Source organism: Aythya marila (assembly GCF_965140915.1).
Source record: "Aythya marila genome assembly, chromosome: Z".
NCBI classification, from domain to species: Eukaryota; Metazoa; Chordata; class Aves; order Anseriformes; family Anatidae; genus Aythya; species Aythya marila.
Genome location: NC_139080.1, coordinates 55078045 through 55199581, shown reverse-complemented (window position 1 = coordinate 55199581; position 121537 = coordinate 55078045). Strand labels below are relative to the sequence as shown.

At 42.3% G+C, this 121537-nt stretch overlaps 1 protein-coding gene across 1 annotated transcript; it reads left to right on the top strand.

Annotated features, from left to right (window-relative positions):
- Window positions 1-20722: 20722 nt before the first annotated feature.
- Window positions 20723-78890, top strand: LOC309890509 (neuronal acetylcholine receptor subunit alpha-7-like; the record flags this gene model as incomplete). Its single annotated transcript, XM_082784410.1, has 10 exons — window positions 20723-20801; window positions 37376-37515; window positions 50528-50572; window positions 51728-51837; window positions 54730-54809; window positions 57000-57167; window positions 58164-58358; window positions 59666-59752; window positions 73234-73343; window positions 78369-78890. 10 exons carry the CDS (start codon window positions 20723-20725, stop codon window positions 78888-78890), a joined length of 1536 nt encoding a protein of 511 aa, XP_082640536.1.
- Window positions 78891-121537: the final 42647 nt, after the last annotated feature.

The window sequence follows — 121537 nt, the reverse complement described above, 5'->3', positions numbered from 1 at the left end:
CGTGGGTGTCTGGTTCACCATGCGTGTGAAGCTTTCTAGGGCATTTTTAGGTGGTTGGGGTCTGAGCCCTAAGGAGTGTCAGGAACAGAGAAGGCTTCCTCTCCCTGTCTGGGGACAGAGGCAATGGCATAAAAACGTCAGGCACGAGTGAAGAAATTTTGAAGAGAAAAAACAAGCCCATTAAAGTCCTGACCTCTCTTCTCAAAGAGCTTGAGTCTCATCAACCTCCTCTCTGTGACTAGGAGCCACCCAGGACCATAGCCAGCCATGCTGAAAAGATGGTATCGGCTATGTCATACTCATAAATCATCGAGCACAGTGTCAACAGGATGGGAAATGAAGAAAGAATAAAGAATATTGCATAGAAATTAATCACTAACAAGAAATGTGTTGTTAAGGAAAAGATACTCAGTTCCCCAGCTGACGGATGAATATGCATGTACTCAGGAGTAACGTTTGGTTTGGGTTCATTGACTGGCTCCTTCTTTCACAGATCTCCGTGCCTCTTCTGTTTGGAGGTGGCTGCACAACATGTGCTCCACAGAGAATGGGAAATCAGATGGCCTCTGCAGGAGAGCAGGAAACCCAGGCTGGACAGGGTTTGGACAGGATGAGAGAAAGGTGTTGGAGGATCTTGAGGTAGTTAAGGAACCAGTGAGAGTTTTGAAGAGATTTTATTGTTCTTTAGGGATGCTGAGATAGAACTGGGAGGTGTTTGGAAGTCCTGAAGCAAGTTTGGAGCTGTTTGAGCTTGAGTTTCAGGAGTGTTTTGGGGCCCTGGGGGTGGGCAGATGTCACTCAGCAGACAAGGGCAGGTTTGGGCATCTCTGAAGGTACCTGTGCATGGTCTGGGACCTTTGCAGACCCTGGGTGATGGTTTTGGCAGGTCTGGGGAAGTTTTATGGGGCTGGGAGGATTTGCTTATGTGGGGCTTTAGCACAGGTGTGGGGTGTTTGGTGTCTCTCATTTTGCCAATGTTTGGGGACCCAGGGGCAGCGTTTGGCAGTAGGGGCCCCTTGGGACAGATCACTGGGTGTTTGGGGACCTGTGGGGCAGGGTTTGGAGCTCTTTGGTGGCAGCTGAACAAGGTATAAGGGCTGATGACTTTGAGGTCTTTGAGGGCTGAAGCAGGTTATAAGGGTGCCTCAGGATCCTAGCAATTTTCTGACAGGTTTTAATGAAGCATTTTGGCATGATTTGGGAGTTTGGGGGGGGTACCAGAATATGATTACGGGCTGGGAAACGTCCTTCAGAGACCTTTTGATCAGGATTTGTGGTCCTTAGCTGGCTATGGACATCCGCTTGGAGGGGTTGGTTGAAACTATTGGGTTCCCAGGGCACACTTTGGGTGTTTTGGGCAAAAAGCAGGTTTGGGGGCTTCAGGAGCACTTGGACAGGGTGTGTGGCTTTCCGTGTTTCTGGGAGCTTTTGTGGCAGGGTTCAGGGCCATGTGGTAGGATTTTGGGGAGGTCTCTAGGAATCCTGAAGTAAGTTGTGTGTGTGGGGAAGGGGAAAGGGGGGGGGCGGAGGCTGGAATGGATTTGGGGCTCTTTGAGGAAAACTGCTCAGGATACAGAGTCTCTCTGAGCCAGTAAGTATGGCACAGAGTTTGAGGATATTTAAAGTTTGTTGAAAGATTTGGGGAAGTGTATTTAGCCCCCATGGCATGGTCTGGGAGGTGTATGGGCCCCTGGGCAGGACTGGGGAACGCTAGAGATACTTCTGCTCTGTGTGTGGGGTAAATGGGGCCTTGCGGCAAGTTTTAGGGTTTTTTTGGCCCCTGGCATAGAGACTGAGGTGTTTGGGGGCATTTATGCAGGGTATGGCTCAGTGTGCGGAAGCCACGGAGTGTCAGAGAACATTTCAGGTGCTCTGAAGTGAGGTTTGGGAGCGTTGAGGCCCACAAAGCAAGGGGGCACTGACAGCGGCACGGGGCCTGCGCTGCGGCCTGCGCCTGGTGCTGCGGGGTGAGGGGCACTGCGCATGCGCCTGGCGCTGCTTGGGGTGAGCGCTGAGGGCAGGGTGCATGCGCTTGCACTTGACATGAGTTAGCCTGAGGGCACGGAGCCAGTACACGTGAGTCTGGCTGAGCCCACAGGATGCGCAGAGAGGCCCATGCTGCTGCTCTTGCACAGAGCCAAGCCTTGCTGCGTCTCCTCTCTCATCTCCAGACCCCGTGGCGTAGCAGCATCCTCGTCAGGTCCTCCCCTGCATCCCGACCCCTAGCCCTCTAGCCCAGGGGTATCACACCGCCAGGCTCGTAGCGGAGAACAGCTTTGTACTGCCTCAGCTTTTTCTTGGCCTGCCTGGAGCTGCACTTTCACTTTTCTTGGTGCTTTTGCTGCAGATCAGGTGGCTGTGGCTCTTCTGTTTTGCTTATCCTGGTAGGGTACAGCCATAGCAGACAGCACAGAGGTGCATACAGATGGCTGTAAGCACTCATTATTCTGTATGGAGAAGATATTTAGGATGCTACCACAAAGCTGGTACAAAGAGCAAAGGGCAAGGCAGACCCTTTGAAGGGATCCAGCCCTTTCTCCTTGCTAAGATGTTAAGTGTGACTGTGGCCGAGAGTCCCGTGTGACACCCAGCCTCAGGTGCTGAGCTTCAGGGCATTGTGTGTGCTTCTCACAGGACCTCAGCCTGAAGAGTTTGGCTTTATTGTCTCTCAGACGTTTACAGTGGCAGCCCAGGAGAGAGTAGAAGCAATGAAAGGGAGGAGTAGCAGTGCAGGACAAGCTCCCTCCCTTTATTTCCTTCCTTGTTAGCAGCTTGTGAGCAGGGAACCCCTTATCCAGGCCCTGCTCTGATGACCAAGCCCCATGTGAGGAAGGAAGAGGAACCAGACTCTGTCTAAGAGGTGGAAGAAGACACCTGCACCTTGTAGCACCAGTGCCCTGCCTGGGTTTTGAAAGAGAAAGCAGGGTTGTGCTTTATCCTTAGTCCCTCGTGGCCTGGCCTGCCAGGATCCCTGTGCTGAAGCTGGTCATCACTGCCCACAGCTTGACTTGGTGGCATCAGGCCTGCTCACCAGATTGCCTCTCCCCACACACATGATACAAAAATCCCTCATACATACCTGTCCACCATTGCCTCCCAGGACCACGATCCGAAACTGGGGTTTTCAGGATGGCTTCTAGCTCCAGGCTGTGTATGTGGTAACAAGACAATACTCACTTCTGCCACCTGATATTCACAGAATCATAGGACCATATAGCTGCTTTGGGTTGGAGGGGATCTTAAAGATCCCCTGGTTCCAACCCCCTGCCATGGGCAGGGACACCTCCCACCAGACCAGGTTGCCCAAAGCCCCATCCAGCCTGGCCTTGAACACCTCCAGGGATGGGGCATCCACAGCTTCTCTGGGCAGCCTGTGCCAGGGCCTCACCACCCTCTGAATAAAGACTTTCTAACATCTAATCCAAATCTCCCTTCTTTTAGTTTAAAACCATTCCCCCTTAGAGTCATAGAAGGAACCCACCAGGATCATCAAGTCCATCTGCCTTTGTCCAGGCACTGCCTGCCTGAGCATAAAGTTGCTCTCAATCTTTTTTAAAAGCCCCCTTTAAGAACTGAAAAGCTGCAATAAAGTCACCCCTGAGCATTCTCTTCTCCAGGTTCAACATCCCCCGCTCCCTCAGCCTTTCTTTACAATAGAGGTGCTCCAGCTCTTTGATCATCCTCATGGCTCTTCTTTGGAGATGCTCTAACAGACCTGTGTCCTTCTTGTGCTGTGGGCTCCAGACCTGGATGCAGCACTCCCAGTGAGGCCTCACAAAGGCAGAGCAGAGGGGGGCAATCCCCTCCCTCCCCTGCTGGCCACGCTGCTTTTGATGTAGCCCAGGAGGCAGCTGGTCTTCTGGGCTGCAAGCATGCACTGCTGGCTCAGGTCGAGCTGCTCATCCAACAGAACCCCCAAATCCCTCTCCACAGGAGAGGAGTCTGTCAAGGAGTTCCTCTCGTGCCTGGTATTGCTCCGACACAGGTGCAGCACCTGGTGCTTGGACTTGTTGAACCCAGGCACCCCCTGGCACCAAACCTCCCGCTGGGAGCAGCTGCAGAGCTGCAGGCCTGCGGCTGGGCAGCACGCGCTGTCAGGGGGAGCACAGCAGTGGGGCCGGGCACCTGGGGAGGGGAGGGGAGGGGAGCGCCGAGACGAACACCCCAGCCCTCCTGGCCAAGGGCAGCATCGCCGTGCCCCAACCCCACCAGACCTCACAGCGGGAACGCAAGGAGGCGGTGGGCACAGCAGCAGGAAGAGGCCAAAATGGCAGGAGGGCTGGGGATGGCGACACCAAATAAATTGTTAGCTACACTGAGACTTGATATATATATGATTTATTTTCTACATTGTATAGTTTTATGTCCTGAGGGCCTTCCATGTGCCCCATCCGCTGGCCCGGCCCTGTTGTGGCCAGCTCCTGGGGCGCTGCCCTAGTGTTGCCGGCGGGGTGGCCTCTTCTTGGCTGCTGGAGAAGAGGCCTGGGACGTGGGGGCCCTCCTCTTCGGGGCTCGCCGGGGCCCCCTTTCGGGATGGTCCCTGCCCTGGTCTGCTGTGGAGGCTCCAGGCACAGCCTCCGGTGTCTCCTCCTGGGGCGCTTCTTGCGCCAGGCTGGAGGGGGGGAGGCCGGGACCCCCTTGAAGGGCAGCACTGGAGCTGCCCGCAAGTTCCTCTGCACTGGCTCCAGCAGCGTTGTTGGAGGGCTCTGCACCAGGACCAGGAGGCCCCTCTCGGGAGGCAGAAGGCCTGGGGGCAGCTGCGGGGCTGCCTGCCTGTCCCATGGCAGCACGGGAGCCCTCCAGGCCCAGCAGGCGGTGGGCCACCCAGCTGCACCGCTGCACGGTGATGCTGATGAGCCGGTGCACAAAGGTGGCTGCGTGCTCCGGCATGGAAAGCTGCAGCAGCTGCACCAGGCGATCTTCATCCAGCCCCAGGAGGCCCATGGCGGAGGTGAGGAGCTCTTCCACCATTTGCGCCTCCGCGTGGTCAGCCCCATGGATGCGCCTCAGCTCCTGGCGAAGCCAGGGCAGCACGGGACGGATGAGAGTTGGGTGGTCTCGCAAAAGGGAGGCCCAAACTTCAGGCTGGAGGCCTCCCACAAGAGCCGGCCCTGCAGCTGATGGTGGAGATGCTGCAGGGTGGTGACGGGGGTCGGTGGTGGCTGCGCGGCCACGAGCTCTCCCAGCCGGCTGGGTGATGAGAGACGCTTCTGCCGGCGCTGGGATGATGAGCTCCTTAAATTTGTTGTCTGCTCGCACCGAGTGCACGATGGAGCTGACCCTCCTCTTGCAGAGGGGGCACTCGGGCTTGCTCTCCACCCACTGCTGGATGCATCGGAAGCAAAACTGGTGGAGACATGGCATCACGTAGCCCGCGTTGTCCCAGGTGTCAAGGCAAATGGGGCAGCGGCTCTCCAGCGCCGTGGCCATGCTCTCCAGCTGCTGCAGTGGGCTGCGTGGAGCAGGCGATGAGGGGCTGCTCCTCCTCACTGCTGCTGCACCAGCAGCTGTCACGCTGCAAAAGGCAGAGAAGAGGCCACGGTTATCGGCTGGTGTGGGGGCAGCCGGAAGAGCTGTGCAGGTCCCCAGAGGAGGAAACCCTTCCAGCTGCCCAGGGCCCAGGGGGAGGTGTCCCCACCGCGCTCACCTCTGCTGCTGCGAGCGCTCGTCCTGGGTCTCCCGACGGCCCGAACGAGGCAGGGCCGTGGAAGAAGCTCTGATGGCTCTGGGAAGGGCACTGAGAGCTGCTGCAGCAACTCCCAGGGCACGACACCAGCACCGAGGCCAACCTCGCTCCTCACTCCAGACCTCACGTAAACGCTCAGCCGGAGTGCGGGCACTAGCCGGCGCGGTGGGACTCTGCGCCCGCATATGAGCAGCAAGGGCCACGCAGTCACAATGCATTGCTCACAGACGTCACAGTCCATCGCTTGGAGACGCCACCAGCCACCCGTAGGAGATATGCCAAGGGCCCATCCTCACCTCGGCAGCTCTCTGGCCCCAGATTCTGAGGCCTCCCGCAGTGCTCGTGTCCACTCCATGCCCCCCAACTTTTGTCTTGTCCGTGGCACTGGTGTTTCCCAGCAGTGCGGGGTCCCTGGCTGTGCCTTCCCAGGGCTCCATCCAGGTCACCTAGGCTACGTCATGTGTCTTCAAGCACATACAGCGGGAGGGTCCATTCGATCACAGCTCAGGCCTGCCTCTGAGGCTGCACCACACAGTCCCTCCAGTCCTGCCCATCTCCAGCACTGCTGGCCTGCCCTCTGGGCTCCTGTGCTTCCTCCCATGCTGGGTGGAAGTCAGCCCTCTGCTTGCTCCCAGGGACTTTCTCCCATCTGTCTTTACTCGCTGGGGAGAGCAGGGCTGATGGTGCCCTCTGCTCAGCACCCATCAGGCCTCACCCAGGCACTGCGTCCTTTGTAGGGTGCTGGGCAGGAGACACACGGGGAAGCTGCAGGGGCCCTGCCAGGAAGGTCTGTGCAACCAGGTCTGGGTCAGCATGGCTCCGAAGAGGTTTAGGGGCACCTAACAGCACGCTCTGGTGCCTTTGGGGAAGGCATCAAGGAAAGGGGGCCTGGCTCCCCACAGCAGTGCCTGGTGAGAGAGGGAGGAGCAGTGGCATCAGATGGAACTGGTCAGGTTCAGGCTGGATACAAGGGAAACAAAAGCACAATCATTAATCATAAAAAAAGCACAAGGATCATTAATCATAGAATCATAGAATGGCTTGGGTTGGGAGGGACCTTAATGTTCATCTAGTTCCAACCCCCCTGACACAGGCAGGGATGCCACCCAGTAGATCCCATTTGCCAGAGCCCCATCCAGCCTGGTCTTGAACAGCTCCAGGGATGGGGCATCCACAGCTTCTCTGGGCAGCCTGTTCCAGTGCCTCACCACCTTCGGAGTGAAGAATTTCCTCCTAACATCTAATCTAAATCTCCCCTCGTTCAGTTTAAAACCAATACCCCTTGTCCTATCATTATCTACACGAGTAAAGAGTCCCTCTCCATTCTTTTTAATAAGAAAATTATAATTTATATTGTCCTTTGTGAAGCTGTGCTGGCTGTCTCGGATCACCTCCATGTCCTGCATGTGTCTTAACATTGCTTCCAGGAGGATCTGTTCCATGATCTTACCAGGCACAGAGCTGAGGCTCACCGGTTTGTAGTTCCCCTGGTGCTCCTTTCTACCCTTGTTAACAATGGGAGTGGTGTTTCGCTTTTTTCGTTCACTTCCAGGGACTTCACCTGACTGCCAGGACTTCCCAAATACAATGGAGAGAGGCTTGGCAGCTCCATCTGCCTGTTCCCTCAGGCCCCTGGGGTGCATGGCACCAGGCCCCACAGACCCTGTACCTGTCCAGTTTCATCAGGAGGTCTCCAACCTGCTCTTTGCTTACAGCGGGAGGGAATTTGCTCCCCCAGCCCTTGCCTAGAGGGCACTGGAGAGATGTGGGAACTGCCTGGCAGTGAAGGCTGAGGCAGAGAAGCTGCTGAGTACCTCAGCCTTCTCCATGTCTGTCATTACCAGTCCTCCCTCATCATCCGTCAGAGGGGGTACGCACTCTTTGTCCTTTCTTTTCTGGCCCATGTACCCATAAAATCCCTCCTTCTTGTTCTTGCCAGGCGCAGCTCCATCTGTGCCTTGGCTTTCCTGATCCCATCCCTGCACATCCAAGCAGCATCCCTGTCCTCTTCAGCCAGCCTGGTTCCCTGCCCTCCCTGCTTGCTTTCTTACGCAGGGGGAGGGAGAGCTCTAGTGCTCTAAGAAAAGCATCCTTAAGAGTTGCCATCCCTGTTCAGCTCCTTTGTCCCTAAGGACAGTGTTCCAGGGGATCTCATCCACTAAGTCTTTAAATAGTTCCAATTTTGAGTATTGTTAAATGGCAGACCAGAAAAGCAATGTGAGTTGAGCACTGTTGCCCTGAGAGGAATCAGAATTAGGGACCAGCCCTGGGGAGGGGTGACAGCTTAGTTAGCATCTTCCCGTGGAGCAGCATGAGAGACTACAGTTACCCCAGGGAGCATATGTGCCTGTAACCATGATTCTGTGAATTTTGGCTTGGTTTAGGTAGCACTTTACCCTGTCACTGCTACACAGACAGCCCTGGTAAAGGAGGGGCTTTGAAGGGTTGTGTTTGTGACCAGGCATGTGCCAGTTTACAACATCTCCAAGTGGTCAACACTCAAGGACCAGGCTGGTATCTTTATGCACAAGGAAGACCTCTCATTTCACAGTGGTTGTCCCCAGAATGTGTATTGTCTAAGGCTGCTTGATAAATGCATGGTTTTCTGTCCTGGAATATAGAGTCACTGGAAAAAAGAATAGATGAGGAAACCCAGGATGAAAATGGGTGAAATCAATCATCTAAGAGTAGCTCATAGCACAGCTTTTTGCCAATGTATTGCTTGGCTTCAAGTGCTAAAATAAGCCACATATTCATGTCACCATCAGGAAACACCTCCCAGCCTCCTTGGGAGGCGATGTGCTGCACATTTGCACCATTCACCCCATTTAGTAATGCAAAGATCAGTTACAACCTTGTGAGGAAGGAAATTTGTCTTTTTCCAAAGTAATAGTTAGAAGCCAAATACTCTTCTGGAGTCCCAGCTAGATCAATAGTGCCAGTTGTCTCTATTTGAGTAGCAAAAATCCTTTTCTTCCACCTGCATGAGCAGAATTGGGATTGCTCAGTGTGTTGCATTGCAAAGGAATGCCTTCGCTCCAGTTGCTGATGCAGGGAAAAAATGTACTGTGATCTGTTCAGCATTCAGTCATTGGGCTATATATATATATATATATATATATATATATATATATATATCCCAATATATATATATATATAATGTCATGGTTCAAAAAACTGTCTTGTTACTCAGCAGTCTGATGGAAGTGGACTTGGTTTTCATCTCTCTCTGGATCTGACTCCTAGACATGCTGTTTTGTTCCCCTTTTGGGGGGTTGCTGTAAACAACCAGGCAAGAGCATTGTCCAGAGTGCATGGTTACTCCTGCTGTGGCACTATTGTGTAACTGGAGAGTCCGTGACATGCTGAAACTTGGTTTTAAATAGTCTTATGAAAAATCAAGGCTGCCCATCTGGTACATTTGCCTGCAGGCAGAGCGAATGTCCTCCTCTGTCATGACTCTTGCAGTTTATAGGCATTTTGAGTTCAGCTGGTGCTGGATGTACGTAGAAGTAGTGACTTAAACTGAACAGGGTCTGTCAAAGCAAGTGATTATTCTTCAAAGGAGGCAAGTAAACCACAGGCATCAGTCAAATTACAATCTTCTAATTAAGACTTTTGAGAATGTTTGTATGGAAAACTGCCTTTCAGTGGCTCCATCAGCCCTCCGTTTTTATTTGTCTTCCACCTTGCAGTTCACAGATGATCCAGGTTGGTACAGGTTCTTAGAACCAAGAAGTGGGACACTCTAAAATGTCTTGTAAAGGAAAAGGGGAAATGGCAGGATATCTCTGAACCAAATTCAGTGGAGGAGGAGGAAGTTTCTGAAGTTTCTGATCATAAGGTGTTTTACAACAAACAATATCCTCCCCGTGTTTGTATGAAAAATCTCCAGAGGAAGTAGAACCTGAATCTACAATGAGTAAAATACCTGAGGCTGAGCTAACAGGAGGCAATTCGTGACCCCCAGCTTTACTGATGTGGCTTCTTGGGTTTGCTTTACAATGGAATGTGAGAGGATCAGCAGTGACTTTAGTGTCAATGGGTATTGCCTTCACCTTTTATTTATTTTATTTTATTTTATTTTATTTTATTTTATTTTATTTTATTTTATTTTATTTTATTTTATTTTATTTTATTTTATTTTATTTTATTTTATTTTATTTTATTTTATTTTATTTTATATTTTATTTTATTTTATTTTATTTTATTTTATTTTATTTTATTTTATTATTTTATTTATGACAATATTCTGTATGCATAGCACCAAACTGCTAATATTGCAGTTGGCCTACTGGATAAAACTAGATAAAGCTGCTTATTAACACATTGCATTTAGTTTCAAAGTAGGCATTATGAATATCCTTGTGGCAAGGTCTTCCTGTTCTAGTGGAGTTTACTAGTCAGTTTGGATGTGATTTGGATGCGAGCAGCACTCACGGCCTGCTCGCTGCTGGTGTGGCTGGCCCCGCTGTGGGAGCAGCACCCATGGGTGCGCAGCTGCCAGTGCACCACAGAAGTCACGGCTCTGAGCAGCAGCGGGTGGTGAAACACCGTGGTTTCTTCTTTCTCTGGGACTGTATTGCTACACAGTCACATTTAAAGCACCTCATACATGTACGTGGGGAAAGAGGTGGTGATTTGCTTAGGCTGAAGACACACATACAGGCCTGGGGTCTCACATGGAGCAGTAGCAGCGCACCGTGTGCTCAGTTCAGCCCTGTGGCTGCTCCCGTGTGGGTCCTTTCCATGGAGAGCAGTCCTTCAGGAACGGACTGCTCCAGTGTGGGACCCCACGGGACACCGTTCCTGCCACGAGCCTGCTCCAGGGAGGGCTCTCTGTGGGCTGCAGCTTCCTTCAGGCCACATCCACCTGCCCCAGTGAGGGGTTCTTCGTGGTCTGCAGCGTGGAAATCTGCTCAAAGAGTGTCCTCCGCGGCCCACAAGGGGGAGATCTGCTCAAAGACAGTCCTCCATTGCCCACAAGGGGATAACCTGCTCAGCCATGGCCTTCTCCACAGGCTACAGGGGAATCTTTGCTGTGATGCCTGGAGCGCTTCCTGCCCTCCTTCTTCTCTGACCTTGGTGTCTGCAAAGTTGTTTCTCTCACATTTTTCTCAGTCCTCTGCCACAGAAGCTGTACAGTGTTCTTTTCCCTCTCTTAACTGTTATCACATAGTTAATAATGTGATTAACTATGATATTAACTTATATTAACTATGTTATCACATATGCTATCACATAGTTAATATAAGGGACACGATTTAGTGGGTGATGGTGGTGGTAGGGCGATGGTTGGACCAGATGATCTTGGAGCTCTTTTCAAAGAAGAATGATTCTGTGAATCTGTGGTCACAGAGGTGCCAGCAGTGTCGCTGATGCACTTGACTTTGGCCAGTGGCAGGTCCATTTTGGAGCTGGGTGGAACCGGCTCTTGTCCAACACAGGGGCAGACACATGTCTCTTGTCACAGAGGCCACCTCTTTAGCTCCCCATGCTATCAAAATTTTGCCACATAAACTCAGTACAGCATGCTGGCTTTGCTGCTCATGAAGAACCACTTGTGCCAACTCCAAATCTCATACCTCTAATGTAGCATCTTGTTAGCAGTCCTGATTCATCAGAGTCTCCTCCAGTCACTCGTAGTTGTCTGAAACAGGGACAATGACACTTTCAAATGTAAGAATATCCACTGCTGGGACCCTGGTGTCTCTGGGCTAAGAGGGACTAACATGTATGTGGATTAAGAAAACACAGGACCTTTGAGGAAATCTTACATGTCTTCAGGTAGGGCAGAAGTTTGTGTCAGAACAGAGATGGGGATGAGAGCAGTGGAGTGATGTGATGAACTGGAACGGCTAGAACTGAAGTGTCTACCCAGCTATTCTGGTTACTAATATATATATTTTAGATTTATGTTTCTAATATACATATAAGAAACCAGAATAGCTGGCTATATATATATTTATATATTTTCCCCTGCACAGTAGGAATCTCAAGTAATTTTGAAGTGCATAACTAAGTGCAGCCAGAGAAGAAACAGCAATGAGGTGTGTACCCCGATGGACATCCTGAGAAAGGATCAAGATCTTCCCTGACTGTGCACCCTTGAGGTTAAAAAGGAACAGAGCACATCTACATCTGCCCTTGTCTTGCTGACAGGGCCTGCCTGTAAGTTTTCCTCTCTTTTCCAAAGACACTTGCCCTCAGGCAAGCATTCAAAGATGCTTTCATTATTACCTGAAAGACTGCAGGGTGTACTTTGCCAAACCTGTGTCTCAGCAGCACTGCCAATGTAAGCAGCCCTTTGCCTTCATCCTACAACTACTCTGTCTTCCTCCGCAGAAACTTTCTGCTGCTAATCAATTTGAATAAATAAATAAATAAATACAAAGCAACTATGTGTGTTTCAGCCAGTCTCCCCACAAGGTGCAATGCCAGAGGTTCCACTTCTGGCACTGCCAAATGACATGACTGCTTCTCTCTTTACTGCTTTCCTCCTCCGCCATCACAAAGGTTCAGGCTTCTTTCCTACTTGTTTTCAATCCGACTCCTTGTTTGTGTCAAAAGTGTTTTTGTGAATCCTATCTTGCTGTTTAATCCAGCTAGTGGTCATCTGCCTCTTTATCACTGTCACTCTGGGGCCTCTCAGCACCTGGGGCTTCTCAGCACAGCTTTGCATGTCCCATTCACACACACATTATTCAAATTACAACCCTTTCTAATCAGGTTGGTTCCACACCATTTTGCAAAAAGATATGCGTATGCATCCTCACAGCTCTCTGTTCCTCTTGCAGAGCATCTAATCCTTAATGGCACCTTCTTCAGTACTGACATATGTTTCCTCCCCACACACTCCTCAAAGTGCATGCCATCAGCTTCCCCACTTGTAGCACTGAAAGTCTACAAGATCACACTTCATGCTGTTTCGTTACCAGCTGTAATCTGTTAGACTTTTTTGATTTGAAGTTTATCTCCTAACAGCAACAGCAACTTTTTTTTGCAGACTGCATTGCATTACTTGACATAATGCATTTGAAGACTCCTTGTCCATACCATTACAAAATTGTATTTACCTTTTCTTTACCCTATTTTAGTTCCCTCACTGGATTGCCTGTTTAATCCCTTCCTTAGAACAAAATGTGCTCTATCATTCCCCCTTTTTATTTTTTATTTTTAAATTATTATTATTTTATTATTATTATTTTTATTTATCATTTTAGTACAGTTTTGAGTCTGTAAAAAATGTCTGAGTTTCATCTTCTCTCTCTGGGAAAAGTGTACTCTGTTCTGGGAAAGCATGCTTTGATTCATTTCAGAAGAATTTCTCAGCAATTTTTGTGGGTTATTATTAGGAACATATCAGATTATTTTGTTTAATCTATTTTGTCTCTTTTTCAGAGCACAGTTCATTATTTTTGAACTATCAACTGTTTGTCCCCTCAATTTTCTGTCCATATTAAAATGTGAAGGTTGCAATTTTTGTACTTCTCTGCATCAAATTTCCTCCTGCAAAACTTCCTTCGTACAACACCAGTCAGCATTATGGCATTACCAGCTCAACCATCCCCACATATGACCTTTAGGTTCAGCCTTATCTATGGCATTACAAAAGGGACTGGAATGACCAAAAAGCAGCTGTTTTGATTCCTGAGGCCTGACAGGAGCTTTCCTATCCCCTGCAAAATTCTGCCTTTAGTCTGGGTCTAGCCAGGTCACACATGGTGCCAGTTGCATTAGGATTCACCAGTGGGGACATCTCAGAGGCTCAGATTTTAAGTACAGTTCACATGATGAACTCAAATCAAGTTAAAGCCAATATACTTTGGATTCTCTAAAATGTGGTGGAGGCAACAGCCTGTCTTCCTTATCTGTGAAGCTGTTCAGAAGAAAAGGATCTCAGAACCAATTGTGCTGAGAAAGAAGAACATTTCATCTTCAGAATTTCCTCCCCTTTAGTTGAACAACAGCTTTGGTTCTTGTTCCACAAGACTGTTTACAATGCCACTTCCAAAAATGCAACCTCTTTCATACTGATCCAGCATTAATGTTGGGCTCTTAGACAAGCACTGCCAAGGATGAGACATCCTTCCCAGGGCTTTCTACAGATGCTCAACAACTTTTTCTAGATGTAGGAGACAATCCCACGTGTTAGCTTTATCTATGCATGCAAATGGCCTGGATTTACAGGCTGAGATCTTTTGCTGATTGCAAACTCCATCGAAGTAAGAGTGTATGACTGCACATTAAACCATCTGACATTGGTCCATTTTTCCTCTTGGGAAACACAAAGACAACTGTCCACGGAGAGAAGGCACCCTTTCAAGCACAAGGAAGCTGTTTACATCCTCGGGCTTTTCACTGCCCTTTCTCTTCCTCTTCATTTCTCATCCCTGGCTACATGAGAGCTTTTTCCAGGGAGGACGCAGTCATACCTTTCCATTGACATTGTAGTATCAAAAGTTGCTGCCAGAAACATCACTGTGAGGCCTGAATATGTTTTGAACACAATCTTTAGTCCCACCCTCAGGAGACCTCTTGCCTGGGAGTGTTGTTCTCAGGATATTTTCCTGCTACAGATGTCTGTTTGCACACTTACTTGCAGGCTCAGGAAAGGCTGGTCTGGCTAGCTTTGGGCCTCACTAGTGGACAGGCGTGATCAGACAGCCTGTTCTTCACTCTGACATTTGTCAAGCCCCAGAGCATTAGACAATAACAGCGAGAGGAATTTTTGTAAATAAAGAGCTAAAGTCTGACTTTAAGGAGAAATTGCATGACCTGGAGAGCAGTCTGGTGACAGCCAATGAGATACCTCTGTGGTTGGTGCAGGCCGCACACAGACGTACAGGCACTGACAGAATGAGAGCAGGATGCAGACATCGCCCTGGCCATACAGTCACAGCATCCTGCTGGCTGGTAGGGACCTCTGAAGGTCAACAAACCCAATGCTTTGCTCAGAGTGCCCACAGAACTGTTGAGCTGTGGAGAATGACCTCTTTTCAAAACTATTTCTCAGAGCAGTACAAAGTCCTACATCAGGGGGGGAAAAAACACATGAACTAGTATTTGCCAGGGCCACCCAGCTAAAAGATGTCTTTGCAGAAAAGGAGGCAGGTATCCTGCTGGATAAGAAGTTGTACATGATCCAGCAATGCGACCTTGCTCTAATGAAGTCTGGTGGTATTCTGGGCTGCACTAGTAAGCATGTTGCCAGCAGGTTGAAGGAGGTGATGCTTCCCCTCTCCTCAGCACTGCCGAAGCCATACCTGGAGTACTGTGTCCAGTTCTGGGGTGCCCAGTACAAGAGAGACCTACACATCCTGGAGAGAGTCCAATGTGGAGCCATTAAGATGGTCAAGGGACTGGGGCACCTCTTCTGCGAAGAGAGGCTGAGAGGTGGGACTGTTCAGCCCGGAGGAGGCTCAAGGGGCATCATATCAATGGCAATAAACGCCACGGAAGGTGAGGAGGTGAAACTGGTGCTGCTGTCCAGGGAACCTGAAGCATGGGCACTGCTCAGCCTGGGGTCTGTATTTCTGTGGGCTGACACTGTTGGAGGAATTGGGCAATAGGGTGCATCCTCTTTCCTGTCCCAAAAAGGCACTGCCTTGGTCTCCCAAATCAAACAGGCTGGACAGGGAAAAGGCTGCACTTTCTTCCCAAGTGCTGCTCTGATTGCTGAGGGCAGGCAGAGACCCCGGGGCTGAGCAGAACTGTGTGACCCCATCACCCTGCAGACATCGACCAGGGGGTGCTGAGCCCCGCTCAGCCCCACAGCTGAGCTGGGACCCAAGCACTACATCCATCCCAGTCCAAGGGGCCACAGGAACTGAACACAAAAAGTTCCTAGGAAAAGTGACTGTGTCCTGTGGTGTCTCCATGGTGGCATCTGGGTGCAACCCCTTTCACCAAATGGAGACCCAAAACTTGGGGCTGCCCCCAACTCCCTCAGCCTGTCTTTGCAGAAAAGGTACTCCGGATCCTTCATCATCTCTGTGGCCTCCTCTGGACTCATTTGAATGCGTCCATGTCCTTCTTTTCCTGGGGGGCCCCAGAGCTGAACGCAGTGCTCCAGGTGGGGTCTCAGGAGAGCAGAGCAGAGGGGGACAATCACCTCCCCAGCCCTGCTGGCCACGCTGCTTTTGGTGCAGCCAGGATACGGTTGGCTTTCTGGGCTGCAAGCACACAGTGCTGCCTCATGGTGAGCTTCTCGTCAACCACCACCCCCAGGTCCTTCTCCTCTGGGCTGCTCCCAATCCATTCTCTGCCCAAGCTCTCTTTATCCTTGGCATTGCCCCAGCTCGGATGCAGGACCTCGCACTTAGCCTTGTGGAACCCCATGATGTTCACACAGGCCCACCCCTCCTGCCTGTCCAGCTCCCTCTGGATGGCATGCCTTCCCTACAGCGTGTCATCCCTTCCCACACAGCTCGGTGGCATTGGCAAACTAGCCGAGGGTGCACTCGATCCCACTGTCCGTGTCACCAACACAGATGTTAAACAGCGCCGGTGCCATATTTGCAAGCAGCACAAAGTGTATTTCCTCCTGGTCTGGATGGTATCACACAGGAGGCCTAAGCTTTGGAGGTCACTTCAGATCTCCTGGATTGGCCTTAGGTGGAAGACTCTGAGCTGGTTGACAGATGTGCCTTTTCTACACTTGGCAACCTGCCTGTGCTTGTGGTCATCAGACAATATTTCTGCTTCACTGGCAGTTTTTCCATCTCCTTGGCTGGGTCACCGGTTGCTCCAGCATGTGGCTTCTAGTCAGCAACAGGCCTCAGTTTTCCTTTTTTTGTTGTCTTTTAGACTTTTTGTTGATCCTTGTGCTTTTGTTTCCCTTGTATCCAGCCTGAACCTGACCAGTTCCATCTGATGCCACTGCTCCTCCCTCTCTCACCAGGCACTGCTGTGGGGAGCCAGGCCCCCTTTCCTTGATGCCTTCCCCAAAGGCACCAGAGCGTGCTGTTAGGTGCCCCTAAACCTCTTCGGAGCCATGCTGACCCAGCCCTGGTTGCACAGACCTTCCTGGCAGGGCCCCTGCAGCTTCCCCGTGTGTCTCCTGCCCAGCACCCTACAAAGGATGCAGTGCCTGGGTGAGGCCTGATGGGTGCTGAGCAGAGGGCACCATCAGCCCTGCTCTCCCCAGCGAGTAAAGACAGATGGGAGAAAGTCCCTGGGAGCAAGCAGAGGGCTGACTTCCACCCAGCGTGAGAGGAAGCACGGGAGCCCAGAGAGCAAGCCAGCAGTGCTGGAGATGGGCAGGACTGGAGGGACTGTGTGGTGCAGCCTCAGAGGCAGGCCCGAGCTGTGATCGAACGGACCCTCCCGCTGTATGTGCTTGAAGACACATGACGTAGCCAAGGTGACCTGGATGGAGCCCTGGGAAGGCACAGCCAGGGACCCCTCAATGCTGGGAAACACCAGTGCCAAGGACAAGACAAAAGTTGGGGGGCATGGAGTGGACACGAGCACTGCGGGAGGCCTCAGAATCTGGGGCCAGAGAGCTGCCGAGGTGAGGATGGGCCCTTGGCATATCTCCTACGGGTGGCTGGTGGCGTCTCCAAGCGATGGACTGTGACGTCTGTGGGCAATGCATTGTGACTGCGTGGCCCTCGCTGCTCATATGCGGGCGCAGAGTCCCACCGCGCCGGCTAGTGCCCGCACTCTGGCTGAGCGTTTACGTGAGGTCTGGAGTGAGGAGCGAGGTTGGCCTTGGTGCTGGTGTCGTGCCCTGGGAGTTGCTGCAGCAGCTCTCAGTGCCCTTCCCAGAGCCATCAGAGCTTCTTCCACGGCCCTGCCTCGTTCGGGCCATCGGGAGACCCAGGAGGAGCGCTCGCAGCAGCAGAGGTGAGCGCGGTGGGGACACCTCCCCCTGGGCCCTGGGCAGCTGGAAGGGTTTCCTCCTCTGGGGACCTGCACAGCTCTTCCGGCTGCCCCCACACCAGCCGATAACCGTGGCCTCTTCTCTGCCTTTTGCAGCGTGACAGCTGCTGGTGCAGCAGCAGTGAGGAGGAGCAGCCCCTCATCGCCTGCTCCACGCAGCCCACTGCAGCAGCTGGAGAGCATGGCCACGGCGCTGGAGAGCCGCTGCCCCATTTGCCTTGACACCTGGGACAACGCGGGCTACGTGATGCCATGTCTCCACCAGTTTTGCTTCCGATGCATCCAGCAGTGGGTGGAGAGCAAGCCCGAGTGCCCCCTCTGCAAGAGGAGGGTCAGCTCCATCGTGCACTCGGTGCGAGCAGACAACAAATTTAAGGAGCTCATCATCCCAGCGCCGGCAGAAGCGTCTCTCATCACCCAGCCGGCTGGGAGAGCTCGTGGCCGCGCAGCCACCACCGACCCCCGTCACCACCCTGCAGCATCTCCGCCATCAGCTGCAGGGCCGGCTCTTGTGGGAGGCCTCCAGCCTGAAGTTTGGGCCTCCCTTTTGCGAGACCACCCAACTCTCATCCGTCCTGTGCTGCCCTGGCTTCGCCAGGAGCTGAGGCGCATCCATGGGGCTGACCACGCGGAGGCGCAAATGGTGGAAGAGCTCCTCACCTCCGCCATGGGCCTCCTGGGGCTGGATGAAGATCGCCTGGTGCAGCTGCTGCAGCTTTCCATGCCGGAGCACGCAGCCACCTTTGTGCACCGGCTCATCAGCATCACCGTGCAGCGGTGCAGCTGGGTGGCCCACCGCCTGCTGGGCCTGGAGGGCTCCCGTGCTGCCATGGGACAGGCAGGCAGCCCCGCAGCTGCCCCCAGGCCTTCTGCCTCCCGAGAGGGGCCTCCTGGTCCTGGTGCAGAGCCCTCCAACAACGCTGCTGGAGCCAGCGCAGAGGAACTTGCGGGCAGCTCCAGTGCTGCCCTTCAAGGGGGTCCCGGCCTCCCCCCCTCCAGCCTGGCGCAAGAAGCGCCCCAGGAGGAGACACCGGAGGCTGTGCCTGGAGCCTCCACAGCAGACCAGGGCAGGGACCATCCCGAAAGGGGGCCCCGGCGAGCCCCGAAGAGGAGGGCCCCCACGTCCCAGGCCTCTTCTCCAGCAGCCAAGAAGAGGCCACCCCGCCGGCAACACTAGGGCAGCGCCCCAGGAGCTGGCCACAACAGGGCCGGGCCAGCGGATGGGGCACATGGAAGGCCCTCAGGACATAAAACTATACAATGTAGAAAATAAATCATATATATATAAAGTCTCAGTGTAGCTAACAATTTATTTGGTGTCGCCATCCCCAGCCCTCCTGCCATTTCGGCCTCTTCCTGCTGCTGTGCCCACCGCCTCCTCGCATGCCCGCTGTGAGGTCTGCTGGGGTTGGGGCACGGCGATGCTGCCCTTGGCCAGGAGGGCTGGGGTGTTCGTCTCGGCGCTCCCCTCCCCTCCCCTCCCCAGGTGCTCGGCCCCACTGCTGTGCTCCCCCTGACAGTGCGTGCTGCCCAGCCGCAGGCCTGCAGCTCTGCAGCTGCTCCCAGCGGGAGGTTTGGTGCCAGGGGATGCCTGGGGCCAGCCTGTGCCCATCCCCATCGCCCCAGGCCTCCCTCCTGCTCACTGCAACTTTGGTACTCAGCGACACGGTCTAGGTGGCCCTGATTGGGCAGGGAGCTTTTACCTGATGACCTCCAGAGATCCCTTCCAACCTCAATCATTCTTTGATCCTTTGATTCTCTGACAAATCCCATCTTAGCTACAGGTGCAGCACTAAGGGGTAGCCTGTGTTTTGTATAAGTCATTCAGTACCAGCATAGAGCTTAGTGAGTAGGTGAGGCATGCCCTGGAGGCTCCTGTTATCTGTCTTTATGGGTGAGTAGTCCAAATCTGCCCAATGGAAATCTCTACATCTGCATGTCCCTGCCATGTCTTTCTCTAGGATACGAGAGAACTGTATTGCTTTGAGGTGTCAGTGTGGGGTTTTCTTAGGAGGTTTGCTTGACAGAATAAAAGGGGATGGAGTGCTAACAGACAGCTACATGCATGGAAGATGTAACCCTCTTCCTTTCCATCTGCATCCCAAACCTAACACAATTCAGGTGTGGGCAGAGACAAGCAGGGTCTGGGTGTGCATTCAGGAGAGACTCGTCATCCCAGTTCAGAACTGAGGACAGGGGGAGGGTGCACAAATTTCAATCCCAGCCACAATGTCCAGCTGGTACTGGTTAAAATGGACAGAAAAGTGCAAGACATCCTTCCTACCCCCAAGCAAGCCAGGATGAAGACAGTGACTGTTGAAATTCAGCACAGACCACAGGCTGGCAAAATTGCCCAAGAACTACAAGATTTTTCTGCGTCTTGACCAAGTGAATTGGAGAAGCAGAGGAACTGTCCTGGGGGAGCCACGGTGTGTGTAAAACTCCTCAGCGCAGAGCCAGGAGCAGTGGGCAGCTCGGGAAGGGGCACAGAGAGCAGCTGCCTGCCTTCAATGGATGTGAAGATAGGAAAGGGGAAAATTGAAGAGGGCGTGAGACTGTCCAGGGTCACTATCCCCACCTTGTGCACCTGGACCATTTCTCCCCTGAGAAAGGGCAGGTGGATCGCAGGGAGACCATGCCACAGGTGCATGCTGCAAGTCACACTGGCAGCTGAGAGAGAGCAGAGAGGGACACAAACTCATTTTTCTGGGAAGCAGCTCTAGAGGCACTCGAGTGCAAGCACTGGAAGCGCTGCAGACGTGCTGTCTCGAGTAAGGTACAATCTGGGGATGTGGAAAGCATCTCCCAGGCAGCACAGCTCCCCCTCCTTGCAACACACACACAGCTGTGTGCGGGGATTGCTGGCATTTGCTTCTGACCAAGGAAAGGCTCAGAGTGCCTGGGATTGTGAGTCCCAAGCAAAGTAGCCAGCTCCTTTGTTTTTGGATTGACTGACCCAGCACTGAGCTGATTTGGCTCCTGGGGACTGGAGAAGCACACAGGCAGGTGCTCTTCTCTCTCCTGGTAGGAAGCTTTTTGTTTGGTGCCTTTTTACTGTAATTGCCAAATCCATCAGTCGTTGCAGGCTCTCTCCAAGACTTGATCCTATTTCACCTTCTGCTCAGGAGGGATAGCCAGCCAGTTTCGACAATGCTCACAGAAAAGTGCTTGGGATTTTTTTATTCTGGACTATGTCTCTGGGCATCCTTGTTCCTGTCTTTCTTTAAAGGTAAGTTCATCTGTGGTTGTCTGTTTTTTGTTTTTTTGTTTTTTAATAATTTCTTTCATAAACACCAGTCACACTCACCCCAGCTCTTTTTCAGGACTTTTTTCTGCATGTAGTTTAAACTTCATCAGGGTGCAGTACTGAAGTTAGGAAAAGTTTTGTAATAAGTTTGATTAAGTCTGTATATCTTACACTACTGTGCACCTTTTCTTAAGAAAGGAAAAGGTGTGCTTTTTAAATGAAACCTGAGCCATTTTCACTTTCAGAAATTAAATGATTGCATTTGGAGTGGAAAATGTTCTTGCTCTCCTTTATAATTTTATTCTATCAGTGTTTATTTTGGGAATGAGAAGTTATAACTCCAGACTGGACAGGATGGCTGTGAGAACCCTGTAGGTGTGATGCTGAAATTATGTTGTTCTACAAAGAAAATATAACCAGAAGAAAATTAGTAACTGTTTACTTTCTGTGCATTATTTGGTAAGATACGCAGCTGCATAAACGTATGACTTCGCTATTTGTGGTTTAACGTTTTTCTCTTCTACCTTTGAGTTCGTTTAAAAAGAGTCCTTTCAGGCAGTGACGGGTGTAAGTTGGAAATACCTAATAAAAATAATAATGGGTTGCTGTAGTCTAAGCTGTCTAACCTGTGATCAGGCTATCATCTGAAGTTTTGTCATGTTACAAACAAAAGTAGTATCTGTGTGACTCTTTCTAAGCATAGAGGAATGCAACGCTAATGACAAAGATTTTTTAAATGGGAAGGGAGATTGAAATAGCCATAGTCCTGAAAGATGTTCTGGGTTTTACACAAAACACACTTTTATTGCTCTCTGACAGCTTTTTTGGTGAAACATTCCTGCCTGCAGCAAATACAAATTTTAAAATTGAGCATTGCAGGTGTGCTGGACCGTGTTTTGTTACCCATGGTTTCTACATAGAGAAAGGAGGATTGCCTTTTAAAACAGGGAAGGTAGTCCACATACTTCAGACAGGCAGGTGCACTGGAAAGTTACATATTCGTGTTGTTGCACTGGACTATACAAGTCACCCTAATTCCTCATTAGTTTATCTGAACCCTCAGAACAACTATGCATGTCATTATTATAGCTCCACATTTCAGTTGCCTGATGTAGCAGTGGTATTGCAGAAAATGTTGCCCCCCCCCTTGCTTGATTAAGAACCTTGTTATCTTTGTTGGTAAGACATTTCCGTGCTACTTCAGAGCTGAACTAACATCGAAGTGATGGCTGCTGGTTATTGATATAACTCAGCTTACGTGCAGTCCTATTTCAAACACTTAAAATATGGCCTTTTGAATACTGAGTAATCACTAATTCACCAAGGAGGATGTTCAGTTTCTCTGAGCAGCACATGAAGACTCAAACAGCTTTTATAAATAATTCAGGGGATTTTTTGTTAGGTGCTTTTACCAGAAGTTTACAAGTATATGCTTTTACAGACAACTGCTAATACAGAATAAAATGAACCTGTAATGAAGGTGCTCCCTATTTACCCTCTGCTCTATGGGTATTTATATATTTTATTTCTAGAAAAGAGAAAATCCACAGAAATTGGACAGTTGGGGCAGAACAGAAGAAAAATCAAGATGCTATTAACATGTTGTCAATAGTGGAGCCTTCTTAGTAGTAAGCTTCAAATGAACTCCCACAAGACTACTCGTGGAATTCACAGCAAGCCTGTCATAACTAACATCACTCGCAGGTAGTGCTGGGTTGTTTCAACAGAATTCGTAGCAGTTCCTCAACTACTGAAAATTCCTGCAGGGCTGATTGACAGGGAAGTGGTTAAAAGGACTAGGAAAACAAAAAACGAACAAACAAACAAACAAAAAACACAAGATTTATTTTATTTTATTTTATTTTCCCCATGAATTTTCATTTCAGCAACCTCATCCCAGCTCTGCTTGTGCTACTGCTGGGAGCTGTGCCCTTCTTCTTAGGTCACTGCATCTGTCCTTCCCAAAGCACCTGGAGCTAGTAATGCTTTCTTGGGATATATGCCTTAGTGAAATTAGGCAAACTCGTCATCAGCTTCCTGAAGGAGCATCCAGAGGATGGAAGTCCCCTGTGAGTCCATCAGATTCATAGTAACCTCAAGCAGAGGCATGGCACAGCTGCAAATGACTTTGTAAGGGAGTTCTCCTCCCAAGAAATATACCTCACTGACCATACAGGCACCTAGCCTCCCCAAGGAGCATTACCTTTAGCCCAGTGCTTGGGCACCTGCTGGGTTTGAACAACCCAGGAGTTAGACACTCTGCTAAATATTGAGCTGAACAGCTAACCGATGTATTTTAATTACTGTACTTTTATGTCCTTTTTTTTTTTTTTTTTTTTTCTTTTTTTTTAAGTGAAGTCATAAAAGTGCCATACACACCACACAGAGCAGAGTCAGACCTCTTAGTTTCTTTGCTCCTTGTAGGCTGACATCAGGGCCCTACTCCGGCTGTGTGTTTTGAAAAGCTCAGCCAAGGCAAAGGCAAAGTAAGGATCGAGCTCATACCCTGCAATCCTGTGGGAATGGAGGGCTAAGCTGGGTTGGACAAAACCCATGGCAGAGGATGCTGCAAACAAGACTACCACCTAGAAGATGTAAATGATGAAGTAATTTAACCTGACTTGGCTTACTGAGCTGGTGCAAAAAAAAAAAAAAAAAAAAAAAAAGATCTTTTCTTTGTCTCACAGTACAGAGTTGAATTCTTGTGCTGTACCCCTCTTTTGGTTTCTCATGGCTCTGCTGGTTTAGATGAGCTCTGGTGATCACATCAGAAAACAGCTGGTGATCTCTAGGAGCAAATCCTCACTAGGATACTGGCTTTGGTTCACTTCCATGTAAGCAGGTGCTCTTTCTGCAGCAGCAAAATCATTGGCAAGACAGTCTCAAAAGGCCAGATTCTGCTGCCAAGCTACAATTTTGTTAATGTGAACTAGTTAAAATGGAAGTGAAGGGAGTTTAGAGATCTCTGTAGTAGGAGGAATGAAGGATGGTATTTAAATGTCTATATCTGAAGTCTAAACTTTGGGCCTCAGTTGCATAGGACTGACAGAACCACAGTGAGCTGTGAATATCAGACTGGTTTAGTCCAAGGAGACATTGCTGAATAGATGCTAGAATTCCTGTGCCTTAACAGAATATAGTGTGTTTTCATGGTAGCTTGGGTGGTCAATGGAAGAGCTTCAACTTTAGATCTCATAATTTCCCTGACTAGAACCAGATATGAAAGTCATATTATTTAGAGCTTTTCATGCTCTTAATTTGAAGTCTGAAGGTCACATTCAGCCCAGTTCCCCACATCTTCTGAGCTGATCCTCTCTTGGTTGCATCATTCCAGCAGCTGGTACAGTGCACAGGAAGGTATCTTCCAAGTCGTCTTTGGGAGAATGGCCGATGGTGCCTCAGGAGCATTCAGCCTTGCTCCAGCACAGGAGGCCATCTGACAACCTCAGAGCAGAAATTCCCATTTCAGGCACAAGATTCAGGTTCTAAAGAGAGCTCCAGACCTTTTTGCTCCCTCTGGTTTGTTCTCCAAAGAGAGGTGGAGGAGAGGATGAGTTAGTGATGGCAGTAACCTATTGGATGTTGTAGGTGGTAATTAAGCAGGGAGAAAGAAAGTTTCTCCAGCTCTAAGAAGTGATTAAAGTAGATCAAAACCTTTGCATCACTCCTGGCATGGTTGTTCAAGGATACCTACTGCCTGCATAATCTAATAAAAGAAGAGAGCAGAGCCACCCTAGACAGGTAGAGCTAGCAGTGGCAATCAGCAGCACCCAAGGGAGTGAGCCAGGTAGGCAGGAGTTTATTGCTGAGCAAATATAGCTTGAAGAAAATGTGTTGCTTATCAAGTACTTTCTGTGTTGAGCAAAGCAGCTGGTAACAAGGCAGAGACCCGAACCAGATGATGTAAGTGGAAATAACAGTCTTTCTGCCTACGGCTCACAATTAAGTCAGTGAATTGCAATAGAAAAATAAGATAATGAGCATGAGTACTTATGCTCATCAAACACAAGATGCAGGTGACCCTGCCCTGCCCTGCTATCTACTGGCCTTTCCCAGCTAAGAGAAACTGTGGTTACCAGAGAACTAAAATGGATGTCTGCAGTACTTACTGACTTCCAGAATTAGATGTCTACAGGCCTTGTTGTCTTCCAGGATGTTGCATGAGGACAGATCAGTTAACAGAAAGCCAAAGTCCCTATTTATCTCTTTGATGTGGCATAGATTTGGACAAAGGACTTAGGGGAAAGGTACAGGCTTGAGATCTCATTTCACATTGAGGATAGGGAGGAGTTCATCCTTCCTCCTTCCTTCTTTGAGACACATTAAGCCTTCTGTCTTATGCCACCACTTAGGACAAGAGGGACTGTGTTCCCCTCCCTTTGACCAAAGACAGGGCACCATGATATTCTTATTAGCAGGTGATTTGAAGACCACATAATAGTAGGTGGGAAGTCTGTTGCTGCTTAAACAACCTAAAGCCATAATTTGCAGGTTGGTTTGACAAAACCACGTCCTGTGTTCCCTTAACTTCAACTGTGATTATGTAAAAAAGAGTGTCTAGGGCACTTTGATCTCCACAATGGCAAGGGAAAAAATATAAGATAATGTAGACTTGTAGATTATAGACTTATAGAATAATTCAGCTGAAATGGACCTCCAAATGTTGCCCAGTCCAATACCCTTTCTCAGAGGAGCTCGATTAAGTTGACCCTAGTGCAGTCAGTCTGGGAAGATCCTCAGGAGTGGTGGTCTCCTTTATGCTGAACATCCTTCAGAGAAAGTAGGTTGCACTGATCTCCTGGAAAAGCCCCAAGATGTGACTTTTGTCTAATTGGTGCTGTGCCTGAGCACCTCTCAGGACTGTCTGACTTCATCACCATCAGCCCTCCCTTGCGAGAGATGAGGCAGCCAGAAGAGCTCCCCTTTGATTTCTCATCACCAAGCCAATTTCACTCCACCTCTCACTAGATGTGCTGTGCTCCAGCAGCCCTTCCTCTCAGGGACACCCACTGGACTCACTCCATAGGGTCAGTGTCCTCAGTTGCTCTAGGGAGGCCTCGTTAGGCACAAAGCTAATTGTGTGTCATGCAGTGGGCCTTGCTGATGCTGAATATATGCTGGCTGTGGAGTAGGATGCTACTTATTGTTTTAATCTCTGAGTCAGTAGGTTTAGGGGGAAAAAAAGCAAATTGTTGTTGTTTTTATATAATGATGTGGAAAATACATTTAACATTTCTTACCCATCCTTCTCTCTTTTTGAAGAACTTTTTTTGCCCTGAGCCTTCAGAGTGGCAGAGCAGGTCAAGACAAATGAAGTATATGCCCTGAATATTGTTCCACTTTAGAAAAGACATCAGCACACTAGCTTGAGAAGGAGCAGCTGTAAGAACAGGAATAGAGAAAAAATAATAATAATAAAAAATGTTTGTTATATGGTTTTCTGTTGTCAGTGCTTCAGCTGTCACCCAGGCAGTGACTTTGAATTGTATCCATTCTTGTTTAGGCTTTATCCTCAAGTTATAGAGGAGACCAAGAATTTAGGAGGTCAGAGACTTCACAGGCAACCCTCCATGCTGGAGAGGAAGGATCCCCTCACACATGCATTGCTAAGACAGACATGAATGATATGGGGCAAATTACTGGATGTCTGTTTTTGTAATAATTGTAATGATAATTTGTTACAATGGCTTATTTCCACAGCTGTCAGCTAGAAAGCTAATTAAAAAACACTCTCCAAAGTCAACCTACTTATGGATTCCCAACAAAACAAACGCCTGGTTTGCTCACGGATTCCAGTAAACAGGGATAGTCAAACCACAGAGCTAAAATAATCTCTCAGAGCTACAGATTCACTCCACCTCAGCAGGCACTGGGTTGAAGGAACAGTACATTGAGGTTACCAAGGCTTTAAAATCGGCAGATAAAAACATGTCAAAATCAGGCTCCCATGCCATCGTTGCCTGGGAGTACCTCATTTTCACTGCAGTTCATTTCTCTTAGTCAGGGTTAGTCAGCTGATACAGTTTTGGTTGGCAGAAGGCAGCAATGAAAACAACATATTTCATCTCCCTGTTGATCCCCTAAAAAACAGGACAGGAGAGAAAGACAAAAGCATTTACCATCCCAGAAATGGAGACAGAACAAAGCTAATAAACACACGTGTGCCACTGAGACCTTGTGACATTCAGTGTGTGGAAGAAAACAGCTGTATCCTTCATGATACAGCCTGAGTTCAGCCACTTGATATAAGCAAAGGCAAATCTGTGCTGAAATGAGCCAAATCAAAGCACATCTTACATTTCAAGTGTCCTGGGTCAGATCTCCACAGACCCTTGTTTGATTGGTCACAAGTCTAATTTGCTAAGAATCAGCCATTTCCCTCATCATCTTGAGACGCTCCTAGAAGCAGCTTTTGTCTTCAGTGCAAAATAGATTCAGACTCCCTGCTAGGAATATTCATGCCTGTATTTACAGTTCCCTTTGCCTTTGAAGACCTGGACCACCAAAGACTAAGACTTCTTTCCCTCAGCAAAGCTGCTTGATAGCAGCCTCTTTGGCTGCCAAAACTTCCGAACTATCACCAGCTATCTATCAATGCAGCATCTTTCACATAGATGGGCTGCAAGTTTAGCCTGGCCTAGTGAAACCTGAGCACTGCAGCTTCAAACAGGGGTGATTCTCGTCCACAGATGTTTTATGTAAGTTTTGGTTCCCTCGCAGTAACGTATTTCGGATCTTGAGAAGATGTATATTCATATTTCCCAGTTCAGGTGTGCAGCACAGAAAAGGATGAGAAATGAGCAGCTGTTCAAGGTGCTGTCAAAATTCCCAGCAGGGAAGCTCACACCCCCTTCATGGGGCCCTGACACCCACCATTTCTTGCCATCCACCATTTGAGTTTCTAACACAGAATCCTTGCAACTTTCTCTACATTCCCAGGTCCATGTTGACTGCCCTTGCCCATGCCTTGCAGGCAGTGCAGCCCTCCCACTTTGCTCCAAGGCCACAGCAGAGTCTTGAACAATGCAGGACTAAGGCAGAAGAAGCCATCACTGAATTTGGCTTTTGAATCCTCAGTGCCTTTGCTGGTTATAATTGCTGTGCAAGTACGGTTTACAGGCTGGAAGGGCAAAAGTTCATCATTTGTTGCTCAGATCTGGGAAAACCTAGGTGGACAGGCAGGTGTAATATGATTTCAGAAAAGGAAACAAATAGGTAAATCTGCTGGGGGCTGAGGAGATGATAGGAAGAGATTTTTTTATCTCTATATATATAAACCCATTGTAGATAATAATAGTGCTGGCGGCCGGAATGACATATACAGTTTATTGTGCAAACCAGTTGTTCAGTCTCCACTTTCTACCCTGAAAATATCACAATATAAATAGAAAAAAAAATAGAAATAAAAATAAAAATAAAAAAATCCAGGATCAGCAGGACCCTGGAAGAAGAAGAGAAAAATAGTTGATCTCCCAGGATGATAAAAAGTTCCCAAGATGTGAAGAAAGCACAGATGAAAATCAGACATCGCTCTCCCAGGTGCTCTTGCTTAGTCACAAACTTGCCTCTGCTAGGCAGAGAAAGCTGTTCTTTTTTTCACAGCTCAGGGGTGATGGAGGGACCTTGCCTCAAAACAACTGCCTTGATGTGATGTTGCTGAAGCTACACTGGCAGTCGAACTGCTCTGGATGATGCAGAGGACGGGTCAGAGTGAAAATGTTGCACACAACCATCTTGTTGTGGAAATGAAGCACGATGCAGTGTGACCAAACATGTCGCAGAGGTTATGGTCAGTAGCAATGGTATTTCGTGGGCTTGAGTGGGCTCCTTTTTAGAGACATCTGTGAATGTGGTGCAGATCACCATGGCTGCCTAATTAGCAGCACTCGATTAGTGAGGTTCATAGTGCTCTTTTGATGAGGGCTTTCCCTTCATTTACTGGCTTGGGTACTGAACTGTGTAGAGGTGAAAGGATGTGGAAGGATGCTGCTCTGCGAGCCGGTGTGAGTGGGGAATTCAGCAGCCTGCTCCAGCATGCTGATGGCCATGTCACCAGTGCCTCACTTTTACCGTGTGGTTTTATTTGTTTCCACTGGTGTCCATCACTGCTCGTCCCCAGTGATCTCTGGAAGGCCAGCAGGAGTCACCTCTGCACAACCACAGCTCCCTGTAATATGTCTTGGCAAGGAGAGTCCCAGTCTTCACCCCTGCTCCGACTCCCTCCTCCTGCGCTCCTCCACCTCTATGATTGCATTAACTACACTTATGTTGCATGGAGATGATGTAAACTAGCATAATACAAAAAAAAATACAGCTTTTTTCCCCCCCCCCTTTTTTTTTTTTTTTTCTCCTAACTGCCATGAATTTGAGAGGTATCCCACTGTTAATATCCTAATACATGTCTCTTCACCTTACACACATATCTCAGCCTTTAAAACATCTGCACCAAGCCATCAGGACCACTGAAAAAAAAAAATAATCCCGTCCTTTCATTATATAATGGCCTATATACTCTTTTTAGCATGTTGTCATGTGCCTAAAGTCTTTGAGTTGAAACCTTTCCTCACATACCCTTTAATACCCATCTCTGCTGGGAGCTCTTTATCTGGTATAAAAGAGCAGAGATGACCAATATCAGGAAGATTAGGTCCTTTTTTTTTTTTTTTTTTTTTTTTTTTGAGTAGGAAAAGCAGGCATTTCTCACATTCCTCTGGGTAACTAATGAGTTTTGAGTGTAAGATGCAAAAACAATCTGCGTAGTGAGAGCTGAAGATAAGAGTCAAATATTACCCAGAAGGAAAGCAGATTAAAAAGAGATTTTAAATGACAGACGTATTCAAATACACAGTACTCACACACACACAAATACACAGGCTTGAGGCAGCTGATATGATTCCATTGTCTTGTATGTGAGTACTCTTCCCCGAAGGTGCGATGGTGTGCATTTTAAACCAAAGGGCAAAGAAAGAAATAATGCCTTTGCAGACACAGACAAAAGTGAAAATGCTGCACATAAGAACAAAAGCGGATGGGACACATCTGTGTCTCTGGGGATTAAGTGACATATGGCAGTGGCATGCTTTACATTCTCAGAAATCTGCAAAATATACAAAATTAGGCAGATGCTTTTTTATAGCTACCAAAGCAGTAGAACATACCACATTTTAGCAAGTGCTGTTGTCATTACAATTATTTATTTCAGTTACGTTGCATGTGAAACAACTTGTTTTTTCTCTGATATTACTTCTGTTACTTCTCCCACAATTCATAATCGTGTACGGTATGCATCTGCCTGTGATCATTATATTTGTGTTCACTCAGAGATAGCTAAAACCCCTGTAACCCTGCAATGATAAACTAAAGAGAAAATAACTAGTAGAATATAAGGTACTCCAGAACAGTTTGCAGGTTGTTAGGAAAGTACGTGAAAGTTCTGGGAGTTAGGTTTGCTGCACAAATGTTTTCCTAATGTCTTTTGCTGTGTAAATGTTTCAGTCACACCGAGATTGTAGGCAATTGTGATATAATGAAATGTAAGAATACCTGACACTGATTTTCAAAAAAGACCAGAACTCCACGCAATTTCTTTTGCAAAATAGTACAAACCAAACCAAACAAACATAAACACCCAAAAAAGAAACAAGGAATGTGGGGAAAAAAAAAACAACAAACAAACAAACAAAAACAAAAAAAAAACCAAAAACAAACAAACAAACAAACAAAAAACAAACAAACAAAAAAAACCACCACAGTATACAAAGAAACAAAGAGGAAAAAAAAGGCAAAAATTCGGGTTAAATACCTGCAGAAAGTGCAAGGAGATTGAATAAACACCACAACCACAATATTGTTGCAGTTTTGGACACTTTCTGAAAGTAGCAGGGAACAAAACACGTGAAAGAAATAAAGTGATGAATGAGAAATATGCTGTTGACAATACGCTGTTGACTTTAACCTACTGTGCTGTTTGTATGCAAATAGTTCTATGAACTGTTTTTGAAGAAGGAAGAAAAAAAGGCATGTTTTAATTCAGAGGCATATTAGCATGCGTATGTGTCAAGAAAAGTGATGGAAAAATATTTCCGTATAGGAAAAATATGACATTTGAACTGAAATTATTTAGGTACAAATAACTACTATAAACTTCTATGAATAAAGTAATAGCTTGTGTGTAAGACTCATGCCTGTGCCAAAAGAAATTAGCAACAACTAGAAAGCATTCAGCTAGAAGCTGGCACAATATAGACAAAAAAAGTCAAGAGATTATCAAAATAAATCCAGGGAACAACATTAAAAATAGGAAGAGTGATCACTAAACACGAAAAATATGTCTCAGACCAGCTTTGAAATCTCCGTTAGTCCACTTACTCTCTTGTTTATATTTACGATTTAATATTTATTCTTTACTGTACATAGCAAGCCAACCTATCACCCACACTGGGGTTGCTTGGTCAAGAAGCTGGCCGCTTTTGGAGCAAACCTGGGAAGCTGGCAAGGCTGGGCTCTTGCCTTGGAGCTCAGGGAGCTCTGCATGCAAAGCAGAGCAGTGGGATCTATCAGCCAAGATATGACAGCACTACTCTTAGGAAAGGAAGGAGCATCTGGCCTTCCTGGGGATAGCATATGGACAGTCTGGCCAGAGATAGCTGCAATTTTGACAGCCATACTTACCAGACAACACTGAACAGCCTCCAGACCCAATAAACTCTTAACCAGATCTGAACCCAAACCCACAGAAGGTGCAAGGAGAATTACGGTGACACGCTGGGGGACTTCAGGCTGCCACTCAAGCACAGAAGAGGCAAGTCAAGCCCAGAGGAACCCAGACAGACAGAAAGTAGAAGAGGTCTGTGGTCAGCCCACAGCCACATGTCAGGACACACATCTCTGTTTCTTCAGCAGGCCAAGCAAAACATGAAAGGAGGAAACCAGTGCAATGCCACAAACCACATGCAGCACACAGGTCAGGGGAAATGGCTTCACTAGTTTTAGTCAGGTTTATGTCTTTTTCTTTCTTTATTTATTTTTAAATATATTTTTCCTCTCTTTGCAGTGGTTTGGGGTTGTTTAAACATTTATCATTAGTTTTGCAGCATGCACAGATATCTGAGTCGCAGTAAGATCAGCACGTCTGAAGTCACCATCACACACGCATGCCTACTGAGGCAGCTCTCTTTGCCATCATTGGCAAGACACGAGGAGTTCATTCTGAGCTTGAGCTTAAGCATGCAGAGTTGCTGGCTTGGAGCTGACATCATCCAGCACCAGCTTGATCTAATTTAATTGCAACGTCTCAGAGAATTCAAAACCCTTTATATATGATACCTTACAGTCAGTATGAGACACCATCTGTGCTAGCCCCATCAAACGTGCCTCTCCCCCTGTAGCTGTTAAGCCACGTGTTATCCAAATACCTGGATGTTCTTGCTTCTAGATTTGCCCTGAAGAGATCTCTGCTGTTTAGCTACTAAAGCTCTGCAGATGTTTATTTGATATCCAATTATCCCACGTTTCACCCTTAGTGTCTCTGCCTAGCCTATCTGGGGCATTACAACATGTCTGCACTTAACAATGATGAAATCTTACACACAGACTCTGTGTGTGCAAAGAAAGACAGAGCCCAGACTGTGAAATAACACCAAGGCGTCTTGCTTTATCTCCAGCAGAAATAATTCAAGGCGAGCATGTTGTAAGGGAATGAAGGAGGAGAATGGCAGCTGTTCAGAGGCATTTCAGAAATGAGCCCATAGGGAGGCTTCCATCTTCTGTTTCCTTGGTACAGGCTCTTCCTTCACATCACAGGACCCACTGATCCAGCAGAGAGGACACCATACCTCCACGGGGGCTTTACCCGATCTCTTGGTAATGCATTACAAGAGACCTATATATTCTCACACCTCCTGCTGGAGGAGATGGTAGCATACTGTAATAGAGAAATAGTTCCTGGGCAAGTTACCTTGCAGTGCAGTTCTCAGCAACTCCGTCCTAGAAAGAAAGATGCAGTCCCATTATAACATGTATTCCCAAGAGGTTTGGTTGCAGTTTATAGATCATGTTGATCAATCAGTGGGTATCACAATAAGGGCTTTTTGCAGACTTCTTTCCACATGCAGCTGTATAGGAGGAGATTCAGAGAGGTACTGAAGAGATGAATATAGTCCATGAATACCCCTGCTATCCATAAAGCTTTTCAGAAAACCATAAAGGGACTCTATCTCTTCCATGGGTTAATTGTCTTCTGCTTTTCCAGATGCAAACAAACAAACAAACAAACAAAAACAAACAAACAAACAAACAAAAAAACCACAACAGTTTAGAGAACCAATTTAGGTTACTCAGAGAGTAAAACTTAGGCAATAACAACCTCCAAAACTCTGCCTACCTCAAACATTGCATTTCACTTCACAACCCCAAACCCATGCTTTTTGGTTTAAGCATATTTTGAAGAGAGACATCCAGCATATTTTGAAGACAGATATTCAGCAGTCCTGATTAGGATACTGAGGCGTAGTAGCTTTTGTTCTAGAGGCTTACTACATTCCATACTGAAAATCATGTTCCCTTACCCTTGCCCTAAGCCTTCCTCTTCCCTTTCCCTGATTCCCTTTTCTTTACTTCTGCCCATCAGGTAGCCACTGGTAAGACCCCACCTCAATCTTCTTTTCTCTGGGCTGAACAGAAGAATACTCTCTCAGCTTTTCCTCATTGGAGAGGCGTTCCAGTCTTTTCATCACCTTTATGGCCTGTTGGTGGACTTGTTCTAGTAAGCCCATGTCTCCTTTGTCCTGGGGAGGCCAGAACCAGAACCACCACTCCAGGTTTGTCTCACCGGTGCTGAATAGAGAGTAAGAATAACCTCCTCTGACCTGCTGGTGAGGCTTTGCTTGATGCAGCTCAGGGTGCTGGTGGCCTTCTTCACTGCAAGGGTGGATTTCTGGCTCATCTGGGTCACTTGGTGTCCACAAAGCCCCCCAAGGCTTTTCTGCCAACCTGCTCTCCAGCCAGTGGGCTTCCAGCCTGAGGTTGTTCATCTGCAGATGCAGAACTTTGCATCTCCTTTAACTGAACTTCATGAAGTCTCTGAAGTTTCTGTCAGCCAATTCTCCAATCTGTCCCTGTGAAAGGCAGCACAAATATGTGGTGCATCAGCTATTCTGTTTTGTGTCACCTGGAAACTTGCTGAGTGTGCAGACATTAACATAAACAATGTTAATTAGCTAGTATCCCTAGCATCCACCCCTGGGGTACTCCGATGCTGACTGGCCTTCAGCTGGACCTCATGTTGCTGATTACAGCCCTCTGAACCTGACAGTCCACCTCACCGTTCACTTATCTAGCATCTGATTGTCTCTGAGGATGTTGTGAGAAATAGTGCCAGAAGCCTTGCTGAACTCAAGATAAACATCATCCACTGGGCATGCTTCCCTCAAATTTTAGTGAAGACAGTGTGTTTTGCTACTACTTCAGAGATAATTGAGCAGCACAGGGGACACTGGCTGAGGCAGTGTGACACACGAATCTCTCTTTTATTTAAAGATGCTGCATCTAGCAAGCATCTTCCTTAATGACCATTGCTTGTACTTTCCCTGTAACATATGTGTATGGCATTGCTTTTGGGAGACTGACCTGGTAAGCTGAAGTTTTGACGCTCAGCTTCCAGCCTAGTTTAAAAGATGAAACTTTGTATTAGGGACCAGTGAGCTCACAGTGACACTGCTTTTGGTGAGATTTCTGCAGCTGAGGGGTAGGCAATGGTAAAGCTTATTCTACCATTATTCCTGAGAGATGCAGATTTCCCCATCTCCAGCAAACACTCCATTTAGCGCTCAGAGTTGTAGTGTCACAATGCATTAGCACAAGCATCAGAGGGGAAAAAAGCAGCAATCTCTCTGGAGTAGGAAACATTAAGTATTTGAAAATTACAATTTAAAGAAAAAGCCTATGAAAACACAACCCTGACTTCTCAGCCTACTCAGTTTCTTCTCCAAAATACAGCAGAGAGACAGTGGTTTGATTAGATGTACCAGCTCTTTGTGATACCGATAGCCGCCAAGGCTACATGCCAGGAGAACCCAGAAGCTCTGCTGCTTCTGAATCTGTGTAATTTTGTAAACACAACCAGGCAGCACACAAACGTGGCTACTCTTGTTGACTCAGCAGGCTAAGTATAGATCAGCGAAGGTTATGTTAACAACTTTGGATACAAGAGGTTGCAAAGCAATAGGACCCCACTGCAGAGGGGAGAATTGAAGACAGGGTGGAAAACCAGGTACAAAAAGTGCACTGGTGGGTTAATTGAGCTGATGGTGCAAAGACATTTTCATGGAGCGCACTGCAAAGGGTTGTGCTGAGATTTCTCCAATCCAGGCCTCCCTCAGTGAGCTGTTTTAATGCACCATGACAGTGACGGTACCGGGGCACTCCTGCAGCCCAGCCAACTTCCCAAGCCTGGTGAAGGGCACTTCTCTGCTGCAAAAAGCTGAGGTAGACAGTTTAAAAGGGATGTTAAAGGCAAAAATTACATAATGCCTCTCAGAATGAGGGCAATAGTGCTGGCAGTCATTCCTTCCCTAAAGCACAGGGACAGGAGAGGGGAGCAGGGGGAGTGTGTTAGGTGAGTCAAAGGACAGCAGATTTGCTCAAAACACAGAGCCTCTTTGCATAGGATGATGTCTTGTGGTTTTCACTGGTTTCCTTCCCATGGAAGAATCTTAAAAGGTAATTGGAGCCTGCTGAGGCACTGGAAATTAATATATTAGGAGGACCTTAATCACTGCCTTGCAAGGAAGCTTGCTTAAGCTGCTGAAGTGAGAAACTGGCCAGAGCTTGTCAATGCAGATGGTAATGCACAGTGTCCAGTGTGTCAGCAAGGGCTACTGGAGCAGCCCTACAGCATCTGCTTCCCTGGGCCCCCATGAACATGCTATGTATTATTCAAGAGAAGAGAGGGTCCACGAAGATGATGCATCAGTGTAACTCACCAAAATAAACAAAAACACTCTTTCTCCTTGTTCACGAGACACTGCCATACTGGTAAGCCACAAAACTCCCCTCAGTATCAGGAAAATGGGAACAAATCTGAATTAAACATATTTTTTAACTGAGCAACATCATCAGCTTTAAAAGGCATGGCTGCTGTGTTGGAGATACCTGTTCCAGGCTTGCAGGGCTTGCTGAGCACAGCAAAATGTTGGGGAAAGAAGAATTAGTTGTTAGAGTTTGCCTGGACTGTCAAAAAGGTGTTCATCACAGCCACTGTGAGAGAATTCCTGGTCTCAGTGTGAAGACCTCTGCTCAAGAGTTAAAAAGAGTCACAGTGTATTAAAAATGCCTCAGCCCCAAGTGTGTAGATTCACTGCCAGAGGTTGCATTTCTACAGTGTAAGGGATGTACAGTCGAGCAGACAGGACAGGTTTGGCCTGAGAGAACCTGCAGCCCATGGCCCACACTCTGTTTGATGATCTCTGAGTTGAGCTCAGGCTGCCACCAGGCAGAGCACCAAAACCTGCATGGTCCTATGGGACCCAAGCTCCTGGAAAGCAAACCCCAGTGAGCTGCTGGTGTTCCCACAGGAAGAAACTGGAGCAATCACTGCTACATGGCCTCATCCATGCTTGCTATGGCCTGAAAACACTGCAACACCAGGTACATGACCATGCTCCATGCCCATCACAAAAGCAGGGTGACAGGACACAGAAGAATGGTGCAATTTAAGCACAGACTGAAATCCCACTAGTCTCTCACAGGCTTTTTTTGTCTGCATGACAGCGGCTGTGTTGAGACCATTCCCACAGGAAACCCAGTTAAGCATCTAACAGCATGAGCTCAATACCACTGTTACACATACCTGCCGCACATGCTGGCCTCCAAACCACTGCCTCATTTGGTGCCAGCAAAGTGTGCTGCCATCTGAAGGAAAAATGTCAACCCAAAGCCTGTAGAGGCTTCCACACAAAACCAAAGAGGGTATTTAGAAGGCTTTTTCCTGCTTCCTGAGCACACTCAGAGAAGGGCTGATACATCAGCCCTGAGTTACAAGCATACCTGTTATACATGCTGAGTAAACATGCTGTTTGTCCAGGTAATACCAGCACTGGCACACAGCAGCCCATCTCTATAAAATAAGCACAAGCAAATGAAAGTGCTCTCACTGCCTTCCAGCAAGCTGTCAGGCAGTTCTGGAGTCCTGATCATCATCAGGAGGGGACCGAGCAGTGGGGGACTTTTACTCTGAGTCCAAAAGGATGTTTGGTAGTTTTTGAGTGTTAGTAACCAGTTAAAGTGTTAATAGTTTTTGTTGTTGTTGTTGTTGTAGTTGTTGTTGTTTGTTTGTTTTCTGTTTTCTTTTTATTTTCTTTTTATTTAGGAGCTCACCAGTCACCTATGTAGAAAAACCGTGTCTGTCACACCTACGCACAGAGTTTGGGGGAAGTTAGTTTTTGGAAAACAGCTTTCAAATTACCAACATATTAAGAGGGATTTTTCAGCTAAATAGCCAAGCGATGGGGACAATGGGACCAGCCTCAGTGACAGCTGCCTTCTTTCTTTTCCCCTAGTCTCTCTGCAGGGTGAAAGCCAGAGGCGCTTGTACAGAGAGCTGCTGAGAAACTACAATCGTCTTGAGCGACCGGTCATGAACGACTCCCAGCCCCTTGTAGTCGAGCTTCAGCTTTCTTTGCTGCAGATAATTGACGTGGTAAGTCACTGGCTGCTCCGTTCTCCATGGCACCCGTCCAGCATAACTAATCTTATCTCTCATGTAGGTACTACACATTTCCTCTTAATCAGGCTATCAGAGATGAAAGCGTACTGTCTTTGGCTCAGCACCCTCAAAAAATTGTTGGAGTACATGCTTTTACACTTTAAAAGAGTGAATATCATCCTAGAATCACAGTCATCTCTGATACAACATGAGCTGCAAGACTATGCAGTTTTTCCATTTGTTTTAGACAGAGAAAATAATTCTGTTTTAAACAGAAAAAATAATTAAATAGTTCAGAAGCCATGTGTCACTACAAATTATTAATGACATCTTCTTCTCAGCACCATGCAGGATGCAATAACTGAAGACAATGTGAAGCATTAGGAGCTAGAATCACTGCATTTACACTTTTTCTTTAGACATTATAATGGTGTCGACCTCTTCTCCAACCACATCTTTAGCAGACAGTTGAAAGAGCCTGTCTTGCGACTAGGTTAGGAATACATAAAAATAATAAAATACATAAAAACTTGGAGGCATAGCCCTCTAATTGTCTTTACCAATCTCTCTGAAACATACTTTTCCAGAACTGGAGATTTGAGCCATGGAAAAATTTTAATATAATAATCTAAACCCGAATCTCTTTTTCACCCCAACGATGATTCTCTACAGTAAGCCATGCTGTATGGGGAGAATTTCCTTCATGTGCATGGAAAAACAAAACAAAACAAAACAAAAAACAGACAACAAAGAATTTTTGACCACCATCACTTAGGCCAGTGCAACAAACAGCTGAATACATCAGTGCTTCTCCCTTCATCCTGCCATTTCCATAAGCAGTAGTATGGGCTGGTTTCCCACATGCGGTCATTGTTGTGGAGAGAATGAGGAGGAGAGGGAGAAACTTGCAAATATTGGTGCAATTGCAGAGCAATTTGACAGAGGTCTCAAATATTTAAAATTCTTACAGTACCCATAATTTTTATGGAAATGCATGGTGCACCACGTGCCCCTTCTGAAGGGACAAGCGAGCCCCTGGAGGCCTAGCCCCCCAGCACAGTGCAGCACCAGCGGCAGGACCAGCCAGTTGTGGTTCCCCCGGGGCAGGCAGCAGCCACTCAGGCAGGATAAGCAGCTTTCTCCTTTGACACATTAGTGACTGCACTGAGCTGGAAGAGAGAGGAGATCAGTACCCTTAGCTGAAGTCACTCGTTCACAGCAGGGGCTCACAGTCCTCTTCATGAACGAAAGAGCAGAGAAATCCTCCAGCTACTTTCAAGTAAATTTCAGCGAGCAATTCCAGGTTTAGCAGAGGAATCTTAGCTCCAAAGATCTTGCTTCAAACCTTCCTTTTCCGCTGGTATTTCATGCAGTAATTTGAAGGTTGAGGGTAGAAGAGAGGACTTTTTAGCCTTCCGGCTGTGACTGTACATTTTCAAAGTCACTCAGTCAGGAGGAGGGAAGAGTTACATAAAACCTTTTTTCAGCTGGGTTTCACATTTGCATGTGAAATATATCCTTTCAGCAGACCTTTCTTTAAGTGCTCTGTCTACCTTATGTGTATGTCCATTGCAACACATTTAATTCCTCTTTCTTTTGGGTTTTCAGCAATAAGAAAGAGGTCATTTAAATGGTCATGCCTACATAGAATCACAGCTTTGCTTCCCTCTGCCTCAGCACACACTGCAGATGCTAGAAGCTAAGCTCAGAGCATTATTGACTTATCCCGGGCTCATGGTATTGCAACCTTTGATTATGGTGTTTTTAAAAAAATATCTGTACTAACCTGAAATGTATATCTTACACAATGTAAAATAGGTGCCTGTCTCCTCCAGGGAAGAACAGAAAATCAAGTCTAAACTCAAAAAAAAAAAAAAAAAAAAAAAAAAAAAAAAGCAAAGACAAAGAAAGACAGCTCTGAGATCCCTATAGTTTGCCAAATAATAATGACTTAAAGTATCACCTCCTCTTCTCTCATCCATTCAAAGAAAACTTTATAGCATGACTTCCATAGACTGTATTTTCTGTAGCCACCAACTTTTGTTTGCCTTTATTTTGTTTATTTATTTTTTTTTTAGCACTCAAAGCCCAAAGCCAGCTGCCATACTCAAAGCCTTGAAGAACATGTTCTTTGTTTTTCACAGTTGTACAAATAGACAACAAATAGACCAGTAGACAAATGCATGATGTGAAGAACAGCTTATCATTAGCATTAGGATTTTTCCAAAATGGTCTTAATTCACATCTACAGCCGAGCCAGACCTCTCACACCCAGGAAACAAAGGAGTAGGAAGGGGACCTGTTTAGCATCAGGACTTAGTTTAGATTGCCATGTCCTAAACATGTGAGGACAACATCTTGGGGTCACTTTTTTCCTGGGGCCTGTCCCCCACCCTTCCCTGGAGGAAGTGGGCACTTCCCTGGCACAGCCAGTGGGGATTTGGGTGCTGAACTTCCCCAGGAGCACAGGGAGCACTGACACACCCTGACAGCTCAACAAGCATACAGCATAGCCAAGAGTACCTGTAGTGAGATTCCTCTTTTTAATTTGCCTGAAAGCCCAGCTTGTTAGTCAGGCTAGACAAATTAAAAAATAAGGCATTTTTCACAGCAAGGAAGTGCAGGCATTTTCCCTTTGGCTCACTGTGATGGTAGCCTGCTAAGTAGAAAATATTTGTCATCATGAATGGTGATTTTGATTGCTCCTGCTGGCATCTGCAGGAGACCTTATCTGAGGGGGTCTACATCCTTTATGATGAAGAAATGGTGAGACATTTTTAAAAAATACAGTATTTTTTTAAGCTTTCCTTCTGTTAGTGATGCTATTTATCGTTATCTTTGGGTCAGTGCATCAATGCCACTGCAACAATAGACACTGCTTTTGGTGCAAGAAAAGCTTGTTTGATTAGCTTTCTAGGCCACGTTTCTCCAAACTGCAAGTTTAGATGTATAAAGAGAAAAAGAAACCAGCCAGACAAATAATAGAAGTGTATCATGACTAAAACTGCAGCAATTCTCACAGATTTAATAAAAAAAAATATTTAAAGAGCCACATTCTACGAAGAGTGCTGCAAGGTGGCACAAAGCTGCAGAGGTAATAAATGACTCAAAAGTCCTTTCTAAAAGCAAACACAGCTCTGAGGTTTCCAGTAAGTGCATTGTTTCCTTTCAGAGGCTACACAATGCCAAGCACACTCATTAGCCTCATGCAAGAAAGGGGGAGGGCCTGTCCATCACTCTGACATTGTCGTCTTCTGCAGAGCCACCCTGAAGGTCTGGTTGTTGATCCAGAAAACCATGCCAGGAGTAGCAAGGTTGCCCAAGTTTGTAGCACCACACTCTTGTTAGTGCTTCAGTGGCAACAGCCCCCCTGTTTCAGAGGAAATGCAATAAGAAAAATTATAAGAAAAAGGGATGGCAAACCCCCAATAGGAAGGCATAAAAATATTAAAACAAAACCAATCTTGCCACCCAAGAGCAACTTGGCACTTCTGGAAGTGAAAAAATCCATCATTTTGCTGTAGCTATAAACCCCAAACAAATATTATATATGGAAAATTTACTGTACGCTGTTTTGATTTGATTGAACAGCGTGTAGAGTGATTGTCCATTCCACAGATTGCAGGATCATCCCAAACCGGATCATACGCTTGCAAACAGTCCCACTTAAACCGCAGATTTAGGTGCTTCTCGAAGCTCTGGATTGGTGTGCAAAGTAGCAAGACAAGGTCACAGACAAGTTTAATGGAGCAATAAAGAGCCAATATGCAGTTTGTCTCTTGAAAACTGGAACTGTGCATATTGTGCTTTTCCGGGCAGGGAAATTATGGTGAAAATATGCGCATGCTTTCCCTGAGTACTCAGATGCAGTTATTACTGCTATAAGCAGTGTGCTAGCTTGGCAACACAGAAGTTTTAACTTTATCTACCAGAAACTCATCAGAATTCCAGATTCAAGCTTTAGTTCATGTCATTTTTCCTCTAAATCGGATTGCAGCCCCGAAAAGTGTTTTTTTTGTTTGTTTGTTTGTTTGTTTTTTTTTTAAGGAAGTGTTTGGTGAGATAACAATTTTTCCTTGCAGGCAGCTTTTATAGTAGGGATATCCTCATCTGCCAGCTCAGTTCCTGGGTGATCTGCTCCTCAGTTAGCAGGGCCCTTGAATTCAGCCAACAAGAGCTGGTATAGAAAAAGCATTTTGCTGGCTCTTACTCCATTTGCCTAAAAATTGCCGAAGCACAAGGTTGCCTGTAAGTAGACTGTGCCACAAGGTGAAGGTAAAGGGCAGGAGGAAGGTGATGTAGGCCAGCTGTGTGGCACCTGCCATCTGATGCAGACTTCCTAGTGTCAGTGTACTTGCAAAATCTCTGTCAGATCTGAACATCTTTAGCAGTCATCCCCTTGTTTTCAAGTGCTTCATAAGCTGTAAACTCAGATGATTTATGAAACAAGCTCTGCTTTCTAATCTGAAAATGTGTTTATTCCTTCCAGAAAATATTAACATGGTGAAGGTACTACTTTCCCCTTTTGCAAAGCTGGCTAAGGACAAGAGGTGCTGGTGGTGGTGCTGGTGGTGGTGCTGGTCCTGCCAGAGGTGCTGAGGAGGGTGGCAGCCAGGCACACTGGTTTTGCAAGTGAACCAAACAATCAGAAAATTCAAATATTGTCTTTCTAGCTCTAATTCTCCTCTCCATTCCTAAATTGACTTTACAGTGGCTAAGTCGTCCCCTCCCACCCTACATCCTGACACTGCCACGTGTCCAAATATCTGCACAGCAAACCTGGGTCAATTCACAAATGATTCAAGGAAATAAATATAAATACGTCAAACACATAAGCACCCATTCACATATTATTCCCAATATAGCATCAGTATTCACTGATTAAACTATTCATAGATTAAACCGTAATCCTGATAGTACATCCTGTACAAATCTTTTCAGAGTAGATAACTTAAAAAGTGTAAGCTTGACCACTCAAGACTGAAACACAGAGCATATAAAAGAAAGAGATACCATAAGGAAATATTTATTAAGCAGACATTCTGTATTTTATTTATTCACAAAACATTGACAAAAGGTAGGAAGAAAAACTCTTTCAGCCCTTCAGTTCTTCTGCATTTATATATCCTTTTTTGTTTTTGTTACTGTTCCCTATTCAAGCCTTTGCATTTATAGATGTAGAGCTTAGGGATATGGTTTAGTGGGGACTGTTAGTGTTAGGTCAGAGGTTGGACTCGATGATCTTGAGGTCTCTTCCAACCTAGCAATTCTGTGATTCTGTGATTATTTATCAGCAGGCTTCCAACATAGTCGTTGTGAGCTACATCTGCTCTGTTTCTCCTTCTACAGCCCTACTTTCCAAAACCCCATCTCCTTCCTGAAAGGTTTTTCTCCACCAGAAACTGTATTCTCATCTTGCAACAGCAAATTCATGGAGACCAGTGCAGTGAGACTGATTCAGAACTGTGTAACTGAGAAGCAAATCAGACTGGACATCATTATAAAAGCTGAAAATCAGTAATTAGTGATCATGAAAAGTATTCATTAAAATTCCAAGCAGAAAATTATGGAACGGTTGATAGACCAATAGATTCATTAAAGTTAAATCCCAACAACTCTCTCCTGGTCATAAAGCTCACTTACTGTGACCAATTTTGAACTCTGGGAAGAAAAATTAAATAAATTGGCCTCTTCATTAGTGTGGTTGAAGCTTCAACAGTGGGAATGCCAGGGCTAATTGAGTCATGAATTAGTAGTTTGGCTTCCTCTTAAGTGTCAGGCATTATCAAAATGTCAGTCTTACTAAGCCAATTAAACATGCAACACTTGAGTTTGCTAGCACAATGAAGTTGGGCATCATGGGAATTATGGCTTCCTGGCTGATACATCTTTGCCCACACACTTACATTAACCATTGTCATGAAGTCTTAATTACCCGCCTCTTAACCTAAAACCTAAAGCTTTTCTTCACTGGCTTCTGCCTGGCTCAGGGTAAGGAGTGGATGGGGTTCACCTAGTAAGCACCAATCCAACAGCTTGTTTGCTCTGTTATTTGGCATGGGTCTCCAAGCTGTGCTTGGTGGCTGTGGTTCTAACAAGAAATACACTGATTTTCCTTTTTTTTTTAGTTCACAATAACTACCCAGTCTTCTGTCTATGTGGCAAAAAGGCCTGTACTATCCCATTTGAAGAAGGGGAATTTAGATTCTGAACCCATGGATAGTCCCTAATCTTGTGTAACTAATTTGAGGCACCTAGGATTTTTAAGAGTCCCTAGCACTTGTTACTTCAGCTAGACAAGGTACAAAGGAGCAAAAATTATTTAAGGTGAGATCTGCCCGATTATCACTCAAGAGCCTGGTACCAGTGACAGGGAAAGAAACTTGTCCTTTGGAGAAGCACTCACCTGCTTGAAATGCATGACACTTTCCACATCCCCCTCCAGTAAAGGCAGTAGAGTCCCCACAAACCAGACTTCTGGCCATTGCCCAGGGGAAAATGTGGAAAATGGCACGAGACAGGAGTACTGCAAATGGTCATGTTTCTAAATCCACAAGCTGCAATAAAGCATTTAAACCAAAGCTGTCAGTGTGTCCTTGTCCATTTCTTAGTTTGTCAGTGTTTAGAAGATTTATATCTTAGTGCTGCTGTATTCTCTGAGTGTACCTCCTGAGAGTCACTTCAGTTCTTAAGTAAAATCCTCTTCCCCCATTTCCCATCCCTCACAAAAGACTCTAAGTGCTTGCTTGTGTTTCAGAACAGACTCATGTCCTGTCATGGTAGCATGTAGATACAGGAGGAAATGCAGAGGCACCCTTGCAGGTGTCCTGGGAGTGAGACTTTGGTGAGTGCTTGGGGTTGGCCTGTTTGTGACCTTTCTCTGCCCCTCTCCCACTGCTTTTCCTGTGATTTCAAATGCTGAAAAAGGCAATGAATAATGAATGCGCTGGAATAACATTATTTTTTGTCGAGTCCTGTTTATCAGAACACCTGCCAACTGTGCACAAAACACACAGAGGGCTATTTCGGGATGAGGAGCCCACCCTGGAGAATACACAAACCACCTACATGCTCCATGTGGATGGCTTGGTATTTCAGCGGAGGGCTGGCTGATTTTAGGCTGTGACATAACATCCTTTCCCTCAGGAACTGGGCAGGCATGTCAGTTCATCCAAGCAGTCATCAGAGAGCAGCCCTGTGCTGGAAAGCCATGTGAGGCCTGTTGTCCCAGCTCCTGGGGCTGCCCAGGGAAATGTATGTGAAGTGGCAGGACAAAGCAGGCACCCTCACTCCTCCCAGCACCCTGCCACAGTGTGGGGATGGGGTCCCTTGAATGTGCAGGTCTCTGCTGAAGGGATTGAGTCTAAATAGCCATCAAACCAGCTCTAGAGTCTCTAATGTGGCACTCTTTCCAGCAGTCCAAGTCTTCAGGCTCTGGTGAGTGGCTGCATTTTAGCAAAAATTTGAAGAGTTTCAGCAGTAATGCACCTACAGCCACAGTCTGTAGTTGAATGCCATGCACTATGAAAGGTGTGAGACTAAGTCTGCATCCCATGGATGTTAAAGAAAACACCTTTAACATAGGAGTAAAGGCCTGAGGTGGTAAAATGAGACAAGCAAGAGGGAGAGGATATTCATCTATGAGCTCTTAACTATATCTTGGCTTGACAAACTTTACCATGTCTCCATCCTGATGTGCACAGAAATGCTTAGCAGACATCAGTAGATGTTTGGTCCTCTTTGTTGTTCCAGTGTATATTGGTGTCCCTCGTCATCCCTTCCTCTTGACCCCAGGCCATCTCCCCAGTTCCCATTTCCTCCTGAAAGTGCCTTCTTGAAAGTACGGAGATGAAGTACTTAAACATCAGTTATCTTCTCAATTTTGACGTTTCTATGGCAACGTTCATTCCAACATTTTAAACGCTCTTTCAGAAGGCAAATTGTAGATGTACAAGTACTTATGGTTAACAAACACTGGAAAAAAGTATAAAGGCTGTCCAGCTATGCTTAATGACTGTTGCCAGGGCAACCCAGGCTTTCCCCAAGCCGTCTGGTTTTGTGGGGCTTCATTCATACAGTGCATTAAAGCTGTTTTACTTAATCATTGCAAGGTAGTGGGTAGAAGGGTGTTTCAGCAGTGGAAAGGACTGCCTGCTGCAGACATAGACGGAGCCTAAGAGCATTTGAAAGCCTTTCCATTTCCTTTTGATTCTCTTGAAAAATCCAGTGTGGAGAATGATGCCTCCGCTAACAAAGCTGAGTCTCAAGGTCAATGGTGTTCTTTCTTGGCCATACCCCTCCTACACATTCAGGCATGAAAGCAGCATAAAAAAAAAAAGAAAAGAAATCAACCAAAGTAGCCCCATATGGCCTTTAGTCACTGCTGAGAGTTACCTGTGCAATTTAGGACTTTTTAGCTTTGTATCTTGTGATAAATCAATGGCAGAATTAACTCCCTCTGCAAAAGTACAAAGATTAATGAGGTCAGTCAGTCACCAGGTAGCAAATGCCTTGTTAGAGAGATGACACATCACCATAGGATGTGGCTACTAAACAGGAAGACCTTTGCATTTGTTCTTCCATGACCCAGATAATTGCGTGGCATAGTTTGCCTGGCAAGGGAGAGTCTACTGATAGGCATTGGTGCAAAAGAAAGGCATATTGTGAGCTTTGAGTTGGCAGTGGGGAAAAATAAATAAATAAAAATAAAACTCACATATGTCCTAGCACATGCACTGGAGGAAACATCCATGGGTCAAAGGCTAAAGGAATAATCAGATGTCCAAGAGAGAGGATTAACTGGGGTGAGTCTGAAGATAGAAAGGGGAGAATGTGACCCAGATAAAGAAAGAAAGGATTTAGAGGGCAACTGTTGCACTGGCTACTGACCACAGAAATAGCTTTCCCAGCATTTTTAAATAACCAGAAGCAAACCGATTTGTTTGAGCTGAACATTTTCAGCCCAGGGGAACAGCCTGAGGAATGTTGAAAAAGCATCTCTGGGTGCTTGTCTTCTCCATTCTCACCTGGGATTTTGGCTAGGCTGCTTTGGTTGCTTTGCTGTAGGGAGAGCTGAGAGAGTGAAAAGCAGAGGGAAGGTCATCCCCAGGGCTGACAGTGCTAAGTGAGGAATAGACCTTGCAAATTGACCAAAAAAAAATAGAAGTGCTGGGTTATTCAAGTTTTCTCCTATCTTTCCAGAGCTCTGGAAAGGCCAGAAAACCAGTCCACTCCAAAGGCTATTTAGTCCACTATTTCCTTACAGGTTACAAAGCTACACAGCCCAGTAAAACAACAAACTTTCAAAGATGGAAAGCTCCATAAACATCTCAGGCCTTAAAAGCCCCTTGCACAAACATGGTATGATAGACTCAGACTTCCAGACTTCTACCACCCTCACCTCCTGGGCAGCCTCAGGATGCACTCTTGGAAGGCCTGGCTCCTCAGGGTCCTTCTGAGGAGGGGCCTTCTGAGGGATGCCATCCAAAGGGACCTGAGGCTGGAGAAGTGGGCCCATGTGAACCTAATGAGGTTCAACAAGTCCAAGTGCAAGGTGCTGCACCCAGGTCAGGGCAATCCCAGACATGAGGACAGACTGGGAGAAGAATTCATTGAGAGCAGCCCTGCCGAGAAGGATTTGGGGGTGCTGGTGGATGAGAAGCTCAACCTGAGCCAGCAGTGTGTGTTTCCAGCCCAGAAGGTCAACTGAGGCCTGGGCTGCATCAACAGAGGGGTGGCCAGCAGGGGAGGAAGGGGATTGTGCCCCTCTGCTTCCCCAGAACAGCCTTTTATTTTTTCTTCCCAAACTCAGATCCTTGTTTAGGAAACTTTCTGTTCCATCCTGTGATAAGAAGGACCCGTCAGGTTGCATCTTTTGATCAGTGCTGAATACGGAAATAGCATTTGCTGTCTATAAAGCCTTTGAAAGCTCGGCAGCCTGGAGGCGAGGATGAGAATAGACAGACTCTGAATGGCCATGAAAAGAGCCTGAAGTGACATTTTTTCCCCCAAGGCTAAAAGAGTCATAAGCAGCCCAAAGCTCTGGTTAGACTTTGTGCTCTTTCTGACTGTGCTTATCAAAAAGCAAGGCAGGAAGACCATGCAGGGTGTGCTTATGTTCCAGGTGAATGTGTGACAACTCGAATAGAAAAGTCCAACCTTGACTGCAAAACAAAACTGAGGAGCAGAACAAACACAGTGAACACTGTGGCCTTGACAAGAAGTCAAATTGTACCCAAGGTAATGTGTTTAGTGCTACATGAAATATCCACATGCTGTGCGGTGGCTGATGAATTTTTTGAAGACAAAGCTGATTGCCAAGGTCATTAGCACCTGACTCTGAATAAGGACCTCATAAAGATATGATGGGTGAGCAGCTAAGCACAACAGGCAGTTCTGTGAAGTACAGAGGTCTGCCCTAGGTGATTTTCTTTGCAATCATGGAGTTTATTGAGAATAAACTTACTACATCAAGTTAAAGGAAGTTTGTTTGTAAATCAGAGTCAAGAGTTAAAGGCCCCTGAACAGAGACATCTCCACATGGAGTAAACTTACAGGCCTTCCAGATCCGTGCTACCCTTTACTGCATCCCACTCTGGCTTTAGGGTAGCCAACAGAAAGGGGAAGCTACCCTCCCCACTTTCGCCATGAGGTAAAATGCATGCTTGGAAAACCTTCGTTTTGCACAGGCTGGGGAAAGGAGCAGGCTAGCTGTTACAGCCCCTCTTTAGATCACTCTGTTCAGCTGTCTTCAGCAGTACACAGAAAGTCTTTGCACTGAGGATGTATGCAGCTTAGAAGTATAAAGCACTTATTGTTTGCCAAGCAGCACAAAACGTAGCCAAGATTTAATGAGTAACTCAGACAAGCATTATGCCCACCATGCCAGATGCCACCTGGGGAATCATGGCAGGCCAGACAGGCATCAGTCAGGTAGGGAAGGCCTGTGAGAACTCCTGGGACACTTCCTTGGTATTGTAGGGTTGCTGTTTTTCCAGATCTATTGGCACAAATAACTCTAATGACTCCATCAATTACCAGTATAGCAGGATCTAAAATCTCGTCTGATTTCTGTGTAGTACCTTCCAGCAGCATAAGTCATTTAGGCTGATCCCAAGGGGATGCAAGGTGAGAAAGAGGAGGTGGTGTGATAGACAAATTTGCATAGAGGACTATGGCAAAGACCTGTGTCATGCTTTTCCTGGAGAAAGGTGCCTGGCAACAGAGAATATCTCTGCCACATTGCCAAAGCAATCATGAATCCTCCAGATCAATGATTTCCTCCTCTCTATAATGGGATGTTTCTGCAGCTCCAACAAGCCAAGTGGGAGAGGAGAGGGAAGCACGACACAAACAAGTTTTATGCTAGGGGTAAAGCAGTGCCAGTGATTCAGTATCTTCTGTGCCAGAGAGGCTTAGAGGAGGCTTCCTGAGGCAGCTCTTCCTCAGGCATTAGCCTGGGAGTCTGCAGTTGTGCAGTGGTTTCTGCATGGGACACAAAAGAGGTAAACTCAAGAGGCCTCATTGAAGAAACCATCCAGTAGTATGTAATTGCAGTGTCTCCCACCCCAAACACCAGAAAGGAACAGATGCTTCGTAGGGCATCCACACACACACAGACTCATTAATTGGTAGCTTGGGAGTCCAGAGCACTGGCACCACGTGACTGTCACCATGAGCCTGGGAAGTAACTTGATTAGGTGACAGCCAGGACCAACTGGCAAATTTCTACTCAGAAACTTGGTAGGACAACACATCATCTTGCATCTTGGTGAAGTTCTCTGTCTGTCTGCTCTTACTGCACACTCTCCATGAGTATTTGTTGCTTTGTTGGGCCCTGAGGTTTTATCACTGCAGTGCAGTCACAGGGTTTTCTGCAGAGTTTTACAGTGGCTTTGTCTGATGATAAAACATCTCTCTCTCCTTCAGAGATCTCCACATCTTCCTTGTAATGTCACTAATCACTCTGGTCTCTGCATGAGTTCTGTATCTGATGTTTCTCTTTGGCTATGGAAGAATAGGAAAGAACACAATCATAAAATCTGTTAAAGAAGAGTAATGTCTCCGGAGCCCAAATTGTACTTTATATTAACTTACCTGGAGTAAGGGTAGGCAAGTCAATGCATGATGGGGTGTGATGGTCTGGGAGAACACTGGTTGAAAGCATTCCCAGTTTGCTGTGGGCAAGTGAGTCACCTTGTCCAGGCCATGGCTTTTCCTTCCAAGAGATCTGAGCTGAAGCAGAGAAGACAACTGCTGCTTTCTGGCATGCCTTTTGGCCAAGAGTGTGATTTTCTTGGAAAGTGGCTACATTGGTCAGACCTACCCTCAGGCACAACATCAAACCCAAGCCTAAGTATCCATCTCAGTTCAAGCTGGACAGGACTGTGCATACAGTGAGCCAGCACCATGGAGTACCCAGCCTTAGCTCCCTGTAAGTGCAGGGCACACATATGGTGGTATCTGAAGCTATGCAAAGCATGGGTGTGGATCTGGGGTTCTGCAGACTCGAAAAGAAGAGTGCTTCCAGTGCCATTTCCCTACTGTTTTGCAGTGGCAGCAGAGATGACATAAACCTGCTCCAATTATCACATACTTCATGGTATTAGAAATAACTTGTTTTGCCCAACTAGATGAAAGGAAAAGCTTGTGCATTTGGTAAGCTCTTCAATTGTCTCCAGCAAAATAACAGCTGTTGTCTATTATTTTCGCTTCTGATAGTGATTTGTTATGATAAATTCAGGAGGTCTGTAGTTTTAAAGGATAGAAAGAGCCAGTATTGTCTGAGCCATGCAAAGCAGCTGGGTGGCACTGTGCTGAACTCACAGTCTACGCCGTAGCATTTGTGTTTGCTTACTCCAAAAGCATGGGTTTTCAAAGAAACAGAAAAGGAACTCTTCCACCTGTAATTTATTTGTACTTTGAGGCTCATCCCTTTTTCTCTTCCCTTTTCCCTTATCTCTTATCCCTTATCCCTTTCCCTTTCCCTTGTCCCTTTTGTTTAAAGGATGAGAAGAACCAGGTGTTGATCACAAATGCTTGGCTACAGATGGTGAGTAACCCATGTCAATAAACAACCCGCCTCGTCCTAATACCAAACTGCTGTTGGATCCATTTTCTTACCTGGAAAGCAAGATCGCTGCCTTTTAACTTGTCTGCAGTGTGAAACTAGTGCATGTTCTGAGTCCTTTGATTTTTTTCCAATGTTCCTTTCAGCATTTGAAACAAAGCAAAGGAGATTCAGTTAATCCATTGGGCAGACCTGGTGGCTTCAGGAGGTGATACCAGCCTATACTGTTAGGCCATTGGGCATAGGGATCTTGCAATGGAGAGCCCAAAGGTAGACTCCCACCACAAGTGAAGGACTCTTCAAGGGGCTCAGGGCCCCTCCAAGGGCAGAGATGAGGACCTGTGGTGAAGTAAGTCACAGTAAGACCTGGGTGCCCTGCTCTCATGGCTTGTACAAAACCCCCCCAGCATGCACTCCTAAATGCAGAGGACCACGTGGAGCCCTGTGCTACACTGCTGTCAGCAGTGCCCAGGCTCATTGGTGGCACAGCTTCCTAGGAGCTTCCCTCCCAGTTTAAAAACCTCACCCATAAATGCTCCTCCTCCCTTTCCTGCAAACCTCTCCAGCTGAGCAGTGACCAGTGCTGGCCATGCAGGATAAGCAAAACTGATCTTCGCCTAGGGCTGTGGTGGAGGGAGCTTCCCACCATGTCTGCTGCTGGTGGCGTATGGTGAGAGATATGATCTATTCTTATGGAGCATAAACCGATCTCCTTAATGGTTTGTGCTCAGCAAAGATGCAGCTCTGCAGGGAAAAGCCTGTGGGAGACTTGAATGATTGAGCTAATTCTGCTTTGACTTAAGCAGCCGAACACTATGTCAAGTTAATGGGTGCAACTGAACAGGCTGCTTCTTCTGCAGCTACCTGCTGCTGTTTGCAGAAAGAATGGGTTTAGCTCTATTGGAAAAACTAAAGCAGACCAACTCATGGGACTACGGGACTGTCAGGGCACAGCCTACATGTATCCTGTCCTTTGCAGAGGGTGTCTTCAGCTATAGCACGCGTAACACCCTTTTAGCCATACTGTCAGACTACTGCTATTGCTATTGGCAACACCCATTCTGTTCCTTAAATATTCCAGGTACCTTAAAAGATTTTTGCTAGCTTGTATAACGTAATGTATGTATTTTCCAACAGTACTGGGTTGATATTTACTTGTCTTGGGATCAGTACGAATACCCAGGGGTGCAGAACTTACGATTTCCCGCTGACCAGATTTGGGTACCAGACATTCTTCTGTATAACAGGTAAGCAAGGTGCACAATATCCAGCGAGAGCCTAACACTAGAACACTAGGTGCTGGAAAACAGCATTGCTGCATTTATATTCCAGGGCTTTTGCCATCCAGGACTTTGTCTCCTACACTTGAAAAAAAAAAATAAAAAAAAAAAATTAAATGAGCACCAGCTAACATATTTAAATATTAAATCTTGCTATTGTTTTGCAGGTGTCTTATTTCCCTTATCCTAATGAATGTGCAGAGCAAACAATCCGTACTCTCCTTATAATTACCACACCTGTGCTAGAAAATTGCTGCTGCCACAGTCTTCCTGCCTGAACTGAACAATCTGTTTCTTTGCACATTACCCATCACCAACATTTTCTAAATTTCTTTTCATCATTCCTTGTCTCCTCTTAACACTCCAGATTATTTTTTTCTTTTCCGTGAGAGTCCAGTACTCTGGACAGTACTTCTGCCATTTTGGTTGCAGTGAAAGTGCTCTTGACACTTCTCTTTAATTCTTTCCAGGAGGGGGGAATTTGACACTGATTTGTCTTTTTTTTTTTTTTTTTTTTTTTGTCTTTTTTTTTTTTTATCAGTTTTATGCATAATATTTTCTAATTATCTGGGATGAGTTTCATTCTGCTGGTTTCTACTGTCTACCAAGATCCATTTTTCATTCCAAGTCCCCGCAATATCTGAAGGAAGCTTGGAGTGACCTGGAAATTTTTAAAGTATAATTCTTTACTCTAGCTTTACTACTTTGCAGTCTCTTTACTCATTTTCTGTCACCAAAAATGAGTAATACAGTATGGTCCATATTACTCTAGTTTATTTATAAGAAAGGAATGGAAAATGCTTTCTGAAGTTCAGATATATCTTCTACCTCCTCTTATTCAGTAAGTCAGTAAGAAAATTAGATTGATTTGATCCAGTTGGCCCTTGACAAATCTGTGCCAGCTGTTTTCACCTCATTATCTTTGAAGTTAGACTGATGTGTCTGTAATTTCACCTTATTTAAAAAAAAAAAAAAAAAAAAAAGTCAGAATTCTGTTTGATCTTCTCTAATTCACTGAGCCCTTCCCTGTTCTCCCCGAGCTCTCACAGATAATTGTTAATGCTTCAGAGGGCATTTCGGCCAGTCCCTTCAGTACTCGAGAGTAAATTTCATCAGCGCTGCCAACTGGAAAGTCTCTTATCTACACTTCTTTAACCTATTCCTCCCCTCTCCTGCCCTGGGCTCCTGTCACTGTGTGAGAATTAATTAGGGTGAGCCACAATTTGTGAAGAGTGAGGTGCAGAGGGTACAAGATACTGCATCTCCTTGTACCATGGCAAGCAGTGGGTCTATCCTGTCTGACTTTTCCAGTTTGACTTTTTCTTGTTTTCTTCTATTAATGAAAGCCTTTCTTGCTGCCTTTTATGTCATCACTCGTCCTGCACCTTAGTCTTTTCAATTTCATCCCCATTGGTTTGTTCTGTTTCATTAATCTTATCCTGAGGCATATGGTCTTGCTCCCACGTTTTCAATGCTCAGCCCTTGATTTCCAGGCCCTGATGCAGAGGATCCTGAAGCAGTGGACACTGTGATTTACTTTTTCCCATCAGAGTAGGCTGTCTGTGTGTCCTGTATGGAGTCTCCTTCTCCAGCATGTTTTGCCCGAGGACTCCTCAGACAGGAACAGAGAGCAGGTCATAAGAGGAACAGGGGACCTGAATTTTACTTGTTTGGTTGTAAGACAGGGTGTGTAAGATGGTGGAGGCCTGCAACAAAGACCTGCACGTAGCTATGACAGGCAAGGGTCTGTAGCACCATTGTGAGGAACCTTCTTTATTAAACCTGGAGCAGGTCCCCATGCCTGCTCCCTTGAAGAATGCTTGCCCTTGCTTGGCACACCATTCCCTTTGTATTCTCAGAACCTCTGGAACCTTAAATAAATTCACTTTTCCTGGTCCCTTTTGCTTGGTTTCTGCTCTTACAGCCTCAATCACTAATGTCCTATGATTCCCAGATCTGAAACAGGTTCTCTCCAGTGTCGTCTTCCATTGTCTGAAGCAAACCTTTGGCCCCCATGTATCCTAAGAGACTGCAGAACTGTAGCCTCAGGAAACCTTTGCTCTCATAACAAATATCTAGGTAAAAAATAACTTGATTTACACTGTGAGCTGCCTGATTCTGACAGCAGCCCCTGAAAAAAAACTCTTCCTACAGTCCAATCTTTGAAAACCACTCAGAAACTTCAAAAACTATGATACTTCTGCTCCTTTCTCTTCTGCCTTTGCCCTGAGACATCCGATGTTGAGACTGAAGAAGAGAAGGCTTTGGGAAGACCTCACTTCAGCTTTTCAATACTTGAAGGAGGTTTATTAAAAAAGATGGAAATCAAATTTTGCTTGGGTAGATAATGCTAGGACAAGGGGGAATGGTTTTATACTGAAAGAGGGGAGATCTGAATTCGATGTTAGGAGGAAATTCTTTAGGAGGGTGGTGAGGCACTGCCGCAGGCTGCCCAGAGAAGCTGTGGATGCCCCGTCCCTGGAGGTGTTCAAGGCCAGGCTGGATGGGACTTTGGGCAACCTGGTCTGGTAGAAAGTGTCCCTGCCCATAGCAGGGGGTTTGGAATTAGATGGTTTTAAGGCCCCTTCCAACCCAAGTCATTCTATAATATGATTCCCAGACTCTCCAAGGACGTTAAGAAAGTCACCAGCATGTCTGGGTGCAGGCCAATGGTGTCTGTCAGAAGACCAGCTACTACTGAAGGGTGTGCTCTTTGCTGAGGTGTAAGCCAGACCTTGATTCTGTGCATTGAACTCTCACAAAAGATTGTTTTTATTCTCTTGGAAGTTGCTTCATCTTAACTCAAAATCAGCCTACATTTTCTTTCTTTTCTTTTGTTTTCTTTATATCGTGTTATAGCGCGGATGAAAGATTTGATGCAACATTTCACACAAATGTGCTGGTGAACTACTCTGGATCCTGCCAATATATTCCTCCAGGTAGGATGCAGTGTGTTTGTTTGCTTTAAGTGAATGCGTAGCTTTGAATAACTACAAGCAGTTTTCCTTCATAAATGAATTCAAAGTGTTTAGAAGCAGTCTGCAGAAATTTTGCAATCTGTGTAATTTAATTATTAGACAGACCCACTGAAGTAATTTAGGTCCATCATTACTAACATATTTCCACTTCATAAATCAGTAAATCTCTCTTCTGAGCAGTTTGATCATTCAGAGGCCCAGCTGAGGTATTGCCCAAAGCAAGGTGATACGCACCACAGGTCACATTATCACAGAGGGAAGTTTCTCATGTAAACCAACTAGCTCTTTCCTGAGAGTGAGAAGAGCTGTGTACCAGAGGAGGCACCCACAAGCAGCAGTCCCTCTGCAGCCAAATCCACCTCATGAGGCTGAGCCTGCAGATCCAGGAGAAAAGATGAACTGAGTCCAGTGCTGGCCAGCCAGACCCAAAACACATCCTGCTTTCTGTCTGTATTCATGATTCAGTGCCCAGAGGGCCCAGCAGCCAGCACCTGCCAGAAAACACATGGGCTATCTTCACAGCCCCTCCATTTAGTGGGCAAGAAATGTACAAACCTTGTGTCAAATCTGCTGGCATACTGATGCCAGGACATCCACAGGGACACCAGGAAACAAATTGGTCTTCCCTGGTGGCTGGTCCACAACAGATCCTTACCTCTGAGACTTCTTTAAAAACATACAAAACAAAACAAACAGGCAAATGGAGAAAAAAAAAAAAAAAAGTTTTTGTTTTGTTTTGTTTTTCCTGAGGCAGACCACGGGAACGGTTGCTCTCCAGGGAGAAACAGGTGACAGGAATAAAATCAGGATGCACCAGAGCAGAGCCTTCTTCATTCCTCTGGGGTCTGTACGAGTAGGTGATGGAAAAGGTGCCTGGGTGGGCAGATCTGATGCTCTGCTAGTCTCTTTTCACCTAACAGAGGAGAAGGCATACCACACAAGCAGAGTACATCTATGGTGAGCTACAAACACTGTGGTTACTTAAGACCGCAAGGAAATAGAAAAGAGAGAATAAGGAGTAATAGAAATGTCTCATGAAAAGCACAGGAAATAATTTCTTAAATGAGTTTAACTGCTGCTAAACTGCTTTGCCCAATCCAATTTAGAAGGTAAATGTTGATAATCAGCCTACTTAATGCAGCAAGTGCTCACAGAAGCAGCTAGATTAATCAAGAGACTGGAAAACATGGAAAGGAGGAAAAGATGTTGTTTCCAAGGCTTCATGAAAGTTTTATTTCCCATGACTGAGAGCAGACTGTACTCACCACTGCTCTCCATTAGAGAAACAAGCTCTGGTACATATGGCTTGGTGGAGGAGTGGAGAGAGAGGACAAGCAGGAGACAGCTGTCTGTTGAGAAGGAAGGGAGCAGAGCCAAAATTTGGGAAAACTAGGAGAAAACACCCATGAAACCAACCCCACAGTGGCTGTGGCAGTGGGAGGCAGACCTACCAGAAGGTGATGGAGCAAAAGGAGGGAATCTAGCCTCTGAAGAACATCAGTGTTTGTGCAGGGAAATAAATAATCCTGCACATAATATACAGTTATGCCAGAATGCCCTGAGCCTCTGCAGCAGCAGGCAGAAACAGCAACACAGTAACTCTATTTTGGGGATTTTATCTTCAAAATCACAGCCTGAGTACTTACAGCAATGCATCAGACTCTGTTTAGGTGATTCACGTCTAGGGTTCATATTAGCTGGTGTTTTAGGGAGCACACAGAAACAACTACTGCAAACAGGTCACCTCGGCACAGCATTGGAGATAACTATCTAATGAAGCAGGAGCTGCTTCTCCATCGCACAGCACCTCTGAGATGGCTGCTGGCCCGGGGAGGTGGGGAGATAAGGTGAAGGCTGCAGAGCTACAAGCCTGCAGGAGTGAGGGTTTGCAGGGATGGCATCTGTGCTTTGCCACCAGCTGCTGGTGGCACGGGCTGCACCGGTCATCTTCTCTGCTCTTCCTTGGTGCCCAGGAAGGGATGATATTCCACACAGACCAACATCTTCCACCTGTGATAGTTGTTTGATTAACCCACGACTACATCACACAGGCTTTTGCAGAGGAAAGTTGCTCAAACTCAACTGGACAGATAAGGGTGGAGGAGAACTGCTCCCTGCATGCTATTGACTCTGGTTTATGTCTATCCACAGGCATCTTGAAGAGCACCTGCTACATTGATGTCCGCTGGTTCCCCTTTGATGTGCAGAAGTGTGATTTGAAGTTTGGCTCCTGGACTCACAGTGGCTGGCTGATTGACCTGCAGATGCTTGATGCTGATATTTCCAACTACATCTCAAATGGAGAGTGGGATTTAGTGGGTAAATTATCTGGCTTAAATTATTTTTCAGTAGTTTAATTTTCAAAGGCAAAACCCAAATATATAGAAATGATCAATCTTATTGAGACATTTGAAATACAGATACTAAGATTTTCCATGAAAACAACAGCATGAAAAAAAAAAAGTTCAGAAAAAACTTTTCAAATACATTCTTTGAAATGTGTCTGAAAACACTGTGTTCTGAAGCAATTGCCTAAAACTAAGTGCATAGATGAAATCTACTGGTGCTGATGCATCTGAGCAGTGTGCCAGTACTATACTTAGATGTGCCTCATGTAGACACACTGAACACTACTGTCACATCTACTCTAACACATCAGCCAAAAAATGATTGGTGCAAAAACCACTATTTCAGCAAAACTGGAAAGAGCTTTTGCAAAGAATCCCTCTCAGCCAGAAAACCATCAAAGTGTCCTCCAGTCTGTAAAATCTGCAAATAACTGCACCTCACTATGTCTCTCTTCTCTTCTGTGCTTCAGAAGATACCTGCATTTTTAAAAGAGGAACCCATGTCCAGAATTGGTTATTCATAGCTTGATCTCAGTGAGATATTCTGAACTCATTTAAGAAGTTGTAAATCAGAAGTAATGCTGTAGAAATGGACAGGTTTTAGACCACTTTAATGAGAACTTGCAACAAGGATGTTTCATCTTCTAATCCAGATATGTAGCCAAGGAAAAACTGACCCAGAACAACTGATTACAGTATTTCTACCAGCCAGGGCATCTGAGAAACAATAAAATAAGAAACATGAAATAAGAAACATTTCGTTCATAAGAATATGAAATAAGAAAGCTGGATCTGCTTGTGGCTGTGGGACAGACTAGAGGGTCTCTGGAGATCCTTTTGGTAACAGTGAGAGGCCCTTACGAGCCAGACATTGGCTCATAAGCCATTGGTGCTTGGCTCCTTCCAAGGGGATGGATGCTGGGCAGTCCTGCACCTCTCCCTGCTGCTCTGACCTCCCTTTCTGTAGGTGTCCCAGGAAAGAGGAACGAGATGTACTATGAGTGCTGTAAAGAACCCTACCCAGATGTGACGTACACCATCACCATGCGCCGACGCACCCTCTACTATGGCTTGAACTTACTGATTCCCTGTGTCCTCATATCTGGCTTGGCTCTGCTTGTTTTCCTTTTGCCAGCTGATTCAGGAGAGAAGATTTCTTTAGGTAAGTGGTCAAGAATTCATTTATTTCATTAGGGATTCCCATAAAATGGCAAATAATGCCTCATGGTGCTTGATGAATAAAGATTTCCCTGGAGGAACAATAGAAGCATTTGTTTGGTTGCAGAAACTGGGGTAACAGCTTTCTGTATAGCATTCACACATGCTGTACTAAGTACTTCCACTTACATCATCCTTGGGATTTTACCCTGGGATGAGGCAGAACTCATCTCTGGCAGAGGCAGCAGTGATAGCACTCTGTCTTCCCTGTCGTCCTGTTCCTTAGCATGTCTCACTGGATTTCACAGCTGATTAACTCTCTTTCAGATAGGACTTGCTGAGATATAGAGAGTGAAGGGTCATGAGCAGCAGCAGCTGGGTACTTTATTTTTGCCTTCCAAGTACAGCTCCCAAACCTCCAAACCATGAGTTCCCAAGGAATGCAAAGTAGCAACAGCAAAGGAATAGCTAAACAAGCTTTACTGTCATGCATACCAATACAGACAGGATGGTGATTCTAAGAAAAGACAGGGGAAGCTGTAAATATGTAAGAGTGACCCAGCTGAGACCTTTAGAGTCAATTGTGCACAAATACAATCAGGATAGAGACCTTTAAATCATACAAATGCACTTGGTTGTTAAAACCATCGGGGATCTACTGAGCAGCCGGTCTTACAAGAAGCAAAACACGGGCTGTGAGGGATAAGACTGCTGCCTGTGAAAAACAGTGTGCAGGCAGGGAAAAGGACTATCTGAGCTAAAGTACAATATTGTCATAAAAATGGGATATAATGTTCATACATTAAACATGCGAAATAAAAAGCAATTTCTCAGCTTAGGGCAGTTAGGATTTGCAAACAGCCTTTCCAGAGAGAACAAGATGACAATGAGCTCCTTTTGAAACAGGCATGCATCTCTGTGGAGGGTGTTATATAACGTGCAATAGCCAAAACTCTTTAAGTGTCTCCTAGCCCTTAATAAGTGTCTGTTTTTTTTATGAGCTCTGTTTTGCAAGAACGGTGTATTTCATGAGCTCTGCAAGCTCCATTTTAGTGACCTGCAAAGATTTATCTATTATTTTGAGAGCAGCAAAGGTTTGGGTGCAATTGAGAAGTGGAAAGGGAGCAGATAAATGTATATCGAAAGATGTTCTCACTTGGTAGAAGCTCTCACCTGCCCTAAGAAGCCCTAAGTCATGGTTTTGGCTTAGCCATAGATCAAGACAAAGTTGTTTTTAACAGCAAAGACATCAGAGGAGGAGCTGCATCAATCATGTTCCTCATCTTTCCCCTACATGTTCACTCCCTGCAGGTATCACTGTTCTGCTTTCCCTGACTGTGTTCATGCTGCTTGTGGCTGAGATCATGCCTGCAACTTCTGACTCAGTCCCACTAATAGGTAGGTTGATTTTCTCTTCTCTGTGCATAAAGCACAACACTTTCCAAGAGTTCTTCAATGCCCGTTGGAGGTTTGACTCTTTGTCTTACCAGAGTTTCACATTTCAGCGACACCAGGAGTAAATCTCTGTCTGGGTTTAACTGTTTGAGTAGATGCAGAGAGAGCCTGTATGAGGGATAGAGGGCTCTGGAAGTATCATATAAGCTGGTAATTGGAGTGATTCATGGGACAAAGACTCAATACACAATGTGGAGGTTTGGGTAGGCAAAGTACAATGGACAGCACCACCAGTACATGAGTGTGTGTGGGATACAGGAATATTGCTCATCCCTGGTGCTAGAATCATTGGGTCTGCTGGTACAGTTACTCTGACAGCTCTCTGGATGAAGCTGGGCCCATTTGAAGATGTCAGTGCTGCTGGCTGAAGAAAATTCTTTCCTCTTCCACATCACCTGCAATCCATCCTGTTGTGCACTGTTGGGAACTACCTGATGAAAATTAAACTCATCTTTTTGCTTAAATATAAAAAAAGACTAATGAACATTGGACAGAGTCCTGCCACCATATGCAGATCTACAGGGAGTCTGCAAAGGTGTGTCATGAGCCTTTAAATCTCACTGAAGTCTCAGTTTCTCTTTGTGGTCATCCCCCAAGCTAGACACAGAACTCCCCATAGGTGTACCATGAGTTGCTCTTTTGAAATAACCAGTGTGGGTTAAATTGCTATGCTGTTGCAGGGGAGCTTGTCCTTACCAAGGAATTAAGGTAAGAACAGAGTGGTGAGGCTTGCACAAATGACTCAAGAAATTACCACCACCATCCGAACAGCAAGACTCAACCTACAGATAGAGAAGTTAACACAGACACAAAATGGATAAGAGATCACCCTCTGGGGGAAATACTTGTAGGACTGCACAGCCTACACTGAGAGCAAAAAACCCACAATCATAACTGGCTTAAAATCTCTAAGGCTAGATATAGCCCTGTAAAATCCAAACCAGGAACCTTCTAGTCAATTCTCTTTCTGGCATTGACCAATGTCAAATACCTCTGAAGACAATACAAGAAATAGAAACTTATACTAGATATACATTCTTATTATGAGCTAGAAAATAGCTATGGAAACCTCTAAAAAAAATCTTATGTGGAGTTAGCATAGATTTTTACTCACATTGTCACTGTAGTGGTATCAGAAGGCTCCATATCAGTAGGTTGAGCACACAGAGCACACAATGGATGGGAATTAAAAAGAAACAGCTGGAAGGAATGACATTTTCCCATTTTTTTCAGACAAGGAGTGAAGACACTATGAAGGACTAAATGATTTGCCCAAAGTCATATAAGAAAGACAGAGGGTTGTAATTATTTTTATTTATTTATTATTTTTTATTTCTGGAGTGTCAAATAACAAGTCAGGTGAGGGATTCACTTTTGTTCTCCAAGGTAAATTGATGTGGGAGGAGAGATGGCTTGTTTGTTACAGGGCTGTCATATCAAGGTACTAGCACACAAAGACAATGACTGGATATTATGAACCTTAACAGAAAAAGTGAGAAAGACAGACTTGATGGCATCTTGTTTCTGAGGATGCACGTGACATAAACTACAGGAAGGGAAAATCACCTCCGTGTGCTGCACATTCCTCAGCCAGCTGCATTGTCACTGGCAGCAGCATGAGAGGGAGATGCAGCTGCCTTCAGAGAAGCAGAGGCAGAAGGGACTGCCTTGAGGCTGGTCAGACAGCCAGCAGATTCAGGTGCCTCTCCATCTTTCTTGGGCTGAGGAGGAAGAAACCCAGCAGAGCTGTGATGGCTAAATTGGATGGCAGAGGTAGAAGGATGGGTGGCAAGTAGTGATCAATGAAGGCACAGGTTTTCATGTTGTCTTTCTGTTGGATGCACGTGTATCTGGCTGCAGAGCCTGAGTTACTACCAGCACCTGCTGAAGGAGAAGCTGATGACAGTCATCCTGTGGGCACAGGCAAAGCAGCCAGTAGTTGCTTTTTTCACTGGGACTAAGAGTGCAGTGAAGTCCTTTATCTCCTTATCCTCCTTTTGCTTAATTTGGACCTGGCTTTAAAAAGGAGAAAATGAGGCTGGAACTCTGCTGTTCTGCAGGACCCAGCTAACAACACCTGCTGTATGGCTATTTGAGTCATTTCCATCCTGAAGTTGATTTGAGTGATCCAGACAGGTATTATTACTTTTATTTCCATAGGATCATCACTCTATCTTGATCTCACGAGGACTCAGTTTCTCTCCGATAAACTGGGTAAAGCATAGCTTCCTGACCTCATAGCAGGGTAGGAAAAATAAAACTGTTCTGGTTTGCAAAAGAAAGAAGTATGAACATGTCAGAAAAACTCAGAAATTGTTAAATTATCCTCTCCTGTGAGCTAAGGTCAATATTTGCATATAAATCATGACTAAGGTACACATTCCAGGCAGTTGAAATAAACAAAACATTCAACAATATATCTAAGTGCTGACAGAAGGTGCACTTCATCATTGTAAAATTAAAGCCTAGTATGAATTGTATCATAAAAATACCAAAATAACATTTACTCAGACATCTCATTATCTAACTTCAAGGAGAAAAAAATTAGATCTACCTGTGGAGAAGGAGGGTGACTATGCAACAGTCTGTTTCTCCAGGTAAATGTTGTCTCAGTTATATTAGGACCTCCCACACCTTTTCATCCTTTTTAGATCACAAAGACAGGGAGGTGATAAAGAGGTCTCTTCTCACAACTAGTATACTAAATTTGCCTCATTGGCTGCGCATATTGTTACAAGTTTTTCCTAATGCCTAAATAATTAGAGCATATTAAATATATTGGAATCTCAAAGTTGTCATGTAGGTCAAATGCAGTCTGTTTCTTTCATCTGTTCATTAGACAAATGTTGCATTGTGAAACATTATAATATAATTATGCTAACAAACAAATACTTTGTAAGGTACTGGAGACTGACTTTGGGTATCCAGATGAGGGGTGCCTAAAACAATCCCATGGCTACTCTCATCTGATGCTCCCCTGTAACAGCCTAAAAGCAAACCAACCCTCCACATGGTGGGGTCCACTCAGGCATCATTGTCTGAAAGTCTGCCGTCATCCGCCCTGTCCAGGGCCCCAGAAAGGAGCACCTAGATGAGGACTGGCTGCTGCTGAAGGGAGGGATCCCCCCCAGGCCTCCTGGATCCTCATCCCATGCCCACTCTGCCCCAGCACATGGCTGGCCCCTGTGTAGCCCCATGCAGCCTGTGCCATCTCCCAGAGCTGCCCTCTGGACCCCTGATGGGCTCTGCGTGCCTAGGGCCAGGGCTGCCAATATCTCTGGCCTGAATTGCCTGCTGGCTCAGTCAGCCCTTCCTCCAAATAGTTCAGCCTTGTAGGTATTCACTCGTTTCCCCAGTCTGGGAGACCTCATCAGTCCCTACAACTACCCAAAAGGAGGTTGTAGCGAGGTGGGTGTTGGTCTCCTTTCTCAGGTGACAAGTGGTAGGACTCAAAGAAACAGCATCAAGTTGTGCCAGGGGAGGTTTAGTTTGGATGTCTGGAAGAATTTCTTCATGAAGGGGTGTTGAAGCATTGGAAAAGGGTGCCCAGTGAAGTGGTGGAGTCACCATCCCTGGAGATGTTTAAGAGATATGAGCACAAGGCACTTGGGGACATGGTTTAGTAGTGGCAGTGTTAGGTTGATGTTATCAACCTAACTTGATCATCTTAAGGGTCTTGTCCAACCTAAATGACTCCATAAAGAGCACACCTTCTATCCTCTTCTCAAGGTCACTGACAGCTGAAAAAATCCATTGCTAGTCTACAGAAAAGCCACTGTTGCTGGTCTTTATGTGGGAAACCCCACGTGCTTTGGAAAATCTGCATTATATTCCTAGGATTTTTTTTTATTTTTATTTTTTAAACAGCCATTCATTCACTGCTACCTGGACATGGCCGAACACTTCTGGCCTTCCCTAGCGTAAAAACACTAAACCCAAACATGCTGTACATCTTACTTTTCCCCACCATCTGACCACAGCTTTAACTACTTAAATAATAGTAGGTAATAATGCTGGAAATTATCATGGCTGCTGTTCAGAGTATCTGTGTTGAGGAGACAAAGGAATGCTGCTCTAATACAACACTTAGAATAGTACTAGCTTCTTAGGGTTGTTCTATTTGAAAGGAAATGTGGAAATTACAGCCTGATTCTTCTTAGCTGAGGCCACTTCCCTTGTGTCCTCAACTTATATTTACAGTGAATAAAGCACTAAATAGACACAGGGAGACAGGCAGGGCAAGACATTTGCTTTTTCCTACCTCTGCACGAAGCTGCTCCCTGGTTCCTTGGTGTGTGTGCCCTTTCTTTCTCTGCTTATAAAGCTGCTCTTACTTCGTCATGTTCAACTTCCCCTCACAATGGACGCCCTCTATACAGCCCTCTAAATGCTGTGTTAATACACATTAAAAACAAGAAAATTTATTTTCTGCAAAGAGGAAGCAGCAAATCTTGGCCTAGGGATAAGCAGCAGGCTGTTCAGCTCTTCCCAACACCAGAATCCTGATGCTCCATGGCACTGCAGGGTTGTGTTTACTGGAACTTTCTTTCCCACAATGATTCAGTCTATTTCCCTGCCAAATGTTCTATCTGGGTAGTCTGGATGATGACATTTGGTCCCTGCTCTCTCCCAGCCTTCCTGGGGGTTTGCATTCATATCAGAAGCTAGTTACTCCTTGAATAGAAACACATCTGCTCCCATCCTTCTCCAGGAGAGCATCCATGTTTGGGGGAAAAAAAGTACTTCCAAAACCCAATTTTCAGCAGCATGAGTACGTGCCAAGCAAGGCACAGAAACCATTCAAAAGTTGAATGCTGCCCTTCTGCAAAGTCATCTGTGATGCCAAAGAAAGAAGCCTGGGAACCAGAGCAAGGATGCCTCTGTTTCTGTTTAAAAAATTAACTACCCCTAGCAACAGAAACCAGCTCAGCCATTTGGATGAAGAACATTTTAGTCCCAGGACATCTACAAACACAATGGTTTGGCCAGAGCCCAACACAAGTCAACTCTATACACAAGGCTTGTTTCGCTTCTGGGTCCTGGAGGTCCCTCCTGGCACTCAAAGCTCTGGAGTGTAGCTCCTTAAAAGACTTTCAGACCGCGTCCACACAGCAGCAGCTGTGTCCTAAACTTACCCTCCCTGGTGTAGCTTAATCATTCCTCATGGGCACTGCGTCTGGCTGCACACATGGTTTGACTTTTGATTTCTCTCTTTGGAAATATTTATGAAGAATCTGTGTAAGTAGAGAGACGGATGCCATTACTTCAGGAAGGAACATAAAGAAATGCAAAGTACTCCAGATGTGTTGCACGTCTGAAATGGCTGGTCTGAGTGTACTGATCCCTGGCTAAAATCCTAAAGCCTGTGTGGTACAGCTCACGTATACAACTGTTCTTTCTGCTTCTCAAAACCTATGCAGTTATGCATAGATTTGTCTCACACAATAAAAGCTGGTAATTTCAAAGGGATTTCATGCCCCTACCATCGCACCCAGCCTACTGCATTATATAAGAAGGGATATCTACATGGATGTGCATCCCACTGTGCTGATTTCCCAGTTCACTGACCACACTGAAATTAAGCAAATACGCTTATTTAAATTAGAGCTTTTGTACTAGCTTAGGTCCTATCCACTGAAAGTAAAGGCTTAGGTAATTCATCTGAGAACTACATTTGAGTCGTTCAGATGTAAACTGGGAGTGTTTTTTTTTTTTTTTTTTTTTTTATCTCTACAAAGTTATTCAGGTAAACAGGGCTGGATAATCAAGTCCATTTTTGATAATATTTTATGACTATCTCTGAAGATAGGATCAGTTCCTTCCTCTGGCAATAGACATATGCCTGAATTCTCTTTTTTAAAGAGCTCTTTGCCTCCCTGCTTACGGTCTCTATATCTCTGGTCTGTTTCATTAGGCTGTGTTTCCCATTTGGAAGCAACCTTGTAATTAATACTAGTAAATCATGCATTAAGAAGTCACTGAGGAACAAGTCCCCCTGTGTCAAGACTTATGGCAAGTTAGATTCCTGACTGTAACTGTGTCCCTTCATGACTCTCCTTTGAGTAGAGCCTCCTTAAGATGTCACAGCTGTTGACCATGCCTACACACATCCAGCAGTACCTGGTAAAGCTGTGACCAGAATCTCATTAATCTTGTGCTGCTGTAGGCATGTCTTCAAAAATCAGTGTCTCAGTTTAAGCTTCTGGTTTGGACTTGTAAACTAAACACCATAAAAATTTTTAGCTTCTAATGTAATGTTTAGTTACCACGAATACTAACCAGTCTTTCAGAAAGACAGATGTCTGCAATGTAGTGGAGAAACATACCCTAAAATGATCACTTTGCGATTAATCTGGCAGTTTACTCTCCTGTTGGTCCACAGCTCACAGCAGACCAAGAGTCCCTGAGGTCAGGTCCTGGGTGGCAGAGCAGGACAGTTATGCAGAGCACTCACAGCACTAGAGGCACTCACAGCAGGACAGCTTTAGCTTGAGTCCAAATCTGCAAGAAACTGTGAGACTGCTGCTCTTCCTCCAGCCTAGCCACTGCTCTGAGGATGTCAGATCAGGTTGCCCAAAAGCGAAATCCTCAGGTGAAATGTTCTGAAACCAGTCAGAGAACATCCTGTTGTGGAGAAGTCCTCGATCATGTCAGATTTTTTTCCCCCACAGCCAAATGTCTCCAAAACACTGCAAATCACTATTTCTACCTCCAGAATAACACAACCAAATTTGTGTTTTCTCTACAAGGATTCTTACACATGAAACACCTGAAAGATAACATGTGCAGAGTGCATTTGGAAGTGGACAGTGGGGCTTGTAAATGTAAGGAACTGTCACTTCCTACGATCAACCTTGTGGTGGTTTTACCGTGCTGGGCAGCTAAACCCCACAACCGCTCTCTCACTCCCCCTCCTTTAGATGAGGAGGGGGAGAAGTAAAGCAAAGAACAACTCACGGGTTGAGATAAGGATAATTTAATTAAAGGGAAATAATTATAATAATTAAATAAAGACTACCATGAACTAAACAATTTAACTAAGGGGAAGTAAAAGGGAAAAGGGGAAAAAGGGAGGAAAACAAACAAACAAAATAAATGAAAGCTATATGGAAGTGCAGAGGAAAGAAATTACTCTCTACTTCCCACAAATGAGCGATGATTGACCACGTCCTTGAAGCAAGGCCTCAATGCACGCAGCCGGTGTTCGAGAGGAGGACCGACGTTTTCCCAACGAGAGCCCACCCCTCCCCTCTTCTTCCTGTTTCCACCTTTTATTGCTGAGTGTGACACCACATGGTATGGAATATCCCTTTGATTGGTTTAGGTCAGCTGCCCTAGTGATGTTTCTCTCCTCACTTTTTTGCCCACCCCCTAGGAGGGTTAGAGAAAGGCCCAATGCTGTGCCACTGCTGCTCAGCAGTAGACACAACACTGGTGTGATAACACTGCTGTTCCAGCTACAAGTACAGAGTACGGCACTGTATGGGCTGCTGCCGGGAAAGTTAACATCCCAGCCAGACCCAGTACAAACCTCCACATGATGCCTGACACCTTGGCTGGATGTGTCAAATGCTGCACAAAACCCCTCAAGTTACCCTTGTCTCCAGACAGCATAACTGGATTTTCCTCTGTCTTCTTCATCTGCTTGCTTATTCTAAATCCACAGCACTTAAATTTGCAGCTCAGGGCTCTACTGTGCTGACCTGTTTTCAGCCTCCTCCGCTCCTTGCCGTTCATTATCTTACCAATGTTATCTCAATACAAATCAAGGTTGTAAGCTGTGGGTAAGTATGTGTGCAGCAGATGCTTAGGGTGATTTCTTGCAGTTAGTCATACAGCAAATGAGACTGCAAATTCCTAAGACAAGGAAGCAGTGTGGTGCTTTGCCACCTCCAGGAGTTACAGATTGTTTAAGCTATGAGCATAAAATGTTATTAATGGTACTGACTAGAGAGAGAAAATGAGATTAATCTATTGCATCTTCTCTTACCTGCCTGCATGTCTTCAGCTGCTGCCCTTTCATTTTTCTCTGTCTCTTTCCAGTTTTGTGGAATACTTTTCTCCTTCCCTTTTCATGGTCCTTCCTGGTGACCTGCTGATGCCAGGTCTCCTCCCAACCTCTTCCACCCTACAGAAATTCTTATTTGCAGCATTTTTTTATGGTGATCAATGGTGCTTTGCAGAAATCCATGAGTCTTGGATGCACATTGTTTAAAAGAGAAAAAAAAAAAAAAAAAAAAAAAAAAAAAGAAAGAACAGTTTTATTCCTCAAACACTTGCTTCTATTATTCAGCAGCACGTGGGAGGAAAAAGAGATAGAAAATCCATGCCCTCTACAAATACCATAATCAGAAGGTCAAGATGGGGTCTAATCCTGAAGTCTCTCAGTCCTTTAATACATTTCATGTTTGTGAGGCACCAGTAACAATTTTTTTTTGCCTTCTACTGCCAGTGAGACCTAATGGATTAACACAAGGTGTCCCAGCTACAGCAAATGGTAATGACAGACAACTTTTTCTTGCTCTTGTCATCTTCCTTGTCTCTTTACTGTCCGTGTGCAACAGTAAGTCAGGCAGCAAGGCAGTCGGTCCTCCACCTTCTGATTTCCCTTGTCTCCAAGAAGCTCTGCCCATGTACAGCCATCACCTGCTGCAGACTGCGACAGTCCAGACCTGCACCAGTCCTGCTCCATGACATAAGGAGGACGGCTGGAAGTCCTTGTGTTGGCATCTGGGGTTTCCTGCACCCTCCACAGGCGTCAGTTTATTAACCTGGAGCCATTCCAGAGGGAAGAGCAGCGTGTATCTCATTCTGTGCATACTTTCTGGGATTTTTCTGCCATTTTGGGAGAGTTCACCAGAAGTGCTCAGTGCTAAATGATTGAAATGACCTGACTTACAGAAGCTCTGAACCAGTCCTGCACTTCAGATGCACAAACTGGTGCTTGCAGCAAAGAAGGAATATGAACAGGAAAGGCAGTGGCAGGTATCCAACCTCATCATTGTAAATACTTGATCATGACACTCTTTTTTTTGTTCCCCCTCTTCCATAGTAACAGCAAGACTGTAACTGGCCACAATGGAGAAGCTCTGCCTTTCCTATGATTAGCTGTGTTAATAAATCTGGGTAATATACTGCTTTCTGAATCAGTGTTCAGTGATAAAATCAACAAAGTGAAGCATCCATCTGGAATCATTTCACCCCTCAGGGTTTCTGTTTTATTTACCCTGCTCCTAATCAGCCCTTAAACTTAATCCAGTTCCACTCAAGCATCAGATCCAAATAATTTCTGAAATAATCCTAAGGTGCTTTCCTGACATCAAATAAGGGCACAGAGGGTCCATAAATCATGCTGGAAGCTCCTTGAGTTATGAATTGCAAGTCAGTGCCATCCTTTTGATATAGGCAATGTCAGAGGATGTCTGTAAGAACAAATAGCTGTTGTCACTGATATTTTAGAGAGCTTCTGGGTCTCTGTGGCTATATTAGATCTGTATTTGCTATGACAGCAGCACCTGATCTTCTTCTGACTGTGCTGAGATGGAGGCTGACAACTCCCAGATGTTAGAACAGCTGTCCAGGTAGCGTGTTACATCACGCCTCCTTTGGCAAAGGGAATAATATCAGCTGTAGGAGAGCAAATATTTCATGCTTGGAAGACATCAGCCAACAATCTTAAACAGCTTTCCTTTTCACATGTAATTGCTAAAGAGAGTGGCATGCAGCTCTGAAATCAATGGAGAGCATCTAGCAGGCGTTGGTATTCCTGGGCGATGTTGCTGTATAAGGCAGGTATCTGGTGGGGCTGGAAATGCGGATCTCTCCCTTTCCTGGACTGTGGCAGCTGTCCAGGGCAGGGAGTGTAGATGAAGCAGTTGCCTTCTAGAACGGGTCAGTCATTTCCCAGATGTGCCTCAGAGCAGCTGACGCACAGCACTTGGTCCCGTGCTCTTGCTAATGCACCCTGGTCTGGGGTTGCTCTTTGTTCATCCAAGGGCTGACACTACCCACTGGGAGGTGATTTGTTAAAGCCCCTAGCATGACCCATTTTTATGAGGGAAGATCTCAGTAAGCAGGAGCTCTTAAGAAGGATACAGAGAGATGCTTAGTGAGAGAGATTGAGCACTTCCCTTCTGCTGTTTCAGTGAGAGGGGATGAGCTTTTGTGAAATCAGATTCAGATTTAGTCCTGCCAACAGGCACACATGAGGGTAGGGCTTGGTGAAAGCAGCAGCTTCAAAGCCCTAAGCCCGTAAGTGTCACTTGTTTCCTGTGCCGCATTTCATGGGAGAGAATCTCTGTTTTGGTGGCAGTGCTCAGCAACATCAGTGGTGCCCCAGGAGTAGAGTTCATTAATTTGGGCTAATTTGGGCCAAGTGTGGGGCAGCTGCAGCCTGCTCCTCTCCTCATAGGGTGGCTTAAGAAAAGTGAGAAAGTCACAGTCAAAGCAGAGGGTGTGCTAGGTGTGAAATGGGACATCAGTCCTTGTTGCTTTCACCAGGTGATGGGGTTGATCCATCTGTTGTGACGGCTAAAACCTGCCAGGGGCAGAGATGCCAAGTCAGCAGGCTGGAGAATTCTCAAACCATTAAGCAATGCTTTTGGGGAGGTGCATGGGAGATGGCATGGGAGTCTTACTCACCAGTTTTCCTGACTATTGCAGAAGGACCACATTTTTCAGCAGGGAAATAGAAGGCTGTAAGATCAAACCCTGGAAGGGAAGATCAGGAAATGCTGAGTGGGTACACATGTTTTTACGAAGTCGGCATCTGTTTGCCTTGCAGAATTTAACACTGAGTCCTGGGGTCTTTCCTTCCCTTCTACGTGAACCGTCACTGAACCCAGGCCCAGCTTGGTCCTGGTCATCTCTACCTGCATCTCTGTCCCAGTACAAGATTTGGATTGTAGTTGAAATCTTATTTTGATCAAAGATAGACGTGGGGATCTAGCAATTTCTTTGTGAACAATGACTCTTAGGTCTACCTTGCCTTGCCACAGAAGAGCAGGAGACATCATTTATCATGTTGCATACTGGAGCTGTGAAAGGCTAACATGCAAAGCGTGCCACCCACTGCTACTTCCTTCGACCCCTTTCACTGCTGGTTCTTTCGGGCTGGCAAAATTCAAGTCTGGGCTTCTCCATGGATTTGGGGCTTTCTTCCCCTGAGATGAACTCAGCACCTGGAGTGCATGGGTTTACCCATGCCAATTTTGCCAATTTTCATCTCACAGATTCTCTTGTGACTTTTCATTGCCTGACCCTGGTAACTGGGCTGAAGTACAATTCCATATTCCCTCCATCCTTACTTTCCAACTGAAAACTTAACTGTGCCTTGAATTGAACCTACCTGACAAATACTGGATGGTGCTCACCCAGCCATTTCTTATCTATTTTCTTTTGTCTATCATTAGGCAAAAGCAAAAAACACCTTTCTTTATGGCTCCACGGGTCCCCTACAATTCCCAATCTGTTCCTGAAAAAACAGCTTTCCTTGTTTACTAATAGATATCTACAGCAAGTTCCTGACCTCAGTTGCTGGGTTTACAGCACACAAAGTTAAGACTGATTTCCTATCCTAATCATTGGCTTGGACCTTGATAGTGTCAGGTAATACCAGGTACTTTTCAAATTCAACAGGGCAGGTAATTTTGTAAGATTCTGTGAAAAAAATCCAAGCCAAAGCCCTTTAAGTGGATCACTTCAGGCCACACAGTCTTATTGAAGGCACCAAATTTTATGGAATTTACTGTAGTATTTAGTGATTTATGGCAGTAATTAAAACAGTGATACCAACACTTCTCTTGTAAGGGGCAAGCTGGAATCAAATCAGACATCTCCTTTCAACCCCGAGTTTGGGGTCTTTCATGCTGAAGGCTCGTAGTCTTCCTCTCCCCCTTTCTACTTACTTGGCATCATGCCAAGTTTATAGAACATTCTCTTCAAGTCTTGTCTCCCAGCCGTCCTTCAGCTTCTTTCTCCTTCCTCTTTATCTCTCGGCCCCCCCTAACCAGATACCAAAGATCCGCATAGTATCCCATAACAGTCACTAGTTGTTATCAGTTGTTCTGAAACTCCCAGACATCAAACACAAACAGCTTTCTTATTTGATGCTTCACGAGTAATTAAAACATTCTTCCCCAGCCATTCACAGACACATCTATAGCAGTGTTAAGTTAATCTCGAAGAAGACAGGAAAAAAAAACCTGTAACTGTTAGAAATAGAAGTCCAGAATAACAAAAGCAAACAGGTTCATAAATGTAAGGAGTATTTTCTGAAGACTTGATAAATTGACTAGAATGAGGGGGAGACTGGGACACACTGCATCTGTGGTTCAAGAATTAAATTGCCAGTGCAGGGCCCAGAGGCAGACAGGATTCAAACAGAATTGTTCTTTATGGACACAAATTGTTAAAACATTCCTCACACTGTTCTTCTGCCTGGCTGTTGGGTCTGTTCTCTTACGAGTAGGTGCAGCAAAGACCTCTCAATTCACCTCACTCTCAGGAGCATACAGCTGTGAAATTCATCTTGTCTCAGAAACCCACAACTGCCTCTTGAAGCAATAGCAGCGTTGGTTTCAGAAAGGTTGCAGAACCTCATTATTATGAACAAGATTTTTTTTTAATTTGTTTTTCCTGCTGAGGCAGTGGGATGCAGCATTAAGAAATTGAGATAGAAAAACTTGCCTCGGAGTCTTAATTAGATTCTAATTTTTTTTCTGCAAGCTGCAGGAGGGAGGGCTGATGATGGAAGGAGGCTGCAGCCTGTGGTGGTGGTGTCACATTCTCTCCCACATCTCTCCCTGTCACCCAGCTATAATGGTCCCTGGTGTTTTGACACAGATGCCTTCAAATGTCATTAGCCCTGTGGATAATTCTTCTGTATGCTCTGGTGCATCAACCCCACTGCTGGAATGAGGAGGCTCTACTGACACTGAGGAGACTCAGTTTCAGGTCCCAGTTCTGGCTTTCAAGATCTTTTCTTTCCTGCATGGAAGGTTTAAATTTAGCACTTAGAAGGTGGCCCTAAGGGCTGAGGAGGATGTTGAAAAAATGCACCTAACCCCTTGTGAGCAATGATGGCATGAAGGTGTTCCGGTCAGCTCTGCAGGCACCTTGCTGTCCTGGCAGCAGACAGGGAGCAGGTCCCTGGCATAGAGCTGTACATTCCTCTCTGGGAACAAAAACTCACCAACACAAGCCTTTCACTGGTTCTGGCCTTTCTTGGTGGAGAGGAGGGAACTGAGCAGGTAGACTGAAAACCTCAGAGGCCTCAGATGCTCCAATGTTGAAGATCAGAGAAGAGGGTGTTTGGATAAGATGCAGTGCTTCTCAAATGTAGCTCTCAGGGCCTGGGCAAGGAATATTTTTTTATTTTATTTTATTTTTTTTTCCTCCTAACCAAATCCTCCTTCTACTTGCAGCTCAGTATTTCGCTAGCATCATGGTCATCGTTGGTCTGTCTGTGGTTGTAACGGTGCTGGTTCTGCAGTTTCACCATCATGACCCACAAGCCGGAAAGATGCCCAGATGGGTAAGTACCTCTGGTGGTAAATATTCAACAACCTACTGATGGAAAAATTTAAATGTTGTGGCAAACTGATGAGGGGCAGACGTTGTTCCTCATTAACCCTAAGTGTCAATATGGACACTGTTTTACACTGTTACTTTTGCTGTTGGGGTGGAAGAACAAACATACTAAATTGGGGTTTCCATTAAAAATAGCATCTGTTATTTATTTATTTATTTATTTTTAATTTAAACTTTAAACAGGGGTAGGTAAGAGTAATCTCTCTCAGCACCTGCTTTGTAAGCACCAACCCCATGGGCAGCACCTTTGATTTCTTATGCAGCAGACACCAATAAAATGTGGCATTACAAAGCACCAGCAAACACTGACTGGTCTCTGCTGGGCAGTTTGTCTGCTCTGCTCCCTCACAGATTCTCACTGAATTTAACATCAGAGCTGTAATCCCCCAGAACAAAGGCAGGAGGTGAGGCCAATTTGCTTATCTTCTCTTGCAACTGCCCCAGTTACGAGCTGGCTCCCAGAGCTGCTGGAAAACCAGGAACACCAACAACTCATTACTGAACACAGAGCACAGCGATGCTTCTCACAGCTTGGATATGGCTCCTAATGCACCATCAGCAAAAACAGAAAGGCTGGGCTCGCTCTGGCATCAAGGAGATCCCTGGACATCACTGGCTCAGTTATCTGCCCTTTGCTGAAGCATGTCTACTGCTCCAAGTGGAAAATTAATTCTGTCTGTTTCCATCTGATCACTTCTCAGTTCAGCTCACATGTGGACCCTCTTTTCTCTGCAGCAGAAGACTCTGTTTTCCCACTGAGGTCAGGCACCTGTCCCAGATGCCTTTCAGGAGGAATGACTTTATTTTAGATTTTCCAGTTAAAACAAAAGTATGTTGTTTTTTTTTCCTCTCTCATTTCCCTTAGAATAGGTTTCAGAATAAGAAAGTTATGCTTTGCTATTGCAAAAAGAAAAGCAATGAAGGCATAAGCAGATACAAATAGTCATCTGCCTACCTTGGTTTTGCAAACGTCTGCTCCTACAGCATCCTCTAGTACCTCATTCACCACATTTGTCATGCTAGACAATTATCCTGACACAATGTTAAATGTCATAAGCCTACCAATGTCAGCCTGAGAACAGAAATGTTTTCTAATTTGACTTCTCTAAAAATAAACTGCAACATCAGTGCAAATTAAAAAATAAATAAATGAAAGGAAGTCCAAGAGTAATAAGTCTACTAATAATTATTTCTTAAGGTGCCATATCTTTGAAGATCATTTTACTTTCAAGACACCAGAGCATGTGAATTGTGGATAAACCTCCATGCAAGCAAGACTTGAGGGCAAAAATTTGGGTAAACATGTTTCAGATACCTGCCTAGACAGAGTATGTAGCAGCTTAACAGCTCCCACGAGCAATTTTATTATTCCTCTTGCTTTTTGAGGAGCCTGGACAAAATGGCTCATATTAAATATGCTCACAAGGCCTTCCAAGTCAGTTCTTTCTCTCTTTCACAGAATGGCAGGAGATCCTCTCAGGCCTCCTCAGTTATTTTGCTGAGGAAACTGTCATATGGTGCTCAGATTTTGGAGGAAATGATGATTCAGGACTCTTCTGGGAGGTTCTCATGAGAGAGCACAAACCTTAGAGAACAGTGCTGCAAAGTCCCATGGCAACCTCCTGTGCTAACACAGCTGACGAAGACGGGAGCTTCTACTAATTTGGCCAGTTTGGGCATTAGGCCTGGCCATTTTGGCATTAGACCTAACCAGACTCTTGAAACCAGTCTGGGAATACAGGGGCTGGGATGTGAGAAGAGAGGGAATGGAGGACTCTAGATCTATGTTTTGAAGCATGTTGTGTGGGACTCATGAGCCCACCAGAGACCTGCTGCTAAGCTTTGTGACTACCACCTGGTCTGTGCCTGACAACATCTGGACCAAAGGATGAAAGAATCAAAACTGCAGATAAAAGAAGACCTGGTTGAGTAGTCTGGGGTCTTGCCACAGAGCTGCTGAGGTCCACCCTCTCATCTGGAAACACTGAGTATAAAGAATTAACACTCCTGATGAACATGGTTCAGTGCCCTGACTGCTGAACTGGTGAACTGGCATGCATTAAAACAAACAAACAAACAAACAAACAAACAAACCAAACAAACAAACAAACAAACAAACAAAATAGAAACAATAAAACCAACCAAACAAAAAACAATTATGAAGCAAAAACTCTTTAATGGACCGCTGCAAAGAGCAGATGATAAGACTATGGAATATGCAGAACAGGCAAGTTGACAGGGCTAAGGGATCTCAAGAGAAAAAAAATGACAGGTATGCGGGGAAGAGCCTAATTCCACAAAATTGGGCATTAGTCCTCTGCAATACATGCCCAAGTCTCAGTTACTAGGATTCATGGCACATTCTCCATTTTTCATTTTTTCCTGTCCCCCCTCTTTCAAGGCATGTTACATTTTTCTGTCCCAGACAGCTTTACAGACTTTTGCTCAGTGAAAAAAAAAAGGGATATAATACATCTGTCTGCAGAAAGTAGGAAATACTGTTTTTTTTCCTCTGCAATTCCAGTTTCATCAGATTCCCCTACCAGCTACTTTCTCCCCACACTCTCCTCCTCCTCACAAAGCCAGACACCAGTGTACTGCAGAGCTCTCGCCCTAGTTGACTGGATAACATTACACAATTATTTTCACCTCCTGCTCCGATGCAATTAGTGCTGGGGTAAGTTCCAGGGGAAGGCACTGGGTTTGTGTGGAAGCAGCGTCAAACCTAGCCAACTGCACTGCTGAAACATCTGCTTTCTAAACTTTTCACAACTGAGCAGTTTCTTTTCCCTGCCTGTCTCTCAAGGGCTTGGTGTTTGGCCTTTGGGCCAGAGGAGGGAGGAGATATGAGTGTTAGTTTTTAAGCTCTCTGCAAGTTCTTGCTTTTTCCCTTACTCCACAGTTGAGAATTGTGCCATTCTGTCTATTAATCTTAGATGATTTACTAGAGCCTGCATCTTTCCGAGAGAGAAGCTTAAATCCGAGGTGTTCAGTCGTGGTATTTGCTGGTTACTCAGCTCAGAAGTGGGATCTCATGGCAACGTGGCACTTTTTAAAACATCTGCTGAAATAGCGTGAGGCAAAGTCCAGCTTGCTGACAATCTGAGAGTGGATAATATCAAGTGTGAGGTTCAGCTCCACCAACCCACCTCTGCTGGCAAGCAAAACGATTGGATAGGTGAGAGGTATAGGACAGAGAGCACAGAGAGCAGAAAGGGTGTGGTGGTGGCAAGGTTGCAACAGTGGCAGGCTGCTAACTTCTGAAGGTGGCATACCTGTGCCATTCCTCCACAGACACCCATAAATGACAGTGCAGATGAGAATGTAGGCTCATACCATCAAATCCTGGCTGTTTTCTGATAGCTCCTGTGCCGTGTCTGTCTCCTGAGTTAATTGGCATGACAGACCATTTTGATGCCTGAGCATCTCTGTTTTCAAAGAAATATTGCATTTTGAAGTTCAAGCAAATTAAAAGCTGTGTTGCTTTCTTGCACATATTTATTTTTCTATGGGAAATGGGCTTGGCTATATTTATAAATCTAATTTCCCTAGGGAGCAAACACTTTGTCTTGAAAGGAAAAGTAACATTCACATAGAAAAAAGCTTTTTACCTCACGTCTCCTTCCAGAGCTAAGAGACTTATTAACATTTTCTAATAAGAAAGTTCGCCTGGTGCAGTATTCTGGAATTTCATGGTACTGAAGAATAAATTTGTCTTTCTCCCCCTTGCCACAAACACTGTTAAAATACTGTTAGTAATTAAGACCTTATTTTTTTCAATGATGTTTCATTTTCTGTCTAAAGGCTGTCAGAGGACATTATAATTAAGTAAGTTCAATTAAATTGAGGACAGATTTTTTTAAGCTGCTACATTACAGTTTTCTGTTTGTCTGTGCTGACCACGGAGGAAATAAATGAAACAGTTAAAGCCCTTGGGAAAAACAGACAAACAAACAAACAAACAAACAAACAGTAATTTGAAACACAGGAAATATTCTTCATGATGAAGAGTAAATGATTCATTAATAGGAGAGAAGCAGGAAGGATCACAGAAAACAGTACGAGACTGCAAACCACAAGAACACTTACTGTAGAATTTCAAAGTTGTGTAACCATCTTCCACTTTCTATTGCTTGGGGGTTTTATTAGTATTATTCCCAACTGTGGTAATTAATGCTTTCTCCTTTCTGAAATTATGCTTGTAATTACAGCAGCAACTTGACGTGCTTGCTGCAATTTCCGCATCCCTGTATCTTCACTGTGCAAAACGTAGGAGACAACTCAGCCTCTATCTAAAACAACCACGGTGGCAGAGGGTGGTGCTGAGCTATGTGTGGCTGACATGACTGCAACTAGAAATGCAGAAAGAGTCCTGTTCTTCCCAAAACCAGTGATCACTTTTGTTTTTTCCCAAACAGCAGATTATTGGACTTGCAGCCAGAATGACAAAGTCATTACAGAGGTCCTCTCTCTCCCTGGAGTAACTCATGAGCACCATGCAAATGTCCATTTTGTATACATACTGCTTGCAGGACTTCACAATTACAAGATCTACTGATTTAGTTCACAACAAATGATGTCGAATACAGGAATTATAGGAGGCTCAGATTTCAGGCAGGACACCAGAAGATCGTTTCACAAGGAAAAAGAGATGGATGCACTCTCCGCATTTGTCTCAACTGATGACCTTTACAAGAAATGTACACTCCACAGTCTGCCATGTGCAGGTTAGAGCATTCTCACAATGCTTCAAGCAATTGTACACATGATTATGGGGAGACAACAGCAGCCAACAAAAGCATTAGGACTTGAACTGCCCAGTCTAACTTATTTTCTGTTTTTCTTTAGAAACAGCAGCCAGTCATTCTAGCAGAACCTACAGACTGACTATAACAGTCACTGAGTGTTTCAAAACCTGTTAAATTGCACTAAATTTCCATTTATTTATATCATGACCACTTTCTTTCAGGTCCGTGTCATTCTGCTGAATTGGTGTGCGTGGTTTTTACGTATGAAAAAACCTGGAGAAAACCTAAAGCCCCTCTCTTGCAAATATAGCTACCCCAAGCACCATCCAAGCGTTAAGAGCGTGGAGATGAACACCCTGCCTGGGCACCAGTCCAGCAATGGCAACATGATCTACAGCTACCATGCAATGGAGAATCCATGCTGTCCCCAGAACAATGACCTCGGTAGCAAGAGTGGAAAGATCTCTTGCCCCTTGCCAGAAGACAATGAGCTTGTTCAAAAGAAAGCTTTAATGGATACTATCCCAGTGATTGTGAAGATCCTGGAGGAAGTTCAGTTCATAGCAACGCGCTTCAGGAAGCAAGACGAGGGTGAAGAAATCTGCAGCGAGTGGAAGTTTGCAGCTGCAGTTATAGACAGATTATGCCTGGTTGCATTTACCCTTTTTGCCATCATTTGCACATTTACAATACTCATGTCTGCTCCAAACTTCATAGAAGCTGTTTCAAAGGATTTTACATAAGGATTTCAAAGATAAACACAAAGAGCAGAAAGGTAACTTAAAAGTGAATATTACCAGTAATTCTGCTAAGTAATTTAACTCAAAAGAGAGAAGTGTACTTTTATGTGCTAACATACACTGATGGGGATAAAATTAATTTTAGGAGATAATTATTACTGATGTTAGTAATTGTAGCTACTGAATAGTATACATATTGAGCTCTGTTACTTATTTCCTAGACTAATTCCACGCGTAATTCTGTCATCATCTGCTACAAATAATAGACAAGAATTCAAGTGCACAATGCATTTATTACAAGTTAACAGTAGTGTCAATGTGTTACTATGTATTTGTGAACTTTTAAATATTGTTAATAAGTTAAATGATATATTCATGACTGTAAGATTTACAGCATTTTATTGTTTTCAATCTCTTTATGGTTTATCATTTTTGTTTAGTGCGGTTGTGAAATTTACTTCTCAGATTTGACAGACATCTCTCTGCAGTTTTATGATCCTGAATATTGCATATAAGAAAATAAACTATCATCTTCTTAGCTCTTACCAGTGCAGTGTCTGGAATGTTTTATCAGTAAATATGTTAACAGACTTTATTATTATTATTGTTATTGTTTTTTGCCAGAATATCACCTTTCTGTTAATTTGTTTCTAATGTATGAAATGTTGGCTGTTGAGGATGGAAAGAAAATTCATGCTGACAGTCACACATATCATTAACAGAACACCTCCAGTGCTCTTGCCGCTTAACTGTAGCTGTCATCTTCACTTAATCTGAAATATCTCTGATTTCTTGGGTCACAGTTGCCAACATAGAGTGATTAACTCTGTGTGATTAGGGCAATAATGTTGGCTTTGCATAATCCGTAGCAAATTTGCCAATGATTTCATTGGTGTCAGATTCCATATTTATTGTCCATGGTCTACACCACATTTAAGCAACATTTTTTGCAAATCTTTTAGTACAGTCCACTTTCAAGCTAGGTGTATATGACTTTGTTAAAAAGATTGTGTAAAAGGTTATTTTTATTTTGCTAAATTCTCATGCAGCAATGTTTCAATTAAAGTATCAAAGTATCAATTAATAAAAAAATATATATATTTATATCATGACATTTGGCTGGAAGATATTGGCAATACGGCACTCTTCTCAATAGCTTCTTTCCATTCACTGATGTCGTGGCGATGACACCTTTCTTGGTATGATTTTATTTTGCCAACTGATCACCACAGACCTGCAAAAGGATATGATCTGATCCAGGCACCTCCCCTCTTTGGGGTAACACAGCACTTTTCTAAGTGTTCGCTAAAAGAAAACATCAACTTATTGTTTTCTCTGGCTGGCCCACACCTTCCTTTTCTTCCAAGTCTTAGTGCACCAGAATTAATATTTCCCATACCTGCTTGTTGAATCCTTCTCACCATCAGTATTGGAGAGAAAAAGAAAATTAGCAAGAGAACTATTACTCAAGAGAAAACGTTTCAATTTAAAAGGTGATGGTGAAGCTGATAGCTATACAGTCTTCAGGAACAAGAAACTATTTCTTTTAGGATCAGGTTCTTGAGCTTCTCCTCTAGTGCTCTTTATTACGGGTGTGATGGCTCCCTTCAGACAGAGACTTCACTGTTATGAATGCTACCTCTGTAGCTTTGAAATTAGACCATCACATCAATGGAGCTATCACACCACTTGGAGTTGTGTTCAAAAAAGCACCCTGGTGGTTCTGACTACAGCTGCCTGTTCAGTATTTCATGTAGCTTTTGTGCTCTGTACTTATGGCAGTTTCTTCAGCTCTGGGTGCAGATCAGAGGGGTAGCAATGATTTATGGTTAAAAACCTCCACTAAAAATTCAATCCATATTTCTGAGATCTTGTTCTCCTCCACAGGAGCTTTAGTGCTCTAAGTACTTCTTTCTGGGCCAGCAAGACAAAACTGCCATGATCTCTCATTCTTTCTCCTGCCCATTTTGTTGCTTCTGCTTACGAAATTGACCTTGCAGAATGCAATTCAAGAGTGGTTTGCCTATTAAAAATATCTTAACTGAACTGCAGTACTGGTATGGGGTTTTGGGTTAGTCATATCAGGCTCTGTTCCTGGACTGCAGCTGAAGTGCTCACTGTATATTATTGCTTTAGTTACAGGGACAATAGATGAATAAAAAGCCTAAATATCATTTACTTCTGCAGTTGATGATGCAGGATGCTAAATGACCTTTGGAACACTTGCTCAAGGACCACTAATATTTTTGCTTGAAGATCTCCATTTTGAAAGTAATCTCCAGTGACAGGATAAAAAGATAAAAGCTAAAGTTAAAGCACACAGTCAGAATAGCTTAGTGTTCTAATGCAAAGCATGATTTTTCAAGAAACGTAGATTTGTTGTATAAGAGTCTTTTTAACTGAATGTGTATATGTTAGGATCGGAAAAAGGACAGAAACTGTCTGAAAACAGCAACGGAATATTAATTTCAATCATTTTTGTTTTATTAATTCCAGTGCAAATAAAAATTTCAATTTACAGTTTACTATGTAATACTGTTACATAGCAGGGCTGGACTGTCTCTTACAGAAGTGTTCTAAAACTCAAATTATGTTAGCTCTATGCAGTTTACAAATCTTTATAACTAGACTGAAACTGCTTTCTGCTTACTTGTTAAGATGACAAAGTAAAGCAGATCCTTTTGATATTCAGTAGTCACTTAACCTTTTGGAAGGTAATAGCACCATCAGCACAGAAATTGTAGAGTGACCTAGTTTAAAATGGCCCAGAAAATAGTCACTGTACACACAGGACAATGCAGAATAAAGTGCCAATACATTTAATATTTTTCTGAGAATCACAGCACCCTTGGAGAGGATGATGCGTCATCTGTATTTACTGATAAACAGTCCTTCATGACATGGCTAAATAGTGTCACAGAGTATCTGTCAAAGTACTACATAATTCTAAGAGAAGGAAAAAAATCCCAAAATGACTACAAAGGGTAAAAGGCAAAAAGGAACTAGCCCACAATGTCCCTTACAAAGTCGAGGCACAAGTGATACATGAAGAGCATTGATCCTCTTACCCTTCCCAGGTAACACAGAAACATAACAGTAAAGGCCCTTATGCATTGTCTTTTGCTAAAGAGAGCCTTATTTCTTAGAAGGCATGGTAGGTTTCTGGTATGGTAGTATTCAGCATAAGAAGATGAGAATCAGCCCTGATTTGTTCATGAAGCATAAAAAACAATAGATACCATCAATGTCTAATTTTCACTTTGACTCGGGTTACAATGTTTTCTGAGGTGTCTTGACTCAAATACCTAGATACACCTGGAACAATATGTTTTTCAATCTTCTTACAACACTGGCAGTCACCCTTGAAAGTCTGCTGTTTTGCCTTCCACCATGGAAAGTGTGGCTGTATAACTTCTATCAGTGCATATGAGAAATGTATTTACTACAGTAAAACCATATAGTTCTTTAGAACTAACATTAACTTTTTCATATTGATAATAATAAAGATGTAGAAGATTTTTGAGCCAAAAATATTTTCTTATACTAAGTTACCACACTCCCTGAGTAAGAGAGTTGTATAAATCAGCAGAATATTATTGAAGAACATGGCTAACTGTGGGGTTTATACTATAAGAGTTCCAAACGTTGTGAAACCACCATGGAAATAAATAGAGGTGAATCCATCTGACTAGGAAAGGGGGTACCTTTCCTATGCCTGTTGCTTGTAAACAGGGGGTGTCTTGTGGGTGAGGTGGCATTGGTAGCTGTCTTGGCCATAGAAGCCATGAGGTAGTAGAATTCAAAACATTTGGTCATAAAAGGAAAACACATGCCAAAACCTGGATTTGGGGAGAGCAGATTTCAGACTGCTCAGGGAACTAGTTAGAACCACTGCTGTAGTGGTTGGCAACCCTGCCCAGAGCAGGCGGGTTGAAACTAAATGATCTTTAAGGTCCTTTTCAACCCAGGCTATTCTATGCTTCTTGTGGGTCCCTTCCAACTCAGATATTCTATGATTCAATTAAAATCTCTTCCATCAATCTCCTCTTGCTGGAATTTGGAATATTTTGAACCTCTGTAAAGCATTCATTGAGAATACATGTATGTCTGTGCTAAGGGCTCAGAAAAGAAAATTTGCCTGGAAGACCTCCCCTTACCAGAATTCCACATCCAGTTTGGAATTATTAGCAAAACAAGGGTTTCTTATATTTTTTCCTCCTGATTGCATGCAGAGCAAGGGAGAAAGGACCCAAAATATACAAAACTTCCCATTTCAATTTTTGTAAAAATGCGTATGCTCAGAAAGTTGGCTCCCTTTCTCTCATGTTGAACAGACTGAAGGCTGCTAGGGGTCTACTGTGCTTTCACACAGGTTTTGCACAGGAAAGAGTAGAAATGTCTCTTGGATTTATATTTGACACGGTAGCTTTTAAAGATAGACTCCATCACAACTGTTTTCCGTCACCATTTAAGATTCTCTTTGGATCTCTAGCTCTGACTCCTTATCAAATATCACGCAATTCATTCACACAATCTTTCTACTGACCAACATGGGATCAACAGCAGCTGTGTTTCAAGTGCTTCCAACATAACTAATCTTAAAACTCAAATAACAGAGGATTTATAGTTTTCCAGATGCATCCCAGACATATTTTACAACTGCTTGGGAATCACTAGCACCTAATTATATAGACTAGATTCCAATACTTTAAAATACACCTTCCATATGAGATCAGACAGAACAAGGTAATGACCTGAGATTGATGCTGTGCAATAGCTGGGAAGGCTCAAGCTGCAGCAATGCTGGATACACTATTTCAAATGTGCCAGAAGGGCCTTTCTGCAGCACATCCTTCCCATTGCTCTGAATTTTCATATGCCTCGAAGACTAGCAGCAGGCTGAAATCCCAGTGTCCAGAAACATACTCCACTACCATAATGGTAATGATGAACAGCAGAGTTCTCAGCAGCTGTGCTGTGTGAATTTTGTGTTTCAATTCCAAATGGCTTTTGGAGAGAAGACTACACAGCAAACTTGGGTTGGCATCTTCTTTCATATGGGAGCTGAGCAGCTCCCATAGTTAAAGCTGAAAGACATCAAGTTCAGCATGACATTCCCAAATCCTTAACTAATAAAGTGAGATACTTGCATCTACTGCTGTCCTGAGATAAAATTTTGTACTCAGCTTCCTAAGGGCTTTGGAGAAGAATATTCTGCATTGGCCCAGAGAGCAGGAACTTTTTTTTTTTTTTTTAAATAAAACTATTATAGATTTTTTTTCCACCTCTTCTGTCATCACCACAAAGCCAGCAATTATTTTTGAGTGTTTCCAGAGAGACTTCAAGTCATAATTTTAAAATGTTACAGAAACAGAAGTTAACCACATACCTCTTATTTAAGGCTCTGGGTTTTGTTGTTGTTGTTTGTTTATCTGTTTGCCTTTTTAATTGTTGCTTCTGCAGAGTAAGAATAACATCATATATATAAATATATAAAGTCTCAACTTTTTGTGTTTGGGTATCTGTGAGAGGATCAGTTTTCAGAGCAAGAAACAGCCAGGTTCTCACCACTGTTGAAAAAGATTGCCAAGTGAAAATCTGAGCTTTTGAAAATTAGTTGTTGATAGTAAGCATCTGCGTAGCATGGAAGATTCTTGTGAACTTGATAGAATTTGTTAGTGGGAGAGCGGAAGACCTATTTGTAAGGAGAACTCTCTGTTACACAATACCAGGGGATGCATGTCAGGGTCTGGACATGAGGAGTCACTTCCAAAACTGGTATGAAACAAAAAGTCAACCATGTTTCTGCCCATGTGTTTCCTCCAGAGCTGCTATAAAATGGAAGCTGTGGGTACTGTGGACATCTAATCAGCAACAACCTGATTTGTCATTTTAACAGGCTTTAATGCAGAAATAGTATAAAGTGACTTTTGTCATCACTTCTGTTATTAATATTGGACATGCCCAGTTCCATGAACACATTAAAAGAGCCTGTCTTTTATCTAATTGACTGAAGATCACATACTAGTTCCATGTTGTAATTCAGTGACCATATGTTTTCTACTACATGTTAGTAAAGTGTTCTTGGCAAAATAACAAAGTGTTTTGCTTGCAGACAGACCCTATGTTTCCCCTCAGTTGAGTTTTTTGTTTGTTTGTTTGTTTGTTTGTTGTTGTTGTTGTTGTTTTTTCCTGGATGGCACTGATGGAGTATGTCTAATGGAATTCCTGAACAGATAAATGTATCATAGAATCATAGAATATCCTGAGTTGGAAGGGACCATTAGGATCATCGAGTCCAACGCCTAAAAAAAAATAAAAAATAAAAAATGTTAAAGTGTAAAAAGTGAAAATGTTTTTTTGTCAAGTGGCAAAGCCAGCTGTTTGGGATTCAGTGTTCATCATGTGCAGAATCTTGTGGTATTATTCACCAGTTTAAATGGGCAGAGGACACATAACTAATTTCATCTTTTCAGGCATGCACTATGTTAACTCCCTTTCAGGTTGTAACTCACTGGTGTACTTCTAACATCTTCCTTGTGTTAGGAGAAAATCTCACTCAGAGCTTTGTATTATCTTGAGCTCAGAGATAACATTATGGCAGGTGCCTGGCATGGGAGTCTTAATTTGCTGCAGAGAGGGCATCCTAAGGGCATCCTAAGGACAGGACATATATACTGAACATTTAGCAGTAAATGTTGGATTGAGCATTTCACTTTCCTTACAAAACACTGCACCTGTCAAGGGAGAGACAAGTTCCCTTGGCTGATATCAGCTTTTTCATAACCAGGCTCAACATCAGTATCGTCATGTATCTGTAAACCTTTTAAGGAGTAAAGGTGAACACTTCCTGACAGGAGACTCCATTAACAAATTACACATCTCTGAAAATCATGAGCTGTGATTAAGTCCATTTTACCTTTCAGTCTTCCTTCCTAAACCTTCTATGAGTTTATAGAATAGTCTCAGGAGTGAGGCTAACAAAATCCTGGTATGGACTGTATGAGAAAAAAAAAAAAAAAAAAAAAAAAAAAAAAAAAAAAAAACCTTTCTATACTGTGATAGACGTTTGTAAGCTAAGAAATTTGCAAAACCCAACATATACTGGATGGTCAAAAATCAGTCACATATTTTAGGTCCAATCAATCTTTTTCCAAGCTGAAGTAACTGATACTGAAGGAAGGACCATTTGTGGGTTCTTTTGAATGTATTGCCCCAGAGAAGGGGGGGCATGGATGAAGTTCAGTCTCCAGATCATGTGTAGTCACTGCAGGCCTGAAAGGAACCTGACAAAGCAAGCACATGTCACCAGTATGGCTTCAAGTCTCACAAAAATGTCTCCTGCCACTGGTTTATGTTTACATTGAGCACAAAAGCAAAAATCCTTGTGGAACAAGTAAGGTAACTTCAAGTTGCTCAGCTTTCTGAATAAGATCTTCTCTGAATACTGGGTGAGACAGAACCTGTACCTAAACCTATTTTCTTCATCTCTGTCTCTCTTAACAAAGGGAGCCAAAGATTTCAGTGCTGTATTTGCTGACATTCAGAAAGCACAGTCCACAGCCACGCCTCATTCAGTGGTTTTACATGGAAGAGAGCCACTACGTGTGCAGAATGTATGTAGTGTTTTTGGCTGACCCTGTCCTTGTGGAGAATGTAAATTCCAGCTAACACCAGGCAGATATGAGAGACTGTACTGTCTATATTTGAGGTAGAATTAGACCTTGTTTCACAAAAAACGTTATATTGTCAACTTACTCTTTTCTTATTGACTGAAGTAAAGATTAATGAATGACTTGCACAGTGAGAAACACCTAAACTCCAGTTTATTCCTGTACTTTTCAATTCTAGGAAACATTAATGACACAGACTCTCTGTGATTCCAACTGATTTCATAGACATAAAGAAATCTCATTGTTTTTGTTGTTCACAAGCAGTATACCTGAAAGGTGGCAAGGATGTCAGAAGTGATTTCAAATAAGACTTGCAGCTGGGGTTCTATGTTCACACCTCAGTATCTAAGTGCAGGTTACTTTTATTTTGAATGGTCTTCAGAGCCTTTGCTTTTCACAGATTATCTAAACTAAGGGCTCAACTATGTAGGCCTCCAAAAAATGTGCAGAGATGGGTTCTCCTGTGTAGTGGTTTTACTCATCTATGCAGCTGGGCTGCACCACAGCCTGCTCTCTCACTCCCTCTCCTCAAAGGGAAAGTGCAGAAAATATGATGTAAAAGGCTTAAGGGTTGAGATAAGGACAGGGCACTGTTGCCCATTTCCATCATCTTTGCACCCTCCTCTCAGATGTTTATTGCCACTTATAAGACCTTCCCTGAGCTTCCTCTTCTCCAGGCTGAACAGTCCCAACTCTTTAGTCTCTCCTTGTAGGAGAGGTGCTCCTGCCACTTGACCATCTTGATGGCCCTACACTGGACTCTTTCTAGTATGTGTAGGTCTCTCTTACATTGGGTGCCTCAGAACTGGACACAGTACGCCAGGTATGGCTTCAGCAGTGCTGAGGAGAGGGGAAGGATCACCTCACTTGACCTGCTGGCCATACCTTGCTAATGCAGCCACATCATATATAGTTAGACAAAAAACTACCCAAACGAGATATCTCAGGCTGTGTCATCCATGGCAAATGCCATACCTCTTCAATACATGTGTAAATCTAAGCAGGGAAAGCATTTCAGTAGCACAGTTGTGGCTGCTTAGTAACCATGTAAACTGCTGTGAGATTTATGCATTTCAGGTGATGTAAGTGTTAAAATTTTCTTTTAGCAAATAAATGAAATTAAGAGCTAAGGGAATATTTAAAAAATTGGTGTTGGAAAAGGATGTTATTTTCACTAATGGAACAAAAGATATCTATTTTTGCTATGACATCTCATCATGAACATCTATTTGAATAGATGATTTTTCTAATTGCCTAAGACTTCCAACTCCATTTAGAGATCCTTCCTTCTTTTCCACTTATGTGCAGACAATACACAAACAAGTCAGACACAGTCATTCTTACACCATGTTTTTCTCATGGACACCTGTGCCTGTTGCAGATAGGAATACAATTACTGACCACCATAATTTTGAAGGTGTTTAATTAGTTTCTGTTTTGTGACAGGTTTAAAAGAGTTTAATCTTAATTGAACTATTATTCAAGGTTTTCTACTTAAAACATAATGAAAAGCATTGATTTAAAAACACCTGTAGGAAATTTTACTCCCACATGGTTATCTTTTATTTTGAGAGGAATGGTTTTATGCCAGGTATCTAATCACTGTGTAACATGCAATCTAAGAGTAGCCAAATCCTCAGTTAAAATAACTAGGTATGATCCCATGAAATGCTATTTTGTCTATTCCATACAGCCAGATAACATTTGCATCACTGGCCTGGGGAGGGATGGGGGGGAGGAAGGTATTCTGAAAGAGGCTTTCAACACTGTAATTTGTCCCAGTAACACACTTATAATCTGCCTTGTAAACACCAATTGCCATTCAGAACTCTTACTTCTTGAAGTGTTTGGATTGTTACTCCTAAGTGTTTATGCTGTGTTGCAGTTGTTAACATTTAGCAGATAAATATATTTAATATTAAAAAATCTGTTTTGATTAATCTTACATGCTTTATATTCACTAGTCATCATACCTTTTTGAAGATATTCACATGCATAAATGAGAATTTACTGCCTAATTATGCTTTATGCAACAATTTTCATGCACTAACAGTGGATTATGATCGTTTTTTTTTTCCTCCTTTTAACATTCAAAGTACAGCAATTTTTCACGGGTATTAGAAGTTTGGCTTTTTATATGCTATATGCATATTTACTATTTTGTTATGTGAAACTGGCATTATGACAAGTGCACTTTTATTAGAAACATAGAATCATTCAGGTTGGAAAAGACCTCAAAGGTCATCTAGTCCAACCTTTAACCTAGTACTACAGTCCACCACTAAACCATGCTACGAAGTTCTAAACCTACGTGTTTCTTGAAGAACTCCAGGGATGGTGGCTCAACCACATCCCTCTGCAGAGCCTTCCTACCCTTGAGTAGATCAACACTCATGCCTAACTTGGTGGCATCTGTAAACTTAACTGAGGGTGCACTCGTCAAGATCACTGGTAAAGATATTGAAGAGAACTGGCCCCAGTATGGAGCCCTGGGGACACCACTAATGACCATTCTCCACCTACATTTAACTCCATGCACCACTACCCTCTAGGCCTGCCTACCCAGACAGTGTTTAACCCAATGAACTGTACACCCATCCAAACCTTGAGCAGACAGATTCTTCAGGAGAATGCTGTAAGAAATTGTGTCAGAAGTCTTACTGAAATCCAGGTAGACCACATCCACAGCCTTTACCTCATCCACTGAGCATGTCAACTTGTTGTAGAAGGAGATAAGGTTCATAAGGCAGGACCTGCCTTTGATAAACCCATGATGACTGGGCCTAATCACCTGGTTATAACGTATGTGCTGTGTGATGGCACTCACAATAATCTGCTCCATGAGCTCCCCTGACACTGAGGTCAGACTGATAGGCCTATAGTTTCCCGGATCCTCCTGATGCTTCTTGTAGATGGTGTCACATTTGAAAGCCGCCAGTCAATTGGGACCTCACTTGGTAGCCAGGACTGCTGAGAAATAACGGAAAGAGGCTTGACAAGCACTTCCACCAGCTCCCTCAGTACCCTTGAGTAAATCCCATCTTGTCCCATAGACTTATTCACATCTAAGAGGAGTAGCAGTTCACTCACTATTTCCTCATGGATTATGAGTGCTTTGTTCTGCTCCCTGTCCCTATCTATCCACTCAGGGGGCTGAGTACCCGGAGGACTACTGGTCTTGTTGTGAAAGACTGAGGAAAAAAGGCACTAAATACCTCAGCCTTTTCCTCATTTCCTGTCACTATGTTTACTCCCACATCCAATAAAGGACGGAAATTCTCCTTAGTCCTTCTTTTCTTGTACTTATAATATTTATTTATTTATTTATTTATTTTTAATTGTTTTTAACAGGACTAGCCAGACTGAGCTCCAACTGGGCTTTGGCCCTCCACTTTTTCCCTGCACAGCCTCACAACATCTTTGTAGTCCTCTTGAGTGGCCACCTTTTCTTCCAAAGGTCATAAACCCTCTTTTTCTTCCTAAGCTCTAGCCCTAGCTCTCTGTTCAGCCAGTCCAGTCCTCTTTTGCACCAACTCATCTTTTGGCATGTGTGGATGGCCTGCTCTTGTGCCTTTAGGATTTCTTTCTTGAAGAGTGTCCAACCTTCCTGGACTCCTTTGCCCTTCAGAACTGCCTCCCAAGGGACTCTGCCAACCAGCCTCCTTAATTGGCCAAAGGCTGTCCTCTGGAAGTCCAGGGTGGCAGTTCTGCTAAACCCTCTCTTTACTTTTCCAAGAATTGAAAACTCTATTAAGTCACTTGCCCAAGGCAGCTTCCAACCTTCACATCACCCACAATTCCTTCTCTATATTTTGCCCTGCAAAAGGCCTAGCAGAGTGCCATCGCTAGTTGTCTTAGACTGTTTATTCTCATCTATGTTGTATGTCCAGCAGACATCTGGTATATTGAAATCCTCCATGGGAACAAGGGCTAACAATTTTGAGACTTCCCCCAGCTGCTTGTGGAGTATTTCATCTGCCTCTTCGGCCTGGTTAGGTGGTTTATAACAAACGCCCACCAGGACATCTGCCTCATTGGCCTTCCCCCTAATTCTCATGCATTAACATTCAATCCTGTCATCACCATTATTGATCTCAGGACAATCCAAACACTCCCTAATGTACAGGGCTACCTATCCCTTCTGTAGAGTTTGTAGCCGTCCATTGTAGTGCTTCCAGTGAGAAGTGAATTTATTAAACAGTGGACCAATTTTCACTGGTTTTAACAACCAGACTTTATAATACAGAATATCAGCACTGAGAAAGATATGTGACACTGAAATATCATAGAGCTTGGACAAGATATTGTTAATGAGCCCTAGAAAATTTCCTCACTGATTTTCCCTCATCCTTGTGCTGTTGACCATGGCTGCAACTCAGATATTATTGTAATTAAAATATCGGTCTCTTTATATAGGACAGAGGATAGATAATAGAAAAACAGGAATCCTTCAGAGCACTTTCCAACTGAAGTCTCATGTTTACTACTCTTTCCTTCCTCTTTATTTATTTATATATATATTTTTTCCATGGGAAATGCTTCCATGCAGTATTTGGAATGATGGTCTTATTTAAGTTGCTCCATTCAAAATTTAAAATTGCTGTTCTACACCAAATGTCTACTTGTTCTCAGCTATTTAGTAAAAGAACAACTGCACAGGAAAAATATTCCAAGGAATTGGGAAAAAATATATTTTTTAATTTTACACAGCATCTATTCCTTTGCACTAAATTGTAGACCATGAATACTACTTAAATCAAAGATAAATGTTCCAAGTTGGTTTCAAGTGTTTATTAATACTTTGTGCTGATCATTCTAAGGACAATTTTCACTGTTTCCTTCATAAAGAGGTTTATTCTCCTCAGCATGTTCCTAATTTTGCCAGTAAAATCCTTAGGTGTATTACTGAATGAGGTCTTAAACATAAGAAAACGTATTCAAATTTTAATACTTTGACTTAATTATCTTAGGACTAGATGTTATTAAATTCTCATTTCAAGCCTGGCGGAACAAAGTTTATTAAATATCATGTCCTTTATCTTCCTTATTTTCTAGGAGGTACAACCTCCATCTTTATTGTGCTAGGATTTCAGTTTATTGCTGTAGAAGTCTAGTTTTTATAATTAATATTGCACTGTAGACATAAATTGACATTTCTTCTCCCTAACAGAGGGCTATGATGTAAGTAAACTGTTTCTGTTCAAAACTGCATCTAAAATCTCAAGTTGATATATTTGCAAAAGGACTGATATGTGTATTGATGCTTGATAAATTTGGAATATAAATGTAAAGAATTAGAAATCTTGTAGCAACTGGTAGCTAAGTGGTAAAAGTGTGATTTTCATATCAGGTTATTAAAAATGATACAGGGAATATTAACATATATGTATTTCTAAAGTCATGCAATGTCATTATTTTGTACTCAGAAGCACTAATAAAACTACCAAAATTATTTTCATATGTTGTTGGCTGTGTACAGTCAATCCAAACTGCTTTCAGATTAGATAAACAAGGTATAGGAAGATAAACAAGAAATATTACATTTTTTTTCTGCTGACAGGAAGCAAAAATATAAAGAGATCAAATGACTTACTCCAGTCTACTCTGGGTATTTGTGGTGCAGTCAGCAGCTGTACAAAATTACTGCAGTTCTACCCCAAAACCTTAACCATAAACAAATACATTTTTTTCCTTCATGTTTATATTTTAGCTTGTATGGAAAGTCTTAAACTTCCTTATATTAAGTGCTTGTAAACATATCACATTATCAGTTGTTGTAAAAGTCTCGCTTAAGCAGATTTTAGAGGATTACTGGAGTCCCTCTAGGAAAGATAAAAAAGATTTAACTAATTTAATATTGAGAACCTGGATATGAACAGCTTCTTAGTCTTCCTTTGGTGTATTTCTTTGTGAAATTGGACAGTGTAAAACCACTAGCACATGAAAACTGATTGATTTGTGCAAAACCATGGATAACATATAACATAGAATATAATAATAATAAGTAATTTGATAAGACGTGTTGAAGAAAACATCCAAGAATTTTCTGTTTCATGCCAATGTGGAAAAAGCCAAATCTAATGAGCTGCGCAGCCACTCCTTGTTATTTCTGCTTAACAAACTGTGATTGTTAAATCAAATTTGCCCTTTAAGCTACAAGGTATAATTCATTTAACATATTTGTTTAGAAATGTTTTTAAGAAAAACCTACAAACCTGAAACACTAAATTGGCATCTTCATGCATTCTAAAGATTTCTGGATCATCAGTCAGAGCAAGTTTTTTGATATATTCTTAAAATCTTGGAAAGTTCATCCAAATGAACAAAGCATACACCAGTTACACAAACATGTATATATATAATGTATTTCATATGACTTACATATTAAAATGGTTTTGTGTGAACAATCAATAGATGTCAGTCTATATATAATACATATTACCAATATAAAACAAGGATTGGCTTTAAGGTATCTGAAGATGTATGCAACTCAACATAAGGAAACATGTGCAGGAAGATGCAAATGGATGGCAAAGTTTTTCAAGAGTAGTGGCAGATTCCCACAGGATTCTCCTGGAGAAACTGTCTGATCATGGTTTGAACAGGTCACAGTTTTCTGACTGAAGAAATGTCTGGATGGCTAATCAGAGTCACAGTAAATGGAGTTAAATCCAGTTGGTGGCTGGTCACCAGTAGTGCTCCCCAGGGCTGTCCCAGGGACAGTTTTGTTTAATGTTGTTATCAGTGATCTGGATGAAAGGATTGAGTGCACCCTCAGTGAGTTTGCAGACAATATTATGTATTGGGTTTATGAGGCAAGGGTTTTGATATGAGGGGATCTGTAGGGGTGGCCTCTGTGAGCAGAGCCCAGCAGCTGCCCCATGTCAGAACAGAGCCAGCTCCAGATGGCTCCAAAGGGACTCACTGCTGGCCAGAACCAAGTCAGGGAGCGATGCTGGGTGGGCCTCTGGGAAAGAAGAGTTAAGACAGGGGAAAAAACTGCTGCACTCCAGCAGCTGGGAGAGAGGAGTGAGAAACAGCCCTGCAGCCCCCAGGTGAGTGCCGCAGGAGGGCAGGAGGTGCTGCAGGCAGGCAGCATCAGTTCCCCTATGGCCTGTGCAGGGAGAGGCCCCTGGTGGAGCAGGCTGTCCCCCTGCAGCCCATGGGTCCCACGGCAGAGCTGTGGATTAGCATTTCTGTACATAAAAAAAAAAAACAAACAAAAAAAAAAATCATGAAAGTAAATGATAATTCACATTCATAGAAGAGAAATACAACACCAGACATTGAATTCGTGCTTCTACTCAGATTTTTAACCAACTGAAACATTTTCATCCTTTTCTTGGAATATGTTTACGTAACTCTATGCTCTACATGTACTATTAGTAATCATCTTTGAATGTGTCAGAAAAAAAAAAAAAAAAAAAGCTCTTTATGGCTGTTCAAAAACATCTGTGACCCTAGCTACCAGTAACTTGCCTTCCACAGGTAATTCAGTTACAATATTGACAGATTCCTACTGAACATTAAAATGTACAAAGAAATAGTATTTTTTATTTCCAAACCTGTTTTTCAGAATGTAGGAGCAATTGACTCTTGTTGTCATGTGCACAGTATTGGGAGTGTTAATATATAATAATTAGTTCCTTTCAGTTGCTAAATTAAAAAAAAAAAAAAAAAAAAAAAGTGATACTAGAAAATATCTATCTTATGTAAAAATCACGAAAATATTGAGTCTTTAACATTGTCCATAAAAAGCTGCATACTGATTTCACTACAGTCATTGCTGCACCTGCCTATGTATACTTTTTATCCTTTCATTGCTTAATTAGCCATCTGAATGGACACCTAATTTTACCCCGTCTATACACACAACTGCTCTGTTTCCTGTATAAACAGAATCACCGCAGAAGCAAAACAAATGCTTGTCTTTGCATTTTTCACTTGTAACCTAAAACTTTGGTCTTCAGCATGATCACCAGAACTGTTGAATTAATTTTGTCTTAACATCAGATAATGACTGTATAAAAAATAATTTCAAATTCTATGCATGAAAAAGAGTTTTTTACTAGGAAATGAATAAAACTTAGTAGATATAGAAAGATTCTAAAACTAATGCTATATCCATAATTGCAAATTACAAGGGTGTTTGCAAAAGGATGCTATCAAAAAAACCCCACACATTTGGCTTAAGAAATTAAAGGAAGAGATGTTTTAAAGGGAAAGGCTAAAACAAAGACAATTATTATGCTATGCTCTGACCTTTGCTTCAGAGTTTTCACTGAATATATACGTCACATACAAATATAAATGTATGTGACACGATAAACAAGAAGGAATAGTGATAAAGAAGTGATTATAAGAAGACTAAATGGATGTCACAGCTCCTAAATTTGATGGAATTAATCAGTTTTCATTCCACTAGAAGCTGAATGAAAACAAGCCAACAAACCTTTATATGGCTTATGGTGAATGAATATACAGATATTTTGTAGAGTTTGTCTCCAGTGTCTAATGTACATGCTTTGTAGGAGATAATTCTATGTTACCTTGTAGGTTTGCTTTACCACACAACCATTGATTTTTCTGGTATTAGTAACTTTTACTTTTTTTTTCAGGGCCTGGCATTTACCGTAAAAGCAAGCTAATAGAATTGATATTCTCATAGATGGAGCATCTCTTTGAATTCCTTTTGTAATACATAAGAACCAATGCTCTCCTTTTTCTCTAGTAGAGTCTCAGAGATGGGACTGCAAAACCCTAAAGCAAATACGACTGGCTAGTCATATTTCAAAAGGAAAAGGAAACAAACAAACAAACAAAAAACATCAAAAAAGCTAAATTTTAAGATTTGAACTGAGGCAGCAATTCATTCTCCATAGCAAATATAAGAAGAGTCAAATATTCACACATATAACCTCTCTAACACAGTAATAAAGATTGTCAGAGGAACTGTAATGTTGATGTTAAAATGAAATTAATTATCTGTAAACAAGAACTTACTCTGTGATGCAGAATGAACAAATCTTTATAACTCATATTGGGATATGTTTTGCAAAATAAGAAGGATTTTACTTAGGAGGAATGCTCAAAAGCACTTCTCTTCATTTAAAAACATAGAATCATAGAATTATTAGGGTTGGAAAAGACCTCCAAGATCTTCTGGTGCATCCATCATCCTACTACCAATGTCACTCACTAAGCCATGTCCCTAAGCACCAGGTCCAACCTTTCTTTAAAGAATCTCATGCTAAAAATTAGGAGATATTACTTCTCAGAAATAGTAGTCTGGCATTGAAATGGGTTGCCCAGGGAAGTTGTGGAGTCACCATCCCTGGGGTGTTTAAGGAAAGGTTGGATGTGGTGCTTAGGGAAATGGTTTAGTGGGTGACATTCGTGATAGAGGGATTGTTGGACCAGGTGATCTTGGAGGGCTTTTCCAACCTTAATGATCTGTGACTCTATGATTCTATCTTTTAAAATATTTGCTCTACAAAAATAAAATAAAATAAAATAAAATAAAATAAAATAAAATAAAATAAAATAAAATAAAATAAAATAAAATAAAATAAAATAAAATAAAATAAAATAAAATAAAATAAAATAAAAATAAAACAACAACAACAAAAAACATTAAGTATAATGGAATATTACAGACAAGTTACAGGGCTTCTAATAAATAGAAGATCATATAAAAACATATAAAACGTAACAAAGTGTGTTTGGAAACTATATTTTCATTTGTCAAGAAATCTAGGAGATGTGTTTGAATAGAACATTTGCCTCAACATATAAATGTGCCTTGTCCTAAATCATTGCAGCGGGTTTTGTCAACACTAGTACATTCCTTTATAACACATGCCACTTTCCTTTTATTATCACAAGTTTCCATATTTGCTTCCTGTGTATATAACAATGCAAAGCAAGATGCATTTATTAATCACAATTAATCAGTATGGTAAAAACTTTTTTATTTTCAAAACTAAAAAAAAAAAAAGATAATCAATTAAAAACATAATTAAACTAAAATCTAGGAAAAAGGGGTGGTTTATCTGTAACTGTAATTCCTCAGTTTCAACCTGTAATGACTATAAGATTAGTATAGATATTCAGAGGCAATTCAGAATTCTATGAATTACTAAAAACTTTTCATAGCTAGAAAGAATATCCCTGCAAAGCTGATTTAATGGCATACTTGATATTTTGTAAGTTAACAATTAGTAGTTATTTGAAAAGATTGACTATTTTCAGCATTAAGGAAGAGCTTGAAAACCTTTATTACAATATACAAACCTTTATCTCAATATACATCAGTGTATAAGTTTATGCCAAAGGAAATACAGCGTTTACTAACAATGCACTCTGCAGTGAATTTTATAATGACATGAATGTAATGAATTTTAATGACAAAGGAGATAAGATACTTTTACACTCTCTTCAAGGCTTCACAGTGAAGGAAAAGGAAATTCAAAACATTCCTGCTAGGAAAAAAAAAAAAAAAAAAAAAGCCACATTACTCAATCTAACGATTAATCAATAAATAACATCAAGAGATATCATTCTGAATGAATGTTAAATAAAGATAGCTAGGAGAGAAAATCAGAATAAAATGTGCTGAAAAGCAGAATAATATATTCCTGAAAAGAAAAAAAAAAAAAAAAAAAAAAAGAATTTGAAGGAACACATGAAATTTAAAAAAAAATAAAAATAAAAACCAAAACAGGCTTTGGCAATGTAACATGTCAGGTGCAGAAGATTGTGGAAGAAAGACTGTCAAGTGTCTTACAAATTTTACAACATTTTTCAGTTGGGAAAAATGAGGAATGACCTGGGTGAGGGCCTTGAAATATCTGTTTTTACACATATGCAAAATATCATAATGAACATTACTTATCATTCAGGGAAAGAATAATCTTAGACTATTCAGAAATTACTAAAAATATTCTCAGTGGAATTAATGCAAATTGAAATGGACAAAGTGTTTTACTCTGAGCAATCAGCACCTTATATACACTCTGCAATCCTGGTGAGAACATTCACAGACTGGATACAACTGGTTAGTGCTGTGGAGGAACCTGTTAAACACATACAGATTTGAACTTACACAGATGGAGAAATATAAAGGAATTATAAATCCCTCTTAGCTAATTGTAAGTAAGAAAAAAATAAGTAATGGCCAAATCAAAAGTATATGGGGCTAGAGTAGAAAACATTGAGTAAATGATGATACGTACTTAAGTCAACCCTGAGTCCTTTTAGAGCTGTGGTGAGTGTATTAAGAGGGAAAACATAGTTACTGTTGACTATGTGGTTCACTTTTCATTAGTCCTGTAGGCAGAGGTTTTGACTCCAGTGGAATTTTGGACAGTAACAATGCAGCCTTGAGTAGCCTGAATTTGGCATGAATGTTGGCAGGTAGGAAAACTATGATAACTGAAGTGAATACTATCCACTAATTATAAAGCAGAAAGTAGGAAAGGTGACTAGAAGAGTGAAGAACTGTTAACAAACTTGCAGAAATGACTGTGAGTGCCTTCTGCAGTAACTTGTGGTACTCCATCACTGTGTGGGTACAGAGGTGGAACATAGATTATGGCTCCAGAGTGAAAACATTGTGAAATAAATTGTGCAAATCTGTGCATGGACTACCTCAATATGTGGAACAGATGCCTAGTCAGCCACAAGGGAAAAAACTTCAGTCACACTGGTAAGCAGATGGCATTTTATTGCCAAGCAAATGCAGTGAAGGTATAAAGTTGAGTAATTGTGGGTTGCTCCTGCCACAGAGGGTGAGAGCATACTGCTATTTGTTCTGCAAAGACATTAATGTTCTAGTGTATGATGGCTCTTTCAGTGACAGCAGAAAAAAAGGGGGGATAATTATCTGGGAGGTGGCTAACAGGGTTCATGGACAAGATAATAGGGGAGTTCAAGTAGGGCAGCAGCTTAGACTATGACTGAAAGATGTGGGCTATGAAAGCTATAGTCTATGAAAGCTACTTACTGTAAGAAAGAAAAGACTTCACATTTTTTGCTAGAAGGCAAAAATTAGAAAATTGCTTTTTTTTTTTTTTTTTTTTTGGTCTTGGAAAATGGATGCACATTGTAGAATCTGAACAAACACTACCTATTAAAGTGTAAAATTAATCATTTTTTGTATACTTATTTTGGGATAGGGGACTTCAAGATGAGTACCTATGAGCTTGCAGGCAGCAAGAGCCTTGAACTACTGTACTACGTAAGAGGACTATATGTCTACTTTGACTGTAGTCTTTGGATTAGAAAATTCTTCATCTTTCTGTGAATGCAAGGTTAAAGCAAACAAACAGACAAACAAACAAACAAAAACTAGGAAAACATTGCATCATATTAAGAATATATAAAAATACGTAATCTTTGCTCATTAATCTCTACAACTGAGAATAAAAGTGATCACAGTCCCTAGTCTTCACATATTACATTCATAATTTCAGTAGGTGCTTCAGTTTTATAGAGTAGGTGAAATTCACCTCACATAATTTTAGCATCCAAAGTTAGGTGCTTTCTATTAGTTTGTTACCTTGAATCCTTCCTAGTCAATAGAGTGAGAAGGACACCTCACTAATATCATCATCTGATAAAACAAGTATCTAAGGCAGATGGAATAATATTATGCCTACAGAGTACTGTCTTTTCCTCATTACCAGTCTGTCCCTCCTCTTACAATGGTTCCTAGACACAGATCTCACAGACTGGATCTCAGAGGGCATCCCATGGCACCTTGCCTCCTTGAAGATAATGGTTTAAATTCAGTGAGGTATCCTCTCTATCACTGTCATTAAATTCATGGCAGATGTTCCAAGCAAGAGGTGCAGATGTCCTTCTCTTCATCACCAGCTGGTATAAAAGCAGTAAGTTCTGTGGATTTGTTTCCTTGAAGTTCTAAAAACATATACTGGTGGAAGGCTAGATCATGCCTTGTTCCCTAAGGCAGAAAGTGGTATATCTGATGGTCTCTTTATGTATGCAGTCTGAAAACATTATTGCTCAGAAAAATTCCTGAGTTGCAGTTCTACATTTACTCTTGAGAAAGCTCAAACTAATGGGTCAGCACTAGCAAAATTGCTTAAAAGGGACAATGAACTCTAGTAAATGCAAGTGATCATGCAAACATTCATGAATAATCTGAAAGCAGTAACTTTCTGAAGAAAACACTAGAAAAATTCAGAAAGAAAACGAGTTTTTGCTTCAAGCTTCAAAAGCCTTCAGTGTGCAGTGAGATAAGCAACAGGAAATCTTTTGAAAGAAGGATTAAAGCTGAAACAAATATTTATTTTTAGTATTCATTTCCTGTCTTAGAAAACATATTTTAGTTTAACAAACTTTGTTACATTTACAAGAATTATATTGTGACTATGAGAATTAATAAGAGGGCTATTCCTGCCAGTATGGAATGAAGCCATGTATAATTGCACGTTACTCTTTTATAGGTAAACTCTTTCCAGTTTTAGTGGAAATTGGTCTAAGTAGTGAATTATGGCAAAATCAGTAAAACGACATTAGTGATATTGCTATTTGAACAATGCTTTCAAGAATCTGGATGAAAATAAATTAATTATAGAAGCATGTAAAAACGTCTCTACTCACAGTAAGTTTTAAACTTCAAATATACAGTTATTTATCATCATTCATTTTCTTTCTTACATTGTTACTTCAATTGTACTGTGTATTTAAAAGTCAGCTTTAAGTTGGAAAAAGGTTTGCACAGACCTCTCTGATAAATCTTATTTAATCCAAATGATGAAAGGCTTTGCAATAACAAATAAATACTGCACTCATTCATTTAAGATAATAGCTGACTTTGCAGAAATAAATGTTATTTTGATTGTGAAATACTTATTAACTTAAACCCTAAGTATCTAAGAGAGGTAGAACAACTACTTTTTATAATTGCATCGTCAAATATGCTCCAATACCGTCAGACATACTTATATAATAGCATGAAAAAAATGTCAAAAATTGTTTTTCTCTGTGTTTTGCCAAGGATACTTTCTTCAAAAGATGTAGCTATCATTGCTGCTCACATGGTATTTGCGTGAAGTCCTTCTGGATGTTTATTGGTATCTGAATTAAAAGAAAAAGAATGCTGATTATGTACTTAGTTATGCTTTCTGGTTTTTATTGCAGTGTTGCGAAGTTAACAGATGGGCTCTAGCAGCATGGAAACTATATTTTCTACATGAAGGAGATTAATCTACAATAGATTTTAGTGTTTAGTCAGATGAACATGTTGATTATATAACAAATAAATGTAACGAAATGAAGTATTTGTGAAACTTGAATATTAAAAAGAAGATGTTGAGAGCAAGAAAAAGCATAAAAGAAATGGACTTGCAGAATGGCTCTAATTGTGCAACAAATTAGCTGAAATTTGACTTGAGTACACCCTATTGAAATTTAACTGTTCTGCTTAGCAATTATAATATGTTATTTTTGTGTGATCACAGAATCACTGAATTTCTAGGTTGGAAGAGACCTCAAGATCATCGAGTCCAACCTCTGACCTAACGCTAGCAGTCCCCACTAAACCATATCCCTAAGCTCTACATCTAAACGTCTTTTGAAGACTTCCAGGGATGGTGACTCCACCACTTCCCTGGGCAGCCTGTTCCAATGCCTCACAACCCTTTCAGTAAAGAAGTTCTTCCTAACATCTAACCTAAAACTCCCCTGGTTCAACTTAAGCCCATTCCCCCTTGTCCTGTCACCAGGCACGTGGGAGAACAAACCAACCCCCACCTCGCTACAGCCTCCTTTAAGGTACCTGTAGAGAGCGATAAGGTCGCCCCTGAGCCTCCTCTTCTCCAGGCTGAACAAGCCCAGCTCCCTCAGCTGCTCCTCGTAGGACTTGTTCTCCAGGCCCCTCACCAGCTTCGTCGCCCTTCTCTGGACCCGCTCAAGCACCTCGATGTCCTTCTTGTAGTGAGGGGCCCAAAACTGAACACAGTACTCGAGGTGTGGCCTCACCAGAGCTGAGTACAGGGGGACGATCACCTCCCTAGCCCTGCTGGCCACACTGTTTCTTATGCAAGCCAGGGTGCCGTTGGCCTTCTTGGCCACCTGAGCACACTGCTGGCTCATATTCAGCTGACTATCCACCATCACTCCCAGGTCCTTCTCTGCCTGGCAGCTCTCCAACCATTCCTCTCCCAGCCTATAGCTCTGCTTGGGGTTATTGCGCCCCAGGTGCAGGACCCGGCACTTGGCCTTGTTGAACTTCATGCAGTTGACCTCAGCCCATCAGTGCAGCCTATCCAGATCCTCCTGCAGAGCTTTCCTACCCTCAAGCAGATCGACACACGCACCTAACTTGGTGTCATCTGCAAACTTACTGAGGGTGCACTCAATGCCTTCGTCCAGATCATCAATGAAGATATTAAAGAGGACCGGCCCCAGCACCGAACCCTGGGGGATGCCACTAGTGACTGGCCTCCAACTGGACTTGGCTCCATTCACCACGACTCTTTGGGCCCAGCTATCCAGCCAGATTCTAACCCAACGAAGCGTGCGCCAGTCCAAGCCAAGAGCAGCCAGTTTCTTGAGGAGAATGCTGTGGGAAACAGTGTCAAAAGCCTTGCTGAAGTCAAGGTAGACCACATCCACAGCCTTTAATGATGATTTATAAGATGTCTCTGCTATTTTTCAGAAAGAATGGTCATACATGAGAAAACAGTATCATGATTGAAATGATAAGGGTTACAAAAAGGAGAAAATGCTGTAAGTATGAAAACAGAGCATGTATTTATATATATATAACCTACTAACTGCTAGCTTAATTTTGATGCCTATACTCCATTTTTCTGTGGAAAAGTATTATTCATTTCAACTACTCCTCCATTTCTCTAGTAATTCTCAAGATTTTCTCATCAATAGTATCATAGAATGATTTTGATTGGAGTGGACCTTAAGGATTCCACCCCCTTTCATGGGCAGGACCACCCACTAGACCAGGTTGACCAAAGCCCCATCCAACTTGAACACTTCCGGGGATGGGCCATCCACAGCTTCACTGGACAACCTCTTCCAGTGCCTCACCATCCTCAGAGTAAAGAATTTCTTCCTGATATCTAATCTAAAAATACACTCTTCGAGTTTAAAAACAGTTTCTAACCCAGCAAAGAGTGTACCTGTTCAAGCCATGGGCTGCCAGCGTTCCCAGGAGAACACTATGGCAGACTGTGTCAAAGACCTTGCTGAAATCTAAGTGGACTAAGTCAACAGCCTTTCCCTCATCCACCAGGAGGGTCACCCAGTCATAGAAGGAGATGAGATTCTTCAGGCAGGACTTGTCTTTCATGAATTCATGCTGACTGGGCCCGATCCCCTGGTTATCCCACATACATGTTCTTGAGTGTGACTATCCAGGCAATTCCATACCCACCAAGTGGTACAACCATCAAATCCATGTCTCTCCAGTTTAGAGGCAAGGATTCAGGACATCATTGTCAAAAACTTTGCATGATCCAAGTAGATGACGCCAGTTTCTCTTCCCATATCCACCAATGTTGTAACCCCACAGTAGAAGACCACCAGATTTGTCAGACACGATTTGCCCTTAGTGAAGCCATATTGGCTGTTACCAACAAAGACCTGTTATTTGTCTTCCACCCATCCCTTTTTCAGGATGAAGATGTCCTTACCTCTTCACTTGCTGCTTAAAAACCAAACCAAACCAAACCAAAACAGCAACAACAAAACTCTTTTTTGATTTTTTTGTTTGTTTTTTTTTTTGTTTGTTTGTTTGTTTGTTTTTATTTTTGTTGTTGTTGTTTTGTTTGTTTGTTTCAAAAAATGGCAATATTCTATATGCTGTAAAAGGTTTGCTGTATTTTAGTTGCCAGGCTTTAAAATGGGATAAGAGTTCTCAGTTTGTCAGTGGATTATCATTCATTCTTTGATAAAAAAGTCACTGGAAAAAGTAACATGGTATATCCATAAAAAAAAATAAAAATTAAAAATGATAAAGAGCTAAAGGTCACTACAGTGTGGGGTTACATTTTGTACAATAGGATAGAAAACAATAACAACTTTTTAGTCCTAAAATATCTTTCCATTGACCCCATACTGTAAGTGGCAACAACAAAAGCTCAATTCTGATCTGCCAAGAACTTCATACAAACATTTTGTACTACAGCATGAAAATTGCATACTGTTGCATATTTTAAAAGCTTTTACGGAACTAACATCCATGAAACTGCTACATGACATTTCCAGAAACCCCCAATTTCATAGTTTTATTACATCCTTTATCTTTTGTTTTTGCAATAGATACTTGACTTTACCCTAGTGAAATTGACCCCAGTCTGAAATAGAGAATAAATTTTATGTGTTCTTTCTAAGTACACTTTTGCAATAGTAGAAGCTTTGGGATTTGCTATTTTAAAAAATATTGCCACATTTTTGTGCTTGACTGTTGAACTCAGGGTTCTCAGTCTCATACTTAGACCCAAAATGAAAGTGATTTAATTTTCTGAAGAGCTACGTACAACCAAAATTATGATCCCATCACTTTGCTGGTAGTGGTTTAATGGCCAGAAACCACGTCATCATTAGGCACTGTATTGTTTTATGTGAATTTAAGCATATTCTTAGAAAACCTTTACTGTTCTTAGAAATATGGAGTACACGGCACACATAAACAGGAGTGGAAAGAATTACCTACAGTTTCATTATGCAGGGATTTCATATCCCAGCTTCATCAACGTCAACTGTAAAATCTCATCAATTGTTATGGGACTAGGACTTTGTGTACAGGCAATGTAGAATTATATACTTTAAGAGAACAAAGAAGAGACTGGTATTTCAATGGGGCCTGCAGGAATTGTTTTTCAAATAAACCTAAGGAATTAATTTCCCAAATATTACTAAAACAATTAGACATTTGATACTTAATGTTGATATCTGAAAATACCAGCCAGTTGGTATATACAATAAAACAGTGTAAACATTACCATTCTGAATATTTTCAACCTTCTGCAAACTCCTGAAAAGCCTCTGTTGTGTCAGAGTCCAAGCTTATGACAAACAGTCATGCAGTTAAGGCAGACAAGCCTTGATATAAATCAAAAATTCAAACCACTCAAGGTACTAATTTGAAAAACTATGATATCTAAAAACAACTGTCTCAATGTACCCACAAGCAGAATGTACTCACAGATCTTTGCAAACTATGAACTCAAACAACATTAACTCTACACTAGAAATGTTTCAAGAAATTGTGAACAGACACTAGAAGCTGGAACTGTTCCTTAACACAGGGTCAAACTACAACAGAGCAGTCTTTCCAGGCAGTTTCACTGAAGCCACAATTCCTATTCCATTCATAGGGAAAGACTTTAAATGGCCTTCTAGTATGCGTTAGGTTGGAGGTTGGACTCGATGACCTTGAGGTCTCTTCCAACCTAGAAAATTCTGTGATTCTGTAATTCTATTTCAGTCTGCAAAAAGACTGATTATTCCTCTGTGCAGGAAGTGCAGGTAAGATCTTGCAGATGCATATTGCTCCTCAACAGCTCTAAAGAAACAAGTTAGTGTGGGTCTACCCTACATCAAGCTTGACATGACTTGTAGGGATTCCATGTCAGTTCACATCTCATGTTATGATTCCTCTCACAAACAATTATTGACTTTTTGGAGTAGGTAGAATTCTGCAAGAACCATAACTTTTTTTCCATAAAGCACTTCACCTCAATTAATTTCTGAAGCATGGTCAGTATCACGTTTTTCTCTTAATTTCAGATTTTCTTTCTCATGTTGCCCTGTACAAAATGGTTCAGAACTGTAGTCTCACCAGTTTTCTGGCTTAGTGCATATGAAACTGTCATTATTTGTATTAATATGTTGTGTCAATTATCCAACAGATGTATGACACAAATATGAGAAACATTTTTTGCCTTTAAGTCAAAAGCTTTGAACTTTCTCAAAGCAAGTGTACCTTTTTATTACATTCACTTGGAAGCACACTAAAATAGACTAAGTGATAAAATGATGTCAGAAGCCTTTTTTTTTTTTTTTTTTTTTTGCATAAATATCAGTAAATAAGTGTCATGAGCAAGGGATTTGAAATGAGTAACCTCCAGAGGCCTCTTCCAACCTCAGCAGTTCTGTGATAACATATAGATCCTTTTCCCTGCAGTCAAGAAGGAGTGCTTGAAAGAGTGAGCTGAGTAGAAATGCTGTAAACAATATGATTGATATGATAGTCTGCCCCACTGGTCTAAGCAAGACATGAATTGCTGTATGATTGATGGACTTACCCAGGCCCCTGTTGTCGGAAATTTTGAGTGAGGACAGAATACTGCAACAGGCATAATCACTGATACGGACTGAGATCAGGAAAAAGACCGGGAAAGTGTGGGAATGAGGTATCAGGGTGGAAGTGCTCCCACTGCTCTTCCAGGGAGGCAGATCCAGTCAGATTCCAGTAGCAGACTACCCTGTGCAGAGGTATGACAAGAGCCTTTCACCTATGCAAGAGGAAATAGGAAATGACTTTTGAGAAGTCACCTACCAACAGAGCTGAGTCACTATTGTTGAAACTGTTCATAATAGTTCTATGAAACAAAGCAGTGTTAGTCAAAAAACAAACAAACAAACAAAACAAAACAAAAACACCTTGAAACAATGGATTGGTAACCATGAAACAATCTTTCCAATCTAATTTCTCTTGTAACTTAATTAAATTAAGATAGGTGTACAAATTATGTCCTTTTGAATTCCACTGAAATCTGGGAGTGCTTTTTTGTAACACATCTATCACATGGTATCTTCAGGTTGTGGAATACCAAGGTTAACTGCACAAAGCTGGCAAGTAGAGAGAAGAATCGGTGAAAATGAAATTATGAGAAGGTAAAGAAAAACTCAAGAATCATACAATGTTCAATGTACAAAATATAAATGCTATAAAACACCACTACTAATAGCATCCTATTTGAAAAGCCATGTATATATATTATTAAATTAACAGATAAACTGAAAATAGCATTTAAATATATCTATAAACATGTTCTTAAATTATACTCACTATTTTCCAGTTTAAAATGAAGATCTCATAGGTCTTCACAACTTCCCATTAACTTTCCCTACTTTCTCTATACGATAGGCAACTTGTAAGATGCCCAACTCATGTACCAAGATCTTCAGGGAGGCAAAACAACAAGAAAATTTGACTTGTTTTAAGATGAGAAAACTGCAAAGTTACATATTCTTATTTTTATTTTGATGGGGGTGACTGACTACCACAGCACAAATGCCATGAAATATCAGGTAAAATAAGAGCAGAATAACTGGTCCCTTTTGCAGAGTTTTGTATGACCTTGGAGAAAGCTGATTTAGCCAAACACTATTTGATACTTAGTTGCCTAAAGTCAGTCACCTCACAGTATAAGTGACCTGATTTTAAAAGGTGATGAATATTAATCAGGATGGCAATAGTTGGTGTAAAGAACTTGTAGAATTTCTGTCACTGAAGATAACTAATAACAGCTTAAGCAAATACCTGCAGGGAGAGACCCAGGCATCACCAGCCCTGCTTTGGAACAGGGGAGTTGCTCTCAATGTCCAAGAGTATTTTGTAAGATTTATTTAAGTATCATGACCTTAAAAAGAAAATTTACATATATATGTGTATAATATATATATATACGCACACACTTCGGAAATTACAGATTTTTTCTGTCACCTAAAATAAGGATTAATATATAATCTGCCTTTGTAATAAAGCACTTTTTTTAAGTTTACTGATTTTTTTGAACTTCTTACAATATATTTACAAATAGAATGAGAACTCTCATGAGATATAAAGCAATGAAATCTAGTCTACAAACAAATTTCAGGGTAAATTCAGAAGATCCATAGCAATGCCATATTTTGAGAAATACTATTAATATATTTTCTAGAAGAGCTAAATTTTAAATGCAAAGTTAATAAGATACTATTTTAGGATATTTTAGGTATGGATAAGGCCAAATGGTATTTTCTTAACAGATATATTGAACTAACCTGCTTAAAATACTTCAAAGAAAACTGACACACGGGATCTATCTCTGACAGACTTGCAATTACAAAGTATATGACAGATTCTTGAGTAGCAACAGGCCAGTTTTTCTCATGAGCAGCACTTTTTTGGTTCCAGTGCTTCCACTTCTTGCAGATTTGTAGTAATGGCAGCTGGTATAAAGTAAAAGAAATACATTTTAAGCAGTGTTTCTGCACCTAGGAACTGAATACCAGGGACAACAAAGAAAGCCTCCTCTTCTAAAGGCACCAGTGGCTACAGGAAGACTTCCTTTGGTGACATGTAAATATATCTCATGCTGAAGGACACCTGGGTCCACTTCTAATGCTGTATAGCTCTCCTGTTTGCCGTAGACAGGGTGATCAAGACCAGGGGATACTTCTTTCATACATACTATGCACTTTTAGTAGAGAACAGCAATATAAGCTTAAAAACAAGGGAACTATACAGCATTTTGTGGCTTCAGATCCACTTAATCCCAAGAAAATGGAGAAGCATTTACTCTACAGATATTATCATGAAGACTGAGACTTGTTTGTTTGTTTGTTTGTACAGTCACCTGGACCCTATACAAACTGGGTCAAATTCTTATCAATCAGCACATGATAAAATCCTAACCTAGACCAAGGCTTTAACTGTAAGAATATGAGTCACTCAGTCTTCACAGGACAAAGGTGGCTGTATTCTGGCTCACTTTTAGCTCACTTGATCAAGTGAATCTCTTTTCTTCCAAACAATCCTTGATCATGATTCCTTGTTCCTTGATCAGGAACACCCCTTATACCTCCCCATTGTACACCCTGTGACCATTCTTCCCTGATCATTGTAGTCATATTTGATACTTTCCTGGTGATGTCTGGCAATATAATTGGTACCCATGTATAAGAGCAGCAGGAGATAATAGCCTTAGTACCACAGCAGCCTCAGCAGTCTTTCCTCCACGTCCTTAATCTGAGTTTCTGACAAGCAGCAAAGCTCCTTACGCAATAGGTGAGGTTGGCAGATGAGGGCCTCTGTACCCCACAGCAGGGAGTCATTCACCACCATCACTTGCCACTTCCACCTCATGTCGTTGCAGGGCTCCAGCTGAGCCAAACTTTCATTTCATTTGATAGAGCTCTCAGCTCTTGTCTGCTGCAGAAGCACTGAATATATTCAATAATAGTAAGTCCACAAATGAAGTGGGCACTGTCTTCATGTTGCCAGAAGTCATAAACTTCCACCCTTTGCCATAATGAAAGTATTTATTTCTCAGCCCAATAAGCACAGACTTCACCTGTGCCTAATTCAGAACACTTTAGGTTCTGACTTTTGAAGCAACAGCAGAAGACCTGCCCAATCTCTCTCATTATCTATGACTGCTGCAGTTTTCCAACCTGCTCCCACAGCTCCTTTACTTGGTAAAGATGTTTCTCAACAAGGACACATCTTCTGAAGTACAGAAAGCCATTTCCCTCTGCCCTAGCCTCAGCAAGGGGCCCCGGGCACTCCCTGGAGACCTGCATCCTCCATTCAGAGCTCTGACTGGATCAGTGGCTCTGATGCTCCAGGAACAGTTGCTCCAACAGCTGTTGGGACCATGCCCTGTGGCACACCATCACCGTCGCTGTGGATGTGTCTGCTGTTCTAAGCAGTCACTGACACACACTCCTTCACAGCAATCTGCTGTGCAGACTGCTGCAATTCTTGGCTGCCTCAACTGTGCCTCTGTTAGCTGGCCTCCTTCATGCATTGCTTGTAAAAACGTACGTCTGCTAAGCAACAGCCTGGCAAGCAGCACCTAACTCTGTGAACTTCATATGCATATGAAGGGTGTCAATCATGCTAAAAAAGACATGACATGAACAATAAAATAATGCCAGCTAAAAATCCTTTAAAAATTAAAAATACACATCATTAACCATCATCTTTAGGAATGACATAGAAACAACCAATATGCAACTTTTCTTACAGTTACAAATTAAGAAGCTGTAGGCAATATTTAGACAAAAATGAGCTGTATCATCTTTCCTGTAGAGCTGACTTCAAAGACTGAATCTCATGATGAAAACTGTTTTATAGCAGGTCTTCATTTTCTGAGTAAAATATATTTGATGTCATAAACAGGGAATGAGAAAATGTCAATGTCTTTTACTCATTTGTTAAAGCTAGCTAATCAAACATAAATAAGATGCTTGAATTAGAACTTTCTGGATGTTTACAAAAACAGCCAAAATGATGATTTTGAAATTTTATAATATTTTAGCAAGTTTATTTTCATTTATTTTGCCAAACAGACTCTTCCCCTATGACATCACATATGTAAAGAACTTAAAGTAGTTGGCTTGTCCCAGGCTATGACATAACTCAGTTCTTGTTACGGACTTTGTAGTCACACCCTTTTTTATTAATTACATGTCTCAATTAAAAAGTTAGCAACTATCAAGACAAATTCTTCCAAGTACACAAATTGTTTCTTTCTGATTCAAAGTTCTCAGTCCACGAGAAAGTATCCATATATGACTGCTGACAAGAAAGGACAAAAGCTGTGGCAAATTATTATTCTTTTGGAGTCTCTGGAGACTATATTTTTGATTCCAGCAGTAATTTGGTAGGAAGTGCTTTTCTGCTATACCTTCATTGCTACAAAAGCTGCTAGGTAGGTAAGCACTGAGATCCTAATTTATACAACTTCAATCATCACAAGTTTAATGACTTCATTTTTCTAGGACTTCCAATATGCAGCGGCTGACTTATCAGCACAGAGACATACATTTAGTCTGGAAAGGGTGTTATGTGATATTCATGTTTCACTCTGCCTTTTCTGACTGAAGACTGCATATGGACGTTTCCTTTCTAGATGGACTTTCAGAACTTTCAAAAGAAAATATATTCCTTGTTGTGCTGTCACTCAGCAGAAGGAGTAGAAGGAGAAACAGAGTTATATGCTTCTCACTGTGGAGTTTTGTTTTGTCAGGGCAGGAGAAATGTTTGCCTCACATTCTGTCTCTGCCAACACAGAAGATCTTTTTAGTCCAGAGAAAAAGATACTTTTTTTTTTTTTTTCCCTTAATTATTTTATTTTATTTTTTGAAATTGTTGTGGTACAATGCAAAGTCATGTAGTATACAGTCAAATGTTCAGTCACAAAATTGGTGCTATCTCTCAGGGAAAAAGGTGAAGACAAAGTGTTGGAGAGTACAGTTTCTTAGCTGAGATTTGAAAAATGAAACAAGGAATTAGATGTGATTCGTGTCCTCCTGATGCCACCTGCTGGGTAGGTAGTGAAGCAGTTAACTGCAGTCCTACAGACACCACCTCCGTGGGACTGCACGTCTCTTCATACATCAGTTCTACTCACTCCTTATTCAAAGTGTGTCTTTCTTTGGCTTTCATAAACCTGGCTTCTGTAATTTTTCTTTCTTGGCCTCTTTCTCCACCTTAGAATGTTTCAAGAGGCTTTGAGAACATCTTCATTCCCTCTAGTCTTCTCTGTGGATTGCCAACAGCAATATAACGTCAAATAGCACTGCTGGCCTATCATAAAATTCATCTCCATCCTCCAGGTCAATTTCCTTTGGTCTGAATCATAGTCTTAAGCTCTGGAATTTCCTCATGTTTGCCTCATCATCTCTTTGATAAAGCAGCAGTCTACCCTTTCCTTTCCCTCCCTCCCTCCTCCTCCTATCTCTACCCTACTACTTCCTTTGCTGCTCCATGTGAGTAATAACTTGCCATTGATCCGGACCTTAATCTGTATTTTCTCTTCAGCATTGGATTTTTTTATTATTTTTATTTTTAGACGCATATCTTATAAGGTATATTTATGTCTTTCTGATTCTTTTTCCTTAGGATCTTTGAAATGAAGTAATTTCTTTCTACCTACACATTTCATATCCTCTGGTACCTCAGCATTCTTTCTTTTCATGGGCTTGATGAATATTATCTCTGAGGACAGCAAAGAAAATTACTGCGACATTCCTATGCAAGACAAGGTATAATTATGAAGAAAAGGTGATAATAGAATTTTTAAAGGAAATAAGCTGTTTTCTGATTTTTTCAAAGCCAGCTTGTCCTACAAACTAAATTTCTTGCGCTTATTTCCCACACATATCATATTTCAAATGGAATACAATTTCCTGAAGGGAAAGCAAAACAGAACAAAAAGATATTACTGAGTCATGGTTCTATATGTTTTTAAAATCCCTCTCTATCTGTTAAGCCTCCTCAGATGATAATGTCTGCTTCTGCCTCAGTAAAATGTATAGCTTTTATCCAGTGATTTGGGATTTTCAGCTTTATGTTGCCTACACTTTCCTATTGTAGATCATCCAAACCAAATCACAAATCTAATGTGAAAAGAGAAACGGTTTGAGGGAAGTTCCAGTGGACTATGGTCTCCAAAGCTAACATGTTCTGGTAGCAGTCACATTGCGTGATGCAGTTCATTCTTCAATTAGACAGAAAAGAAATGGGAATCTGAACACTCCTTCTGGAATGATTTGTGCATTTGCACATAGTAGCCTTAGCAAAATCTTGTGCTCTTCTGTGCATCTGTTAGTTGTTTAGCTTCATCTATTCTTACCTTCATTTTAGAGGCCCTGTAGATAGAACCTTGAAGAGGTGCTGTAAAGCTATTTGGTGACAAAGACGTAATATTCCTCTTCTAGGGCAGAAATTTGATCCTAAGGCATTTACATTACCTGCAATTTGGAAAGATTGAAATGTAAAAATTACATAATAGAATGGTGTGTTTCTTGAGACACTTTTATCACTCACCTAATTTTAAAAAATATGGACCAGAAATTTCCACTGATATTAAGCTCTCTAGTCAAATTTGCTTCACTGTGATCTATTGCCATCAGAAGGCCATAAAGTGGATTAGCAAATGAAATGTTGGTTGCTTCACCACATTTCAGAGAAGATGGCTGTCTGAGACTGTATTAATAAGAACTGAGGCTGAGGATCCTTAGTCGGTAATGTTGAAGATCACACGTACAAACAATATAAGCAATTCAGAGCCCTCTGCTAAGTAAAGAAACCTGTCCAGTCAAATGGCTTTTATAATGAAAGTTTCTGTCCTGTCTTTAAAACCTACTGGTAGCCATCATTCCTATACCGATAGCCATCTTCTCTCGTATTTATATTTGTCAAACTTTTAATTTTCAAGATCTTATTGAAATTTGACATGGAGACATCCAGTCTCTTCTGGACCACAATGTTGAAAAAATTCATCTTAACATTACTCTGTCCCCTCGCCCCTGGAATAAAAAAGCTGGCAGTATCACTGCAAACACATGGGTGGGTCATGTTGGTGATCCTGCCTCAATAAAAAGGTCCTCTATGGCTCTTCATGCAGTTTCTTATGTGGTACAAATGAGATGCACAACATTTGCGCATGTAGGCTGGAGTAAATACTGTCAAATATAAACTTGCCAATAAGTTACATAATTGAATGCAATAACTCAGCTTTTCATGACTAAAATAAATTCTGGAAGAAATAAATCATGTAAGATAAAGTGAGTACTTGTGCAGCACTAATTTTTTATCTTGTTGGTTCAACCTATTTGATCATGTTACAGTACAAATCCACAGCTCTTGCCCCCACACACATAGGCCTGCATGTTCTTGAAAACATTTCCACTTTTTCAGGGACAGAATATGGCTTATTGATGCATCTCTGCAACTTACGACCATATTTCAGGCTTTTATTTATTTTTCTATTCTATTCTATTCTATTCTATTCTATTCTATTCTATTCTATTCTATTCTATTCTATTCTATTCTATTCTATTCTATTCTATTCTATTCTATTCTATTCTATTCCATTCTATTCTATTCCATTCTATTCCATTCTATTCTATTCCAAAAGCTTTCTAACAAAACTGGCATCTCCAAGAAGCTGCTTTGCTGTTGCCTAGTCAGGCTTAAGAGTTGGAATTAAAAAAAAAAAAAAAAAAAAAAGTGACAGAACATTAAAAAACAGTGTCTTAACTGACACAAACATCCATATTTTAAGTGATTTCATGTAAAGTGATTTATCACAAATGCTTGCTGAAGATAGAGATCCATTTTTATTTATTTAATTTCACACTTCATCTAAATTTATTTACATATACACACATATATACATACATATACACACTATATATATATATATTATATACATTATATATATTCTATCTATATATGTGTGTGTGTATATATACACATATATATGTATATATGCTTTTAGGATATTTGGAAGCCAAGGAACAGCTCTCTTCCTGAGGAAAATGAAGGATACTATATACAGCAAGACAGCAGATGTGCAAACAGGGAAAAAGTTCAGGCTCTACTGCTTCATAAAAGCATCAATGGAATTACAGTCATCAATCACCTCTATGGGTTTTAATTAATCTATGCAGACATTTCAAAGGCAAACTACCTAAGCTGTTTTGTCACCAGAATAGGCATTATGGTTTTCTAATAATGAAATTTCAGGCAAGTCACAGTAGTTTTGAATAAGTAGTTTAATTTCTTGAGACAATCTATTAAAGTTTTCATGAATTGCTTATTGTGCTTGACACAAAGGAGAAAATAAATAAGCCATTTTCCATATTGAAAATTATGGAGTTAGTCTTTTATACAAGTTCTTTAAGACATTTTAAAAACTAAATAGGCTTATGTGAAAAATAAAGGTCATCCTAATAACACTGGCAGAATTGTGAGAAATGCAATAAGCAAGGCAAACAAGTAACCTCATCTTAAATTAAGTTTCACAGTTGGTGTATATATAAAAATAATAGCAGTATGTACTTTATGAACTGGAAAAATATTCAGTTCATAATATAAGCATATATTTTTCCAGTAAGAAGTCTTAAAAAAATAAATGTAAGAAGCCTTAAAAAAATAAATGCACAGCTACATATATTTTCAAAGTATCTTTTACAGTCCCTGATTTCTATTGTCCTCAGTTTTATAAAATGAGTATTGTTAACCGTATTACCAATTAAAAGTTATGCCTTCCCTTTGGCTTATAATGACATTTTCTGACTGAAAAGGTTTGCTTACTTTTCAGATGCTGGTTATAATTTTTTCTTAAGACATTATGTCAGTACATTCCCAAATGACTGCTGATTTGGAACACAAAATTGGGACTGGGTGCACATCAATCAAAGTGTAAGACAGTTTGAAAATGTTATGTATGAAAATGAATCAAAATGTGACAAGCCAAAATATAACAAACATCATTGCATATCATGTGCATTTGATTTTTTTAGGCTACATTTTTTGTTCTTTCTTAATGCTAGAAATTAGACAGGGAAGTAAACCAAAAGGTTACAGCTTGCTCTGAAAGTCTGTGAAGTTCTGGAAGACTGCATATCTGAGTGAGGCTAGTCAGACATGCTAAATGTCAATACTCAATTTCTTTTAAGTTCAAAGGTATTCTTCATGGGGATTCTGATCCAGGAACATCCATTTCATAAATAAATATAGTGTGGTGAGAAGAACACCTTTCATTTAAAATGGTTAGCAGTTATTTTGTTTGAGGAAAAAAGAAATATGAGTTTTGCAGTGAAAGGTGTTGGTAGACACAAACAGAACACTAAATGTAAAGATGCTTGACCAGTAAGAAATAGAGGAAAGTAATGAACAATGTTGAACAGCTTATTCAGCATGTAAAACATCGCAAGTCAAGGTAAGAACTGGTGGTTTAGAAAAACTTCTATACTCCAGAAATATATGCATTCTCTAAGGAGTCAGAAGTTTTAACTCCAGCCTACAGAGCTTGGATAGCTTCATCCAGATCTTTCTGAGCATCAACAGATATTGCTTGAGTCTCTTCTGCTTTCACTTTAGCAGTAGCTTCATCTTCCTGAACAACAGCACAAATGTTAAAATAAATGTGCTGTCAAATGTTTTCATAATGCAGTATATTTCAAAACATTTGATTCTTCGCTGTTAACATTCATCACTACACTTAGAGTGTACAGAGAGAAATGGGAAACCATAGTTTTCTTTCCATCACATGCACAGAGACTGTGAATTAGGATTCTAATTCTAATTCTAATTCTAATTCTAATTCTAATTCTAATTCTAATTCGGATTGTGAACTCTCCAGACCACTGGAGAATTAGGATACAATGCTGTTATTTTGCAACATTAGCTGCTCTCATCTGGTTAGCTGGTCGTGAATTTTGTTTTACTCTTTATGTGAGTGGGTCTGCAAATATAAGATCATAGAAATATATGAGAACATTATTACATGAAAAAAAAAAAAAAAAAAAAAAGACAAAAAGACAATGCAGGCTACTCATTTGAAGATGGTATTAATGCATGGAAGGCTACGCGAATTGTTCAGGAAAGCAGCATGCTGATTCTGTTGTTCTTTCAGACCAACAGTTGTGTGGATAGAAATGACAGCACAGGAAGGGGTGATCTGGCTGCCTTTCCCTGCCGGACTCCCATTCCAATGTTTTTCCTGCTTTGTTGACTTTCTCTTCTACCATGTTGCACAAAGAAAAACATATTGACTAAAATTAGTGTTCCTTAAATATAAGGTTTCAACTGTTAAATACTGAGCACATTTCTATTCACATATCTGTTCCTGAAATTTAATTGAAAGTACATCAGTAAATTATGAGTGAAAATATTTCAAAACCTTTAGATTTTTCTCACTCATTGGTACCAAATATGTTGAAATCTAGTTTTGTAACTTTACAAGCTCCATCAGTATGCATGGTATGTAGCAATTTCTGATTTGTATAATAACCTGCTATTATAAAACTTCAAGAGATGTATTCACTATTGGACATTGTGATGCATTTACTTTAGTATTCATTCTATTAAATGTTTTATAATGACTGTTACTAGGGATTCTTTTACATTAGCACTCATTCTGTTAAATGTTTTATAATGACTAATACTGGAGAGAGCTTTGTGTTAAGTTCAAAAAGTCAAAATTGGGTTTTGCTTCTTTATCTGATTTAGAATTTGAACTTCTGTTCTAGGGCTGTACTTTAAAGTTTTAGACCATAGGACAAAACATAACAGACATTAAAAAAGACTGTATTTTTCTACTAATAGTTGCTGACACATAAAAATAAATAAATATATAAATAGATAGATAGAAAGTTACTTAACTACATTACAAAACTGTAGTCATTTTTGATATTTCATTTATGGGTACCTCTTTTCAAATTGCAGCAATGCAACTGAAGAATAGTACAAAAACTGTACAGAAACAAAACAGAGAATTATATTCAGTAAAATTACACTTACCAAAAACAATTGCTACTTTTCCTCCTTCAACATTGGCTAGTAGAGATTGATTAATTCTAAATATGAAGTAGGAGCCATGTAATATTTTCATCAGATTTCTGTATAATATCATTCTATCATTTCAGTTACACTCATATGGATATCCACAAATATTAAAAAAAGTTTCATATTATTATTTCTTAACATCAGCATTTATCTAAAATTTTATTGATACAGAAAAAAAATGCTTTTCTTGACCACTAAAGGGAAGAAAATATCTCAAGAACAGCTCTTGTCATGTGCATAAGCTCAGAGAATACTTGGTTTTCATGACATTTCTTAGAGAGAACAAGATTCATAAATTAAAAATCAACTGTCAGAAAGATAAAATACAGTTTCTTAAGACATTCTCATTAATCAGCTTGCAAGAAATGAGTAGGTGAAGAATATGACATATTATGGCTGACATCTTGGGTCCAAATATTTATTTATTCTGTTATAAACACAAATGTATATATAATTTAAATGTTAGCTGTTTGGACAACTCAAACATTGTTGGATCACAGTAACCACATATCTGCATGAACCCATCTACTGCACAGCCTAGTTCCAAGGGGTGAAAATGTTTGACATCGTGCAAGGACAGTGCCTAATAGTGCAAGGACATATTGGCCTAATATGCAGAACCAGGTTATAAGTCTGAAAAATTGTATTAATAACGAATTGAAATACATGTTCAAAAGCAAGCAGAAATGTTCATGGACAAAACAGGATGGTAATAATTGTCTGATCTGCTCAGATTAAATCCTGTCCAGCCACACACAGCAACGAGTAGTAGCATGCTGACTCATTGTCTAATGAGCTGCTTATTATTGTCAACATTTAGGATGGACTTAGATCCCACCTGTGAACTACTGTTCACCACTTAATTCATATAAGGTATGATGAATAAATTCCGAACAGACAATGTTTGATCATGATTTTTCCTGTCCAGAAGAAAATTGTCAACATTTGGTGACAGACAGACAGGAATGACATTTAAAGAAGTTTTATAGTTCTATCATATTAAAAAAATAATACATAAAAAGAAAACATCAGCTGCACTTTTCCTATCATGACTTAGACAGCCATGAAAAGTTTTGTTCTAACATTTTATGTCTAGTAGAATGAAAAACAGGATAGCACATCTCTGAGAGAATATTCAACTCCTTCCAAGCTTCAGTGTACACAGACACGAACAACGCAATTTTCTCTTCTGTGGGTGATTGTTTAGACATGGAAAAACTATTTATATTATTTCCATGCAGGACAAAATCTTTGGTCTTCACCACAGATGAGCTCTGTCAAAAATGAGTTTGGTTTTCAATCTGTATCAATAACTCATTCAATGAAAAAAAAAAAAAAAAAAAAAAGAATTCTGTCCCCTCAAGTACTTTTAAAGGAAGATGTGGAAAATACTTCTGTAATGAGCTACTCTTTTGGTGTAGTGTGCCTTGTAATAATAATATGAATGTATATGATATGATCATACTTGGACTACTGTCATGGAGAAGCTGACATCATAAGTAGAAATTTTACTTTTTCATTAACTTAGGAACCAGTCTAACAATTCTTTTCATAATACATTCCTATATGCTTTCCTGATCCAACAGACTTTATAGTAACAATGACGATAGTTCTGATTTTTTATATATATATGTTTATTGGTGTATTTGTCAACAGATATTTAGCCAAATCAGAATCTGCTTGATGGTGTAAGCCCTGGCCTCACCTACTAAAGACCAAGTTCTCTGGATCCTGGTTTTAAAGACTTCAGATTTCAAAGTGTGCCACAACAATAACAGCCTTCTAGATTTTCCTAGCTGGCTTATATCAGACATTTCACACAATACAAGATGGATGTTACTGCAGAATATATATATATTTTTTCTCTTGACTGACTATCAAATGATAATGCAAAAGAGAGGCAGATAAAATACGGACACCTAATTTTAGAAATCCTAATTTCACCACAATGTCTTAAATGTAGCCTGGCTCTCACCCACAGTAAGCCTGCAGTCAGCAATTTTTACCAAGGACAAATAATTCTAGATCATTGGAATTGATAGGGAAAAATAATAAAAATCGGGTTGCATTTCAAAAAAACAAAAACAAACAAACAAACAAACAAAAACAAAAAAACAAAACAAAACATTACAATAAGAACAGGCAAGAGAAGAAAAAGAAGTATGTGGTTCTATTTTCATTAAGTGCACCATTCAAAGTTTATACGCAATGGTTCTCAGCCTCGCTGCACAAAACAAATTTATTTAAACAGTTTGGAATGTTTAAATTTTTGAAGAGTCAGAGGCAATTTGTAACATTTTGCTGCATTTCAGTGCATGGTAGGGGTATTTTTGATTCTGTTCTATAAGTTACACAGTTCCCACTATGAACAGAAATCTCACATCACAGGAAAATAATGATTTTGAAACTGAGAATTTCAAGCAATCTAGTCTCTTTAATATTAAATGAGAGAACAGATTGTGGCATACTTATGTGATAGTTCTGCCCCTATGCTGAGGTTTTGACTAGTTTTTTAGTTTCAGCATAGAAAACAAAGTTTAAAAATGAAGACCAAGAAGCTGAGCAATGAGATCCTTGTTCTTCCTCCAAAGGTATTCCTAACATTTCAACCATCAGAAGAGGAAGCAAACAGATATGTTCCTAGGGAGGATGCATACTTTGTTTGGTTTATCAAAGTAAAAGACACTTCTTTGATGAATAACAATAGTTTGGAAGCTTAACTCCACAGAAAAGGGTGGCACATATTGAACTTGTCTAATCATTTTAGTGTTGTTCAATGTGACATGTACTAATAAATCTGCTAGTTTTAACATCTTCCCTATCTTTCTTCTCAATGTTTCCATTCCAAAACCTGGCTTGACAAAATTAGCAATGGTTCGTGCCTAAGTAGGTTCAGATCTCTACATCTACTTTTCTCACAAAGGTTCTCCTTCATGATCCCTGCATACCTCTTCCCAGGGATGCTGCATGTCCTTGATTCCCTGTGCAGGGGCTAAACTGGCTAGATCTCACTGATCCAGATTAATTCAGATGTCTCAGCAACATGTACTTTTGCATCCAGTAAATCAAGAAATATATTAAAGATTCACAGTGACCCTTTTACTTAACATCTGTTAGGCAGAGATAATTATCTTGAGTTCCTGGAGAAGGATCATTAGAAAAGTAAAGCAATGGCTAAACCACATATTTGGGAAGAAGAATGTTTCTTTCCAGCTCAAAACGTATTTATTCTAATCCTGTTTTGAGTTACTTGCTGCTCACTTAAATGGTAGCTTTTTTTATCTGCGCATTCTTATGCCACACGTCATACGTGCACAGGTATACACATAAATTTATATTAAGTTGCATTTGATTTTTAATGTACTCCTGTGACTTTTCCTCTCTCTCTCTCTCTCTCTCTCTCTCTCTTTTTTTTTTTTTTTTTTTAAAGTAGTCGAATTGCTTTGTGAAGAGATGGATATATATATCCTCCAATTCCTTTTTTTCTTCCTTAGTTAAGAGCACTGATTCTGACATGGTAAAGTGAGTTTGAGGTTATTTGACTCCACCATTAAGTTTCAGAAGTTCATCCTTTCCAAATGATTAGTAATCATTCCTTTGATGATAACAGCAAGTAATTCAGTTTTGGTCACACACCTGGTTGACCTTTCTGAAACACTTACATAGCCATTGAACTCCTCTCAATAAAAACTGGTTATGAATATTCTGAATATTCTGTCCACATTTCCGAGAACAGTGTACTCATCAGAAAACCTAGAAAGTGTTCTTTTCAGCTCTAAATCAAACATCAGCCTCTTTTCAAATGAATTAAATGAAACATGAATATAAGACACAATTTGACTTTTAATTTCTTTCAAGATGAGTATCTTGACTCCCATGGGAAATCCTATCTAGTATAATCCATTACACACACACAGAATCACACAGAATTTCTAGGTTGGAAGAGACCTCAAGAACATTGAGTCCAACCTCTGCCTTAGGTGATCTCTGCACGCTTCTGGTACTTCTATTTCTCTGCCTTTAGGCTTGTTAGCTGCTGGTATTTGATCTAATACATGATCCTTTTAAAACAGATTAGGTAATTCCCCAGAACTGAGAATACTGTTTTTGCCTTCCAAGGACTCCTCTATAACAATCTATTTGCAAGACTGTACATACATCAAGTTAACACTTCAAACTCTGTTTACAATAGAAATAGGGAAAGCGATCTCAAAAATAAGAGCCAAATTGTTTAAACACCATAATCATCACTTTATAAACAAACTGAAGAGCAATTTAAAAAGCTGCTGTTAAATATTAGAAAAGCATTTCAATCTATAAAAAAGAAAAAACAACAACAACAAACAAATAAACACATTTTCAGTTTCCTTTTCATGTCTGCATTTTCCTCTTCTCTGCATAGGAGAAGAATTTATTTTGCTTGACTGACATGTGCAAGTGACAACTCTTTAGAAATTCTTTTCTACCTAGTTACAGGAGATGCCTTATTATGGAGGTAGCTAGTTAAGGAGAATTAATTTGCCATGCAAGTGAAAATTGAGTATGAAAGGCAGCATAGGTGAGAGGTACAACAGCTGAATTATTTAGCTGCACTGTAAGAGTGATTTGGCAGAAAATGAGGCATGAAACACAGC